The sequence below is a fragment of the Diprion similis genome, chromosome 11, assembly GCF_021155765.1.
Source record: "Diprion similis isolate iyDipSimi1 chromosome 11, iyDipSimi1.1, whole genome shotgun sequence".
Classification (NCBI taxonomy): domain Eukaryota; kingdom Metazoa; phylum Arthropoda; class Insecta; order Hymenoptera; family Diprionidae; genus Diprion; species Diprion similis.
In genome coordinates, this window is record NC_060115.1 from 2,860,228 (window position 1) to 2,993,689 (window position 133,462).

General features: G+C 38.4%; 27 protein-coding genes and 1 long non-coding RNA gene across 49 annotated transcripts in view; 16 read left to right on the forward strand and 12 right to left on the reverse strand.

The window, feature by feature from the left end:
• Positions 1–9,670: 9,670 nt before the first annotated feature.
• Positions 9,671–27,419, forward strand: LOC124412359 (leucine-rich repeat-containing protein 24-like). The gene is made up of 3 exons (XM_046892164.1): positions 9,671–9,715; positions 24,605–26,093; positions 26,821–27,419. The coding sequence occupies exons 2-3, from the start codon at positions 24,708–24,710 to the stop codon at positions 27,310–27,312; spliced, it is 1,878 nt and encodes a 625-aa protein (XP_046748120.1). The 5' UTR covers positions 9,671–9,715; positions 24,605–24,707; the 3' UTR covers positions 27,313–27,419.
• Positions 27,420–28,654: 1,235 nt separating this feature from the next.
• LOC124412360 (cardio acceleratory peptide 2b) lies at positions 28,655–35,476 on the reverse strand. 2 transcript variants are annotated; one of them, XM_046892166.1, is made up of 4 exons: positions 35,273–35,476; positions 33,676–33,867; positions 32,533–32,721; positions 28,655–29,018 (listed from the first exon to the last, which is right to left on the reverse strand). In XM_046892166.1, exons 1-4 carry the CDS (start codon positions 35,328–35,330, stop codon positions 28,909–28,911), a joined length of 549 nt encoding a protein of 182 aa, XP_046748122.1. In that variant the 5' UTR covers positions 35,331–35,476; the 3' UTR covers positions 28,655–28,908. The 2 variants fall into 2 exon arrangements, with proteins under 2 accessions (XP_046748122.1, XP_046748121.1); XM_046892165.1 differs by having other exon boundaries at positions 32,533–32,772.
• A 4,698-nt stretch (positions 35,477–40,174) lies between these two features.
• On the reverse strand, positions 40,175–42,167 carry LOC124412401 (WD repeat-containing protein 18). The gene is made up of 2 exons (XM_046892243.1): positions 41,991–42,167; positions 40,175–41,462 (listed from the first exon to the last, which is right to left on the reverse strand). The coding sequence occupies exon 2, from the start codon at positions 41,443–41,445 to the stop codon at positions 40,189–40,191; it is 1,257 nt and encodes a 418-aa protein (XP_046748199.1). The 5' UTR covers positions 41,446–41,462; positions 41,991–42,167; the 3' UTR covers positions 40,175–40,188.
• Positions 42,168–43,218: 1,051 nt separating this feature from the next.
• LOC124412250 (putative mediator of RNA polymerase II transcription subunit 26) lies at positions 43,219–47,423 on the forward strand. The gene is made up of 12 exons (XM_046891976.1): positions 43,219–43,282; positions 43,328–43,395; positions 43,787–43,854; positions 43,939–43,982; positions 44,063–44,143; positions 44,225–44,431; positions 44,554–44,638; positions 44,814–44,936; positions 45,168–45,340; positions 45,437–45,538; positions 45,612–45,800; positions 45,936–47,423. The coding sequence occupies exons 3-12, from the start codon at positions 43,791–43,793 to the stop codon at positions 47,043–47,045; spliced, it is 2,178 nt and encodes a 725-aa protein (XP_046747932.1). The 5' UTR covers positions 43,219–43,282; positions 43,328–43,395; positions 43,787–43,790; the 3' UTR covers positions 47,046–47,423.
• Positions 47,424–48,079: 656 nt separating this feature from the next.
• LOC124412251 (malignant T-cell-amplified sequence 1 homolog) lies at positions 48,080–49,848 on the reverse strand. Of its 2 annotated transcripts, none has more exons than XM_046891977.1 (6): positions 49,751–49,848; positions 49,496–49,648; positions 48,939–49,039; positions 48,706–48,839; positions 48,328–48,395; positions 48,080–48,222 (listed from the first exon to the last, which is right to left on the reverse strand). In XM_046891977.1, exons 1-6 carry the CDS (start codon positions 49,759–49,761, stop codon positions 48,141–48,143), a joined length of 549 nt encoding a protein of 182 aa, XP_046747933.1. In that variant the 5' UTR covers positions 49,762–49,848; the 3' UTR covers positions 48,080–48,140. The 2 variants fall into 2 exon arrangements, with proteins under 2 accessions (XP_046747933.1, XP_046747935.1); XM_046891979.1 differs by having other exon boundaries at positions 48,080–48,275; positions 48,306–48,395.
• A 146-nt stretch (positions 49,849–49,994) lies between these two features.
• Positions 49,995–50,744, forward strand: LOC124412289 (mitochondrial import inner membrane translocase subunit Tim8). Its single transcript, XM_046892036.1, has 2 exons — positions 49,995–50,184; positions 50,458–50,744. Exons 1-2 carry the CDS (start codon positions 50,065–50,067, stop codon positions 50,629–50,631), a joined length of 294 nt encoding a protein of 97 aa, XP_046747992.1. The 5' UTR covers positions 49,995–50,064; the 3' UTR covers positions 50,632–50,744.
• Positions 50,745–51,052: 308 nt separating this feature from the next.
• On the reverse strand, positions 51,053–53,896 carry LOC124412288 (ufm1-specific protease 2). The gene is made up of 10 exons (XM_046892035.1): positions 53,687–53,896; positions 53,342–53,560; positions 53,007–53,234; positions 52,763–52,933; positions 52,558–52,651; positions 52,212–52,472; positions 51,990–52,136; positions 51,789–51,915; positions 51,467–51,720; positions 51,053–51,356 (listed from the first exon to the last, which is right to left on the reverse strand). The coding sequence occupies exons 1-10, from the start codon at positions 53,723–53,725 to the stop codon at positions 51,145–51,147; spliced, it is 1,752 nt and encodes a 583-aa protein (XP_046747991.1). The 5' UTR covers positions 53,726–53,896; the 3' UTR covers positions 51,053–51,144.
• A 668-nt stretch (positions 53,897–54,564) lies between these two features.
• Positions 54,565–58,295, forward strand: LOC124412175 (cyclin-A2). Its single transcript, XM_046891844.1, has 6 exons — positions 54,565–54,952; positions 55,529–56,002; positions 56,158–56,381; positions 56,582–56,786; positions 56,929–57,176; positions 57,295–58,295. The coding sequence occupies exons 1-6, from the start codon at positions 54,791–54,793 to the stop codon at positions 57,368–57,370; spliced, it is 1,389 nt and encodes a 462-aa protein (XP_046747800.1). The 5' UTR covers positions 54,565–54,790; the 3' UTR covers positions 57,371–58,295.
• A 20-nt stretch (positions 58,296–58,315) lies between these two features.
• On the forward strand, positions 58,316–61,974 carry LOC124412177 (clathrin light chain). Of its 5 annotated transcripts, none has more exons than XM_046891850.1 (7): positions 58,316–58,326; positions 59,409–59,571; positions 59,652–59,771; positions 59,925–60,014; positions 60,132–60,243; positions 60,691–60,702; positions 61,286–61,974. In XM_046891850.1, exons 2-7 carry the CDS (start codon positions 59,418–59,420, stop codon positions 61,464–61,466), a joined length of 669 nt encoding a protein of 222 aa, XP_046747806.1. In that variant the 5' UTR covers positions 58,316–58,326; positions 59,409–59,417; the 3' UTR covers positions 61,467–61,974. The 5 variants fall into 5 exon arrangements, with proteins under 5 accessions (XP_046747806.1, XP_046747801.1, XP_046747804.1 ...); XM_046891845.1 differs by lacking the exon at positions 58,316–58,326 and adding an exon at positions 58,684–58,702; XM_046891848.1 differs by lacking the exon at positions 58,316–58,326 and adding an exon at positions 58,873–59,195.
• A 98-nt stretch (positions 61,975–62,072) lies between these two features.
• Positions 62,073–66,579, reverse strand: LOC124412174 (ankyrin repeat and LEM domain-containing protein 2 homolog). Of its 2 annotated transcripts, none has more exons than XM_046891842.1 (11): positions 66,107–66,579; positions 65,226–65,566; positions 64,786–65,100; positions 64,494–64,646; positions 64,155–64,390; positions 63,900–64,047; positions 63,709–63,838; positions 63,534–63,575; positions 63,284–63,392; positions 63,093–63,224; positions 62,073–62,976 (listed from the first exon to the last, which is right to left on the reverse strand). In XM_046891842.1, the coding sequence occupies exons 1-11, from the start codon at positions 66,210–66,212 to the stop codon at positions 62,895–62,897; spliced, it is 1,794 nt and encodes a 597-aa protein (XP_046747798.1). In that variant the 5' UTR covers positions 66,213–66,579; the 3' UTR covers positions 62,073–62,894. The 2 variants fall into 2 exon arrangements, with proteins under 2 accessions (XP_046747798.1, XP_046747799.1); XM_046891843.1 differs by having other exon boundaries at positions 62,073–62,982; positions 63,092–63,224.
• A 306-nt stretch (positions 66,580–66,885) lies between these two features.
• LOC124412331 (1-acylglycerol-3-phosphate O-acyltransferase Pnpla3) lies at positions 66,886–75,542 on the forward strand. Of its 2 annotated transcripts, XM_046892112.1 has the most exons (13): positions 66,886–67,495; positions 70,281–70,393; positions 70,480–70,599; positions 70,812–71,000; positions 71,085–71,168; positions 71,255–71,431; positions 71,555–71,730; positions 72,078–72,191; positions 72,586–72,743; positions 72,852–72,939; positions 73,012–73,105; positions 73,425–73,623; positions 73,707–75,542. In XM_046892112.1, exons 1-13 carry the CDS (start codon positions 67,336–67,338, stop codon positions 73,928–73,930), a joined length of 1,896 nt encoding a protein of 631 aa, XP_046748068.1. In that variant the 5' UTR covers positions 66,886–67,335; the 3' UTR covers positions 73,931–75,542. The 2 variants fall into 2 exon arrangements, with proteins under 2 accessions (XP_046748068.1, XP_046748070.1); XM_046892114.1 differs by lacking the exon at positions 72,078–72,191 and having other exon boundaries at positions 66,899–67,495.
• Positions 75,543–76,336: 794 nt separating this feature from the next.
• Positions 76,337–83,589, reverse strand: LOC124412328 (transcription factor SPT20 homolog). Of its 7 annotated transcripts, none has more exons than XM_046892106.1 (21): positions 83,326–83,588; positions 82,185–82,295; positions 81,767–81,961; positions 81,536–81,654; positions 81,172–81,421; positions 80,820–81,032; positions 80,549–80,727; positions 80,242–80,451; positions 79,947–80,106; positions 79,737–79,808; positions 79,334–79,660; positions 79,021–79,180; positions 78,675–78,880; positions 78,424–78,577; positions 78,151–78,344; positions 77,842–77,979; positions 77,661–77,757; positions 77,510–77,586; positions 77,224–77,407; positions 76,894–77,057; positions 76,337–76,825 (listed from the first exon to the last, which is right to left on the reverse strand). In XM_046892106.1, the coding sequence occupies exons 2-21, from the start codon at positions 82,230–82,232 to the stop codon at positions 76,673–76,675; spliced, it is 3,300 nt and encodes a 1,099-aa protein (XP_046748062.1). In that variant the 5' UTR covers positions 82,233–82,295; positions 83,326–83,588; the 3' UTR covers positions 76,337–76,672. The 7 variants fall into 7 exon arrangements, with proteins under 7 accessions (XP_046748062.1, XP_046748060.1, XP_046748061.1 ...); XM_046892104.1 differs by having other exon boundaries at positions 81,172–81,424; XM_046892105.1 differs by having other exon boundaries at positions 81,172–81,424; positions 83,552–83,577.
• A 302-nt stretch (positions 83,590–83,891) lies between these two features.
• Positions 83,892–88,383, forward strand: LOC124412330 (sterol regulatory element-binding protein 1). The gene is made up of 8 exons (XM_046892111.1): positions 83,892–84,137; positions 84,426–84,956; positions 85,052–85,283; positions 85,501–85,895; positions 85,953–86,885; positions 87,067–87,380; positions 87,647–87,802; positions 87,886–88,383. The coding sequence occupies exons 1-8, from the start codon at positions 84,032–84,034 to the stop codon at positions 88,237–88,239; spliced, it is 3,021 nt and encodes a 1,006-aa protein (XP_046748067.1). The 5' UTR covers positions 83,892–84,031; the 3' UTR covers positions 88,240–88,383.
• Positions 88,384–88,635: 252 nt separating this feature from the next.
• LOC124412334 (THAP domain-containing protein 2-like) lies at positions 88,636–98,881 on the forward strand. 5 transcript variants are annotated; one of them, XM_046892118.1, is made up of 6 exons: positions 88,648–88,731; positions 88,794–88,880; positions 89,002–89,202; positions 89,305–89,640; positions 89,710–90,011; positions 98,871–98,881. In XM_046892118.1, the coding sequence occupies exons 2-5, from the start codon at positions 88,816–88,818 to the stop codon at positions 89,996–89,998; spliced, it is 891 nt and encodes a 296-aa protein (XP_046748074.1). In that variant the 5' UTR covers positions 88,648–88,731; positions 88,794–88,815; the 3' UTR covers positions 89,999–90,011; positions 98,871–98,881. The 5 variants fall into 5 exon arrangements, with proteins under 5 accessions (XP_046748076.1, XP_046748077.1, XP_046748075.1 ...); XM_046892120.1 differs by having other exon boundaries at positions 88,636–88,884; positions 88,956–89,202; XM_046892121.1 differs by having other exon boundaries at positions 88,636–88,884.
• Positions 91,669–92,231, forward strand: LOC124412338 (60S ribosomal protein L21). The gene has a single exon (XM_046892124.1). It carries the CDS (start codon positions 91,720–91,722, stop codon positions 92,197–92,199), a length of 480 nt encoding a protein of 159 aa, XP_046748080.1. The 5' UTR covers positions 91,669–91,719; the 3' UTR covers positions 92,200–92,231.
• On the reverse strand, positions 92,437–95,129 carry LOC124412333 (ubiquitin carboxyl-terminal hydrolase 46). Its single transcript, XM_046892116.1, has 8 exons — positions 94,855–95,129; positions 94,534–94,614; positions 94,101–94,317; positions 93,938–94,018; positions 93,558–93,850; positions 93,325–93,462; positions 93,105–93,248; positions 92,437–93,019 (listed from the first exon to the last, which is right to left on the reverse strand). Exons 1-8 carry the CDS (start codon positions 94,855–94,857, stop codon positions 92,912–92,914), a joined length of 1,065 nt encoding a protein of 354 aa, XP_046748072.1. The 5' UTR covers positions 94,858–95,129; the 3' UTR covers positions 92,437–92,911.
• Positions 95,395–97,253, forward strand: LOC124412332 (lipoyl synthase, mitochondrial). The gene is made up of 6 exons (XM_046892115.1): positions 95,395–95,644; positions 95,741–96,052; positions 96,135–96,291; positions 96,381–96,438; positions 96,514–96,672; positions 96,763–97,253. Exons 1-6 carry the CDS (start codon positions 95,582–95,584, stop codon positions 97,130–97,132), a joined length of 1,119 nt encoding a protein of 372 aa, XP_046748071.1. The 5' UTR covers positions 95,395–95,581; the 3' UTR covers positions 97,133–97,253.
• On the reverse strand, positions 97,555–99,551 carry LOC124412336 (proteasome subunit alpha type-1). The gene is made up of 5 exons (XM_046892122.1): positions 99,395–99,551; positions 98,784–99,034; positions 98,390–98,549; positions 98,065–98,274; positions 97,555–97,993 (listed from the first exon to the last, which is right to left on the reverse strand). Exons 1-5 carry the CDS (start codon positions 99,395–99,397, stop codon positions 97,781–97,783), a joined length of 837 nt encoding a protein of 278 aa, XP_046748078.1. The 5' UTR covers positions 99,398–99,551; the 3' UTR covers positions 97,555–97,780.
• Positions 99,552–99,698: 147 nt separating this feature from the next.
• On the forward strand, positions 99,699–100,869 carry LOC124412337 (caltractin). Its single transcript, XM_046892123.1, has 2 exons — positions 99,699–99,890; positions 100,030–100,869. The coding sequence occupies exons 1-2, from the start codon at positions 99,888–99,890 to the stop codon at positions 100,537–100,539; spliced, it is 513 nt and encodes a 170-aa protein (XP_046748079.1). The 5' UTR covers positions 99,699–99,887; the 3' UTR covers positions 100,540–100,869.
• A 41-nt stretch (positions 100,870–100,910) lies between these two features.
• LOC124412079 (exosome complex component RRP43-like) lies at positions 100,911–102,808 on the reverse strand. Its single transcript, XM_046891679.1, has 8 exons — positions 102,703–102,808; positions 102,471–102,507; positions 102,120–102,257; positions 101,766–102,060; positions 101,567–101,687; positions 101,359–101,462; positions 101,046–101,153; positions 100,911–100,965 (listed from the first exon to the last, which is right to left on the reverse strand). The coding sequence occupies exons 1-7, from the start codon at positions 102,717–102,719 to the stop codon at positions 101,050–101,052; spliced, it is 816 nt and encodes a 271-aa protein (XP_046747635.1). The 5' UTR covers positions 102,720–102,808; the 3' UTR covers positions 100,911–100,965; positions 101,046–101,049.
• LOC124412081 lies at positions 101,539–102,387 on the forward strand. The gene is made up of 2 exons (XR_006929759.1): positions 101,539–101,678; positions 101,937–102,387. It is a non-coding gene; the product is annotated as an uncharacterized LOC124412081 (long non-coding RNA).
• Positions 102,809–103,100: 292 nt separating the features above from the next.
• Positions 103,101–106,919, forward strand: LOC124412080 (signal peptidase complex subunit 3). Of its 3 annotated transcripts, none has more exons than XM_046891680.1 (6): positions 103,101–103,469; positions 103,702–103,775; positions 103,897–103,985; positions 104,071–104,174; positions 104,263–104,403; positions 106,133–106,919. In XM_046891680.1, the coding sequence occupies exons 1-5, from the start codon at positions 103,327–103,329 to the stop codon at positions 104,390–104,392; spliced, it is 540 nt and encodes a 179-aa protein (XP_046747636.1). In that variant the 5' UTR covers positions 103,101–103,326; the 3' UTR covers positions 104,393–104,403; positions 106,133–106,919. The 3 variants fall into 3 exon arrangements, with proteins under 3 accessions (XP_046747636.1, XP_046747639.1, XP_046747637.1); XM_046891683.1 differs by lacking the exon at positions 106,133–106,919 and adding an exon at positions 104,487–105,235; XM_046891681.1 differs by lacking the exon at positions 106,133–106,919 and adding an exon at positions 104,507–105,235.
• Positions 105,244–107,023, reverse strand: LOC124412078 (zinc finger protein 330 homolog). The gene is made up of 6 exons (XM_046891678.1): positions 106,745–107,023; positions 106,441–106,611; positions 106,118–106,349; positions 105,822–105,986; positions 105,661–105,741; positions 105,244–105,562 (listed from the first exon to the last, which is right to left on the reverse strand). The coding sequence occupies exons 1-6, from the start codon at positions 106,862–106,864 to the stop codon at positions 105,369–105,371; spliced, it is 963 nt and encodes a 320-aa protein (XP_046747634.1). The 5' UTR covers positions 106,865–107,023; the 3' UTR covers positions 105,244–105,368.
• Positions 107,024–107,198: 175 nt separating this feature from the next.
• On the forward strand, positions 107,199–116,276 carry LOC124412164 (rho GTPase-activating protein Graf). The gene is made up of 20 exons (XM_046891831.1): positions 107,199–107,821; positions 108,403–108,560; positions 110,473–110,544; positions 110,617–110,718; positions 110,828–110,938; positions 111,042–111,146; positions 111,630–111,701; positions 111,806–111,872; positions 111,957–112,054; positions 112,156–112,250; positions 112,398–112,479; positions 112,581–112,683; positions 112,781–113,002; positions 113,276–113,381; positions 113,483–113,810; positions 113,904–114,087; positions 114,198–114,354; positions 114,438–114,494; positions 114,612–114,691; positions 114,781–116,276. The coding sequence occupies exons 1-20, from the start codon at positions 107,662–107,664 to the stop codon at positions 114,870–114,872; spliced, it is 2,451 nt and encodes an 816-aa protein (XP_046747787.1). The 5' UTR covers positions 107,199–107,661; the 3' UTR covers positions 114,873–116,276.
• Positions 116,277–117,011: 735 nt separating this feature from the next.
• Positions 117,012–119,384, reverse strand: LOC124412165 (putative neutral sphingomyelinase). Its single transcript, XM_046891832.1, has 7 exons — positions 119,365–119,384; positions 119,210–119,284; positions 118,763–118,936; positions 118,378–118,561; positions 117,825–118,151; positions 117,641–117,746; positions 117,012–117,527 (listed from the first exon to the last, which is right to left on the reverse strand). The coding sequence occupies exons 2-7, from the start codon at positions 119,260–119,262 to the stop codon at positions 117,181–117,183; spliced, it is 1,191 nt and encodes a 396-aa protein (XP_046747788.1). The 5' UTR covers positions 119,263–119,284; positions 119,365–119,384; the 3' UTR covers positions 117,012–117,180.
• A 556-nt stretch (positions 119,385–119,940) lies between these two features.
• Positions 119,941–126,991, forward strand: LOC124412216 (E3 ubiquitin-protein ligase TRIM33). The gene is made up of 11 exons (XM_046891911.1): positions 119,941–120,672; positions 121,292–121,533; positions 121,916–122,196; positions 122,307–122,417; positions 122,700–122,894; positions 122,989–123,101; positions 123,186–124,343; positions 124,512–124,671; positions 124,819–125,002; positions 125,147–125,299; positions 125,386–126,991. Exons 1-11 carry the CDS (start codon positions 120,333–120,335, stop codon positions 125,557–125,559), a joined length of 3,111 nt encoding a protein of 1,036 aa, XP_046747867.1. The 5' UTR covers positions 119,941–120,332; the 3' UTR covers positions 125,560–126,991.
• A 365-nt stretch (positions 126,992–127,356) lies between these two features.
• On the reverse strand, positions 127,357–130,766 carry LOC124412396 (ionotropic receptor 75a-like). 2 transcript variants are annotated; one of them, XM_046892233.1, is made up of 10 exons: positions 130,565–130,766; positions 130,047–130,213; positions 129,637–129,948; positions 129,390–129,514; positions 129,103–129,270; positions 128,796–129,031; positions 128,480–128,691; positions 128,248–128,412; positions 128,025–128,140; positions 127,357–127,680 (listed from the first exon to the last, which is right to left on the reverse strand). In XM_046892233.1, exons 1-10 carry the CDS (start codon positions 130,707–130,709, stop codon positions 127,422–127,424), a joined length of 1,905 nt encoding a protein of 634 aa, XP_046748189.1. In that variant the 5' UTR covers positions 130,710–130,766; the 3' UTR covers positions 127,357–127,421. The 2 variants fall into 2 exon arrangements, with proteins under 2 accessions (XP_046748189.1, XP_046748190.1); XM_046892234.1 differs by having other exon boundaries at positions 130,552–130,700.
• A 785-nt stretch (positions 130,767–131,551) lies between these two features.
• The window catches only part of LOC124412638 (RNA cytidine acetyltransferase), a 4,854-nt gene continuing 2,943 nt past the window's right edge, over positions 131,552–133,462 (forward strand). Inside the window, exons 1-6 of the mRNA XM_046892683.1 lie at positions 131,552–131,782; positions 131,909–132,172; positions 132,292–132,450; positions 132,530–132,766; positions 132,964–133,168; positions 133,259–133,380. Coding sequence (XP_046748639.1) covers positions 131,675–131,782; positions 131,909–132,172; positions 132,292–132,450; positions 132,530–132,766; positions 132,964–133,168; positions 133,259–133,380 — 1,095 coding nt within the window. The 5' untranslated portion in view covers positions 131,552–131,674. The remainder of the gene's footprint in view (positions 131,783–131,908; positions 132,173–132,291; positions 132,451–132,529; positions 132,767–132,963; positions 133,169–133,258; positions 133,381–133,462) is intronic.

The following is a 133,462-nucleotide window of genomic DNA, read 5'->3' on the forward strand; positions in this document are numbered from 1 at the left end:
TTGTGCATCCCACTACGAAGCGCAGAGCCGAAGCGATTTGTGTATAATATATATATACATAACGGCCGTGGCAGAAAATATGCTTCGTTAATTATATAAAAATTATTAGACGTGACTTGCCAAGTATGTTTCCATTTAACGCAGTGAAAGAAGAAAATGAAGGAGAACTAATATCAATAATAATATCAATAATAAGTAGCTTAGAAGGTTGAATAACGTGAATAAAAATAGCATTAATACGTATCGATTACCTACTCGAAGCAAAATAAGAAAAGAAATGAAAATTAAAAAAAATAAAGAAAGAATCAGAATAGAATGCTGGAAGTAAATGCGAAGATAATAAGAACCGAAACAACAAAAAAAAAAAAAAAAAAACGCTATGACTATCGGGGCCTGTGAGGGTAAGATGCAACTATGTAAAATAGTATCAATAATAATAATAATAATAACAATAATAATAATACTAACATTAGTAATAACAGTAAGATGAAGAAGAAGAATAATAAGCATAATCGATGGACAAGAAAAAAAAACAAAAGAATGCAAAAAAAAAAACATAATCATGGATGGAAAGTTTATACTCTATTCTTGTAATAAAATTGTGAAAACGTGGTAGTCTTTCATTTCAATTAATTATAATACGGTGATGTGCAATACCAATGAGGGACACTATTGATGGTTCAGGCCTGAATCGAGCTGCGGTATGTTGTAAAAATTATTTCAGCTAAAAAGTAGTGAAAGTAAAAAAAAAGAAAAAGAAAAGAAGTGGGTAAAAATTCGTAGGTATATGAAATAAAAATTATCCGGATATACTGTATCGAAAAAGTATTCTAAATTGGCGAGGCTGGCAAGGATATATGTAACGTAACATGGATGTGCAAAAAGATCTGATCCGTGAGAGATAGAGAAATATATTAGCATATAAATAACTCGATTATTTGATATATCCCCCTTCGGGAACAGGATGGTGGTGAATATACGAAAATTGATGTAAAATTAACGTCAGGTAGATACGATCGTTTGTCTCCGCAGACGTGATCCTATGTAATTCTGTAATATTACCTCGGAGCGGTGCGATGAGCTCGTTTGGGACCAGGGTACACTTGCCCTCGATAATTCCGATCGAAGCGTGACGTCATACGACCATCCCATCACCTCAGCCACCTACATTGCTTCGTCCTTTCACGTGCTGGACTTTTATTTGTCGCTGCTTGTTCGACGCCGTTTGCTTTTCCCACCGCAAACAAGCAAATGAAACGCTCCCTTTGCTCTCTGTCACATTCTCGATGTCAGCAACAACTTGTGGAACTACGCAGAGCCCGTGTGGTGGGTGCGGCTAATGAACTATTCTATAAATATATATATGTATAGGTATATGTATATACACGTGGAGGTGCACTTCGTCTGCTCCTCTCCTTCTCTCTCTCTCTCTCTCTCTCCTCTCTCTCCTATAAAATATACATGTAGACGGGGCTAAATGGGGTGTCTGGAGAAGTGCACGTGACAATATACCACCGAGGCTCGTCATTAATTGTTTAAGTAGCGCGTGCCCACTCCCTTGTGAGAATTTTTTACGGGATCCGAAAGTTTTTTGGGGTTCAAAAATTTATGGGTATATACTTGGGATATACGCAATGCAGAGTTATTTGTCGTCTTTCTGGTATGGAAGGTCCGGGGAAAACTTAGGCAACTTGCTGGAGATTTTCAATGTCGCGACTCCTAAGTTTTTGTGTCTTGAGGACGAGCGGCTTTCGACTCGAATTTACAACTACAAATGCAGACTCGTGATTAATGATTTCGAAGCCCTCGGATACCGTTTTACATGAATATATGACGATTTCGAAAAATTTTTAACCACTGTAATGGATCCAATATTACAAATGTTGCAAGTCTGACCTTGGATTCGTTATCGGTGAACCAAAAACCTCTCAATATCTACCAAAATAGATATATTTTCAGATTATTATCCACCATATTGGATATACCACCACTTTGAACTTCGCAATCCGACTTCAGATTCGTGATTAGTCACCCAACAAACCCACGAGTACCAATTTTCGTTGAAATCCGTTCATCTATTCTCAAGACATCATAATTTTTATTTCATTTTGCGAGTTCTGTTTATTTATTATATACATATATAGTTATCTGTGTCTTTTTTTCCATATTTCATACAGAAACCAGAGTTTCCGAGTCATTCTCAGCACCGTCTAAAACTATCCAAAGTTCTTTCCCCGCAGGTTGGTACAAATAAAAGTTTCACATCCGTTTCAACTTCGTTTAAATTCGAAAGAGACTCCGGACCCTCAGATCGTGTACGATTAGAATTATCAGAGCGTGATCGATTGCGTGCCGCGTGTCTACCAGGGTCTTTATTAATCAGCGTTTAGAGCTCAAGCTGCAACACTAACGTCAACAGGAAAAAAAAAGCCATTCATCCTCTCGAGTGTTATTCTTCCTTTGCAGCTCGTCCGAGTGTCGTGAACTTTTTTGTCACCTCTCTTCGCTCTGTGGATTCGGAATGGCAAGATTTTTCTTCCCTTCGATACACCGTTCCACAAATTGAAAAGTGAACGACATCTAAGGGTTGAACGGCTTTTCCGCACATCGATTCGTCCTGCACAGTAACTGCAAAAAGCTTTGAGCAGTCCTGTGCAGAGCTTTCGGCAATGCGAATTTCAACATGGCGGCAACGGACGAGGTTAAACGCCAAGGGTGAAACCAACGGAGAGACCAGGTACTAAGGATAAGTTATAAAGACTCGGAAATCGAAGCGAGCAGTTTTCTATCGTTTCAGAAGTAGATTAAAAGCTAGTATGGGTTTCCCATGGGTTCAAAACTCTCCCATGGCCAATCCATCCACCTATATTTAACGCCACACCCCCTATGCACTGTAATATTCAAAGTTTTAGAGAAGTAATATTGTCGAGGCAAAGCAGACGCCCAAGCGCCATGGGTATACCACAAGGTCTAGTTTCGAGGGTGTAGGTCGACGTGAATGCATGCATGCATGCATACTGAAAGCCGTTGAGGGGATTTCGTTAAGGATTCAGTTTCGGTATATACGTGATACCGCAGCAAAGGCTGACGTGTACCGTCTGCACAGCATAAACAAGACGTTGATAAAATGAGAACGACAGCCATTGAAGGGGGTCGATTCATATTCCGAGATGAGATCGAACGCGCATAAATTGCTCGTGGAAAAGAAAAACTGATCAAAAGTGGCGACGACAGGCGTTATGTAGAATATTTTTACCACACGTAAAATACAAAAAAAAAAAAAAGGCGGGTGTCGAAAATGAAATTGAATTTCATTGCGTATTCTCAAAACGCAAGAAAAAAATACCGTATCTCAGATTTTACCTTACCACCGTGGTTATATATATACGTGTAGATACGGGAATGAATATGAATGCGAAAGGAAACTTTTGATTTTGTTAAAGGTAAGGGGTAGGAGGGCAAACGGAAGCGGCTAAAAAGGAAGGACTCGTCCGTGGGGTTTCGCCCGATTACAGTTTCCCATTTAAAAGCAAGAGGTGATTACACAATTAAAGAACTTCTGCACCCTCCTTTCAACTCTCTACTCCACTCCTTTCCGTCCGCTTCCTTCGCCCCGAAAGAAGAACAACGCTTTCGTGTTATAAAACTCTTTCAGGTGAAATGTCGGGAAAATGAGGGGGTTGGGGGGGGGAGGGGGTGGGGGTGGAAGAGCCGGAGACCCTATTGCACGATTAAAAACTTTAGCGTTAACTCGCTTGCAATCAAAACTGCGGGGAAAAAGTCTGAATTAAAATGAAACTTTGGACGCAACACTTCGCATTTTATTTAACACGTACGTGCGAATGCATAACTATATACTGAGTCAGTTATTCGTTGCTGAATACTTTCGGATCTCCCGAGGTAAAGGGTCAAAGTCCAAAAACTGTAAGAAATGATCTTGCAACTGCACCTAAGGTACTTGGGTTTAGAGTGTAACTAGCGCGACTAATGCAGTTTCATTACAGGGTGGCCACAAAGTTATGGGAAAAAAAATTCCATGACCAGTTTTAGTTAGTTACTAAATTCTAAACCATTCAGTTTATTGAATCTATATTCGGTTAGAATTGAATTCGAATCGAAGAAGAATTTGATGTACAAAAAAGATATTTTAAGTCGATTTGTTTTCTTGTTTCTTGTTACCTTAAAAAGTCATTTCTCGAATTCCCACGACGGAAAACTGATATTTTTCAGTTTTTTCATGACCAAATTAAAAATCCTTTTAAATACTCTGACATTTCCAGGTCTTCCAGATTTTTTGGGTGTCTAGCGACCCTGGATTATTATTATTCTTATCATCATCGCGACTTCGCAGAACGATTCAGGCGACTTGATAATTGGCCAACGAGGTCCGAGGTGCCATCCTTTTTTTTCTCCCCTCTGGCTCTCTGTCATTCCGGAATCCCTGTTTCCTTGAAGGTTTCGCGCGTCATTCGAGTCACGAGCGAATCACCGCGCACCCCTTGCCGTACAATTTAATCCCTATAAAAAATGTCGATCTATATACGAGTGAGGAATACCTAAGAGTACATTTCCCTGGCACGCGATGTGTGCATTACAGGCCTACCTATATCCAGAACGCGATAAAACCTACATAATACATTTCGTAGTTGGGTTAGTGTATTCCGCGACGACAGAAGCCGTAGCAATTTTATTTTTCCCGTTCTCGGAACAACGGGGGTAAATAAATTGAAGGAAAATTCTGGCGCCCCGAGATTTTTTATGAAAATGAAAATCCTTGGAAACCCAGCCGACTTGCGGACGCGATTTTGCAACAATGCGCCGCCGAAATGCTCGAATCTTATCATCCCTGCTTCGGCATACGTCCCCGCACAATGAGCTTTGGTGCGAAGGGAGGCGCGGGGCGTCTAGACGGGGTTGACGACACGAGTAGTACCCCGCAGCTCGTAGTCTAGGACGACAAGAATGGAGCTCCTTAGCAAAGTCTCGCTAAGCACAAAGAGAGAAGCAGTTTCTCGGAAAACAGTCGGATAAGGCGTGAAGACGTCTTGGCCGGACGTTCTAGTCCCGTCTTATCCCGAGGGGAAAGGGGATGCCCACCTACATTTACCGTTACGCAACTGGATCCCATGAATCCCAGTCCCTAGTCTCTTACCATGAGGAAAAACTTTCCATGGACCCCAGAGACGCGACGTTTTGTTCCTTGCGTGCACGAATCCGAGTCATTAGATGCGGGTGAAACAGATTCCGTGTTTGTTGATTCAGTGTCTGTTGCCTGCTCGCCCTCTCGATTAATTTAATTTATTTATTTATTCAGCCAGACGCTGGTTCGACGATCTATGCATTCAAGACGGTGTTTTCAACTTCTCAGAACCGATGGTATTGTGTAGGTACCAAGAGAAGTGCGTTGGATTTAACTGTCCAATATTTTATACGGTATTTCTTCGAACGTAGAACGTTACGTTACGTTACGTTACGTTACACGTATGCTAACGCACGGCTAGCATGAAGTTAGTTACGCAAACGAAATGTAAATCAGTTTTAAACGTTTCAACTGGCGTCAGGAGTAGTCTACTAGCATCAATTAGAATGAAGGATTGGATTAACTCATTCGTCGAATGAATTGCCAACCTACTCGAGTTTGGTATCGTACAAGTTCTTCGAATCGGGTCAAAATTTAACTCCGACATCCGTAATGCATATGGAAAAGCTAATATAAATGCATTAGGTACACGCAGAAAGATATACGTAGTAAATCGATAGCCATATTTTTTCATCAAAGTCACGTTACGACGAAATCGCGGTTCGGATTGGAACCGAATTATTCCACATCGGTGGACAGGCTGTTGCGACCCTTCGAGGTTGAACTACAGATTCGAAAAATCCTGACCCGCACTTCTCCGAGGTGACTTAGCCCTCAGGGTTGTTCGTGCCTCGAGAGACTAAGTAAATCGCAACAAGAGACAGCCACGGCGATGAGAATTCATCTGGCGTCAAGGATCACGCCAGCTCTCCACGTCTGACCAAACACGTTTCGCTACCACTTCTAACCAGGCACGCAGGGCATCGAGTACGAGGAGAAAGATAATTTTTGAGCTAACCTTTCAAAGGTATAAAAGCCATGAAAGGATCACATTTCCTACAATCGGTGTTTAGATATGAAGTTCATCGTACGTGACAACAAGTTATTCAGTTATGGTTTCGACGTTTACAACCACCACCCCTATCTTTGGTCGGATTGATGATGATAGGCCTGGAGAGTACATCGATAGCTTGACAAAATAGGCATTACAAAACATTGGGCAAAAAACGTGAGACGAGAGAGAAAAAGGAGGGAGGAATCTCGAAGTGAGCACGCAATACTGGTTTGCAGGTGTATGTGTACGTAGACGAGATACTTTCACAGGCCTATAGCTGTGCTCTACACCCACGTATTTATAGGGACACTTGGTGAAGGTACAAGTGATGGGAGCTGCGCGTGATCGATATGGCTACTGTGCGGCAGCGGTGGCGGTGGCGTCGGCGGAGGGTTGCTCTCTGTGTCTATACCTATGCTGGTAGAACGTATACATATATATATATATATATATATATATATATAGTATGAAAGAGAGAGAGAGAGAGAGAGAAGGAGCGGAGAGTGTGCAAGTTCCGCGACGGAGGGATCGTTTTCAAAGCATTAATCAGAGAGTTAAATTATTGGGATGGAATCCATTAACTTCTCCTCACTACCGAGAAGTCGAGCAATGGAGAGAATTAGAGAGAGAGAGAGAGAGAACTCTTCAGCCACCAACGCATTCGCATACAATATGTGCATGCATACGTTGAACTCATGTGTGGGTGTAACGTGACGTGAAGGGAGTAAGGGTTAAACCAAATTATTAATATTATTCAATTAAACTCTGCTACCGCCACACGACATACATTATATATATATATGTATATATGTGAACTATATACATCGTGTATTGGTAGGATACTATATTACTATATAGATACGTCGTATGTAGTCTCACCCAACCCCCTATAATAACATATAAATGTAACGTGCACGGTGTACCGTATACCAGCATGCAGCCACGTTTGATTTAGTTTTCTTAATCGTAGGTATGGATTCGTGGAATGGTGGTCGTCGGTACGTACATACGTCTGCGAAATATCAATTAGAAGCAGAAATTAATTTGCATTCCAGATCTAAACGAGCTGAAAAAGAGACGGGATTCCTTTTCAGTTTTGAAAAATTTTCAGTTTAACAAATATCTTGATCTTGGCTTGTACAGTTTACACCTCGTTTAAAATGTTTTTTGTTTTACCCATGAAGAAGGTACACTTCATCAAAAGTTTTTATTATGCCAATAAACTTAAGCGATGGGTGTGTATACGATGTGCGTTGTTACGTGTGCTCCTTTGAGACGTTGCGCGAAAATCCTGAGATCCACTTGAACCCCGACGTAAAAAAGTTGTTGTTGTTATTGTTGTTGTTGCTGTTACCGGATTGCTAAAGGCGTCGTAAAACGAAAAGGAGGCACAAAGCGGTTAAGGAAAAATGAAGAGGCTGCAAAAAAACGGAATATATAAAATTTCATACAATTAGCTTGTGGGATTCGAACCATCGCGCATCGTCAATGTGCCTTGTCAAGCACCACGAGCGAGGTCGAGAAGTATATGGTCGGAATCCGAAACGAGTCAAGTTGCATACATTAATCATCGAGATCGTTTCATCTTCAAAATCCTGACAGTCGCTGTCAGAAGAGGATGACCAGATAGGACGAATGCTCGTTTTTCCCGAAGCCTGAACTCCTGCCCATGCAGAAGGCCGGGGATCCATACCGCCAAAGCCAGCGCACGTACCCTTAGCGGTGGGGGGGAAAAACGTCTCAGCTTCTTCGTCGCGCGCGTATTCAGATTAGTAGCTAAGGGTATAACGGACACCCGTCGGTCCGGGTCTCAACGGCGACCGCGGTGCAGGCGAGAGAAGGCGAAACGGCCAAGTCAGCAGAGTCGCGAAAGGGAGAGAAAGAGAGAAGGGGGGAGGCGAGGGTGAGGGTGAGGGTGAGGGTGAGGGTGAGTGACGTAGGGGGTGAAGGGAGGAGAGATCTTTCGCGGTTATGCCAACCTACCGTCTCGCCTCTACCCTTACACTCCTTGCGAAGATTCGCGGAATTAGAAACGCAGATAAGTGTTTTAAAAGAAAGCTAAAAAGCCGAGGAGAGGAGAGGAGAGGTATCGCGGCTGGGTGGCTGGAAGGAAGAGAGTAGGTGGGCGCAGGGTGCAGGGTAGGTCGGGGTGGAAGCTAGAGCGAGAGAAGGAGAAAGAGAGGAGGATTTCATTGAACGCCCCCAGAATTCGTTGGTGGTGCCCTCTTAGCTGTGCGGCAGCACGCGGCAACGCTGCATCATCCCCCTCGCAAACCGGAGAACGCCGAGAGGAGAGACAAGGAGAGGGAGGGAGGGAGGGGGAGTGAGAAGAGGAGACAGGGAGTCCGCTGGACTCACACTGCTGCCGCTGTCGTGCCAAAACCGAGTCGTAGTGCCTGCCTCTCGACGTCGCGGAAAGTATCACGTATATAGGCTCCTTCGAATTTCAATAAGTACACAACAGAGGGACAGTTCTGGAGTCGCGGTGTGCCGGTGGAAGTGGAAGTGGTGGATGTGGATGTGGATGTGGAAGTGGCTACGCTCTCGCGCTTGGCGATGTGCACAGGATCAGGATGCTCAAAGCTCTGCACCCGGCCTGGATTAGGGTTGCAGTCGGTCTAAACGCGCTCTCGTTACTCGGCTACTGCACATTTGTATCATCGCTGGAGGAGGAGGAGGAGAAGGAGAAGGAGAAGGAGAAGGGAGGGGGAGGAGGAGGAGGAGGACTAGGAGAGGGAGGAGTGCGTCATTATTTGTGAAAACAGTTTTCCTACAGAAGAGTATCATCTTCGTCATCTCGACAACGTGCGGCTGATGCTGTTACTGGTAGTGAAAGAACGTAATTCGCTCGTCGACCAAAGATTGACGCGCACACACAATCTACTCTGGAATATCCGATCGTTTTGTGAACGTGCGGTGAGTGAGGATAGCAGCAGGTATTACACTAGTGGAGCCGAGTGATTGGTCGTTATTTTAGTTTTCATTCGGCGATTATTAGCCAGTTTTCATAAACCCAGACTGCATCTACCCAAGAGTGCTGCAGCAGCAGCAGCCTAGTTGCAGGAGAGAAACTCCGAGGCGCTCGAAGACGTTGAAGAATCCAGAGGAACACATCCGTCCAAACCGAACGGACACAGGAACGGACACAGGACAAAGAGGTTTTATCATTCATGACAGTCGACGTTTTGACGGTGCGGTGATTTGGATGATTAATTACCTGCGGCGAGCTCTTCACATTCCTCGTGTGAAACTCTCGACCCGGCGAAAAATAAATCGCGAGAAATCGATATCCCCGTGTTGTAACGGTGAACGAGAGAGAGAGAGAGAGCGAGAGAGGGATAGATAGGGAGTGAAAAGCCCGAGGTGTACAGAATCTTGCAGAAATGAGGGACGTTAAATTCAAGAAACACAATGTCCAAAAAACGGCTGACCAAGGCTGCTTCGTTCTCCACGAGCGGAGGATGTCGCTCGGAAGATTCTCTGCGCTGTTAAATGTTTAACGACGTCGAAACAGAAGCAGAAGCTGAGGAAGAAGAAGACGAAGAAGAAGAATATCTCTATGTGATTCCCCTCGGTGATTGGTAAGTACCTGGTACCCAGCATACATTTTTTTTTGTATTCTACCCATAACATTCTCTCATACACACGAGTGATCGCACCGACTCTCCTTCTCGCTACCCAACCATCCATCTCTTGGTCTCTCTCTGTCTCTCTCTCTCTCTCTCTCTCGTGCGGTCGAGTGTCAACGCACCACACTCCGCGCCATGATATGCACGGAACTCCCCCGATATTGAGCGGTTTTCCATTCCAAAAGATTCGATATTATGTTCGAAAAGCCGTACAGCAGGGGCTGCCAGCCCTCCGATTTCCGTTCGCCGCGGTTTCTTTACTTTTCAAATACGCAGACGGACACACGATACACACATATGCATTTATACGAGCAAGTATGCGCGGTTGCGTGGGTGTATCCGAATCTCATTTAGGAACCCCGTCGGTAAGGCGGTCGTCGACACTGTCGCACTTTCCGGTAAGCGAGGTGAAAAGTGTGAAAAAAAAAAAGAAAAGAAAGGTCGCCGAGGTAAGAGAAAAATTTGCCACTTCGCCATTTTGAAAGAAACCGGCCGGTGATTATCGTCTCACTGTACGGTTACGGTTACGACCTTCTCACCTGATTATATATGCCGGAGGATTTTCTAAATTACTATAATACGTATAATAATACTAATAAACTTGAACGGATTTAGCTGGGAGCCTCTTGAAAATCAGCCTCTCTGTACTTATTATACTTATCATTTTACCCGGATTTTGCGCTTCTCAAGGAGCGAAGGTTGATTCGTTTTCTGAAAATGCATCCCCAGCATGTGCAGAGCTATAAGACTTATAGGTATATGCGCGTCTAGGATTATTTTCCAACCGTTCCCAGCGCTATCCGATGACGCCTCATAAAAAGTGCTCTAAAAAGCTCGTTAATTTACCCGAGGAGGGAGGGAGGGTAGCGCCAAGGTAAGTGGCACTAACGGTAAAGTGGGAAGATCCGGTAACGAACTCGTCTACTGAAACAGCTTCCCGTTTAACTGCCGGCTAAAGACGTCCGAGTAACGACCTTGACGAGGAATAACGGTCAAAAGACTTTCCGACCGTAAGCCGAGGACGAGGACCAGGACGAGGACTCCACGAACCACCTGCGGATGTCAAATTGACTGATCCGCTTCCAAATAAACCCTCGAGCCAATTTTCTTTCACGAAACCAAAGCCGATATACAGTCGATGAACGAAAGGTTGAAAAAAATCTTTCGATTCCCCAGCGGCAGGTAGAAGAACAGGGTGGTTGAGGTGGGCTGATAAAGAGTGAACAGGGGATGGCGTCGTGTCTTTCAAGATGTCAACCCTTTCTCTAACGGCAAGACATTCCAGTGGAACAGTCGGCAGTCAGCTGTCTTTTATCACCCTGACTCGGCGGGTGTTTCACCATCGTCGTCATCATCATCATCATCATCATCATCATCAGCAGCAGCAGCAGCAGTTTACTTTTGTTGCGTTTCGTTCCTTTCCAATGGTACGCGTTTTACTTTACTGTGCTTTACTTTGCTTTGCTTTGCTTTCCTTTCCTTTCCTTCGCTTCGCTCCAGGCTCGAACAAAACAACGAACGTCTGTTACCAGTACGCGTGGGGTTACACATTCCCGGGTGGAATTGTAAAGCAAGCAAGCAAGCAAGCAAGCAAGCAGCCCCCATAGTTTGTACGAGTTATGAGCATCGGCATGGGTGAGGAGGGGGGAGTTTAAACAAACGGTAGAGTCGCGAGAGGCGCAGCCATCCTCCCACTCCCAACTCCAAACTCCTGCTTGTGAGAGTTAGGCGCTGGCTCTGTAAGTAAATATCATTTGACGTGGGTAACGAATTGGTGCTGGTACTACCACCGTCTCAGGTCTCAGGTCTCAGGTCTCAGGTCTCTCAAGCCCTCGTGTAACGCTTCTCTGCCACGCCACTCGTGCAGCAGACGACTCTACTCTACTCTACACACACGTGTGAAAGCGAGAGCCAAGCAGCCATCTTATTTTTTTCTCTTTCTTTTCTCATTTATTTCCCTTCCAATTCCCTTCCGGAATTTCCGATCAGCTATCCAAAGAATTTCTCGACAACGAAACAACAGCCGGTCTTGTCTTGCCTTCCTTACGCCAACTGTGACTTCTTATTATATATTATATATCATCGATATCTTTACATTAGTCTTCGCATAAAGAAGAAAAGAAAAGACAAGAAAAGGAAAAAAGAACAATAATATACAACTTTTATCAAGATTAATGTCGATTCTTTTACACAACTTGGGAAAGCATCCGCGGTGTACCGTCATTGGATCGGATTCTTCCTGTTATATTTCGATGAAAAATTGCCAATTCGGCGTGGCGATTTGTCGCAAAAAACTTTCCTCGTCCTCCTCACACTTCCTTTCATTTTTTCATAAAAAAAACAAAAAAACAAACAAAAAGAAGTCGATAAATCTTTTGCGGTACACGATTTGTTATCGCAACAAAATCGCTTGATTACATGTTGAGAGATTTTTCCGGCCGCATCGGCGACTTTTTTCAGTCTACAATATATAATGAAAAAGAAAAAGAAACATTATATCAAGAATTGAATGACTCTTCTCTCTCCGCATGTCGAACTTGGGAGTTTGTCAAGCAATAAATCGCATCCTTTCCTCATTCTCCGGATTACCTTATAACCAGAGAAGCGGAAGGACGAAGATTCGTGACACACAATGAAAATACAATAAATTCGGGTCATTTACAGACTACAATACGGGAAGAAGATGCCCATTTAGTACACTCGCGGCTACCGAGCTGATTGTCAGCGTTATACAACCATAAGTAAATCTATTGATAACAATAATAATAACAACAACAACTCGGCAGTTTGTTTGATGGTCAAGAAACGTGTTGCGCTGGGTATAACTCAGGGGTACGTTCTTCACCCCTAACAATAAGATCGAGTGGACGAATGATCACCGATATTTGCCGGATCGTTACACTAGTCAGCGCGACGGTCGAAGTTTTGCCGAATGTCCATGGAGCGTCGCGACGACGAGCGTCGGGGGTAACGGATCGTTCGATCTCCCTTTGTTGTCTGGGAGAGAGAATGATTTGTGGACGTGTAGGTGCAGCCGGGTGTAATTAGGTTGACGTACCTTATCCGGGAGGAAACTATCGCCGCTGCTTCAAGATTCAGCCGCACCTGTCATACGAGCCACTGCCCTTCCAAACCTCCCTCATTTACGCGAAAGGCGCAGCGTCCAACCCCTCCCCTTTCCCCCTGCCGTTTTCCAAATTCCATCAATCTATTTCAGCATCGCCTTTTCATCCCTTGCGCGTCGGTCGGTTCCGCGATATCGGCTAGCCGCGCGAATAATCCATTTTACACACACTTCCATTGAATATTTCGACATTATTGATTCCTTTTTTCAAACCCTGTGTTATACGCCTGTAATCCTGCACTTTTCACATCACGTCGCAAAGCTTTGTTGATATTGTCAATACGTGCTTGAACATTTTTTCGCAGCATGTAAGGTACGTTTGCGACCCAATTATTGACTATTCTTTGATTTTTCAAAGTTATAAACTTAGGTACGCCACAAATTACGAATTTCTCGATAACTAAAACCAATTTCTAAACGCTTAGATACTGCTAATTTATTTTTTGGTGATTTTGAAACTAAGCATCGAACAGATACAACCAAAAATGATCGGTAATTAGGACAGGGTCGATGATCGTCGGTAACTTGGGATCGAAAATCGAGAGTATCGAATTGAGGAATCATGGATACGTGAGTTCGCACGTCGAGCTAACTGAGAGAAAATAGGAAGAAATAGAGAAAAATTGATGAAAAGGTCTCGGAAAAAGCGGAATTAAGCGCAACGTGCGGGGGGGAGGAGGAGAGCTGAGTTGAAAAGTACGATGAGGGAGAAAGAAAAATTGGAACTCCGTAAGATCCCGTCCGGCGGCTGATAAACTCGACGATATTTCTTACTCAGAGCTTAACTAACCCAATTACCGAAAGAGGGCTCCGCAAGATTCACGCCTGGTTGGCTTTGATGTCGAAGGTTGTAGGTGTGCACGTTGGTGCAACTATACGAAGGAAGGAAGGTACGAAGGTTCGAGTTATTTACACAAACGTGTGGCTGAACTGCTGTCATCGGGATGTGCAGCAGGGTGGAGGACGGTAAAGCGTCAAGGATAAACTTAAACACCGCAGTTAAAAAATGGCAGCGAGCTGTGTCCGATGGTGGTAGATAATGGCGAGGCTGGTACGATGGACAAAGAGTTCGACCCGAGTAAATATTGGTTTTTATCCCTCGCCCCTGACGCGCAGCGCGAATGAACGCGGGTGGAAAAAAAAAAATCGTTCGCCAAAGTTTTCGACCTTCCGAGCGTTATTTTTATGCTTTCAAACGCGATTAACGTTATTCAACAGTTCCTTTCAGCGAGTTACATTTCAACCCGTTTTAACCACGGCCTAAAAAAATATTCCGCAAGAGATTTTACGGCTATACGGATTATTTTCTTAAGGGATAATATATTTATTATACATATAAAGAAAATTAAGATACATTCTTATATGTACATACATTTCTAATAACAAATATCTCTCGACTATATTGTATGTATAAAGCGCTGTGATTCTTCCCCAAAAATTGGCAAAATGTAAACGAAACCAAAGGTGCAACGACATGTTGTTTTTTTTTCTCATTATTCTTTCATATTTGTTCCTTAATACGTAAAATCAACCCCACGTTTTAACCCCATGATTCAAAAGTAGCGCGCTCCTAACGATGCCCCGTTGGTTTTACCCCGCAATTTCACACATCAATCATATATACTCGTGTCTGACTGCAACGGTGGAAAGTCGAGAACGTATTTCGAGATTCGTGCACGTCAGTGACGTTTGCAGCATGTATTTATATACATATATGTATAGGTACTCGTATACGCTGCAGGAGAGCGTAATAATTTATTTAATTTCGCATACTCGTTCCTTTTTCTCGAATTTATTTGCGCAGGTGGAAAATTTTTCCCGCTTATTTATTTATTTTAAGTAAAAAGAAAAAATGTCAAAGATACTAACAAGTATTTCTGACGAAGTACGGAACTGTACGTTACTCGATGGAATGAAAAAAAGGAAAAAATCTTCTTTCACTTCGCCGTCGTCAGAACGGAAACGGGGTATCATCAGATTCGCATCTACGCGGTACAGCGACACTCGAGATAATAGCGATAATGAAAAACCCTTCAAGGTTGATAGCCTGCGGATCGATTCGACGGTTCTTCAGATTTCGTTGGCTGCCATGCCCCTGCAGGGTGTGCGAAACTGCTGCACGGAGCGAACTTCGATCGTCTTCACGCTGAGGGCGCTTATATTTCTTCTTCGCGCGATATCTTTCAAGGGGAATTGTGCATTGGGCCTAGTTTTACGTTATTCGAGATACCGTCCGTCTATACTCGTGTCTTTTATAATCCTTTTCACAAATTTATCGCTGATCTGCAGAAAAAAAATGCCCCGGGCGATAGAATTTTAAGCATACTAATAATAAACATTCATAATATTCGCATATATTATTATTGTTGTTGTTTTTAACCTAGTCGTATTAGACCAAAGAAGGGACTAATGTGGAAGAAATTGCAAGTAGCGATTTTCCTACATTCCGGTTTTCGGGATTCGCACTCCGTTGCTTCAGCCGCCATCTTGAATTTACTGAATAACTCGTTTATTTTCAGTTTCGAACGAAAAATGGCAATCACCAAAGTTGTTTGGAATATAAATTTCCTACAATTTTGGTACTTGTCAATTTTTTCCTAGGATCGATATTTTTGGATTAAAAATTTTGTAAAAAAATCATCCCCAAGCAAAACAAGCAAAACGAGTATATCGTTCGGGAGGTGAAAATTTTTGTTTCACTTCGCACGAACGCACGTATAACGGATCCAGTTTTTTATTCGATCCATGCATCACTCGCTTACACCGGCGGGCGGCGCGGAGGAAGTTCTTTTGATTCTCCACACGAGAGGAAAATTTCCCTTCTTTCAGGGAAGCGAATGGGCCGTTGTCCTATTACGTCACGGGCCGTCGACGCCATTCGTGCGTTTTACAGGTATAAATAAAAAATGGAATTCCAGAAGCTTTTCGAGACGCACTTCAACCGCGACTGAGCCTCTCTCCCTCTCCCTCTCTCTTTCTCTCTCTTTTTTTTTCTCTCCCTTTGTCTCTATCTCCATCCAGCCCCGCCGTTGTAACATTCTGCATGGCCTCGGCTCGTTCCCATAAATGTATAACGGCGAAGCGTGCATACGTTGAATGCGATTACGAGACCGAAGCAGATATCCGGTTATAAATTTCCTGCAAAAATTTCTCGATAAATAAGGTTGTTGGGTCGTGCGTCGGCACCGCGCGGCGGTCGTAATGCGTTTTACGTTCTTTCGACGCCCCGGGAGCCGAGCTGCCCGCTCCTTCTTGTTCCCAGAGAATATAATCCCTTCAGGATCACCCGGCCTCCCTGATCCTCAGCTCTAACTGCAGAGAGCCAAATTTTCCCGGGAAATTCCGAGAATAACTAACCAGCCCCAGCTCTCCCTCCCTCTCCTTCTTTCTCCCTTCCTTCCTCCCTTCTTTCTTTCGATCCTCTCTCTCTCTCTTTCGGCTGCTGCGACGTCCTGCGATAATTAAAGATCGTAAAATCGGAAGATTTCTCGGATTCCGCTAACGAATAGGTATCTATCGTTTGGGTGTGAACGCGCGTTCATTTATTCATTCGTCCATTCATTCGTTCATTCATTCATTTCCACGGTGTCACCCGAATTTATACCCTCCCCCTCCCCCCCGCCGCCACGCTCGCTCGGCTTATTATATTCCCTAATTTATTGTTTAAGGAAACAGACGCCGTAGTTGCCTGGGGTAATAAATGATCGCTGGTGTGCCCTTATTATCGCCTGTTTACGAATCGATTTATACCCCATTTACCCACCTATTTTATCCTCGGCTCCCCGTCCATTTATAATGGCATATTTAAAAAACAAATTTTATCACACTCGCGGCTGAAAAATGTGCAAATTTAAATATTTTTCCTTCGCGTCGTCCCGGGAGTTGCGTTCAAAAATTCAACACGCAACGTTGAACGTGTCGACTAAAACCTGACGTCATCGCACTACAGGAGGTAGTTTGAACAGATTTTATATTACGTATTGCTGTTGTTCTACGAATTAAGAGAATGAAAATTTGACGTTATATTTGATCTGTGAAAAAAGATATTTCGTTTAAAAAAAATTTCATTATTACAAATTTTATGTTTGCAAAAATTAATGCAAGGAAATATGTAATTTTCAACGTTGACGCGGAGAAAAATTACCACTTTTTAATTCCGATCATAAATATTCAGAGAAGATCCGGTTTCTCTACCGGTCACGATGCTATCCGTCGTTAGGTTTGAAAAAGCGACGTTCCTCGACGGCGAGTAGCGTTTCCTCGAGTTCCACAAACTACGTGTCCTAAAAGTGATCGACGAACTCCTTGTCCCGGCTTATCCGATCATCCAGCCGCTGCTTCAGACTTGGCGCGAACCACGAACGTTGAATGACGCGAATCGAACGGATTAAGTCCGCGGGTCTGATGGTGTGGAGGAAATATAAAGGTGGGGGGGGGGGGGGGGGGGGGATTGGCCACGTCGAACAGCGCTTTCCAACTTCAACGTTTCGTCGCTAGGTATAGGTATAACGGAACTGACGAGAGGGATTGAAAAATTATTTCACTTTGACGAATTCAGAGTAAAGTACAACTTCAAACGTTTCGCTTTATGAGGTGTGCAATTACTCGAGTAAATGATTTCCGAATAATTCACATTCAATAAAAAGTTGAAGTGGTTTATCTTATCCATTGTTATTTGAAAAATTTCAGGGGACCCACTTTGCACACAAAATTCTTTGTGATATAAAAAATTTTAAGATGCCCTTTTTACTTCCCCCCCCCCCTCCGCCCCCATAATTGCGGCCAGTTCTAAGATCAAGCTCTTTTTTTGCAATTTTTAATATACGAGTTTAAATGGAAAAAATAAGTAAATCTACTTGTAGCCAACATTTGGAACTAAAAAACAAAAAAATGTGTAAAAACCTCCGTAGTTCGAAGTCAATGCTGTTCGGATCCAGAGAAGTGTTTATGGCTTCTAGAGGGGTGTGTTACGGCATTAGCATACAATATACGATATGAGGGTATAAGAATATAATATAATAGGACCCGAGGGAAGAAATTTACGAGACAGTTTCGAGGTTACTCGTTGGTTTCCCTCCCCCTCCCCCCCGCCCCCCTCCCTGTCTTTGCAGAAAAAAAATTTTTTCCGCCGATCCTTTGCTTTGCGTTTTTATTTTTCCCGCCCTCCCTCCGCTGCCCATCAGGCAGCTTATAGAAGTAGACGAGGGTGGACGTCAGTCTCGCCGCGTTTGACTTTATGGGCTGAAATTATTGTCATAGCTGTTATAGCTTATAGCTGTTAGCTCCTGGGGACAAGCGGTCGAGCCTTGTAATAACGCGTCAAAAATCTCCGTCAGCTGCAGGAGTCAAAAGTGTCGCGTCGAACGTCCCCCGGCAATTAATCACCCCGATGCCCGTCACGACGCAACGACACCCACGCGACGATATGCGACGCGTTTACACACACACACACACACACCCTCCGCCACCCCTTAACGTGCAGAAACGAGCTATTCGGTGGGTAAAAAAGGCCGCATTCACAAACGCACGCACACAAATACCGATCACGAATTATGCCTACGTCGGACAACCTGGTCGGTTGAACCCTCGAAAAATCTATTCGCGTTTGAAAAATAAACGTCAACGTGTTCACCGATATTATGTAGAGATTGAACAACGAGAAACTATCTCGGAGAAGGAGGAGGAGGAGGAAGAGGAGGAGTAATTTTTTTCCCAATGTTTCGTTACGATAACGTCAATATAACTTCAACCTCGTATCATTCTTGGGACTGTTGTTGTTTACACTATTATTTGCAATTGTTACGCTCAAACGTTGGGCAGTTTGAAAATATTCGCCGTCGACTTTTCACCTCCAGCTTATGACACGCAAGCCAAACACCCACATGTGCGGTAGACCGAAAAGTTCAGGAACCTGCTTTATACTCTCTTCCGGCTCTCTCTCTCTCTCTCTCTCTCTCTGCGGTGCCATGCCTTCCGACTGTAAAGAAGAAACGGCTCGCGTATCATTTAACGTCCTCGCGCATTAGTTTCCAGACCTGAAATTGTCACCGTGAAGCACTTTGCATTTCTCTCTCTCTCTCTCTCTCTCTCTCTCTCCTTCTCTTACACGCACAGGTTTCACGTTCTTCTGCCCATTATTGTTATTATTATTCCGTCTATTGCAATCGTTAACGTGTTATTGCATCACTCCTTTGCAAGGACCATTTTTTTCTTACAACCATTATATAACTCATGGTTTTGCCCTGTTTCCCTTCTACACAGCTTGCGCAAGACGAGATAGATATTGCAAAACTTTCAAGTGTTATCGGAATTAAATATGGGTTTGTTAAACGATAAATAAGATCGAAATAAAACGATATGTCTTATCAATTTAAAGTCTGAAACAGAACTGTTTTTACAATAATTTTAATTAACGCAGGGTAACCTTATTCATTTCATAACATATGAAAACTCTTATATATCTTTTATCTATTATGACTATTAGATCCTAGAGACAGCGGGGCGAAACGGGTGACTTCATCCTTCGTAACGATATTAATTTTGGTAAGTTTCGGTAAAAATTTTCAAGGGGCTTCGTAATATTTGAATTACTACACTACACTGTAACGATATTTATCGTGATTGACTTTTGTGCGTTAAAATTATAAATAAAAGAATAAATAAATAGAAATAAAAAGGACAGAGACGCGATGTAAAAGGGCAATAGCCAATCAAATTAAATATATTGTAAAAAAAAGATAAAAAATATATATGTATAAATAAAAAATAAAATCATTCACACACACACATAAAAATAATGTAAAACAACACTTAATGGAACATGAATGATTTTAAAAGAATGACACAATTTCATTGAATAATCCTTATCTCGTTATAACTTATCTTTCTTTCTTGTGTCGTCGAGTGTCGTCGAGTCGGTCCGTATTATTTTTACCAATCAAAAATGCAAAATCCAACAGGACTGTCGAGATTACAATGTTTTTCGCAGATGATTGACCAAATGTTGAGTGCACTCGAGACCATACCGTGAGGTTGCTTAGTTAAGCTTAAAATTGACAGTCGTGCTCTGTATGACGTCCCTGGACCGACTGCCAATTAGGCCGTGAACCTTAACGTCGCACACATACACTTCCACTGATATCGGCCAACCATCGACGAGTCTGGCGCTCTGATATTCGAATCTCACAACACTCGTATCTAACTGTTACTATTACTATTATTATCATAGTCGTTTTATCTGACAGGGCTATTTGGTACCTCGGACAGTGATCGTAGATTTTGTACGCACGCAACTCAATTTATAGACGCTTCGTGGCAATTTCGTAGCCCTGCAGACTGGAAATTCAGAATATCGGCGCTCGTGCGGTTTTTTAAACGCGTTACGTTTTTATAATACTTATATATAATACAGAGCACGACCTTCGTTGGAGCCTACAAACTTCGTTATTTCTCTATGGCTCTTGCGAATACGCATGTATATTCAGCAAAAATATAACGTCAAATGTAAGAACGCATGTATTTATGCTTCTTCGACGAGAAGTCGTATCGAGTTACGATTCGCGTGCTGTAAAATACCTTCAGCCTGTGGTGGTGGTGGTGGTGGTGGTGGTGGTGGTGGGTGTAGGAACGCGTTGTAAGCATTTACGAAACGTTAAGTAGCCTGTGGTGAGGTGAAACCTGATTGATCCGTGAGTGGAAATTGAATTACCCGGGAAACACACGAGGGTACGACGCCCCGTGGATTCCAGGAGTCTTTGGTGGGTGTCGAATAAAGTATATAAGGGTGGAATAAAATCGGCAGAAAGAGCGCAAGGGGCAAGTGTGTTGACTAATAAAAGAGAAAGAAGAAAAGAAGGAGGGAGGGAAGAGAGGGAGAGAATAAAGTAAAATAAAATAAGAACGGTATGCACGAACCAGCGCGCGGTACGTGACCCTATAAAAAATATGCGGGCTAACCGGTTGAAACCAGGGTGCTTGGTGCACGTATATTCCAGCCTAAGGCATGGGACGTGGACGTATAGGGGTGAAATATGCCGGGGATATAATAATAAAAGTCGGACAAGTTCGAGGAGGATATCATCTTGGGAAAGCTCCCGGTCCTGAAACACCCCGCCGGGAAAGAGTTGAGAGGCTCGCTTTCAGCTCGACAGAAATTTTCTGAACCGGTTCACTGATTCGAATTTCTACAATTTTTCTCCCAAAACTGATATAGCCACGTACGATCGATCGGAATGAACCAAAATTGGTATCCGAGGTTTTTTGGCGCACTGATTTCACTGCATTTGAGGGGGAAAATAGGGGTAGATTTACGGTTTTATTATAATTTTTTTTTTTCTTATATTCAAATTCGAAGTTTGGTGTACCTGTAGGGGTCTTTGACGTCTTTGAGACAATTGCGGAAGGGATTTTTTAAATATGTTAAACCCTGAGGGTGAAAATTCAACCCCAGCATGCCAAGAGACTATAATTATAAATTTACTTTACTCCTTGTTTTATATTGGGAGATCGTAATCAGCGACCGAAAAAATCCCCGAGTAATGATTTTCAGATCAACCGTCTAGTTTTACAAAAATTTTAAGTATTGCCGTCGACTTTTTTGGATCCTCAGTTTTGCAATTCTTGAATTCCGGTTATGGATTTATCAACAATGATCCCAAAAACTCCACGAGTAACAAGTTTCAAAAGACTTATTCCACTTTGTAACTTTTTGGTACAAGGGTAGTGAGTCCTAGTCGTAATTACCGGTATTTTGAACCCCTCGTACGGAAATTTTTAATTCCAGTTTCAATTTTGGATTCAGCAACCCCGAGACGGCAGTGTACCAATTATTGATAAATATCGTTTCATTTTTCTTGCGTCAAACTGGTTTCAAGTATAGACAAAATAAGAAGAAACTTGTAAACGATGCCTAATCGAATTCGTCATTAGCGGGTGTGGAGGCCAAATTTGTCTTCCTTCCATTATAATAATCGGAAAGTTGTTCGGCCTGTTCTTGAGAGGAACGAGGGAAGAGGGAAGAGGGAAGAGGGGTTCGGATGAAAGTCGATCCGTAACCTGAGTGCAGAACAAGGGGATCAGATCCGATCGAGATAAGAGCTTTGCTTTTGGAAGCGTGAAACGTTTCGCGTGCTGGCGTAGGACACGAAATAAAAATGTCGGTCGAGCAACAATCGTGCGGTGGATCGTCAAGGGTGGATTTAAATTGAAAAATCCTCAACCCCAATATCAGAGCCACCCCCTCGGTATATTGCGGCTATATTATATACCTACTTGCGGAGAGGAGCTCAGATCTCTTTCGAGTAATGCCACGTATCGTTCGTATTTCTATTGCTTACGGTAAAAAGAAAAAGAAAAAGAAAAGCGATTCTACGGATTGAATCACTGGGTTGCAAAAAATCCGACCGAGGCGTATATACTTCTTGCATCGCGATGTACGAAAAACCTTACGTTTTAAAAAAATTATTGGACAGAAATATGCCGAACAAAGTTTTCACACGGATAACGTGCGAAAAAACAAACTTCGTTCCGTATATTGCAGAAAAATTTTTCACCCTTATAACGAGACTGAAAATTTCCATCACATTATTCATACCTCGATACCGTAATATCGGTGATAACCTGCAGCTCTACTCCCCGTATTCCCTCAAATATATACATATGTATATTCGAATGTAAACCGGATGGGATATAAACCCGAGGCATCTCCATATGTCGTGGAAATATATGAATAAACATGCAAATACGCGCCTACGTGAACCTCGTATACCTACCTCGTACAGCGAAGTAGAAAAAAAAACGAAAAAACGAAAAAACAAAAAAAGTTCTCCGACCGCTTCCGCAACGATTTTACTTCCTCCCATTCCGCCGTTTCCTTAAAACGTTACTGCACGTACATATTTTTCCTACCACTTCTCTTTCACCCCCCTCACGCTTCTCGCAGATGATTCAGATTCCGCGTAACAACCCGCCGTTAAGACCCTCATACGTTATCCTGCGGCGGGTTTTAAACCCAGAAACATCATCGCGCTGCACGGCAATTTCTCTCTCTCTCCCTCTCTGAGAGGGTAAAATCCCGCTGCGGCCCGGCTCTTCCACGGAATAAAACCGCGCCCCTGCGAGTATAACGTAATCCAGAATCGGACACGCACCCCAGTTCTATTCGGTATCAGAATTCACAGAATACCGTAAGCGTCGTCAAACCTCCCGATTAAGCGCTTAGCCCGCAACTTTTGTTCAATCGAGCAAAAAGCCCGGCAACAGCTCAGCTCAGCTCCGGTTCGCCTCGACTCGACTCGACTCGGTTCTGTATGGCTTGCAGGAGCGCAACCGGGATGAGGAACGGCACTCGGTCGACGGTGGCAGCTGAGGGAAAGATTTATGCGCGGCGACGCTCTCGAATTAACTTTATCCTCCCTAGCAGAAATGCTTCGCCGGCTTCTCGCCGCGCGTGATTCGAAAGATAATTGTATTATTGCCGTGCCGTTATGCCCGGCGACTTGAATTTGGAGGACACGACGACGTAGGGATGGAGGGATGGAGGGATGGAGGGATGGAGGGATGGAGGGAGAGAGGGAGGGTGAACGCCACTCTTACGCGTGTACGAAACCGCGCTTCGGCAATAACGAATTAGAAGAAGGTTGAAAAAAGCGAAACAAAAGGAGGCAGCAGGGACAAAGCCCCTTGACCCGTTGCGCCACGGGACAAGGGATGAAAAACTTTTCCGCTTCTCTTCGTCGTGGCTGCCAGTTCCCAGCGGAGCAAACCCCCGAATCTCGGCACCAATTTAAACTAAGTTTCCACCGCGCGTGACGGGGCTGCAAACCGCACGTCCCTCTCCCTCCCTCTCTCCCACCCTCCTGCCCTTTCTCCCACCCTCCGCTCTGAGCGGAATGCAACCGTCGACGAAATAAAATTAATCCTGGTCCATCCCGGGAACTTGACTCGGTCGAATTCAATTAATTATCACTCGCCCCGCGAGCTCGATTCACAAACGGACGAACCTCTTACCTTCCTCAATTAATTCCAACCTGTCTGTCTACCTGCGTATCTCTCCTCGTCACTGATACTGACTGGCCTGACGCGGAAAGGAAACTGTTACGCTGTTACTTTCTCATCAGCACACAAGATCTGTCTTAGTATTAGCCAAATGATTCGTTGTCTTGTTCGTACGGTGGGTCGAGGTGAGGAGGGGTCAAAGCTTGGAAGGATCGATACTTCGAATGGACGATATATCGAAATTTCAAACGTGCGAAAGTAAAATGACGAATGATGAATTGTTCGAAATATTGATTTTCGAATGTATTTATGTGATTAGAATGACTACTGATGAGTGACTCAAAATTTCGAACAATTTATACTTCCTTACTTTAACTTCGCATGTTGGAAATTTCGATATATCGTCCATTCGAAGTATCGACCCTTCCAAACTTTGATAGTCATTCGACAAGCAATTCCTGAGAATTAAATTTCAGGGTATAAATAATAAAACCACCTAATCCCTAGACTGTAGACACCCAAACGATCGCTTTCATAGACCAAGTTTCCAAAATAAAAGACAAAAGACAAAATCGAATAATGCGAGTCCTGGTAATTTTAACCAAGCGACGATGTGATCGAGAGAAGTTTTGAGACGTTGAATTGGCGAAACGATACACATACACGATATAGATGTTATTATAGGTGTACGGTCGATAAAAGGGATCCTGTTCTACTTCCAGTTTGGCGATAGTGTGGCGAGCCGTGGGGAGCTGGACTGGATGGCCAGGAAGCCGTCGAGGTACAACTTGATACTGAACTTTGTCGAAAGAGAAAGCGCGTGTTATGTGCGCGACGCGTAGACACCCTCTACGAGGGCGGATACTGCTCGCCCTCTTCCTCCTGATAACGAGTTTCACCCTGCTCTCGTCGGCGGTGGCCTTTCCCGACTGGACGGACTGCCCGGCGGTTTGTAGGTGCAAATGGACTTCCGGTAAGAAGTCGGCCCTGTGCCCGGACGCTGGGCTAACGACGTTGCCGGCCTCCCTCGACCCGGACATGCAGGTCCTCGACCTCTCCGGAAACAAGATAATATCGCTATACGCGGACATGTTCAACCGAGCCGGTCTGCTTAACCTGCAACGGGTCTTCCTGAGGAACGCCGGGATATCGAGGATCGACAAGGACGCCTTCAGGGAGCTCAGGATCCTCGTCGAGGTCGACCTATCCGATAACCAGATCGAGACTCTCGACCCGGAAACATTCCTCGGCAACGAGAGACTCAGGATATTGATCCTGAGCGGCAACAAGCTCGTCAAACTGACGGGACCCCAGTTCCCGTCGCTGCCCCACCTCAGGAACCTCGAGCTTCAACGGTGCTCCCTCACCGAGATCCACAGTCTGGCCTTCGCCCGAGTCACCGGACTCGAGACGCTTCGGCTGGAGGGTAACCAGCTCGAGTACGTCGAGGCGACGGCTTTCCTGCCGCTGACGCACCTCAAGACCCTCAGCCTGGACGGCAACCCCTGGAGCTGCGACTGCCGGCTGCGAAAATTGCGAGTCTGGCTCGCACCGAACCGGCTCTATTCGGTTCCCCAGAAGTGCGAGGCACCTCCGAGGCTGGAGGGGCGACGATGGGAGGAAGTCAAGCCTCAGGAGTTCGCTTGCAGCCCGGAAATCACCCTCACCGCGAACTCGTTCCAGGAGGAGATGAGCGGCAACCTGAGCTTGGCCTGCCTCGTTACGGGCGACCCGGAACCAGAGATTTGGTGGATGTTCAACGGGAGTCCGCTCAACGTGACGCGGGGGGACCAGGTATTCGTCACCGAGGAGGCCTACAACGGATTCCGGAAGTGGAACAACGTCACCCTCTACAACGCGAGCGAGAGCGACGCTGGGGAGTATAGCTGCGTCGGCAGCAACGTCGCGGGACTCTCCAAGGACACCGTCAGCATCGTCATTCCCCGCGTCTATACCGCCCCGACTCTTTCCCAGACCGACACGTGGCTCCTGTGGGTAAGCCTAGCCGGAGGTGGTGCCGCCGCCCTCTGCGCCTCCCTCATCGCCGTCATTCTGGCCGTTTGCTTGTGCGGATCCAGGCAGAAGAGCAAACGGAAGAAGGTCAAGCTTCAAGGAAGCGCCAGCTTCGGGGACCAGGAAAAGAAACTGCTCGACCTGTCATTGACCACCACTACCAACGAGAGAGTCAGCGGAAGACCGAGTCTCGAGGCTGTAAGTATCACGTTTCGCATGTCATAATTAGACTTTATGTCCTTGATTGCTAGAACGGAAATCATCACGGATCCTTTGACTCGCGCCCTGAAACCGGACATTTCTCAACTCAATATTTTGCCCTGAACTTTTTTACTCGGGGGTTTTTGGGCTTGCTGAAGATGAATCTGAAGTCGGAATTCGATCATTTCTAAATCCAAGATGGCGGATCCCCAATACGACGGATGTAAAATCGAAAGAACTATAAAAATTCGATGATTCCCACCCGAAACTTGTTACTCGATGATTTTCTGGGGTTGTACAATAGCTATTTATGTGGCATGCCCGTAAGCCTCCTGTTTTTTTGGCAAGGATAAAGATTTCAGGATCAGATTGCATGCCACATACAATATTTTTTACGGTATGGGCATTGAAGAGCAAAATGAAGAGTGAGGTTATGTCGCGATCTGTTCGACGAAGCTACTTTATTCGGCAGTTTGGGATGCGCACTTCGAACTGCGCATCAATACTGCGGTATAAAGACTTTATTCCGCAACTTTGTTCACTGCTGTATAAAGCGTCACTTTACGGAACGAAAACTGCCACAAAAAATGAACTTTTCAATGCCCATGCCGTCAAAAGTAACAAAGATCATTTAAAGTTGTAAATAAACAGATCTCTGTATTAACAACCAGTTTCTCGTCAATACTTCACGCATATAACGTCAACGATCTATTCTTACCAACAGAGCAGCCCGGGTGACATGGAATTAGCGGAAAGGAGTTCGTCGCTCTGCGATCCTCCGGTGAACGTGACGGTGGAAAGACACTGCAGGGAGATGCACAGCCACCTGCCGACGGTCTTCCCACCCCCGCCCGAATTCACAACGAGTATCTTGCCCGCGGGGGTGTTCGGGAACATATTTATCTCGGTTTCGCTCGCCCAGGACGGCGAGAGGCGATACCCCGACCTCCTGGACATCCCGGTACACGCCAGCATCTCGGACAAATCGACGGCCCAGGCGACGCCGATACCGACGACCTCGATTTTGTCGGGATTCGCGACGTTGCCGAGAAGGCCCCTCCGCGTATCGGACCTTAGCTCGCCCTACGACAATATGGGGCCGAGAGTAACGGCCACGGGAAGTTCGACCTTCTCTCTGACGGACCCGGACCTTCGATTATCGCCCCCGCCACCTACGCTGGTCATTCAACCGCCCATAGAATTCGTTTCCCTGTAACAAATCTCGGCCCGCGATTCAGGATCAACGAGATTCTACGCGTTCTACGCGAGGCTGATAGTGAGAGAGTATGGAGAGTATGCCTGCCGCATGGACGATGTAGGTGTGCACGGGTACCGTAGGTATCTATGTAGGTATATATGCGTGTACGTTATATTATATACGTTTCGTATAATATGCGTATAGGTATGTATGGTCAAGTGGATATATGATGGTTAAATAAGGAGGAGACGGAAAAAAAAAAATATTTCAACATTGTTTCACACGATATATAAATATATATATAGTATTTGTTAGTGTTTAAACGGAGGAAAGACGAGAAAACGGAAAAAGACGAAATAAAAGTTTAATTAAATAAACGTCGAACGTCATTTGTAAATATTTCATAATTCCTTTGTGAAAGAAAGAGAAATTTATAAATATAAGAAAATCGTAAGATTAAATATCCTCACCCTTCCCCTACGACCCCAGCAAACAAAAAAAAATTATGATGATGGAACTAATAACTATGAGTAATAGAGAGTATATAATATATACATATATATACATACATATATGTATATATGTATATATATTATGATCGGAGAAATTATCTTTATCATTCATTTAGAACTGTATCACTAGTTTCTTAAAAACATAATAATAATATAACAATATATTCATATATATGTATTATATATATGTCTATAATGTATATTATATTATATTATATTATATGTAAATATTTGTTACTATACATACATCAGTATTTACTATGAACGCTTTGTCAATTAATAAAAAAAATGATTGAATTTTATCTAATCATAATTGTATAGATCACGAATCATGCCATATTCGGGTTATAATTTCGCAATGAAACTTTCTTCGTTTTCTTAAAACTGTGATTCGATAAAACAAAATTCAAATTCAGTTATTCAACAAGTAAACTTTGAGCGATTTGCCGTACAATTAAAAGTGTGGACATAAATCGTTTGGCTTGTAATTTCCAAAATAAACACGAATGGAATGCGAAAATTGCAAATTTGCTACAGGATTTATATGCCATATCGACGAGACAGGAATCAATAATTTTTCGGAATTTCGTGCAAATAAACTGAGAGTCAATGAACGGCCAAGCTTAGTATTCGTCTATTCCAAGTCGGTCAGAAATCGATAAAGAAAAAATATCAGGTATACGTATATAGGTATAATAATATACTGTATATACAAATAAATTGCAACGCATTTCGAGGATATATTGTTGAATAAAATTCACAAGATGGTGTGACGATTAGGTGTTAGATTACAACATGAACAACATTTTGTCAAACAGAGTAACAGAGCGTAATATATATATATATATATCCGAGAACGTTGATTTTTCTAATCATTGATGTTGTTTTTCTTTTTTCATTCATTTTCAACTTTTCGTGCATAATATTTTATTGTACATCGATAGCGCCGAGGCTCAACATTCTTTTCGATAGGCAATAATTGTCGGGCAAAAACAGCGTACATCACATAAAGGTATACATGATATATTCTTACGTTACACCCCAAAATTAGATTACGTTAAGTAAAGATAATACAGATTAGATCAGGTCGAATTAGACTAAGTTAGTAGACACCGTTGTTCGAGATACTTTGAGCTTCCTCGCCGTCCGATTCCTCGACTAATCTCCTCGGCGTAAGGTTCTCCGATTTTTCATCCACGCTGCCCTGAAACTCTGCGGGAAAACACGCAAGTGCCAGATTATTTATTTCCATTTACTTCATCGGCCGATAAACGGGCTCGAAAAAAATAAATAATATTCAAAATTATAACGGGATAAATACTTCCGGTCAGGGGATGAAACGATTCCTTTCTTCCGTCTTCTTTAATTGTCCCATCTCGTAAAGTGGGATCTCATGCATTAGGTCGAACGGTCCGCAATTCATTAAGCTCGGGGCAAAGAGGGGATCGAAATCATGAAAGAGTGAAATGTCTATCGGCCCGGAAGCCTCCCATACGCCAGCCCTTATCCCTTACCTTACCACGAGAACCGGGAACGGCGTCCAACTAATTATTTACCTTTACGATCCAGCGGTAATTCGTTTGCGCGGAAAAGCCCGGAAAAAGTACGGATGAGAATAGGGCAAGGCGGAAAAAGGGAGAAAAACAGATATTTTCAGTGGAGAGAAGGTAGATTGTCAGGGCAGATACAACCGCGGTTTTCTAAAACCTACTGAAAAGCTGAACTTCATTTCTATGTTGAAAGAAATTCGCCCGTCTCGATGAAAACAGACGTAGTAAAAGCTCGCGGAAAGCTTGGATTGATTTTTCAAGTCGAATGAAATATCGAATCGAACAGCTCGAGTCACTCTTTGAAGTTCAATCCTTCCGGATCGAAGTTCCCGGAATTTGGATAAAAACAGTGCAGCAAGCTTTCGGATAAATAATTTCCGCAATTTTTTTTACTCCACCTTCTTGTTGCCCGGAATCCCGATAAGCCGAACCCCGTGCAAACAGCAGAACTACGACGAAGACGACGACGACGACGACGACGTCGTCGAACCCGAGAGACTCTATTGTTTAGTCCCCGGTAGCATATCGCCCGGTCCCGTTACTCATTTGAGGGTCGACAGGTTGTGGATGGCTCGGTTTATCTTTCGTACATAATTATTATAAAGCCCCCGCGATCCTCGGGTCCGTAAGTAACGTAAATTAATGGTGGGTTGGATCATTATCCCTCGGATAGGGAAACCGAACTTCGTCCAAGATGCTACGTATTTACTGATTATATCATCTTTGTCGCATGTAACGCGAAGAGGGGAAAAATTTACATTTCTTTTCCTTAGCTGTGTTGATTGTTTTTTTTTTTTTTTCTTTCTTTCTTTCTTTTTCTTTCACTCAATACAAAAAATATCACTTATCTATCAATTTTCTAACTGAGAGCTTTTTATGCACATTCATTTATTTATTCTGTTTATTCGTACAGTCTTACTGACTCGGATTGGAAAAAGAAGAAAAAAAACAAACAAAAATAAAAATAAATAAACAAGGAAAAACATAGATACCTTCACCCTTGAGGAAAACAGACGCCCTTAGTCGTGATAAATTAATCAGCTACTTTCTACCGCGTATACTCTCTTCCCTGTTTTCCCTCGCTTTTTTCTCTCGTCCTCTTCTAATCCCCGGTAATAAAACAAGGATATATTTTTTCCCTCCAATCTAGGCCTCGGGGATAAAAACTTTTAGTATACATATATGTACGTATATATATATATATATATATATATATATATACCAGCATCGCGGATGATAATTCAATCTAGGTAATTGCGTACAGCTGTCCAAATACTTTCTTGTGTAATAAATGAAATTCCTAAATTTATAATAAAAAAATTATCAACAAGAAAGTTTCACGTTACACAAGATTTCACTTTTTTATTTTCGCGTATCTACTATTTTTCCACGTGTGCAATCTGCGTTTCTACACATTGAGAGACACCCGGTGTGTTTCACGTAAGATTTTATATACTCAGAGCTTGCGTGCAAACGAAACGCTATACTGAAATTTGGAAAAATAACGTTGTTACCACTGCAGCGCTCTTTCGTCTGATCCATTGACGACCGTAACTACTGCCGCATCGTGTTTGGCCGAACCCGGCAGTTTCTACTCACCATCAACGCGCTGCGTCTGATCTCAAGAACCATTTTCACTGCCGCGTACGGATATATCGGTTAACGGAAGTCTGGTTCTGTACATTCTCGACTACTGCAGCGTTTCGCCTGATTACCAACAGCGGTTACTACTACAGATCTACCGACTTGATCGGTTTAATTGGAATGAAAATAAAAATGCGGGATTAAATATTTCCTCAAGTTGAGAAAAATCCTTCGTGCCCGAATGATTGCGATATTGAAAATAGAAAACTACGAGCTATTCAAAATTTTTTTCTCAAATAGACGATGATAGCTTTCCTGAATCAAGAGGGCCAGAATTTTTCCCCTAAGCAAGTATTAGCCACGGAAACGTATGGATTTTTCTGTATTAACAGCAAAATACCTTTAATCTCTTTCGGTAGGTCACGTGGACAATTGATACGCCGTGCCTCGGTGGTCTGACGATCCAATTAAATAATCGACCGCGGTACACCTGAACTATACCGTATGGCTAATTCGTGCTTACGTCTTCTTTCAGGAAAAATCACGCTCTGCTGTTGCGCTTTCTTCGCACATTCATGTGCGTCAGTGTCTGTGTGTGTGTGTGTGTGTATCACCTTGATGGAGTGAAAGTACGTCAGAGATGAAGCGTCATTAATTACATTAATATAACAAAAGAATACAAAAGTTGTTGCTGTTTATTTTCCATGGTTGATTCACCCGACAAATTATTAGGTATACTCAAGCTGACGCAGACTGTGAGAGAAAAAAAAAATATACTCATGTATGTATATAATATACGCAATTAAATTATATAGATGAAAAATATTAAAGTAAACCAGTAATTGTGTTTTCAACTATAAATGCAGATTAAGTATTATAGGAACTAATATATGTATAGACTTATAGGATTTAGGAAAGAAAACTTGTATTTCCTAATTTATAAAAGTGACAGTAACAGTGAAAAAAGCAGTTCGCAACCGACAAGATTTTTCACGGTTGCCTAGACAGGGATTTATTGATACTGAGGATAAAGTTAAGTGCCTCTGTATTATACAAGGGTGACCAAGTCGGGTGACCTGAGAAGTAATTGGGGAATGAAACAATTTCATTTGAGATTAATATAAAAGAAAGAGAAGATCCGAACGAAGGCAGGAATGAACGAACGACGGAAGGAACGAAGCCGGGATTATCCAGACCTAACCTTAATTGAACCTCGGCTGGTAGGTAGAGGAGAAAGACGAGACGAGACGAGACATCTCTAGATCTCCGCTACTCTTCCCCGAGGTTCAACGTTTACATTGTCAGTTAATATTTGTTAAGGTGTCATTTAATAAGCATGCTTCCCCCACCCTTAAAAAACGTTTCTCCCCACTTCTCAGCTCCGTCATATTCGAAAAATATCTCTTCACCGTTGGTTCGTTAAAGAGCGAGCGTAATTGAAAATAAAATCGCCATTGAAAAGTGCCGAAATTAGTGTCTAGTATCGTGTATCAACTATATATAAAGTTGATATCACAGGGCGAGTCGATACATCGGTTTTCCGGTCCTCTAGAGGTCCTCTTCAATTAAAGCACATTGCGGATCGTAGTTACCTCGTATCGGCAAACGGGCCCATTGCTGATCCTCCGCTTGTGGCTCCTCACCGCGTCTGTGGAGGCGTCCCAAACGAGGCCCAAACCACATCCCACCGCTCGAAACGGCGTCGCCCGTTCGCTTGGCTTTCGCTAGTTTCAAGGCCCCGTTCACGTAGGACGACGGACGGGCGTCGTCGCGAGACCGGCCTACACGTGGGAAAGGTATCAAACCCTGCCGTTTCACCTCATGGGTCATATCTAAAAGCGTCGTGGAATTTCTGAGGGCTGCAGGTGCGGTAACGTGCAGACATGATTAAATGCATTGTGCAGGATTCATGGAGTGGAGCTGCTTGACACGATTTATCATCATCACACCCCTGTATTTCTCTCTCTCTCTCTCTCTCTCTCTCTCTCTCTCTCTCTCTTTCTCTCTGTGTCTTCGTCTTTCCCACTCTACATGCATACGCGTTTCCTGGTTTTTTTGGTTTGGTATCAAAACTGTTTAATTACTATGAAACACGAAAGTACCATTTGCCGCTGAATCTGCTAAGCTGTGCTTGGAAACGTATAAATGAGGGAAAAATTTTGAACTTTCGGTAATAATCATGTCAAGTAAGAATCATAATAATAGAGTTAAACTTCTTTTCCGAATTATTTTTCATACTTATATAAAGTTTTACAAGCGTGGAGAAAAGACATTTCGTAAGAAATCTATGAAGATTTTTTCTTTCATCAAATTTCGACGAAGTATGTAACCTGTAATACACCTTGGCGTATGACGTCTCCTAATTAACGATCCAAAATTACTAAGCCAACTAACACCCCCGGGGGAATTCGGGGGCGTCAAAGAGTCCTTTACCCATGTCCCCGAAGGATGAAGGATCGGTCGAGCTCAGCACTGCCGAGCTGGACCCTTAAGGCCTCTCCCGAACCACGAATAAATTCATCCCCCGTAAGGGTCGAAAGTTGTTAATACTCGACGCAGAGTCCGAACCGAATAAATTTACTTCAATCACTCCGTGAAAATGAGGCGAGTTCACTCGATGCTCAATTTCATCGTCACAGTTCTCGCCTTTCGCCGTTACACAGGGCGAAAAATGTCAAAGTCAAAGTAGATTTATAAAAGAACCAAAAATCGTCAAGTGAATTAGAGACTCTCACCGTCATAATTGAGATCGAGAATGGCGTCGTAATCGGACGAATCCGAGCGTCCAACTCGAGGATAGGCAATCAAGCCGGAAGCTCTGTCCGTTCTAGTGAACTCCGTCATCTTTGGGGACCTGCCGGTGCGTGGATAGTCGAGAAGATTCAGGCATTGCTTCTTTATCTTGATCGATCTGCCCGCCTCCCCACCTGGAAAAAAGATCCAGTGTAGTATCACGTCTTTGCTGACTCTGGCGGTGAAAAGCTCGGCATCGAGGTCTCCGCAAGTCGGGGCGAGTATTTCGCCCGTTTCACGCTGTCTTTCATCCTCGCTCCTCGTTTTTTCTTGACGAATTACAATATTGACGCTTGAAAGTTGAAAATGTAATTTCTGTCCTCAATTTTAGTATCCAAATGGATACTAAGTACCGAAATAGATACCTCAATTTACTCCGAAACGCGCAAGCTTCGATCGAATTTTGGAATTGGTATTCAAGGTTCGGATAATTTGATAACGGTATTTAGCTTAAAAAAAATTCTATTCTTTCGTCTTCCAATTATTCTTGCAAAACAAGAGCCAAAGAATTTTCATTCAGGCTACGAGCATCTGTCGAAACGGATTTAAAATTAGTGCGATTTTCGTATTTCTTCGTCTTTGGTTCCATTGATCTTGGAGATTGAACAAGAATATTAAAAAATTGAATAGTATTATGATCGGAATGACAAATCAACGAAGTTACTGTGTAATTATAAAGAAGAATAAAGAATATCGAAACGATTAAAAACAAATATTTTTCAGTATAACGAAACACGAGGGAGGGGGGATAAAAATTCCTTTTGCTTTCGCCGAAGGAAGAATGAATTTATAGCCGCGGTTCAATTTGGAACTTGTACGTGAGGTCGTGGTGCACAATGAGAAGGTAAAACACTAACGGATCCGAAACGATTTCTCAACAGTTCGCAATCTCGCGAGGATGGGGCGGTATACCAATTACCACAAGCCCGAGTCCTTCCGCTATTGGCGGCTGCCACCCACCCTAATCTCATCAAAATGCTTGAGAGGAATCTCAGAACTAGCACGATCGCCAGGATACGACATCGTCTGGTTTATTAGGATTCAAAGTCGACAGTTGTTCCGGCATTGACGAAGCCCGTTGCGTGATGGCTTAAACCCCGAGCGACTCGGTGCGCTTGCAAGAAAGATGGCGGCCTTAATCTCTCTCTCTCTTTCACTTTGAAGAAGGAAAAAGAAAAAACTGATAGAGCCACACAGGCGGAATCTTTTAGGAAAAATAATTACAACGAAATGAAAGCATCGTCAACCGATCGATTTGGACTAACTATTTTCACGTGTCGGAAAAGCCGAAAAGCTTTGTGCAAGCTGTCAGATTTTTAATCCAAATAGTGTAAGTTTGGCTCGTGAAAAATCGGGGTTGAAAACACACGTCAAAGTCGAGTACGACCTCCTCGTGGATTTGTCATGCGTTTTCCGCAGCGAACAGCATATATATATATATATATACATTGTATTCCACCATATTCCGATAATTTTTTGATTTCTCGCAGAGAAACCTCTCGGGGTTTAACGGCGAAGGAAATTGGTGCTTTCACTTACGATTGAGCGAGATGGTAGCGATTAATAAAACCAGAACGAAAAACAGAGTATCTTTCATCTCTGAAGTGGGCGGAAAACACAAGGTGCCGGGTGCAAGTTGGCGTTTTTTATGCGATACACTCGAGCTGCGACGAGTGCGGATGAAATATTGTAAAATAGAAAGCGAAAGTAAAAAATCGAGTTTGTGCTGCGAACTTCGCTACTATCGTGGCACTGGATGCTGTGCCCTGGCTTCGGTGAACTTTATACCTGGTGACCCACCCCTGCACACCCGGATCCCACCGACGCCCGGCGCCCCTAAGCCACCCCCACGTGCCGGTGCGAAGCTTTTCTTGGCGCCGCTCTACCCCTTCCTACTCGGTCTCACGCCAACTAATTAAAAAACGAATTTACAAAGTAAAACCAGATTGGTACGTGCTCGAAAATAAAATTTCCTTCATACCTATATCTACATCATGTAAAATGTATTTATACGAATTCGCGCCATGCTGATTTAAATTTATCCGTTTCCTTGAAAACGCCACTTTTTTTGTCCCACAAACTCGTTTTACACTCATTTTCAATCCTCCATCCCTCCCTCCCTCCCTCGCCTCACCCCGAGACACCCGAAATTTCATCACGCGGACAGTACCTTAGGCTTCTCGAATTTAATTAACCTACCAAATTATTAACAATGTATAACTGTATCCCCTCCGGCAATTAAACACGATCACCAATGATTATTTTAGCCAATTTTATGAGTAATGCATGACGTCAGCCGACCGTATCGACGTGTGGAAAATATTATATACTACAGGGTAAAAGGCGAATTGCAAATTACATCCTGTCGATTCTGACGACTTTTGCCACTTTTTTTTCCACCCCTTCTCAAATCGTACGACAAAACGTTCGTGCGCTTATAATTGGACGAAAAAAATTATTGAAAAAGATAATTTTACCAAGCTGCAGGGGTTTTGGAAGAGTAAATTAAAAACTTTGTTTTTAATGTACCGTAAGTCGTGTAGGCGTTAAAAATTTTCGAGATTTCCCCGCGTGTATAACAAATTCGATTTTCTCTATTTTCTAGCGACAAAAATCACGTCACGGATGCGCTGAGTGCAATTTAATTTATTCGTGCTAAAAATCATTAGAATTCATGGTGTTAATTTTGTCCCGAGTAAATACGAGGAAGCTGAAAAGATGCGGGGCGGGTATATACGTATATAGATAAACATTCGTTACACAATCTAAGATCGTTGAAATAATTGCTTTCGGTTTTTGTCTCGCTGTGAAAATATTTGGTTTATATCTAACGCGGTGCGAATCCGAGAATTCTCGCTGTTTGCCCGGCCTAAACGTACTTCGTCACTTCTAAAAACGAGTAGCGCTGAAGCTTTGATTGCAAGAGAAAATATCATTTACATAAGGCGCGAGCATGTTTCACGCAACAGTTTTCCCTACGCAAAGTATCCGTTTCTACGACGGTAGAGCGAGTGAGTCTGCGAATGCGCATGCGCGGAGGAGTTTAAAGCGATATTTTCTGTACCGCGCGCATGCGCTGTAGCAAAACATCTAACATTACGCGACCCTAACCTCAATTTCGTGCTTTTCGTGAAAAGCAACTGTCTTTTCGCCTCGCGTATTTTCAATATTCGTCTTCGGCTCACCTATTACTCGTACAGCAAACTTACGGTCGTCCAGAAAAAACCCAATTTGACTCTTTGTCAATCAAACGAGAAGTAAAGTGTGCGAGACCGTGTTTAGACACGAGGTGGTAGCAGCGACCCCGTTTGGGGCTAATGCAATGGGGAAAGTAAATTCCTCAGATCCCCGGTACAGTCATTCCTTATCATTATCTGTGGAGTTTCTCTTTTCTTCCCTTCCCATTCCGTTTCGTTGCGACCCTATTTTTTCCCCAGGTGCACCCATATCAGTGTTTACGACACGCGATTCTGTATCAAAACTATTGGTCAAAGTCTATCATCTGTAGCCGAGGCACGTTTCGTCACCGCATACGTACGAACGTCGTACGTACTTACATGTATATGGTATATTCTAACATAAATGTATAAAGTCGTGTCAGCGATATTATCTAATTTAAGAGATACCGAAGCCGGGCTAACCTTGACGAATGGAGAGGAAGTCGGGGCGAAATTGTATTTGAAAAAATTAACAATGATCGAAGAAAAAGCGACTCAATGTCGGTAACGTAAATAAAAATTCATCGAGAAAAGAAATCGACAGTTTATATAGACTGAAAATTGACTGAATCGTAAGTGTGTATACCTATATATGGTGGTTATTAGACGGTTTTAGATAGAATAAATATTAGATTTACAAAAATTTTACAAGACATCTTTTTTGTAGAGCATTAAATTTCCTACCAATCAGTCAAAGGAAATTATTTAATAATATACAGTTTTAAAGTAATTAACTACTTGGCGGGGTGTGTTAGAGTTATCGGAAAAATTCAGGGATTTAGCCAGATTTTTTTCTATATATGTTAATTACTTTTATGGGGTGAGCGTGGTGAAATTCCGACGTAACCAAAATAGGAACCACCCTAGTATACATGTATATTAGGGTTATTCAAAACAAAACAAAAAAATTCGAGCGAAGGGGCTTAAAAATTTCGTTTGGGTATAAAAATAAGCGCGTTAAAATTTGAGTTTTTAATATTAATATTAAGATTCTCCGCATCGCAGTTTTCTATTTTCCATAAGAGTAAGACGGGAGAAATGGTCTTTGGTCCTTCTGATTTTTATAACTATCTATCGACGCGTCGTGCAGAAAATTCACAATTATATTTTTGTAGGGAATTAAACGCTCTTCAAAAAAAGGTTTCCTGTCATTTTTTGATAAATCTACGCTTTCAAAAGTTATTTATGATCAAAAATTGACACCCTGTAACTTTTGAAAGAGTGGATTTATCAAAAAATGACAAGAAACCTTTTTTGTAGAGCGTTTAATTCCCTACAAAAATATAATTGTGAATTTTCTGCACGACACGTCGGTAGATAGTTATAAAAATCAGAAGGAGCAAAACCCATCTTTCCCGCGTTATTCTTATGGAAAATAGAAAAGTGCGATGCAAAGCATCTTAATATTAACATCAACAGCTCAAATTTTAACAAACTTATTCTTATGTACACAAGCGAAACGTTTAACCCTGTTTGTTCGAAAAAAAAAAATGTTGTACTGATTTTTTCCAGTGGTATACCCATAACTGGAAATCAGTGAATGTTCACTGATTTAAATTTAGAGAGTGACGTGTACAATGTCGGAAAATTACAAACCCCAAAGGCGCAAGGGAAGTTTCCGTGAACTATTGCTTAATTAAACAGACATTGGACCGTGAGCGATTTTTAAACGGTAAATAGTGCTCCGTTATCGCTCCGTTTATGTCTTTTCCATTCAAATGAACGACCTAATGGAACCGGAGATCCATGCATGTAAATAAAGTATCCTTAACAAGCCTACAAAGCAGTTCATTTAACCACCTGAAACACGCGTACATAAACGCCGAGATGAGAATATTTATTTTTCACAAATAACCATGAAGCAAAGCGACTTTCTTTGGATTCAAAATTCTTTCACGTCGATAGAACAGCGTCTGTCCTTGAATTCATACCGACGAGAGTTACATGTCACGTGCACCCTTGTATATAATATCTTTCGATATGACCGATGCCAGCGGATTTAACACGATCGGGGTAACGAGATTAAGCTATTGCAGAATGATATTGTCACGCCTGCCGTACATTGCACATATAATACAGCTGCGGGATGCCACAATCCTGCAGGAATAATTCAGGACGATAAAAAATAACACCGGCTATATATATATATATATATATATACATATACATGAGAAACGAAGCTGCAGAATGTGTCTCACATGCGCAAACGAATTCTAGATAATCAAGTGCAAGTGAAACAAAAGGAAATTCTAATAGCGAATAATGGAATTTCCTCCAGGAAAGGGAAGAAACAGTTTTCTACTATGCACCTAGTGCCTTTGAAAGATTTCGCACCAGATGCATATACATGTACTATGCCTGCAAATGATCGATCCATTCGTTATCGCGGGTCGCATTTACGCATAAACGACACATGCATACAATAATACGAGTATTGTAACACAATAATATATGCATATGCGTATATGGGGCAGTTATAACGGCGATAATATATTATTATGTATATATAGGTAGACCGGTTAGACGGTTGACACGACGCTAACTCAACGTCACCCTGCCTTAATTGCCTTGGTTAATTGTCACGAGCCATGATTGAACAATATGACTTACGACGTTCCGCATCAAGCTCCAGGCGCGATTCAACCGCCAAAACCGCAAAGTGTTTCGCTCGCGGGAGGAACGAGTCTACTAACAAATGGTTCGCATTAGAAACGTCGGTGAGAAAATTTTCATCACCAAATAGAAATCCAACCGAGCGCGGTTCGCCTCTGATATAGCTTCTTCGAGTTAATAGCCATGCAGAGCCGAGAGTGGAAAATTAATCCGTCTGATTGATGGGTTTCAAGACTTTAATTCAAATTCTCGAACTCCCGACAAGTTCTATATCACAGTGTTGCAACCAACACACTCGAGACTTCCCACTTTCGAGAGAATGAAAAGTCTAGCCGACTCTTCACTGTCTTTATTACCCTGGTCAGGTATACAACACTCTCCAACTTACAGCTTAGATTTGACAAAAATTCATTTCTCTCGCGTATTTTATATTACTTTGCACCAGTTTTCTGGCCCAGGTATAACCCTGACGATTCCATGAAACGAATCCCTCACACTGACTGTAAGGACTTTGCCGAATTCCTTACGGAGTTAACGTCCGTTCAGAAAATTAAATCAATAACCGATGTTGAAGTGTTTGGTAATCGCCGAATTTGAAATAAATTGTAAATTAAATTCCAACATTTATTTCAGTAACAACTTTACACCGTACTTGTACATTTGCGCGTTGGTAGCTTTGAGTGCTTTAATTTCTTCCTGAGCTTTCTGCAACTCGGCGTAAGAATCACTCCCGTCCGAAAGAACGTCATTGCTGTTAAAGAAGGTTTCAGGGTTCAAGAGATCCTGCTCTCGGCAGCCGTTCACAACCTCGATGACGTCATTCTCGTAGTCCGCGTCGGGCCTCCTCTGTAGACTGTGCAGTATAAGCTTAGGCTTCAAATCGTTGGTGAAAAAGTTGTTTACTGCCCTAGTAAAAAATGCGGCAGTGATGGGCCCCTTGTGAGGAATCGTCCTGACGATTTGGCGGCTCGGAATGTGCCAAATGTTGACGGATCCATCCGCGGATCCGGAAAGCAGAGATGCGCAATCACTGGACACAGACAGACAAGTAACGGCCTTGGTGTGGCCCTTGAAAGTGGAACTTTCCTCGGTCTGATTGACGTGATGCTCTCTGCCCCTGGGAGGCGAGTGTAAATTAAAGTGAAAAATGTCCCCAGTCGTGCATCCAACAAATAAATAACTCTCTCGTAGATCCATGCTTGCCGATGTGAGAGGCACGCCGAACACAAGGCTCAACAAGAGTGTACCGCTATCGAGATCATATATCTTAGCGGTACAGTCGAGAGACACGGTGACGAGTCTTCCTTGAATACCAAATCTGCCAATAAATAAGTCTTTCACGGCCAGCGAGTGATCGGAAAAGCTGTAGAGTGGGGCTGCCTGCCGAGTTCCCATGTTGTTCTCGGTCGTGCTCACGACACTGGATAAAGACCAGACAAATACAAGACCGTCGTCGCCACCGCTGATTAATGTCGATCCGTCTGAGGTGAATTTTAGGCAAGTTACAGTCTGGTAGTGCCTCGCGACAATGGCTAGTTGAACTCCAGTACTCGTCTGCCAGATACAGATCTTCTCTCCTATAGCAGCAGCGATAAATAATCCATCCGGAGAGCAGGTCAACGCTGTGACGTTTCCTGGGGCTACGAAACGCATGTTTTCCACCGGAGTTTGCTGGTTTAGAGGCCAAAAATACAGACGCGGCTTCGTGGCATCTGCTGCTAGCAAATAAGAGTCCGCTATTATATTTGTTGTGTTGTAGCCGAGACTGGCTCCGTTTTTGTAGGTTGCCAACTGAGTGCCCGTCTGAGGATCCCATCCCGCCGCACTGAACATTTGTCCTGTCCCATCGCTCGTTATGATTATCTCGCTCGAGCTGCTCATCTTGTCCAGATTCTTATCTGCTCGTGAAAAATTGGTAAAATTGGTAATGGTAAAAAAAATCGGTAATAGTTTTAATAAGATAATGGATGAGAAATAAATGACGTGCCCATTCGCATACCAGAGTGCTTCCGCTGGTCGAGCACATGAAGCGTCACAGAGGAATATTGCTATTGGTGCGCAACGTTTTAAACCCTGCTTGGAATACTCTGCACGTAAAGGCAGCACACTGCCAACCAATATTTATTTTCCCTGAATTTTCATTCTGCAATAGCTTCTAGTCATCTGCACTAGTAATAACATTCTTCTATGTCGCTCCACATTTTTTTCCTTTGGGTCACGCGGTAATCGCACAAGAGCCTTGGAGTAGTTAATTTCGACATATATTGAGTAAAAAAATGTGTAAATATAAAATTAATATTCTTTTCAAGAAGATCTATCTCTTGAATGCGGCATCATAACCTCTAAATGAAAGTCAACGGGTGTTAAAAATAACATTCTCGATTTTAACTAATGAGTTTAAGTAGGCAACTGTAAGTAATATTTACCTGAAGTGGCTCAGTTACTATCGTAGAAGTAAGCCTCAATGAAAACAATCAAATTATTATTAATCTTGCACTTCGCAAGTTTGATCCCATAGTAAACACAGCAATCACATGGTTTCGAGCCGCTCTGATTTCAAATATTGCGGCCTGTTGACGATTGAAACGCATTCCGGCACGTGTTCCGTAAAACATGACCAATTTACCGATCGTCGGATTTGCGTTCCGAATGCGAGTAAAATAACTCGACGACGCCATTTTCAACGTTTAATTTAAAGCCGGAAAAATCATGCCAGCGTTGCTGAATTCAGAAATAATATCTCTTTATGTTGCGTACCATGCAACTTAGAGCATATGCATACCAACAATGATATCGATAATTAATAATTCGGTATATGGCAAAGCTTGCACACGTGATGCTCATATCAAGCCTGAATGAATTACGTTTATGTGTGCAATATATCGCATTTTCAAACAGAATTACAGAAAATCTCTTATATTATACCTGTATTTCAATGTAATGAAGAAAGATCAGCTCGACGTAGGGTTATCCTTGCCTCAAGAGAATTGGACAATCCGTTACGATCACTTTTCGCGTACAAACATTTGAACTATACGTTTGATAAGTTACACGAAACGAAAATCGAACCGACAAATTTTCGTAACTCACCGAAGGCTGAACAGCTTCGTATATTTCTAATACCGTTTGAACAATACACTATGTAAATATTACCACAGACAGTATCACAAATGTATTACGAATTTGTTAACTTTTTCAATTCAATACTCACGAAATTACAGTCAAAATCTCATTCTTTACGGCGCGAGATAAGATTCGGCTTTGGAACTGACAAACAATATGGCTTCTCGATCGTCTATCAATTGTTTATGCGAACGTTGCGGACAGAAAAAAACCGTTGACCGTAAAAATCAAATAGCGCTATGATCCAGCGTTTAATTAGTTCAGCTTTTATTTCTGACAAAGATAATTGATAAAGACGAATATTTACGTGAATGTAGTCGAATAAAGTCCTAAAAGTAGACCCAATCGGTATCAAAAGCGGGTGAAAGATTCGAATGAGAGTTCGGCCTGCTGCTAACGTCACATCGATTAGCTGTAAGCATCACCCGCCATCTGTTGATGATTTTTGTAAGTTTGAAAATTAGACGCTATCTACGAGATACGTGCTTACAACTATGCTTTTTTGATTTGGGCATCTATGAGCATTCTATAAAATTCTTGAACCTCGCCCGACGCTTCGGCGTTTCGTACCGTGAATTGTGAACTTTCGTTACTCTTATTACGATAAAAGAATCGCGGGATCAGTGCTACTGTTGTAATATCTAACTTTTATTCAGTAAGAGGTTTTACCTCTGAAACGATTGACGGTGGTTTCTTTCTTACAAAGTAAGTACTTTCATTTATTCGTAATGCTTGTCAGAGTTCGATTTTTCCTTTCCTTCGAATTGGGTGGCCGAAGCTTACGTGTACGGAATTTGGTTCATTATCACCAACAGACTTAGTAGAATTTTCACACATATTCATTTCCCAAAGTAGGGATTCCGCACAGTCGATTACTTTTAATTTACAGACAATTCGAACGGACCCGCAACCCTTCTGTCGACTATATTACAAGCGATGCAAATGAAACTTGCTAAGAAACTGGAGCCTCTCATACTTTCCCACATTTTCCTATATCATAAAAAATCTTTGATTGTAATATAACAATAAAAAATTATTGCTTCGACAGACGTAGGCTGTCTTTCGACGAGTCATTCATTCACTTTCAACTGTAAACGTGAAGGATGGCGTTACCGCAGAATTACAAACAAGTGGCCATGGCGTCGTCAAATGTTGTTTCTAGCAATCGTATGTATAATAAACCTCAAATGACCCTCTACCACATGGACAAAATTAAATGCTGAAGTTATAACTGTTGAATAATTTTTACAGAGCGATTACGAGCTTCCGGTGCCAGCGGTAGTTCTAGTACAGGGGTAAGTTATCAAGCCTTCTTTCTCATACGGAACAGTAAAAAGTCTCTGATCCAAAAATTCAATCATTATGTTATTCGCAGAAAGATGCGCAGACCCCTTTTATTCAAACACCTCATGGACATCCTGGATTTACCCCACAGAAAGTCGGGAAAAACGCACCGGTATATATGCATTTATTCAAATAAAATTTTGTTCTATCATTAGCTGCTTACAGGATCCATAATTTATGCGATATGTTTTAGGCGGATTCCCGGCTGCCAAAACCACCGAAACCTCCAGAGAAACCATTGATGCCGTACATGAGATACAGCAGAAAAGTCTGGGACCAAGTGAAAGCTCAAAATCCTGAGTTAAAACTATGGGAGATAGGGAAAATAATCGGGCAGATGTGGAGAGACCTACCGGAAGATGAGAAAACTGAATTCATCGAAGAATACGAAGCAGAAAAGGTTAGTATACTGATTTTCAAGTGTTAAAAACCCTTCTCATTGGCAACCCACTACAGCTGCATCTGAAGTTTCCTCACAATCCACTTTAAAAATTTCAAACAATTGCTAATGTTTTGTTTTAGGTTGAATATGAAAAAAGCTTAAAAACTTACCACAATTCGCCTGCATACCTTGCGTATATTGCTGCAAAAAATAGGGGGAAATCTGGTATGTTTCAGCTAAGTCTATAATCTATCTCATATTCGCTGCGTTATTGCATAACATTACATATATAGCCTTAACTTCAATTTTCTATGTTAGATAAGAGATTGATCCGGATTTGTCAGCTTATGCATATTCAAACATTTAGTGTAGGATGTTTAAAAACTTCTGTCTAATGCAATGTTATGTGCAGCCCAACAAAATAGCGATGATCGAGAAACCCACGAGCGTTCCTCTGGAAGCAGTAAAAGTCAGGCAGCCCAAGACCGAAGGATAGACATACAACCGGCAGAAGATGATGACGGTAGACAATATTTTCACTATCTACCCATTTCTTCTTTTGTAAACCGTAATTTTTGGCCTGAGAGATACATAGTTTGATATTATTCCGAAAAAAAGGAAGCACAATTGGGATTTACTAATCTGTGTTAGGTCTTGAAAGTTTAATTGTATCAAGCTGATTGAATCTGCAACTGTACAAACTTGGAATCTTTAATTGGGCACCGAGTTATGTTCTATTTCTATTTATCCCTAGATCAAGATGATGGATATTCGGTCAAGCACGTTGCATATTCTCGATACACCCGCAATCACAGACTGATAAATGAGATCTTTAGCGACACCGTTGTACCAGATGTGCGTTCTGTAGTTACTACTCAAAGAATGCAAGTTCTACGACGCCAAGTACAGTCACTCACAATGCATCAGGTAATCTAAATCATACGTTGTTAGCAAAATAAATATCTCTTCTATTGTAAAGTAATAATTCCTCTACCTTATAATTATAATAAAATACTTCTGTAGAAAAAATTGGAAGCCGAGCTGCAACAGATTGAAGAAAAGTTTGAAGCAAAGAAACGTAAATTCATTGAAGCCAGCGAAGTGTTTCAAGATGAATTAAAGAAAGTAGGTAGCAACTTTTAGTTTACAATTTTAGAATGCTACGAAATCGCTGCTCATATACCGTTTATCCCATCAGCATTGTAAGCCTGCAGTAGATGAAGATGCATTCAATAAAATGGTTGAGCGTCAATATGAATTATTACGAAGAGACAGACAGAAAGGTACAGAAGAAAATCGATCTGATGGCCCAGCTTCAAGTGAATCAACACCGAATTCCACTCCAACGCCAACTCCGGCCCCAGTTAGCGAAGAATCTCAACCTGAGGTATTATCAATTTGTTGTAAATACACTATGTGAATATGGATTGTCAGTAAGAGAAGTAGACCATTAGACAAAGGAAAACAAAGACTGTTTCGCATTCAAAGCTTATAATCAATTGACACCTGTATATTCCTATAGATTACAGACAGCGAACCATCAGAAAAGAAAAGCATGGATGTGGATAAGCCTATCGAAACGAAAAAAGAAACACTTTCGCCGCCATATACAGAAGTAAAAACTGAAACAACGATGCAAGCAAATAATCACTCTCCGCAGAGGTCTTCACCTGTGACATATCCAGGAGCAGTGAGCCCTATCCAGCAGACACCCGTTACTACCGCTACAAGCATACCCCCACCCCAGCCTTCTACTCCACCAACCATTGCTCCTGTACTTGTGCCAGCACAGCCACCACCACTGCTACTACAACAGCAGCAACAACATCATCAACAACAACAACAGCAGCAGCAACAACAGCAGCAGCAGCAGCAGCAGCAACAACAACAGCATCAGCAACAACAACAACAGCAGCAGCAGCAACTACCACCGCTACCTCAGCCGCAACCTCAAACTCAACCTCAACCTCAATCTCAACTTCAACCTCAACCTCAACCTCAACCTCAACCTCAACCTCAACCTCAACCTCAGCAGCAGCAACAGCAACCTCAACCTCCTCCGTCCCATACCCCCCATCAACAAAACGTTCTTCCCAATCATTCGATTCCTCCTCATCAGAATCATACTCTACCCTCTCAAGCGACACCTCCGCACAATCAAAACATGCCGCCCCAGACAATGTCATCTCAAAATGCAATGCCACCGAACCCTCACGTCAACTCAATGATACCCACGGGTCAGAGTTACAATCAGCAGTACCAACCAGCTGGAGGTCAGCAAGCTCAGAATGTTCCGTTGGCTCCAAGACCGCCACATCCTTCCTATGCGTATTCTCAACAGCAGCCGTACCATCAACCTTATCCTCAGTATGCTCATCCCTATTACCAATCTTATTCTCAGTACGCTCCCCATTCTATGGGTAGACCACATTCTCACGGTCCACACAGCCCTCATAGTCCGCATTATCATCCTCAATCACCCCACAATGTTGGAGATGGCAATTCAGGTTCTAACGTTGGCTCTGATTCCGGCGCTTCGTATACTTCGACACCTATTCACAGCGACAGAGATCGACCCCCCGAAAACCAGGCGGACAATCAACAAATGGATTCTAAATCTGGATCCGGATAAATCCACGAATCTAGTTTGTAAGCTATTTTCAAACAAAACAACCTTTTTATTGATAACTGTATTGGAGTGGTGTTTAGTTTCGGAAAACTTATAATTGTCGGTAGCGATATCGTATTTTTGTCATTATACTAGTTTACTCTGATTTATGGTTATATAACGCTGGCTACATACTGATTAATGTAGGTTAAATTAATCCAGTATTTTATCATTATTCACACCATAACTAAGTAATACTTTTAAAAACATACATATGACCCAGCTAATCTTTTCCTGGAGCGTTTTCTCAATGTTGAAACGATTTCTTAACAATAATTGCTGATTATCGTTGGAGCTGATCAATATGGTAATAGAAATAAAGACTTTGTCTATAAAACTGGACATTTATTTAATCATTTCGGATGCGGTAATTTAAGCGAGTGTACAGTAAAAAGTTGAATCACGTCATTGAATTACATAAATCATCAGTATAAATCTAATAAATTATTATTATCTAGATACGGCGATATCACGTTCATTGAGACTGTATAAAAACGGCTGAATGCGTGCTATTATATTCAATAGCAATCAAAGGTAATTAATCGAAATAATTTAATCTATCATTTTTTTCCCCGTGGAAATAAACAAGAAAAGTACATTATGCAACAAGGGAAAAAAGTCGAAGATTATTCCTGCGGGTGGTTTTGCTGCCTGAGCAAAACTAGGACAGTAATGATCCAAAGGAATAATCGACTTTTATTCCTGTGTTGCATGTCGGACTTTATTCCCGACTCAACTCTGGCCACATTATTGACTTGAAAGGCTTTACTTCTTAGTCTGAAAAACAAGGATATTATTGAAAATTTATAATAATATAATGCGGAATAGTTAAAAATTGAAAAAGTGAGAAAACTAGAAAAATTTATTTAAAAAATTATCGTTATTACTGCAAATACGGGAGAAACGTGCTACATTTTTTCCGCAGATACGGGATGAAAATAAAGAGGGAATGTGCTAATTTTGTTCCGCGTTTCAGGTCAATAAAGTAAACATTAGGGTTGAATAGGGAATTAAATAATCTTATTTTACAGGCATTCCAGTAAGTAATAAAGTAACAACTCATTTCACAGCCTTCATTTGCCAAAGTCCATCATTGAGGTAATGGCAGTTTTCAACACCAACGCCTTTATTTATTTTTGCTCTGAAATTTATAAACACAAGTTATTATTGTGATGCAAATGTAACCAAAATTGTTCTCATATTTGAAACCAAGCTGAAAGTTGTATTTATAAACCTTTCGACTTACATATCCTCAGTTGACAATGATGTCATTCCAACTGCCAAAGCATGTTGCTTGCCCTCAGCCATAACTGCCTGAATCATAGAGTTAATTGGATATAGAATATTTTTTCGTATGGTAATAAAAATCTAACGGAACTAAACCCATCACATGTCGATGCCTCCTAATAAGACAAACCCATCTCCAGAGTGACAAGACGAAAACACAACGTACCTTAGATACTTGTGCACAAAAGATACGTTTTTTCATGCGGTTGATCTGTAGACAAGTCTTTGTTATTAGCAATCATCGATGTGATGCTAAAAGATAATTTTGTATTGAATGTTACAATTGAAAAAAAAAATTTGCAGTTAATTGAACATTGCCAGTAATAAAAAAGGATACAACTACTGTTCCCTTTGGAGCAGCGGTCATTTGTGCACCCGGAGATGTCAAACCTGGGCACATGATGTTAGCACCGCTAAGGACAAAGCGAATTGCCCCTTTATCTACTTGTTGTATCGGTAGAAAAAATGGATCTGCGAAAATATAGATTTCAGACAACTCTCAATTTGTGAAAATTGATTGATTAATCCAGAATTACCAGAGATTACGACTTGATAATGTCATTCACATACACTTATGTAACAACTTCAATGTAGGCATCCATGGTCCTTCCCGTTGATGAAAAAAAAGTAACTCTCCTGCACTGTTTACCATGATTTCGATGTGGTCGTGGCTATAATTTTATTAGTAAACATTGCGTGACAAACAGAGATACATGTATAAATGATAATGTGTGTAAAATAGAAATGATTTTAGTAATAATTAGAGAAGATTACATACCGTACATAAAGAACAACTTCGAACATCAAATGCATATCAACTAGTATCCCAAATACATTCGACATTGAGAGAATGGCAATTACCGTATTGTTCCATGTATAAGACGAGCCCCAATTCAGAGACAGTATTTCAAAATGTTATTTGTAGTTATCCGCACATAAACCAGGTTCGCTTAGAAGACAAGAATGATTTTGGTGGGTACCGCCAACGACTAAAAACCTTGACTTATATTTGGAACAATACAGTAATTAGAGCTCGTGGCATTTTGACATAATTTTACACAATTGTCTGAAGCATTGAGCGTTACCTTAAAATGATACTTTTATTTTTAAATTTTATGTGATCTTACCATTTGACAATCCTAAAAGAGTCTTTTTTCGGTATTATCTGATCGATGTAAGACTCTAAATGTGGATAAAGCTCTAAAAGCTTAGATCGGATTCCTTTCTGAACAGATGATTTCAGTTGCTGTACACCTGATATACTATCCTTTTCATCGAATCTGGGAATGGAGAAAAATAGTGTATGAAAAAAAGGGGGCTTCAGTTTTTCCAAAATAATAATAAATTGACGCTGAAATTCTGATTCAAGATTCAATACGTACTTTTTGAACATTTTTCACAAAGTAAGGTTAACCCGGCCGTTGAGAGCACACAGTAAAATCACTAACTTCTTCTTTTTGGCAATATACGAGTGCTTAACATGGGAGCTAATTTCGGAACGCACCCTCGGTTGTACTCGCTATGCAGGAAGTAAGAGGGAGCATAAATGGCCGTTTTCGGAACGCTTTGTAAAAAAGATTTCGCCAACCTACTTCTACAAGATCTAGGTACAAGATAAAAGAATATAAATTAATGAGGAAATAATCGGTACACAAGTGGTACAAAAGTAAAAAAAAAAAGGTCAAAGAAATAAAACATGGCAGATTTATTCAGTAGCTCATCTGCCTTGGACGATAGTGCAAAGCCGAAAAGTGGTGAGGCCGAATTACAAGAATTTTTGATGGTTGAAAAGCAAAAAGCTCAATTCAATGCACAGGTGAGGTTATGTTGGTTCAGATCTTGCCTACATAAAAATTCGGAATAGATATTTCTTTTGATTAACTACAGCTAATTTCTGTACATACAAACATCATATAAATATTTTGACGTTACTTCTATATTATTTTAGGTCATATCCAACAATTCATTTTGCTGTAGCACCACATTTGCCTTTGTTTAAAATAATTTCATAAGAAATATCTGTAAAGAGTATGCTTACCTTGACAATTATATTCTGCACATTATTAGGCGCAAATTTCTCCTCTTCTAGATACACGAGTTCAACGATTTCTGTTGGGAAAAGTGTATGGAGAAACCAGGTAGCAAGTTGGACAGCCGGACAGAAACGTGCCTGAACAACTGCGTGGATAGATTCATAGATGTGTCGCTGTTAATAACGAATAGATTTGCTCAGCTACTCCAGAAAAGCGCAGGCGGAATGTGAACATTAGCTAAATTAGTTGTACTGCCACAAATTTTTGCAACTTACACTTGTTAATGCGGTTCAATATTGTCAAAGAAATAGTGCCGGAATAAAAATGTTCAAATTTCTTTTAACAAATTGACAAGTCACGACACTGATTTCTTTCCTACAGTATTGCAGCAATGCTACAATATCAGCAACTAAATTATCTCACCAATTGACACATAATGATGGTCACTAATCCATCTCTTCCCTTCCCTTGTACATACAAGTCTGATGTAGAGTTCTGGGGACATACCGGGTATGGTAAGAAATGGCAGTGATTATTATCATTATTGTAAGAATTCAAATAGTTATTGAAACAGCAAATTTGCAGAGAAAGTGGTAACAGGGGGAAAACTGCAAGTTCTGATCTACTGGAAATAAATGGTAAATATTTTTAAAACAACGTCCCAAATATGATTATTGTAACAATAAGACTATAGTCGTAAAAAAATATAACGATTATTTATACGCCTCTTTCATATAAGAACATTATATACATATCGGTCTTTGTGGTAAACACATGTTGTAAAATGCATCTTTCTTCCAGAAATCTTGATTCTTCCATCCACACCAGCCTTTGGTGATAATTGTTGTTAAATTTTCTCCACCCGTATAGTGAGGATCGAGAATTAAAAACTTCACATCTCCTGAATTCTCATTGTAGTCTATACCTAAGATTGTGTGAGCCAACACACCACCTCCTGATCAGAAATATATCAGAATATTGTGAAACAACCTTTGATAATGTGTGAAAATTGCTACATGTAGAGATAAAATTTGATAGTTGATAAACTGTAAATAATTTACTTACCGATCATAACAGGAGTTCCTTGTGTTTGGAAATGATATGCTAAGGAAGAGGCAAGACTGGACATTTCCTGACCGGTTGAGGCACATAGTACTTTTATAGTTACGCCTAATAAGGTTTCCAGCACAAATCCTACTTCCGTCGACCCAATCCACTGTTTACTACCGATAAAACTGGATGGCTTATCACCGATGTCAACTAAAATTCTTTGTATCTCTCGGTGACTTGGTATTGACTTTTCAGTGTACCCGTGTAATCTGTGAAATAAAAGAGGGAGTCAGAAACAAATTTAAGAAATAAGTAACCACACAATTCAATGACTTACATGTACCAGGAAATAATAGTTTGAAGAGATCTGTACGCACAGCCCCAGCCATTGTCATCAAAATGGTCTTGCATATAGTGATGATAGGAGTAAAGCCCATCGACTAAGCTAGGCTTTCCACCTGCGACTGAAAATAATTTTATCATTTTATATACCTGTGCGTTTTGAGCAAAAATGGAATTGATAAAGCAACCAAGAAACCTCCTGAGTTTTGAATTGCTTCGTGAGGATTCAGAAGAGGTGCATTCAAGTCTACATCGTTTCGGAACTTGAGGGCATTTCCTTTACGGAAACACGGCTTGGTCATGTCTAAGGCAAGGGCTGTGTGTAAACTCCTACGATACTGGTCTGAAATTTTGATAAAAAATATGTTCAACTACGAATTATTATGTATGTACCTATGTATAAGTTGAAATTTCTTACACATGTCGGCATCAGAAAACCCAGCTGGATAGTTTATTGTGAAAAGATGCCCACACCCCCGTGGTTTGAAATGTATCGATTCAGGCAATTTGAAGACAGCCCCATCCTTGGCAAGTTGATTACTCAGAGTTTGTTCAGTCAGCTTCAAATTACGACACACAGATTCAACCAGGACTGCATAAAGCTGGGCCATTCCTATATTACGACTGACTAAGGACAACGCATCTATTTTCAGGTGACAATCAAGACATTCAAACGATTCTGAAAAATAAAACGATAATCTCTATAAAACAGTGAAAAAACTGGTATCCAATGCCATAACATGATACATACTCGAACTACTCACGTTTTACATGTTGCAATACAGGGGCGCATCTGATGCCTTCCTCGAGTACTCCATCTTTTGTTGATATTATGAACATATCTGCAGAAATGGCGTCCTGTAAGCAAAATTACAATACATGTTCACAAAAAAAGTTGTAGTCATTCCGTAACACATTTCGAATCCCTAACATTTTGTCATCGACATGGAAATCATTAATAAAACTCACAACTATTTCAGGAATACGCTTCAGTATGTTCTTGGTATGTCCAATACCTTCGTACAGAGAAGCACTTGGTACTTGTAAAAATTCAAGCGAAGAGTCCTTGGTGTCGATTTCTTCACCCAAGAGGTAGACATTGTTTTTTGGTAAATAAAAACCTACCTTACCTGAAGCGATCTGCAAAATAAGTTAAAGCGTTAAGGTTTCAGAAATATAATATCACAGGATCTGGTGAGTTCAAAGGGCATACATTTTTTCTGGCTTCTTGAATAGCCTCTAAAAGTCCATCTTTTCGTGTTACAATTGGGAAACTAGCTTCGAGTCTAATGTATGCAAATTGTTGCCAAATATCAAGTTCATTAAGCACTTCCAGACTCCCAGCTTTCTCCAATTTCTGATGAATATAAAAGTACGATTGCAGTTCTGTGCCTCTGATTCCACATTTCAAGAGCAACGGGTTGTCGGTGACATCGATTTCCTATGAATAGGTAATAAAACGGGAAATGAAATACAATCTCAATTTTTTCTCAGTAGTATTTAACATGAATTTATGTTCCACTCAGGTCAATTTATAGATGATGTCACCTTCAAAGCATAGAGTATGGCTTGTTCACTGCCCCCAATGGAAAGTACGCCACAGAGATCAATTTCAGCAGGCATATTCAATTGTAGATATATGTGACTTGTATCAGTCTCATCACTACCATTCTTAGCATCCACGGTAAATGTTAAAACCATGAGAGTATTTTCGTAAACGACTCCATATAATCGACCAGTACAAGCGTAGTCCACATTGTTTAATCGCTGCAAATAATTTAAAGAGTCAAAAAATATAAATCCTGAATCTAGAATGCATTTTCACTCTATCTCAAAACGATAATGATTTTTGAATAGTGAATATAAGTGACGTATGGCACTTGCGAAGATTACCTCGATTACGCTGGATGATATTTTCAATTGTGGTGCCATTTCAACTGTGTGAATTTAACGACTGGGCAGAAAGTAATTTAAGTCTTAGATTTACAAAATCCCATACGTCGAGGAAATATACAAATTGAGGCGCGCTACTATCTGTCAAATGCATACAGCATACGGTACTGTGACAACTGTGAGGTTAGGTAGGGTGTCCAGAAGCAGACGAGAAAGCGTAAGATTCCCTTCCGAATTCTATTGGTCCTTTCTACTCGGTACAAGCTGTGATTGGACGCTAGTATCGGCGCCAGAGTGCTAACATCTTTACTTTCGTGATTATCTCTATGCTTAATACACGCATGTTTGTTTTCCTCGGTCAGAAGCGTATACGATGTATACCTACATCGCGCGATCGATTGCGATTTTCTAGTCATTCGTTGAAATTTAAATAAATCCCCTTATCGTCCAACAATGAATTAACAATGGTCATGCCGGTCGTCGCTTCTGCGTCCGGAACGCCATCTCCAGGCTGAATTCATCCTAGGCGATATATTAAATTTCTACAAACGCACGCAACCGCACATAGCTTGTTCATCAAGATCCTGCCATAGGAAAATGCTGCCGAATTATCAAAGACAAATTGTGAAAAATAAGGTGGCTCACTCGTGAAGTCTGTGATGTCAAATTCGTTTGATTTGTTGAGATTCACTCAATAAAAAAATCTCGCCGCAGGAACCGCAAGGATTCCGAGTGAAATCGGAGGGAATAAATTGGGACGAAGAATGATGGTTTTTGGAACGCGGTGCAACGTGATTGGTAGATAAAATATCCAGAGTGCAAACATTGTTTCGATTGGTGGATTCAAGCAACGCTTGTAACGTATCGCCAGCTGTTGGAGTTACGTTTGTTTAAAATCAAACGGCGAGAGAGAAGTTTGTTGGTATTACGTCCAGCTCCGATATTCTCTGCAATGCTCGGGCGGTTTTGAAGCAACGTACCCTGAATATCGAAGGTAACGGGCACGTATTAACGTGTCTGTATCAAGTAACCGCTCAACGAAAATAAGCCGCTCGGACTAGTACATATTTATTTGACAAGGAAGTAATACTGATCGAAGAAATAATGGCCACAATTCGGGTGCACGAGGACCAGGAGAATCGGATAGCCGATGTCCTACGCGGCAAAGAGAACATTTCGATACCGAATCCAAGCCAAGTACTACAGCAAAGCAAACGGGCGGTCCTTGGAGTTATTAACAACAACTGCCTCAGAACTTCGAAGCCGGTAATTATAATAATAAAATATAAACAAATTTATTTTCAGTTTCACCTCTCGGCCAATTTTCCTCTTATCCCACACAATTTGTCATATATTTCTCTTCCTCCACCTGTCAAACCTTCACCCAGCCTACAACTGCAAAATTATGCCAATCTCAAATCGTTCGTTACACTTCGTGGCTTCAATATGCCTCGTTAGTACTCATGTTGGTCATTTTTTTTTTTTATTCATCTTTGTTGATAAATAAACAATGCTTAAGTCGTGTAAGTGACCCTGTGTGAATCGACTAAGCAATTTCCATGTTTTGTTGACTTGCGGCAGTTGATTGCGAGGGTCCTGCAAGACGTATGGTTATTTCCAGCCAGTTTCATCATGTTTGGTACATCGTGTTGTATTCTACTTGTAAAATGTCATATTTATTTGCACAATCTATACACCGTTTATATTAAAGTTATCCTTAAGAGAAAATTGTCGTTGAGTTTTGCTTTCAAAGGATTTTTATAAACCAATCATCAATGATCAGCTAGAGACCGCCTCACATAACCTCAAAGCAATATATTAATATAGGATTGTTCTTATCAGGAGATTGGTAATAAAGACGAGAAGTATCCGAAGGCAAAACCATTCGTGCCCAGTCAATATGAGACTTTCAAGATATATGAGGATAAGAAAGATGATGGGACGTTTAATGTATATGAGGATAAACTTGAAAAGGAGACATCCGTTGCCCTCAGAGAAACTAAAGAGTCCAAGGAAACAAAGGGGAAACAAATTGCAGAAGTGACAAAAGTTGAAAGAGAAAAGCCAGTTCTTGATGTTGTTCCTCCCATTTTACCATCACTTCGAGCAGCTCTGCATGACATAAATCAGAAAAAACGGGACGAACCCTTCTTCCCCCAAGAGAGCCCCATGTCCTTGGAAAAATCTATGTGCCTGTTGGATTCTTCGAGAAAAGATAATGCAGCTAAACGTGAAGCGAGCAAAGCACTCAGGCTTAACTTCTTCGATGTCGATGAGTACAGGGCAGACATATACAACTACCTTCGATCTGCAGAGGTTTGTCTTTGCGCATGTAATGTCTTGTGTTTACTCCACATATATATCTGTTTTTGAATTACTATATCTAGTGGTCATGAGTTCTACATGTACAAAAGACTATGCTATTTCTGCCGATAGATATTGTACAAAATACTCTCTTTCAACTTGCACAGACTCAGCATAGACCGAAGCCAGGGTATATGAAGAAGCAGCCAGACATAACATACTCGATGCGATCAATACTTGTTGATTGGTTGGTGGAAGTAGCTGAAGAGTATCGGTTGCACAGTGAAACATTGTATTTGGCTGTGTCTTACATCGACCGTTTCCTCTCCTACATGAGCGTTGTGCGAGCTAAACTGCAGCTTGTTGGTACTGCTGCCATGTTCATCGCAGCGTAAGTACAATTTATTAATTAAAATGCAAAACTAAAACCTGACAGTATCTGTTAGGCATGTATACTTTATATTTAACTCATTTTTCGTATTAGTTCCACAAACTGAAAATAAGAGTCCAACTTGTGTCATCCAGAGTCAATTTTTCATTGGTACAGTTACAGCTAAATAGCATATTATAAAACTGATGTTTATCCAACAGCAAATATGAAGAGATTTATCCTCCTGATGTTGGTGAATTTGTATATATTACGGATGATACGTATACAAAGAAGCAAGTATTACGGATGGAACATCTCATACTTCGCGTTTTATCCTTTGACTTGACAGTCCCAACGCCCTTAGCTTTTCTCACCGATTTCTGCATCAGTAACAACCTTTCAGAGAAGATCCAGTATTTGGCTATGGTTAGTTTTGATTACTATTACTACTCACATGTATAGAAGATCTATTCTGTTATAGTTTAAGTACAAATACATCCAAATAAATTTTCCTACTCATCATGATATTAAAAAGGCCAAAATAACACGTTCGTTTAATGTCGTTTAGTATTTGTGTGAACTGTCGATGCTGGAGGCAGACCCGTACCTCGCATTTCTGCCAAGTCACTTAGCAGCATCAGCCATAGCCTTGGCACGACACACTCTAAACGAAGAAGCATGGCCTGAAGAATTAGCTCTTTCAACTGGCTACAGCTTCAAGGAACTGAAGGGGTGCATACGTTGTCTCACAAAGACATTCAGCAATGCGTGTAACATACAACAGCAAGCCATTCAGGAGAAATACAAAAGCAGCAAGTCAGTATCTAGAACTACAGTGTCGGATTTACAGAGATGAAATTACATTATTTTGTAGCGCATCTTCTGATTTAAGTATTCGTATGTACATGAATGTGAGCATTGACTCAATTTACAGGTACGGACACGTGGCTCTTTTACTTCCTCGTAGTTCTGACATTTTGGGCAGTGAAGATGACGGAGAAAGTGCTTAGCTGATACCTGAATAACATCGAGTAATCTGAAGCAGACCATGTTATAAATATGAATGATAATTAACGAACCTCCGGCAACGAATCCCAGGATTAGGAAAGTATCTAGGAGGGGATCAGGGCAAGACTGATTGACTCTTCTGCGTACAGAAAAGTGCATGCATTATTATCAATTTAGTCTATTCGCCAGTATGCACACTGCCTGCGAATAACAACAATAATTAGTAATCGTACGGCATGAATTCATGTACTGAAGTACCTACTTATACTTACTGACTTTGGTCAAGAGTGAATTTTCAGTAACCATTTCGAGGTTCCCGTCGTTATATTAACGCGCGGGTAACTGGATTGCGGTTCATTGAAATTTCTTAGTATTTTTATACTAGCTATAAATATTTTTTTAAGCGATTTTTAATTAAATTTTTGCCACTTTTACGGAGAGAATAAAACAAACAAGCAAACAAACATAAAATAATATTACTAATTAATAAAATAAATAGAATCCTAAATTTTGTTGCCAGTGAAGTGTGAACAATAGACGATAGTAGTAATCTCTGTATTTATTACCAATACTTTACTATTAGATACACTTTATATTATTGTGATAACAGCATTTCATTTAATTATTATTTGTAAAATTTATTCCTGTGCTTTTTAACCAGCCCTTCATGTCTTGTACAGTTTATTTATTTACAAACAATCTGCTGGATATTTTACTTATAGTTTCAAACTCGTAAGTGTTTAAATATCTCCTGGCATTGCAACTACGTACTAAATTTTTTTTACATGAGGCGCGCTAACTTTCAAGAATGGTTATGACACAGTGTCCAACTTGCGCCGTCATGCTGTACTAAAAAAAAATACATGCATCTTGCAAACAAACCATACGACTGCATTTATTAATAAACAATACACAGTTCTAGACCAATGTAATAAATTATTATCTTATACAATAAAATGTGCTGTATCCGGAAGTAATTTTTTCAAGCTCTTTCATCAGTCAATGTAATTGGTATGTGCTCATAGCGATGTTAACGCGACGTGAATTTGCAAAAATGCAATCTGCAAGGAGGTCGGACAAATTTGACGAACCAAGTGTTTTTAAAATGGCGGATATCTCAGTTGTCTTAGTTCATTCGTTATAAAAAACTGAAGACGAATGACAAATGCGATTTCAATGTGCAATTTGATGAAAGTAATAAAATTCAATCATTTTTATATTCAACTTCATTCTTTGCAGGATCTCGTGAATGACTCGGGGTAGTTTTTTACTTTTTACATTCCTTTATTTGCACATCCGTCGACGAACAAATTTTCACCATGAGTACTCGACGGGTAAGTGGACCTTGATAGGTCTGGGGCCATACTAAGCCGTACGAGCGGTCCGAAAGCTTTTTTATCGGCAGGAGACTGGTTTAAATGCGCAATCCATTATAAACCCGGGAATTGTATCAAATTGCATTTCGCATCATTTGTGAGTCATCGCTCAGATTCCAGAGGGCGACACTCATAAGCGATTGTTCGGGTATGAGTTCGCGTCTTTTTCTACATTTTTTCATGCTTGATCCACCTCCCACAATTCTTCACTCATCATTATTGAACGTGAACGTTAACGATTTGGTGAAAAGTTTGGGATTTTGACACTTGACATTCGACGAAATTATTTCTTACACGCAGGTGTATTCTTTTTATTACTGTACAATAGAACGTGAGTAGGATATTCTTCTCGATCTTCCCATGATCCCATACTTGAACGCCCAGACAGGTGTATTAACAAAATTTGACCAAATCTACTAAGCGCTTAGAACGCTAACGAATTGACAAAAGGGTCAGTCAATCATATTCTGTTATTTCAATAACAGTTACCCTAACTTGCAAACATACTTTGGGTAACGGCTCCTGGTACCGTAATTGTTCTGCATAAGCAAACTGACGTATGACATTTAACACTCCAACGTCAACTATCTAACCTAACGAAATCCCTGATACATCTTCTTCCTCAACTACATTTTTAATGTGAATGCGTCATCACTCATTTCAGTGTTCAACTATGGATGCTTTTGGTGACAAATTTTTCAAGGACGAACCTGAGATTGATCCAGCAGCGGAGTTTTTGGCCCGCGAACAGGATCAGCTCGCTGGCCTCGAGGATGAAATTCCACCCGTCACTTTATCCACCTCCGCTGCAGCACCCCCTGCTGAAGGTGGGGTACAAGCTGGTGTCACTAATTTCAGTGTCTAATTTGTATTGTACTATTGACACAATATTTACCATACATTTTAGATGACTTCTCGACTAACTTTGGAGAGTTGAAGGGTGGTCCTGGCGGAGATGCGGACGGCAGTTTTGTTATGATCAACGCTGTTGAACAGCCTGCAGAGGCACCAGCTCCAGAAGTACAAGGTACGCTTATGCATTATGCCATGTATGTTACACTATATGAAACGCTATCTGGTTATTCTTGTATTCGAAAAACAAGTATTCAGTGGAAAAAATAGTCCTGTGATAAAATGCATGTTGCATTTACATTTATTTTTATCTATTTTTTCTACCAAGAACCACCCGCTGTTATTCCTCCAGTGTATGAAGAGCCTGAGAAAATTCGAAAATGGAGAGAAGAACAGAAAAAGAGACTGGAAGAGAAAGGTAATCATTTTATGCAGTTTGAAGTTAATGTGGAATAAATTCTGAAGTTTCGTAGATTGATTAAATTATGTGGTTTTTCATGCTAATTTTTACATTGTTCATTTTAATTTTCAACAGATTTGGAAGAAGAGAACAAAAAAGAAGAATGGCGGGAAGCGGCAAAAAAAGAACTCGAAGAGTGGTACATGCATCATTCCGAAGCTATCAGTAAGACTAAAGCTACAAATAGGTATGGTTTATTTCTATTCCATATCACATAGTATTAATGATCGATGATTTTAAACTGCCTATGCTTTGCTTACGCCTTATGATTAGCTGACTTATGTGCATTGCGTTTTGCATCAGCCAATAAAGATTTTTTGTAACATTTGTCTTTTAAACTTAGCGTAAACCAGTTTTTTTATCACTCAATAATTGAATGTGAGTTTCGGAAATTAGGTCAAAATGGCTTCTATCTACAATTCAACTAATTGACATATAACTTGAAGTAATTAGCAGTGCAGTTACCGTGCAATGGTCATTGTCACTAAGTAACTCATATAAACTTCTGCTATTTTATCAATTTTATTTCCACTATCTAGAACCCTCACTTTGCCATATCTTCGATATTATCAAATACCTACCTGATATTCCAATATAATCTGTCATAGTGCCCTGCTTTTTTTATGCTTCTTAGGGAATCTGCCAAGTAAGTAAATAATCATCACATAACTTACTCTGACGACACTCACCAGCCCAGCAATTTTATTAACACACTCATACGAAGTCCTGATTACATGGACGAACTGATTGAAATTTAAAAATTCCCAAGAATCTAAGTAACTGTTTTATTTGTTAAAAGGAATATCTCCAATCGAATCTTAAATATTGTGCTCATCATTACATGTGTTAAGTTTTTACCCCATGTTTCATTACTGCTTTGTGCAAAACTGCTGGAAATATTTCAAATTTAGTAGAATACGCTCTGTTCAATGTTGCAAAAAAAAATCTGCACTTCTACATTTTTTAGCATTGCAATTTTTATTTAATAATTCTCTTCATTCAGATCATGATGGTACTTTGTATATTTTTCCGCTATACAATAAATACTTACTTTTAAGAAAACGGATTTCATATATTCTGGATTCTACAGAATGGCCGTATACAATTTACTATACTATTCACTACATTTTACAATTCTGAACACGTTACTTCACCATCCTTCTTTGTTATAATCTACATTAACTTGTCTTTACAACGTAAATGGTAAATTATTTTTCCATTTGCAATAGAAATGCGGAGAAACAGTTCGTCGCGGAAGCGGATGAAGTGGAACCTGGAACGGAGTGGGAACGTATTGCTAAATTATGTGATTTCAATCCAAAATCATCTCGCACATCCAAGGATGTATCTCGTATGCGGTCAATTATTTTACAACTAAAGCAAACTCCACCGGCGCCTGTCAATGCCTAAGTACCTAATGTTGTACTATACACGTTCCATTATAATCTTGTTGATAATATTGATAATTATGAACACTACATAAATTCTCAAAGAAATCACAATTAATATAATATAAAGTCAACATGAATAAAAATTATGTTTGATTCACGCGAGTGTAATCGTATTGTCAATAAAGTTATCTGATGATCAAATAATAGATTTATTCTGGCTTGTTCCGACGACGAGGAGGAAAAATAAATAGCACGTTTCTGTCATGTTGTATGATTTCTTATCTTTAATCAATACAAAATTATATGAAAATACATCTGTTGATATTATTATATTTATTATATACTCTATATCTACATATATGTATGATAAAATGTATTTCTAGAAGTTAAAGAACTGAACTGAATTGAACATTCATCAAAAACTCACATTGAAAACTTTGTATAAGGAAGGTAATCCAATATTTGTCAAAACCAGATACATAGTGTTTTATAGGTGGAATCATCTCGCTAGAAATACATAATATCTTAAAATATATGAATTAATTATTAGGTACCCTAAGTTATTCTTTTTTGAAATTTTTTTCCTTTCCATTAATTTTTTTTTTCTTTTTCTTTTTCTTTTTAAAAAAATACAAAAGTTCCGTACGTAAAATATTTGTTATGCATTTAGACATTAAAATCAGAAAGACTTTTAATTGAAGAGGTACAGAACGAATTTTTGTAAGTCATGTTTCTCGTAACAATTATGCTGAATTCAATTGCTTCGAATTACTTGACACTGAATAATACAGAATATCACATGTTAAAAAATATCAGTAATAAAGATATAGTCTTTGATTTACACAAAAGCGGTCAAATTTACCACCAATTTGTATTGTATCAGATTTACATGAAAATTGGAAGCATAGAATCGACTTTTCGTAGTCCCTGGCCGGATGTATTTGACCCATTGCCCTGGGCTACAGAAACAACTGATACAAAATTATGTTGCATGTCAAAAAAGAAGTCGCAAGTGACATAAACTCAGTACCTTTAGTTTGCTGCAAGTTTTTGGTTGAAACAAACAAATTTACTCAGAGGCCACGCTCTTCAATTTTTGAATGAATCAGGTAACAAGCTTTATGAGCACCAAGGCTAATTTAGCATTCATGGAAAATTTGACAAATCCATAAATCACTTTTTAGTTACGCGGGGGATTTGTAATAACACTTTTTAGGGTAGTACGCAGTACCAATTTTTGAAGTACTCAGTTTTGTACCTCTAAAAGCATAATTCACAAAAATCCAATAAACATTTTGTGATATCCAATCGTTACATATTGTCTGACATATATCTGTCTTCCACACAAATCATCTTTTCCTCTTTCAAAGAGTCGTCATACTCATTATAATCATTATTTACCGTTTAATGTGTTTTGTGAATCAAGCGCCGAGATCATCCATTTCCATCAATTGTATTTCAGAGTTTTAACACAATTTTGAGATAGAGTCCATGGTAACTTTCGTTGTGGTGCAAATGGGGTATTCAATCTATGAAACATAATAAGATTACACAGTACGTCAGAAAATAGTATTAAAGTCAGCAATTTTTTTTCCTAAACTGTCGCCAGTAATGAAAATATACGAATATGAGATTTTAAGCCTACCTCGAAGACTCGTTCTCTGTAATCAGTCGGAGCTGGTGACGCCAGCGATAAATGTTCGGATACAAATGTGGGCTCAAATCCATGTCTGAGATGGCATGATAAACTGCATAATCTAATTTTGATGCTGTGTTTCTGTAGAAAATTTTTCTCATCAGAATCTATAATTGGAATGAATTGCAAGCAGTACTTACCCTTGAATAAAGATCATGTCCCCTTGTTCAGCAGTATACATGTCATCGTCCGAATCGCTGGATACAGATCGTGGGGATGATGGAGGTGTGAAAAATTCATATTCTTCATCTGAGTGAAAACGAACAATGCTCAAATACACGAATTCAAATGTGTATTACAAAAAATAAAAAACAACCACTTTTCTTCTTGGTATTCCATTTTCCATTACTTTCCATTTTTAAAAATATGTTTCAACACTGACGTACTTACCGCTACCAGTCAGGTCACAAGATAACCGGTTTTGTATTGAATCTAAACACGAAACATTGAATAATGATATAGAAATAATTTTATACAATAATCTTATTTGCAATGAGTTAACGTTAACGCATTGTTTAAACATTCTGTAAATTCCATACAGTTATGGAAATCTGTAGCATCTTACCAAGTTTATTCGATCCCTGATGATCCAGTATATTCAATGTAGAAAAGCTTAGCTGGGTACACAGAACATTCATTTCGTAATCTTTCTCTTGATCATTACCATTAATTGGATATGCTTCATTGTCCATTTTCTGTAAGGATTGAGATATTTTTGTGACCTATTGAAAATATATGCACACAAGGGTTACTTACCTCTGTACTCTGCTCGGATGGATTGTTGAATTTTTGCTGAAAAAACTCCTCAAGTTTTGCGAGTCCCTCCTTACTGGTCAAATCGGCAAAGCCATTCAAGAAAGGCCAATACTCTTTCCATGCAACGTGATATTCTTTAGCAAGGTCCCTGGAATTAACAATGAACAGGTCAGATATTTAATCTAAAACATACTGGACTTTAATGACTGGATAATATTTTGATTACAGATTAATAACAGAACGTAAAGTACTAACCTACCAACACGTTCAAGTCCTTTTTCCGTATCTTGTAGTCGATATATAGTGTTTGATGCAGGGCTATTCTGAGTATAAGAATCATCGAATGAAAGGTTCAATCTTTTAGTCGGAGTGTTACGTATTCTAGGTGGAGTTTTCCACTTTCTTCTAAACTCAACGGCTTTGTTTTTACTCATCGGTCCTGCAAATGCAGAAACCTCTACCCGTGGACTTATTGGATCAGTGTTTAATTTCTGAAACACGAATCAATAATTATTGAAGCAACATAATATGTATATGTATTGTAATCATCCCGTTTACACATGAGTGATAATGCACATTTTTGCTACCACTTACAAGCGGACTAGTTGGAGAAAAGAGCTCGCCGATCAATGGTTGTGTTGTATTATCCTCAGATCTTATCACAGGCACATAATATAATTCGTCTAGTAACGAAAGTATTTCCCTCTTTAGTATCTCATCTTCCTGACACTTTCTGCTGCATATTATCTAAGATGATGCAACGTAATATCAATGTTTGAACCTTAATCAATTGCGACGTTTATTAAAGAAGATTTTTCTTCCTAGACTGAGATGTCAGCAAAAAATTTGAAACCAGAAAAATAAATCAGATTATTGAGGGACTTACATCAGCAGGAATTTGTTCATACTTATTTCGAGTTGTCTTTAAACATTGGGGATAAGAAACAAGGATTTGAACAACTTCCTTAAGCCCAAATTTCACAGCAAAATGTAGCGGTGTCTCATTGAGACCCTTGGTAGGAGTGTTTAAATATAAATCGACTAATATTTGAGCCCGATTAAGGTAGTTTGAATAATCATCTTCCCCATCCAATAATTTAATAAAGTCAGGATTTCCTACTGTATTCAATATCAGTTCGCACATGTCTGCTCTACAACCAACTCTCACTGCTACGTGCAAGGCGTTGTATCGAGGACCCTCCTGTACAAAATAGGTCGTGTTCATTTAAACAAAAGTACAAAGTCATAATCATTATTAGTTTTTGTCCAACCTTTTTACACTTATTTATACAGTCTGTAACAGAAAAAAAAAAATTGCATGCATACTCGCAAAATAGCAGGTGTATCACCACTGCTGATCAGGTATCTTGGATTTTCCCAAACTATTTGCTTGACCCTAGCCAAGTCCCCATTTTCAATAAACTTTCTAAACTGCACGTTTTCTTGATGTTTGGGAGCCTTAAAATTACTAGATTTCTCTTCGCCTTGGCCAGTTCGTTTATTTGAAATTGATTGATTCCCCGTTGTCAATGAAAACAACTGTTCATTGCCATGTTCGGCAAAGTTTTTTGCTTCATCATAAGTTTTAAAACTTTTAAAGCGACCTTTTTTATATTTCTTGATTACATTGAGAGCCTCATTCTTGTCCGTGTAGACATATAGCTGGTCTATAAAGAACAAAACAAATTGGTGGACAAAAACTAAAAGAAATAACAAGGAAATTACAAGAGATTTACGCAAGTCGGATTTATCTTATCTATTCAGATTTTAACTCCGCGTGTGTCCGTGTTTTTAAATACTCACGCTATCACATAGCAATAACGTCATGCCATTAGGGAAATATTCTGCTGGTTTTTTTGCAAACGTAGGATAATACCATCAAGAGATAAAACAACGATTACAAACGGTAATGAATAGCTAAAAATTTGAAGTGTATTATGCCATTTTCACCATATTTCTTAAATACATGACGTGGAATGATAAATTTAGTAAACAAACAAAACTTTGCTTATCTGAACGATATTTTAATTAGTCATATCATTATAGATGTAGCCTTGAATTACGAGCAGTTGAGTAAAAGATAGTGATAACACGCGGACGCACTATTTGTTTACAGCACGGTATATGAACTACAAATCTAAATAATCGTAAGCGATTATTATTCTCACGATGAGAAAAAATTCTAGATGAAACGGGCCGTAATGTACCTTTAGATTCGAACCAGTTAGAGTCCTCCTGTGGTACGTAAACCCCGTAATAAACAGTGTCAAGCCCGGAAGGGTTGAGGTTAACGTGGTCCGTATCCATGTTCATTGATATACCACCGTAGAAATTAGAAGGCAATATCCACGCGATCGTCGAACGCAATCTTGGAGGTAGGCACACGTGATATTACAGAAATGTCATTAACCGCAGAACGGAGAGTTGGACTAATCTCAAAATTATATAAACCATTTGACAGCAAATTTGAACTGTCAGCGCAGCGTCTCATGGTCCGGAATTGATGGAGTCAAAACTTTTAGCCTACCAATCAGAGACGTTCCGTTCTCTCCGACCGTTTCAGCGAATCATGCGTCACAGAAGGAAGTGCGGGAAATTAACGATGATATTTATCCTCAGTATTTATATTATGGCGTTTTCAACTCAATCGTTGCTACGTGGTTGTAACACCCAATCGTATGATCATCGAAATTCTTTTTTGCTGCTTCGTAACTACGTTCCGTTAAGGCAAGCAAAGTTAATCAGCAGAGGGGGTAGCCAAGCCAAGTACCAGTCAAAAAGGATGAGCAATATCAGTACCGTCACCAATTACAGTTGCATTGCCGTGATCGCGCCACAGCTTTACAAGTCTATTGATGGCATTCGGCACGACAGATTTGCACAACTCAAGTAATTTTGAATTAGACTACCGAAGTCGGCCTGTTGAAAATGCTCGGGTTATTTCAGATATGTTTCTGAACGCGGGCAAGTGGGCGGAGCGTGAACCACACCATATCAAGACAACCAATCAGAAGTCGAAATCAAGTATCTGCAAACAAGACGTCAGTTGCGTAGCACGTTATCTATTCTTTGTTTTTAACTGTAGTTGCTGCAGTCCTTCAATCGCATTTTCAGTGCAGCCAGCTGTCCCAGCTCTTCCTCAAGTAGTGTATCAAAAAACAGCTGGAGGCAAGGAAGAGTTTGCGATCACGTCGTGGGCGATAACTCGCTTAACTGATTAGAGCAATATCACAATCAGTTCTTCTTTCGTTCTGTCACGCGACGGTGGTGTAGAGTTACCCGTCGCTGTTTGACACTCAGGGACCCGAGTGAGCGAGTCTTATGCTCGTAAGACTTGCAGTTGCTTGATATAAATACGGTAAATAACAGTTTTACGTCGGTTTGCAACCAGAGTTGACAACGAGAGACTCCATTTCGGCTAACCGGATTGTGAAACATGAATTTATCATTTGCTGGCTGCGGCTTCCTCGGCATTTACCACGTCGGAGTTGCGGTTTGTTTTAAAAAATACGCACCTCATCTACTCCTTGACAAAATCAGCGGAGCATCAGCCGGTGCCATCGCAGCCTGTGCCCTGCTCCTAGATCTACCACTCGGTATGCTTAAACATTTATTCACCTTTTGTTAATTAAACCCAAAAAAACTTCAAAATACGCCCGCGCCGTCTCATAACCTATTTCAACTCTGCACACCTGTAGTTTGTCGACTAACCGTGAGTTGCACACATCTTGTCTTATGTTACAATTTTCTCATTCACTATGCACATCAATCTAATTAAATCATCACAATAAATTCGCAAGTAATGCGTCTATTCAAGACTTTATTGTATTATCTTCAGTGTCTATATTCTGAAAAAAATTTGTAAAGCATACAGTAAATTGTCACAAAATTGTGAACTATGCTTTTGTTCAATTTTATATATCATCTGACGCGATATTGAAATAAATGTAATGTTATGTTAATAAATAATTGTGTGAAACTTAGGAAAAACTCAGGGAATTTTATTTGCGCAAAATTGACGCCACTCTGGGCAAGCGACATTGTTATTTCGCAAATGACAAATCTCGAAGAAAATTGAGATCCAGCTTACGTATAACTTGAAACTATTAAAAGTTTGTTTTCAATAATAATTGAAAAAAAAACTTCTCCAAAAATGCCCATTTATTCCAGTTTTAAATCATATTTTTACCTTGTCCCCAAGAATTACGGAATTTTTTTGGATTACGATTAAGTTGTGTTTTAATCAACCATATTCAAAAGACCTTTCTTGTTAGTCAGCTAATAATGTAACTGTAGAGTACAAAAATGCGCGTACTGGTCAGATATAATCTGTTAGAATACACTGAAATTGCAATCTTCACTGTCATCTGCTAAATTGTCAAGGCCTTTTCTTATCTTATAAGTAGCATCCGATTAAATAAACATCCGTCATCTACTGACTTTACGAATGACAATGGTGACGAATAAGTATCGATTTGCACTTTCTGGTTTCATGTAATATGCATCAAGAGTAAATTTGCTAATTTTGTTGAATTATTCCAAGGCTGAAGTTAGTAATGTTAAAGTATCAAAACGTTAAAACAAAAATTACTATTTTGCACATTTAGAATATCTAAAGAAGTTGAATTTACAAAACCCGAGTTTGTTGATGCTGCATAAACGGTTTGCAAAGTTTCAAGTAATCCCAAAGTTACAAAATAACTACTTTTTCCACAGATGCATGGTTACACTAACGTTACAAACTTCAGCCTGATAAATTATTAGATAGGGAGATGTGCCGATCTTGCATAAAAAATGTTTATTACATTCACATTGACATCTATCGATCATTCATGACAATTGATCCATTGTATAATATTTTAAATACATTTGGTTTCAATAGTACCTTCTTTCTGTGCTTTTTACTATTTTATTTCACTCATAGTATCTGGGGCTGATTGCCGGATAGATCAATCAAACGTTAATAAAATTATGAAACACACACTACGTTTTGTTGTTAGAATTATATCAGTTGACGTCAGAACTTGAGCAGCTGATATGTATCTGAAGAAACTAACTTGTAATGTATACACACATACACACACTTTTGTTGAAAATAGTTTTCTACTCGTAATCAGTGAGATGCCTCGTGCAAGCAAGTAAATACAGTAATGGAAGTGGGTTGCCTCACTTGTGTAACTTCTTTATGCTCGGTTGACCAATAATAACATGCATTCCAAGTTGAGTCATTTTCACACTTCTGTGTCAGTATTATAGATTCGTTTTTAATTTTCTACTTGCAAACTTTTATCATTGATATATTTCAATTATATTTAGTTATTTATTCAATGACCTTAATTACATTTCCATGATTGTTGAGTAACTTTCACAACTTTCTGGAATGTCCTGAATTCTGAAGCAGGTCATTGACCTTGATGGTTTTGTCCTTTGAAATGAAAAAATAGAAGACATAATATCTGAATACTGCTAATGATTGTATAACAGCATATTCTAACTGTTTCTGCTGTATAGAAAGTATGGGTTCATGAAATGTGTTATTTTGAACTAGTTATAACTGTGAAAGGAATGTGGACAAAGCAAATATTTTCTCAAGGAATCGACAAACGACACAATACAGTAATTACTGCAGTTGCTTTATTACAGTATAAATATGTATGGACTGCACGGGAAGACACTTCTCTGCTGTTTCTGTAATGTTAAAAGAATGCAGGAATATTCTATGAAAAAATTCAATTTTTTTCTTTTCTCACTCTCTTTCGTTTTTGCTAAACATCGACTTATCATAAGCTTAATGTTTAAAGTCCAAAGTTCAATAACCATTTTATTGATGAACGTATCATGTTGCGTAGTAGAGAACAATACAGGTATACTTGACAACAATTAATCTTTATAATCTCTCGATGATTAAAATATTGTCCTTATAAAACATTGCAATTTGTAACAAGTGTCAGTGTTATCTGATTATAGATTATAATCAGTCTTCTTTATCCAACAGTTTGGTAAAGTGATTGAATATTAATCGGGATTGTGAGATCAATGTGAACTTGATTTTAGCTAGAAAATAATCTATACTGTTATTCACTTTCAGAATGAAAGTTATAATAATAAAATGGTGATAACAATTTTTGATAGACAAGTAAATTTACACATATCAAATATTTTGTATTCGTAACATGTTATTTAACAAAGATGATAGCTAAACTTTAACGGACAGATTTATTTAACAATCGATGAATGAAATTTCTTTGTGTATTATACATATATAAAATTTAACTTAGACCAAAGTTGATGAATTTTTATTTTTTACTAAGTGAAACGACATTCATCATATACATCAGTATTGATGTACTTTTATTTATTGATGTACATTTTATTTTTCAGGGGAAATCACAAGCAACGTCTTGCGGCTGGCTCGCGAAGCAAGGCAGCGAACCTTGGGGCCTTTCAGCCCTTCGTTCAATGTGCAAGACATTTTATTGGAAGGTTTGACTAAGGTAGTATGAACCATTAATCGTGAAAATCATTTGATTTACAAACAAATTTTCCTACTGAGACTAATTTCATTTGTTTTTCATTGCAGTTCCTACCTGATGATGCACATCTAATAGTTAGTGGAAAGCTACACATTTCTTTGACCAGAGTCTATGATGGGAAAAATGTAATTGTTTCACAGTATAACTCAAAAGATGATTTACTACAGGTGAGGATGACGAATAATACACTCTATAGATACCGTATTAATAGAAATGTATTTAACCTTGAATGCCCAGAAAATTATCAGTCAATGTCAATTTATAATCGACATTTCCTTTATCGTACTAAGCTTCTAGATTAGAATATAAAATTGACTCAGCAATTTGAGTATTGTGTGAATTGCTTGTTCGAAAAACATGTTTTTTTGTTTATTTCCAGGCGCTGCTGGCCAGCTCTTTCATACCACTTTTCTCTGGGCTACTACCACCGAGATTTCATGGAATCAGATATATGGATGGTGGTTTCAGTGATAATCTGCCTACCCTTGACGAAAACACAATTACCGTTAGTCCGTTTTGCGGAGAAAGTGATATCTGCCCTAGGGATGTATCTTCGCAATTATTTCATGTAAGATGTTATAGCCTTGAATTCATTTATTTACTTGTACGGAAAGACGGATAATGTGAATGAGTTATGTTTCTGAATTTTCAGATCAATTTTGCAAACACAAGTATAGAACTGTCTAAACAAAACATATACAGGTTCGCGAGAATACTTTTTCCCCCAAATCCTGAGGTAAACATTAATTTATTTGCATTATTTTTAAATTAATTTCATATCCGAAATTTGGTATATCATCATTTAACTCAAAATATGTACAGATACTTTCAAACATGTGTAAACAAGGATTCGATGACGCACTGAGATTTTTACATCGAAACAACTTGATAAACTGCACACGCTGCTTAGCTGTGCAGTCAACTTTTGTTGTCTCTGAAACCATCGACGAAGGCATGGAATATGACCCAGAATGTTCAGAGTGTAAAATGCATAGACAGGTTCGTGATTTGATTTTTTATCGAATGTGAATTACAAATGATTGTTGCGTTTGGTTGAATTTTGCAGTATCAAAATCGACCTCAGCATTTTGAGAAATGATTTTTGTAATTAATTGTTTTTAGGAAGCATTAGTTGCCAATCTTCCAGAAACTGTGATGACAATATTCCAAGATGCTATAGATTCTGCAAATAAGGGACTCGTCAATTGGCTGTTCAAACATAGGAGTGTCAAGTTGTTATCTTTGCTAAGTTTGCCGTACGTACTACCCGCTGATGTGGTGTACGCTACATTTACAAAGTAAGTTTGTATTGCTTGAACTTCATTTTGTTCTTCAGCTTCTTAACAGTTTCAATTACCTACAGTCGACCTTCTACTTTCTCACAATGTAACAATAGTTATACGATACGCCTGGATACGTATTCATTTGCCTAACTGGAAAATACTAACTTATCACCGGTTTGCCTGCAGTCTGTACTATACGATTTCATTGCAATCAATTTCTTTATGTATTTAATTTGATTTCCAGATATCTCTCATTCGTTTCAGGTGTAAATTTCAAAATCTGATTCTTTCATTGTAAATACCATTCACAAATTTTAGCTATAGGCTACTGACTCTAATGATGTGCATGTGGTTGTTGTTAGCCTGGTCGGTAACAAGGTCGAGACTCGTACCTTGGAGTACAGAGTAATCGGAAACGTTGTGCGTACCCCCCAGCAGGCAATTGTTTGTGCTAAACACCTTGCATCCCCTTCACGGTAAGCACAACACTGTCGCTTTTCTGTGTTTGCTTGCCTGTATAGTCCTCCTACTGTATCTCCACCATAAGTCCATAAATACATCCACAATTTCTCACATGACATTTCTTAAATAACTAACTGTGTTACGATCGTTTGTCATCCACATTGGTATATCGGACGTCATGAGTCCCTGCTGGGGTGTATGTTGAGCATAGTATGTAAGAGAAAAGTCTCCGTGAAAGTAACCTGTGCGAGGTATTTCAGAGAAATACTCTTGTACGGTATTTAATATTGAAATATTGCAAATACCAATCAGACAACAACCGGCAGTGAAGTAAAAATGTTTTCCACTGCTTGATTTTAGAATGATCACATTACCACTAATATGATTACTCATTGTTTTCTTGCATAGATTTATTCTAAACGCTCCAAAATTGAGGAAAAATCTGGTAGAAATGATCAAGTACTTCATGGAACAAATCAGCAGTATATTCCCTGGCGTCAATGTCTACTATCAACCAATTCCACAAACTATCAAGTGTCAGCTTGCTATCACCGAATATGGATCCAGTGAGTTTTACATTTGAAAAATATTTTTCTTAAAACACAATGAACTGTTTACTGTTAACTGTTTCTCAACGTAAGTTCACCCCTTTAATCAAACACGCTAATCTCCAGGTATATATGACATCGAGGCTGCACATCCTAATGAATTATGCAAAAAATCGAAAACAAATCTCAATTTGATGCTTCACTATGATGAACGGTATGATATTTTTAATTGAAAAAAGAATTAAAATTAAAAATCCCGAATATCTCACGTTTCGTTTACTTATAGGCAGCCTTGGAAAGATTACAAACGGCAGTCGAACTGTGTAGTTAACATTGCAGATTCAACAACATTTGATGACACTTTTGAAAATATTCTTCAAGTAAGTACCTTATGCTTTACTCTGTCAGCCTTCAAATATCAAAGTACAGTGGACGTGTGATTTCTAGCCCTCTACACAGATTCTCTATCATACTATACCTATCCCTGCTGCCTGTGGACCTCTGAGCTAGTACGCTTGGTAGAGCCATATAATATCTTGTGCTTTCTGAGAATTTTCCATTCCTTCAGCTTTGTGAGCGAAAAGATATCTAAGTTCTACCATGGACATATTTCCCTGTATATCTATGGGGTCTCTCGACTGTCACATTTGAAACTAATATCATCAATATTTTTAACAATTAATCATGCCTTCCATCCAGGTAACGTCAGATCAAGAAGCTGTTATGGTTTGGTATTATATGGATGACAACAACAAAGTACAGGTTACAGAGATCTACGATGTCACTGATACAGAAAGACAAGCAATTCTCAGCCCAGATGAAGTTGAGGCAAATACAAAATTGCAATTTGACGAGTGGGATGAACCCACGTGGCTTTCCGATCACACTCTAGCAGAAGGTATAGTCACATATTTTTGGAATTGTTTCTACAATGATCGTTATTGTGTACTTCTAATGACATTCGAATTTTGGGATACATAGTTGTGACAGAGTCGTTGTACACAGACGAAGATCAACATAGCTTGGAAGATTTGTCTGACATTTCCTTGGAAGATGATTTCTTGGATAAAGAAGGCTCAAACATTTTCTCAGACCCAGAGAGTGAGTGGGGAATGGGCAAAAGTGCAGTTGTACAAATGGAGCCAATATCCAGTCCGCCGGATAGCAGACCAGAGGTAGACCAGCCATCGACCTCTAATCTATAGTTTTAAGTTAACGATTATTAAATTATAATAGAAGGCCAAAAAGCATTGCTTCTCCAATCATACATAACTTATTCATATTGACAGCGTAACAATTTCCCTCAATATTCTAGCTTTATCCCTCACTATGGCATTGAGTTAGAATTGGAGAATACCAGATGCTGGGGTAAATTGTATAAATCAATATTTTAAGTCTGAAACAGTTACAGTAAAGTGTAATGTAGTATAGATGTAGAACGGTGCAAGTGATAATTCGAATTACCTTGCCAATCTGAGTAATTGAGTCATGCCAGTTTTCAAAAGAGAAACAGATTTATTTTTTATAAATATATGTTAAGAAACATAGAGGAAGAGAGTTTTAAATTAATTAAAGAAGTTAATATGAGTGAATTTCGAGATGTTTGAAACTGAAATAATGACACTCGTGTGTGATATACTGTGACGCTTAGGGAAATAGTAAAACATTGATTCGGTATGCTTATTCTTTGCTAGAGAGCAAATGAAGCTTATATTGTTCGACCAGTCGAAGTGACCTGAAGGACCTGTAAATATTTTTTTTATAAACAATTCATTCGCATTAATCGAACAAAAAAGTGAAATCTACAAACCTGTTGTTTGAATGTATTACTTTGTAGATATTTATATTTCTACAAGTTATTCTGTAATTATACGTATATATATATATTATGGATGTTAGACATGTTTTATGACTTTTGTAAGCACTTTTGTCTTTATTCTATATTTTCTTTCCATTTCAATTGTTTAACTGCACTGATGGTTACTATCCATACTTAACAATGCAGTGGGTGTGTCAAATTTGTGATTTGCTTGGCCTCGATAGATTCTGGATCCAGAAACTAAAGAAGTTAGCCGCTAGTCTTTAAGTATCTTATCAAAGTATTATAATAGATTTACTCTATAAAATAAATCATACTTCGCCTTTGCGTACGTACCTTAATACACTTATAAAAAAGGTTGAATAATGTCTTAAATGATTTATTACGTGATTAAATTTTTTTTTTTTTTTTTTTTTCAAATGCACTACACCCACTACGAGGTTACATGAATGACAGTAAGTTAATACTTTGAAAACGTGAACAATTACCTGGTCTTCAGCAACTGTTGGAGCATAATTTACTTGCATTTTTATATTTATTTTTAAAATTTTTTTCTTACAGTAAATCATAATGCTGCACTCGTTTTTTTTCCTACTTATATTTAATGTGGAATCGAAAAAAAATGAAATGTATTATAATGATTTTGTTGAAAATTCTGTTAGCTATTATCTAAGTAAATATTTTTAGCAATAAGTTGCTTTTCCAATACACCTTATTTCACCGAAAAAAGAATTATAATACGTATTACTTTGATATATCATATTTAAACCATCTGTATAAGGGGATTATATTCAGAAATTAATCATTCAATCAAATGACATATTAAGGTATGTTTCATTTACGTATTTACATTCTACCAGAAAAGTTTGTACTTGTTCGAATGATATTAAAATATTCTGAACGATTCTATAAATTTTTGTCTCATATTGTCAGTTAAGTTATTGTGTTGTATTACGAAGAAGTTTCTTTTTTCAAATACACGAGTCATGAATTGTTCGGTACAAATATGTTGAAAATTGTTTTTACAAATAGATTTCTGTAAGATATTTAGGAATGTTATTACAGATATGTTATAATTTCCTTATAGTTTACAAATAACAATATCTATTTATATAAGTGCTGTTTTCATCAATGCTTGTATTGAGGTTCTCGTTTTATTGCATGACCAACTGAGAAGCGGCTGAAATTTTCAGGATAAACATTTTACTAGAGTTCAGTTGCAGAATACTTGTAACAGTGCTTTATTCAATAGTAGTGAAGCTCCTATCAATTCAATGTTTTATAACACATAACATATCATTGCAGATTGTTCAGGTACATTATACATACATAATAGGATCTTTGAAAAAACTCCGAAGTTGTAAATTTCCCTTTTGGAAAACTCGATCAAAGGAACTACTTGCAGAAAAAATTCAGATTGTTTCATACAATAAAATTTCTACCCATCTTATAACGATAGAGTTGAATATCCAATGACAAGTTGAATTTTTAACCTTTTCACATTTGTGCACTCTCTTCTAGGGGACAAAAAAACCTGAGCATTCTTCCACGACACAGCATATGAACGTGAGAATTTTCAAAATGAAATAATCGCAACTTGTTGGAAACTAAAATCAATTCTAGTTAAGAAATTAGCAGGATGAAGAACATCAATAAAAATGGAATATTTATTACGATTTTTTTTTCTTTTTTTTTTTATATATATAAAACAAATCATATATCATATGTATATGTAATATGTACAATAATTGAAGCCCTCTTCCCCAGCCCCGATCCGTTATCGAATAATTTTGCAAGCTTGTTTCATTTCGGTGTAGGTGCGCTATTGTACATGCACGTGATATTCAATATTTTCACCATTTTTCTCACGGCTGCTTAATTGTTTTTATAAATAAATTATGTATTTCAGGGCAATACATTGAAAAAGAATCTATTATTTACACGAAAATCAATGAGTAAACAGTACCCAATATGATGGTATATTGCTTGAACGGCGTGTAAATTTCATTTTTTACTTACGTAAAATATATTCTATAATATGTATAATAATGTACTTGACAATGTCATTCGCAAAGAGGCTTTTATTATTTTTATTCAAAGTGACTTATTTTAAGGTATTTGAACGTATTCAGAGAGAGTCTTCCCCGGGAGTAGATTTGTTTCGCTGTTGCAGTTGCGTCCTATTTGGCGAGTTTCCAGCTACTACAACTGCCTTATGTTGAGCAGCTAAACATTGTTGTAATTGCTGCAGCTGCACCGGCTTCACGAGGGTCCTCTGAAGCTGTGAATTATAAGTATTATTGAAGATGTTATTGAATGTATAACAACACACATACATATACAGTATACCTGTTGCTGCGATAAGCCTGTAACGCCAAGGCTCTGAGGCTGTAGGGTAGTGGATCCTGTAGACGGTCGCGTGTGCAAAGACTTCGTAAGCAATGTTTGCTTATTTGCAGATACTACTCGAGCGGAAGATGGGGCTTGAGTCGCCATCAGCACTGGTTTGCTACCTGAAATGCACAATTATTTCATCACATTCGGCCGTTTTCAAATAGAACTGCCTATTATCAACGTAAAACCGACATATTTGTCCAACAGTATATTCCTTCATTCTTTAAAATGTTTCTTCAAATATCTTCAGCTTCATGACTGTAGAAAAAAAGAAATATGTCTTACCTCCAATTGGAGTTAACACCTGTTTATTACCAGATAAAATCAGATGATTTGCTGGTACAGGTTTTGCAACAGTTACTAACTGGCTCGGCATAACAGTTGGTTTAGTTTGGTTTGGCTGCACGTGACGGGCGATTTGATTAAGCCGCTGCCTCTGAGATCCAACAAGTTGTATAGCCGGTCCGCCCTTTGTCGGAAAAATGGTGATTAGATGGATATAGAAAAGAAAGTCACTATGTGCATTTCAAAAAATAATATTGTATATCATGCAACATTATTATTACAATACCTGTGAAAGAGTAACTGAATTAGTACTATGCATGTTTTGTTGTGATAAGCCTTTTACTCCTGATGGTATGATTTGAGCTGAAATGAAATAGACCGTGTTTGAAGTTCTAAATAATGAGATCATCTCTGGATTTAAATCCTAAATTTCTTACCAATTGGTAATGACAAATGAGTATTGGCAGGGTTAGCAATTACTACTGTCGGAGTACTCGCAGATACTGTAGTAGTTACAACAGTTGCAGATACCATCTAAAACGAAAGTTATACATTAGAAAAAGTAAGGGAAATAATCTGGCAGACTGCGAATGTATTATTGTCATTGTATTAACTCACACTGGAAACAGTCGTGCACGTATTGGTACCAGATGATATTGGAAGAGATACGATTACTCCACTCGGGGTAACTGATCCTGTAGCTGCCGAAACATTGAGTGACATCGTTATTGGTTGAGATAAACCAGGAAAAGAGACCTGTCGACAGAAAAGAAAATTAAATTCGAATGTTTATGTTGTTTTTTTACCTAAAAGACTTTCTAGCTCAACTTCTAGCTAACACAAAAACTTTGACCAGATTTTACAATGAGTTTTTGTCTTAAAACGAAACTAGAGCTAGAAACTAGAAACTTAGTAGAGCTATTTTACCTGAACATTTTGTAGACCGTTTATTGAATTGGGCAGACTAGTGAGATTGACTCCCTGTAAATTCACATTCGTTGCCGGCGGACTAGTCATAGGGCTAGATGGTTGGCTACTTTGACTCGAGGAGGCTGTTAGCCTCTCCAGTAAAGAGGAAGTTGTATTAATTCCAGGAATTGGGTTGTCAGCTGAAGGTGTACCTTTTACCGATCAGAAAAAAGAAAAATTATTCACACTAATCAATTCACTGTTTATATGTATTAATTGTTTAAATCTTACCAGCAAGCAAAGCGGACAATCCCGGCATTGAAAGCCCGAGCGTGGAAGCAGGGTCTTGTACCCTAGCCAATCGCACAGCCTGTTTTCCTGCTAGCTGCCCCGTTAAAGCAGGGGCAAAACTTACCCTCACCTGGAATGTAACAGGTTTTGCTATCTAGTAATTTAATAGAGATGATTATTGCTCAATATTAATACTATATGGTCAGTGATAAGATGATCAATAACGATTTATGTTAAACAAAAACAATTACCTGGCCTGTAGTATTGGGAACAGTGATCACATTGCCATGGCTGATCACCCTAGGCGGTATAGTAGTATTTAACGAGATCCTTCGAGGTTGAGTCTTCTGCTGAGTTAAATTGGCTGGACTGCTATTCAGTAAGCTAAGAATAGCAGTGTTATTCGATTTTGTACTAGCCTGCGCGCTATTGCTCATGGCTGCAGCAGCTGCGTTAGCTGTTAAGGATTGGAAAAAGTTTTGGAGATCGTCAAGCAGCCCATTATGTGAAATTTATCAGTCACGAAAGTGGTGGTCAAATTTGAAAACTCAATACGCCGTTACATGTGCACAAGTAAAATGTTAAAGTCAAACAAACCTGCAGCTTGCTGCTGAAATTGTTGAGCTGAATTCATGAGAGAAGTAACAAGAGCACTTATTGCAGGGTTCGTAGAGTGCTTTTTGAAAGATGTCTCTCCTTGACTTTGACTCGAAGTCTCCCTAATATTACTTTGGGTGCCAGCTTGCAATTGGGCTTGCTAGAATCAAAGATGAAAAATTATAAACTACTAATTTGAAAAGATTTTAACATCATCGTCTCATTTTATGGCATGTTGCCTTATGGATTTCTTGGTAATTGATTAAAACTGCACATTTTTCATACGCTTTACAGGTGTCTTTGAAATTCGTACCAGAACAGGAACATTTGTAGCCGATATATTGTTTACACAAGGAGCAGCCTTTTGCTGAAATACTAAGATTCCTGAACCGTTACAGGAATTAACGTCGGCTCCCGGCATCGGTGAAGCATCTACTTGAACAGTAGCTGTATTGTGTGGCAGGCCATTACTCATTGCTGGAATTGAATTAGATGTTGTTGCATCTGCCGTAGATGAAACAGCCGATAGATCCAAGCTTGTCAAATTAGCTTGACAAGAGCTCGTCGCATCTGTTGCAGTTTTCATAGAAGCTACTTGGCTTGTTAACGTATTCAATTGTCCTTGAGCTCTTGTAAGGATCTATGAAATATAAAGAAGATTGCGCTTAAACATTTTCTAAGCTACAATGAAGTAAACAAAGTAGATTGCTACAAACCTGCTGTGCGACATGCTGAGATTGAGCTTGTTGCAGTTGTTGGGCTACAATCTGAGCCGCTTGTGCTTGTGCCTATAGATAAAAAATCAAATCACTGGATTTATTTTGGCTTCTTGAATAATGAAAATCTGATGATCAATTAATATACTTAAATAAAAATAACTAATACCGAATATAATTTAACTGATACTGAAATTGATCCAAAGTTACCTGTTGATGCGCACGCTGCATTCCAGGGGTACAGGTAACACGAGGGGCTTGCCCTGGCACAACATGCTTTATTCGCACATTTTTCCTACCTTCTTCTGTAAATATTTCCGTAAATTGCTGTATGTAATGATTCGCCTGCGCTCTAGTACCAAGACTAAACCTGTTTGAAAGATTTTCTTATTTAAAATCTCTGTGTAAATATTGATTTTGTAAACATTGATTTCTATGCAGAAAACAACATTACACTTTTCTTCAATTTTTTATATTATTTCAGAAGCTTCTATTTGACACATACCGACAAGCCGATCCATTTTTTTCTCCTTCTCGATGATCTCGATCTACATAAAGCTCCCCAAGGTATTCCGAATTCGAAGGTCTTTGTAGAATCGAGAGCTTTATATGATATATTCGACCTTGGCCCCTTTCAGTCTCTAATATATATTCTTCTATAAGTTGTGGTAGACAGTCTCGTGTTTCCCGTGGTCGCTCGTACGCCTTTGCATACCTGATAGATGATGAAAATGCAAAAATCCATCAGTATATTGATTATACATTAACTTTAACCTACTCCATAAGATTTAATCAATAAGAAGTATAAATACCTTAGAACATCAATTGGTGTGCTCGGTGGAAGAAGTGGAGGATTAACAAGAGAGGGCGGTGGGCAGGCAGTGGTTGTTGGTAACCCCCTTTTTGTACGTAACTTCTGCATCAAGTCTTGTATTGTCAAACCCTCAGGCTGTGCAAGCTGTTCTAATTTTCTCTTTCGATTTACTGTGACCTGTAAAACGCATTCGTTGATTTACGATGAACTTGTGCCGTCTGTCCCATTGGACAAATCACTCGTAACGTACATTGATGAATCATCAATACCTGAGAAAACTTTTTAGCTTGCCGCATTAGCTGATGATCTGTAATTAGAGCTTTCGACTGACGTATCCGAGTAGATGCCAAACTAGGAGCTGGACTAGGATCGAGACAAAGCGGTCCCTGTGTTGCAGCCACCAAATGTGACTCCAAGACCAGTCGTTCTTCATGGCTCCAATCTCCATCGCTTGTTAATGTCGAGACATCCGAGAGTACACTCTAATGATTATCATTTGTTGTTAAAAACTTGCCAAAATTTATGTATTGGCAGTAAACGTATTTACGAAATGGCATAAATGGGTTTCGAGATTACAATATCTAGTTTTAAATTTAGCGGCTACGTTTTGAAAGTATTTACTTGTGTTGTAGGCTTGAGCAGAACATGATGTACTTCAGGCTTGGCGTGAGGAAAGGCTTTACGGTAATCTCGTACTTCGGCAATAATACATCCATCGTAAAATAAATGCGAATGACTTCCTTCCAATTGTTCAGCTAGGATTGCAGGTAATTGTCCATTGTCTATTGAGGATAATAATTCCCCTTGCTCGTACCCCATTAGCTGAGTCTCGGTTAATAATGTGTTTTTCTCGTATGTGTGTCCTGTTTCACTGCTGGTACAAACGAACAGAAGTAAAGAAAAATTACTTTGACAATTCATCTTTTAGATGCCATCTCTTTGGGGAAGCTGGGTGACAACATTGGAAGATTTGTATCGACATTACCTGTTTCTTATCCCTAATGAGTATCCTTTATTGCCAGCATAGAGATTTACAATTAACGTGTGGAGGCCTTCTCTCTGCACTAATCGACCCAGAAGGTCGCACTCATTTTCGAGATTGTTCTGTTCAAAAGTTTGCAAGTCAATTAGAGAAATGTTTATTGAATGTACAAGTTTGTACATTCATTTCAATATGGAGTGTCAGTTGTCACAATGTGGAGTTGACAATACATACCAGAACAGAGTCAGGTGTTGCATGTGGAACTTTTGACAACTCCTCAAAATATAGTCTTGTCAATTTTGACTGAATGCTACGCTTAGAGTGATTTTGTTCTTTTTTATTTCCACATTGAATTGGATTTGAGGGTGAATTTAGACAATTCTGAGTCTGAAACTCTTTCCAGCACCCAGGCACTTGATCGATCATATCCTGTTGAAAATATAAGATAAGTATGGCTAAATCTATCCAAATTTGATAACATTTCATATTAGTTGATCAACTGTCGACTTAAAAATATGTTACAGCTTTAGCTGAAGGATATTTTCTTTCCCTTCACTTAACTGCTACGATATGTAGGTACATAGATGTAGAGAGAACTTGTGAAAAATAACAATGCGTGTTCTTTGTATAATATTGTATCAAGATTGCTTACCTGAGCTTGACGACAAGCATCTTCCAAACTGGACACTGTGCCAATCATTTTGGCTTTATATTTTCATCAGCATTGAGTGTCATAGTTCAAGTACTGCTGATCCGCTACATTCTGCAAAATGCATAAATATGAGTTAAATAAAGGATTTGATGAGTTTAAAATTGTCCCCGTTTTTGTGTTATTATTCGAAATGGGACCACGTCGTTATTCCTTCAAAGCCGAACTAACTTCTGATCTTCATGAAATTAAATTTCAAAAATATGTGGAGTAAGAAGTATGCTATTTGTGAAAATATGTTGATTATAGAAAAACTGGCCACAACAAGTTGACATTGATATTAAACATAAATTTTAAATGCAATTTAGGTTGAGGAAAATCTAAAATTGACCATAATAATAGTATTAATAATAATGGTACGATGTCACTGTTCAATTGAATAATTCAATTCTGTGATTTATAGTGTTGAGCATATATTTGTTATGTAACAGGAAGAATAAATGTAATATACCGGTCTTGTCGGTGATACTTTCATGTTCATAATGAAATATTTTTATCCAGATTTGTAGTTGTAAATCAAAAATATAGTGCTGTGATGAAAAATTCGACACGATTATCACTAGCTTTCAATTAAAAATTGAGGAAAATACTAACAGACTGGGTTATTTACACTTTTCAATGTTATGCTATAAGGAACGGATCAATTTATTATGATACGAGACCCAAATACTTCTGAGACTCTCATTACCCCTAGTTCAGAGAATATGCGAATGTAGGTGAAGAAGTAACATGTAAAATTGCCAGATCTTCGAGGCCAATGTTTGTGCTGTCTCGCTTGTGACAATTGTGAATGAAATGAAAATTGAAAAAAAAAATGGAGTAATCTTTTGGGTGACCTTTAGTAGACAGGATAATAATATACATGGGAGAAAGCGTGAGAATTAACGAGAGTTCCAACAAATTCGCGGTATAATGTTTGAACATTATTACGGACATTAATGTATGTATGGTATTGCATCAAATGCGAAATGTCAAAACAAGAAAACACATTGAAACGAGGTTATGTCAAATGTGTGAAAAAATGAAATGGTAAGTGACATAAATTGTCGAATACAAGCTGATGTTTTGATAATGAACTATTTACCTTCATAATAGATATAAAAAAGAGATCTAATAGTAAACATTGGACACAGAATGAAAGCCAGGTGAACTCGCCTATCATAACCTCATACCGATCAATAAATAATGCACAACTTTACGAGGCAGTATCAGCGGATTCATTAACAAGCAGAACTATCTAAGCGAGATTATTTCATTTAAAATAAATAATAACTACAAACTACAAATGTCATTCTAGAGCATAGTGTAACCTATTATACAAACACCACACAGGCACAGACTGGGATATAAAGCATATTACTGTAGACTGTGTAACTTTTCGCCGTTAACTATTTTCAATACCGCACTAGCGACTCGACGATCCAATTTTGTGGCACGTCAAAAGTCCCGGAATGCCAACCGGTCAAGAAGACATCTACTAGTAACAGGTCCTTATCGGCCCTCTTTGCCATCCACTAGCTCCTATCCTCTTTCGCTGAACCTTAGCGCTGAACGCATGTCGGCTTGTTTCAGATGTCTTTGCCAACCGTGAGTGACGTAAAATCATCCGATCCTTGAAGCCTTGCTGATTGGTTGAGCCGCAGGTCGGACCATCATTTGTGATTTTTGGTCACACCGTTTGACAGACGCGTGCACGGTGCAATTGTGAATCGTGTTGACTGAAAAGACTCCAGAGTAATGTGATAAAATACTGTTACATTAATTCTGAAATAAATATATAATATACAACAATGGCTGACCCTACGGTAAATTGGGCCAACATACCGCAGGAAAATGAATTCCCAAACTTTCCTGCCAATGACAGCTTCAATTTAAATGAAATGACTGGCTTCGATGGTATGGCTTGAGACTTTTCCTAATACGAAACAATTCGTTTGAATGACTATGAAGTTAACTTGTACAATATCACACCTATTTAGTCCATTCTAATATTAATACCGTTTGCCTTCTCATTGGCAACTGTATTTAGCCGCAACTTTGGCATCTATTTAAGCGCTAATTACGCATTAGTAACGCTTGCCTATATTTTGCGTCATTGTAAACAATCGCATTTCGGCAAGTCAAGCTATGCAACTAATATATATCTGTAACAAATCAGTGATCCGATCGATACATCAATTGCAGAATTACTGACAAACTGCGAGAGCGAGTTATTGAAAAATGAAAATCTCTTCAGTGATGAGACCCTATTGTCTCAATTGGAAGAACCGATACCGATGGACGACGATACCTTAGACTTCCTCGGCGTCAACAATCGCAGGGATTTCAAAGATGTACCCATACTCGAGGCCAGCAATGCTAAGAAAGATGTCACTCTGACTCTACCATCTTCGACTCCTGCTCAGCAATCAACCCCCTGTGTACCTGATTCAATTCAAGTGCAAACAAGAGCGCAAAGAATATCTGTTCCTCAGACTCCTACGGTGTTTAGCTCTCAGTACACCCTTCCTCAGAATATGAACTTTAACGTTCAATCCCCAGTTGTGACCTTAGCCCCTGTTACCACCCAGCAAAGGCAACTCCTATTTCCTGCTAAACTGATCAAGTCCGAGTCTCTTGTCTACTCCACAGGGTCCCAGGCAACTACTTCAACATCTGTACCACATCAGATTCATACACTGGTCAACACGGCAAATGGGACTGTGCTTGCTACAGGTGATTACATGTGATAAAATTTTAATCCACGATATGTTTCGAGATACAAGTTGTTTTGATTTATTTTCTCAACTTGTTTATTTTTTTCTCAATAGGTATTCCAGTCGTCTTGGATACCGAGAAGGTACAAATTAACAGAATTAATTCTGGATCACATGTCGGAGTACCTAGAGTCAGAGAGGTGAAGCGAAGTGCTCACAATGCGATTGAACGGCGCTACAGGACTTCTATCAATGATAAAATCATAGAGCTGAAAAACATCATTGTTGGGGTAGAAGCAAAGCTTAACAAATCGGCAATTTTACGGAAAACGATTGATTACATCAGGTGAGCTTTGTTTTCTGGAGTAGCACAAAACATATTGTAACGTCAAAAAATTTTAATCATCTTTCAGAGGAAAACTTGCATTCCAAATTTGATAGAAAGTTTCTCAAACCAGAGAAAAAATTTTTATTCATATCTTAATTTTCTTATTGTTGATGAAAAATGTGTATTCTAGTCAAGCTGATTTCTAAAAACTCAAAATTCATAAGATTATCTCCAGGTTCCTTCAAAACACCAATGCCAAATTGAAAGCTGAGAACATGGCGTTGAAAATGGCTGAACAAAGGCAAAATCTGCGCAATATTTTAGCCTGTGGAGAACTTACACCTCCACGCTCTGACAGCAGCGAGCCGTCTCTGTCCCCTGCTCCAGCATCCCCATCCCCACCATCACCATCTTCTTTGAAGGACGATACAGAGTCTCTACATAGTTTACATCATTCAATAGTGCCACAGACCAAAGGAATGAGGGATCACACCCGTCTCACTCTGTGCGCTTTCTTATTTGTTGTGTTAGCTTTCAATCCACTCGGTCTTGTTATGAATAACATGCGAAGATTGAACCTTGATTATACCGAGGCACGAATAGATGGGAGAACAATACTTCAATATCAAGGTAAGGATCTTGAGTCCAAAAGGTTGAAAGTGTATTCAATTCTCACATTTGTTACAGATCCATCAGATTTGGATACAGGGGTATGGACGAATATATTCTTGTGGTTGACGAACGTAATTCTTTTGATTTGTGGTCTGAGTCGGCTTCTTCTTTGTGGTGACCCGATGCTGCCTTTTGATAATAAAACGTCATTAGAATTAGGTAGATGGAAGCGCCAGGCAGAGTTCAATATATCTAATCAAAATTATGATCAAGCTTATCGAGACCTATGCCAATGTTTGAGATGTTTCGGACGTTCGCTACCATCTAACCGTATGGAGACATTCTTCGCTACAGCCTGGCAAATCGTACGACAAGTTTTGCATAAATTGTGGCTCGGTCGATGGGTGGCTCAAGTTGCAAAGTGGTTTCATGACAAATCAGAAAGGCAGCAAGCACAAATATCTTCTCTAGAGTTAGCAATTGTCTACCAGCACATGCTCTGTCTTAGACTTTCTCAAGGAACGACCGAAGCCACTCTATTCCTCGCACTTTCGGCAGTCAACTATGGCGAAGCTGCTGAAGATGCGGTTCCAAAATCTTTGATGGCCGAATTTTATGTAAATGCAGCACTGTGCTTGAAGCAAGCACTCTTTCCTTTCATCCGTAAATATTATCTCGGCAAGGCGCGAATGTTATTGAATACATGCACTGTACCAGCAAGGTTGAAATGGATTATGAGTGTAGAGGGAGCCCGTTTTCTCGCATCACAGAAATGGCAGTACGATGAACAATTTGTCTGCGACTTTACTTCCCAGCGTAGCAAAGCTGACCCCTTGTCCTTCGCGGCTCGGGCTTACCGGGAACACTTGATCAATCAAAGCCTCCGCCTTCTGACTGGCACTGCCGAGGACAGTCATGCATCAACAGTCCTTGAACTTGCTCGAAGTATAATGGCTTCTGCCGAAGTTGAGCCTTACTTTGTTGGTGATGACAAGCTGACCATAAAGAGTGAGTTCAAAGTTTTGTGCACAAAGTTTTTTTATTGCTCTAGTAAAGATTATTGGTTCCACTTTGCACTTTCAAGATTATCATTATCATGTGTTTTCTAGTGTTGCATGCTACAACACTGTTTACAACATCAATATATGTTAAAACTGGAATAACCCGTTCTGTTGAAAATACATTGCAGAATGTGAAGATGAAGTGGGGCTGTGGTGGGGTGCAGTGATCTATGTTGCTGCCAGTTGGAGATTGGGTGAAGATGACCAAATAGCGTGGAGTATTTTAAAGAGCCGATTTCCTTTCGACAAGAATCGTCAGCAACCAAATGCAAGCTCTCCGAGCAACAGTACCAATCCACTGCCCCGTGCTGTTCTCTTTACACTTCAGGCACGTCGGTCAACTAGAAGAACGGCAATGAGACTGGTAGATCAGGCGGGGGTTCTGCTTGAGCATTCAATGGCCTACTATCACTGCAAACAGCAGTCGTCACAAAATACTCTGGTTAGTTTCTTAACTATTTTCATATTTCGATAAACTTGAAATGCAAAACTGACAGCCTGTACATTTATCTTTCAAGCACCTGTGTGTTACAAGGGTGCATTGTAGTTGCATTGCACGAAATATAACTGTGCAATACTTCTGCAGTGCAACCTCTGTGGCAGATTATGCCAGCATCAGTTTTAGTAGATGTGTTCTTATAAAAATTAAAGCGACGAAAACATTTATTCGTTCCCGTTTATATTATAACTTGAGGGACAATATTTCAGCTTACGCAACTATTGGTATGCGACGGGCTCTTAGAGGTGCGCACTAGTTTATGGCAAGAAATGGAAGGTGAATTAAGCAAACCGGTATCAGGTCAAGCTCTTGCAGGCTTTCAACGAGATCTGGCCTGCCTGCGTCAACTTTGTCAGCACATACCGGTGACTATTGCCATCTTTAGTAAAAGTGGTTTTAATTCAGTTTCATAACGAGATAAAAATTGTCTTATGTTTATCTGTTACAGTCTGTCTTAACGAGGGTATTCTTATACGAAGCAACAGCTCGGCTTATGGCAGGTGCTGCACCTGTCCGAACTCAAATTTTGTTGGATCGCAGCTTACGGCATCGGAATATGCGTCCGTCTGTAATATGCGGCAAAGATCGTTCCCAGGAACAGGGAAGCGGTGAAAGAGAACACGCCGCTGCTTTGTACCTCGCTTGCCGTCATTTGCCCACCTTGTTATTAGCTTCACCTGGTGAACGCGCTGGAATGCTTGCAGAAGCGGCTAAAACCCTGGAAAGAATCGGGGACCAGAAACGTCTTCAAGAATGCTATGAACTTATGCGACAGATGGGACCAGCGATCTCTGCAAATTGAATAGCTGAGAATAATCCTTTTCATTCTCGACATCATTATTTTCCTCTTTTGCAATAGCAATTTACTTCATTTTTCATATTCATGCCCTGAGCCCCTTATCATATGTATTATGTATTGTATGTATACGTATTTATATACGTATGGCTGTATATATTTTGATAATATATTCTAATGTATTCTAATCAAATATCCCACTATCTTCAACGTGTAATAAATAAATAAGTGAATAGATAAATATTCATGTAACGTGGCTGATTAGCTGATGACGGACTAACGATTCATGGTTTCGTATTCCCGCGCTGAGTGTGTCGCCAAGATGGCGGATAGTCGACATTTTTTTAGAAAAACTGACAAGGAATTTAATTGGCCGTATGATGGCCGTATGAAACTGTCAGATTTCATAAATCCAATATGGTGTTTCGACGCGTTGTTTTCTTATACATATCTTGTTTGGAGGGTTTGAAGTAAGAGCCAGGGGCCTACATGTGATGTCTGACGAATACTATTAAATATTTTTCGACGTTCGATTACGTTTATAAAAATTTTCACCATGCAATGATTGTTCAATAGTAAAAAATGGTCCGAAAGTGTTGCGCTTGTTTCAAAGGTTGCGGCAAGGGGGAGAAGATAACCTTACACAAGTACGTATGAATAATTGATCTTGAAAATGTTAGACGTATGTACCCTACCGTCAGATTCGAGTTTTTTTTTTACAGTAATCAACGAATAAAAAGTAATGAGCTATGCAAATTTACAATGCAGATTTCCTAGAGATCAATTTGTTCGGCGACAATGGGTGAATGCAATTCAACGTAAAAACTTTATGCCAAGCAATACAAGTGTTCTATGCAGCAGACATTTCACCGCTGAATGTTTTACATATGGAAAGTCTGGCAGCCAAAAGAGGGTATTTATAAAACCTAACGCAGTTCCTACCTTATTTCCACCGATAACGCAATCCAGGTATGCTTCATATTTTACTTTCGCATCTACCATCTTATTGTTCCTGTATATGGATAGTGAGTGATCTAGAGGAAATTGCGGACAAGAACTATTATCTTTCAGGAGATCCTTAATGCGATCACTCCTCCCACCTCCGACTAAGACAGAATGCCCTGAAAATGGATTTCTTGCAAGTCAATCGAGCAATCCTGAAGAATATGTAAAGCTGGAAGCGCAAGCGTATACCGATACCAATGTCAGTGAAGCTGGTATGTCGATAGAATCAGCAGAAAATGTATTGGACATAGAATTCCTAAAAGAGCAAGGCAGCTCCATAGACTGGGTCGAACATTTTGACCAAAGCAATAGCTCACCGCCACACGTCAATGAACAGAGTGCCTCTATAGACTGGGTTCAGCATTGTGAACGAAGCAACGACTCTATCGCACAATACAATAGGTAAAGTACATAACACCAACAAATTCAAAGTGGATATTGATTTCATTTTTTGCGTGTTTCTTTTTACAGAGAGTCCAACCCTCCATCTTGCGCTGAAGGAGAAAAGAATTGTGATGATAGTGACGATGTATTTGAGTTTAAATCAAGAAGAAGAATTCTTAAGAATTTGAACTCAGCATTGAGCCGCATAGCAGCACAGCGCAAAGAGTTGAAAATTGTAAAACAGAAAAATAGGTTACTTGAGAAGCGTTTATCCATACTTAAAGCACTGTTGACGCATGTTCTAAGTGAAAAAATACTTTCAGAAGATGAAAACATGTCAGATTCAGAATCAGAATCTGAAATTTGGAGCGGGTGATGTTAGATGCTGGGTTTTCTAAACGGAAAACAGAACTTTAATTTCAATCGGTCTTACTAATGTGGTCTATGGATACAGTATGTCTTGTTATTTGTTTGTTCAGTTAGGTGGATTCTCATTACCTATTCGCCAATGTGCTTAGGTGCATTTGAAGATGGATAGTAACCTTGTAAATTGGAGAAACAAATTTTTACTTTGTGTTAAAATATATTTTGTCACAGATAGAGGTACAGATTTTTTTTAACAAGTTGCTTATTATGAGTTTTTCTAAATACTAAAATCAGTGACAAGACTAGCGTGTTGTTTCAGAAATTCCAAATAGGCAACTCATTTAGTGAGGACCCAATTGTCTATGCTGCAACAACACGCAGCAAGTTTCATTATTTTAAGATAAATCCAAACTGAACCCATTTCCAAAGATGAGGACATCCTTTCACTGGCTGTTTTTCTTCGCTCTATGCGTGTGAGAAAAAATAATTTCGTGAATCTTTTAATGAATTTTTTAAGATTTGATAATTGTCCATAGAACAAAGAAATTTTGTCTTTAGTTCGATTTGTCAACTTGGAGTAACTTCGAACAGCAAATTGACGAATCTAACAAAGCTGATCTGTATGAATAGTAATAAAAAATTTACGAACACATTTCGTATTCTCATTCACTGTATCTGATGCAGATGAAACCTATGCAGCCACTGTTTCATTCAAGATCAATTGATAAATACAAACATGAAAAAATAGTTACAATTATAATAGTAATAACAATCACTTGCAACACCCGTCGTCACCGATAGGCGGGTAAATTCATGATCGAAATTAAGTGACATTACGTGACCTTTTTTGTATCCTGCTGAAACACACGGAAATATAAAAATTGCGCATATTACAGTTGCACTGAGTAATTATTCAACCGCCTACATTGGCCGTCAAATTCCACAATTTGAACATTTGCGTCAGGCGTTCTAAAGCTGTAGGATTCGTGGGATCTGGCGGCGGAAATTCCCAGATGAAATCTGATTTGACCGTTCACTAGAACGAGAGCTGTAATTGGATGGACGCTACATTCAATCGACCATTTGCGAGAGATTCGATACATCGATTTATTTTCGGGTCGTATCGCTTTTAGCTTCTCCTTTCTGCGACGAAGACACAGCACGTAAGTTCGTTTCTCGACTTTCCAAAACATTATCGGTATTTTCCCTTCACTCAGCTATTATTAACTGGAATTTCAGGTCCATAGTGGTGTAGAAATTCATACAGCAATCACAGCTATTGCGCAAAGCTCTGATTGTCAGTTAATTTGCAGTTTACTAATCGAAATAAATTCACGATCATGACCGACCACGTGCAGATGGCACGGAACTCTGATCTTATTCTTCCATATTTTAATCCTAACGTTCTTTTCTATGAAATCAGAAAAATTTCTTTTCCCATTACTTTTTCAATATCTGTTACTCATTCTCATAATCACTTTGAGGTTATGGTAGTTGGTAAATGTCGATGCACTGTGCATTTTCATGATCATAACCGCATATGACGCTTACTCGTGTTTACGCTAGCCGACATTTCCGTGCTTTCATTTTACCGTCGGTATTTAAGGCCATGATAATCTTTTCCCTCTATCAGTATCAATCGAATAGCACAAGCCTTTGATCCATCGCTGAAAAATTATTTATATAGAAAAGTGACAAATTGTTATTATACTTGCAGACTAGACTGTCAATATGACCAATTCAAAGGGTTATCGTCGTGGTACGAGGGACTTGTTTTCTCGCAAATTCCGGAAACATGGTACCATTCCATTGTCGACGTACATGAAGGTGTACAAAGTTGGGGACATCGTAGATGTGAAGGGTAATGGAGCCGTGCAGAAGGGTATGCCGTACAAGGTTTACCATGGAAAAACCGGACGTGTGTTCAATGTAACTCCACATGCTCTTGGAGTCATCGTCAACAAGCGGGTGCGTGGCCGCATCATTGCCAAGCGCATCAACCTCCGTATCGAACATGTCACTCATTCCAAGTGCCGTGAAGATTTCCTTAAGCGTGTAAAGGAAAACGAAAGGCTGAGGAAAGAAGCAAAGGACAAGAACGTCCAGGTCCAGCTCAAGAGACAGCCTGCTCAGCCATCTGCTGCCCACATTGTCTCTGGCCGTGAAGCACCTATCTTACTCGCTCCGATCCCCTATGAATTTATAGCTTAAAAAGTAATAAACATCTTCATATGACATTGAAAGTTTCTTACAGCTCTCTTTCCATCCCTGCCCAATTTTTGCATACAAGTTGATGAAAGCAATTTGTCAAAATATCTGGAAATATTTATTTTGAGATTCTCAGTATTCAGCTAAAAGAAAACATGATGTGTTTGGAAAGGAAAACAAAAACTGAGATTAAGGTGTGTAGTAAAACTATCTGAGCCTATAGCAATATTTTTTATTATCAGTCATATATTTTTACATTCGAATAATAATAATGTACTATAATAGTGCCTGTAACATGTTAATTTTAAATATCACTGACATGATAAGAACCAAGGTAAGAGTATTTTAAATAAAAGATTCCATTTAGCTCTTACATATTTTCAGTTTCGACTAGTTCTACATAGTACAACATAGGTAATTAAAATAAATAAACTTTACATTAACATTTTCTGATTGCTTGTCTGCCATAGTTGAATACTCATCTTGATTTCATATGCGTGATCATAGCTTGCATGCATCTAGTATATCTTATTTTGGACTGTTTAAATACCAATGAGCATAGAACACGTTTAAGAAAATAATTCCAAAATCTGATTGCATATTAACTTAAACAACAGATTCGTCAGCATGCTATTTAAACATTCTCAAAGTCCCATGGATCATCTTCATCATCACTCGTATTAAAATGTTAAATTGCTAAGGTATGAGTCAACTTCTAACTACAGTCCCTTGATTGATAGAATAAAATATAGCCAGTTTCGGAACTCTTTTGAATATCGGACGTCAGGCCGTAAAAATCTTCTATTGTCGCTGCATCTATTTTCTGTAACAGCCAACAGGTTTATGTACTTTCACTCAATATGGCTCTAAGAGATGTAAGATGTTTTGTTATTATTCCTTGAACTTACATCGACCATGTCATCATCGAAAAGGAGCCAAAATCCATGGCTTTTTACAATGGAAATGTAATGACCTCTATTAGGACCACTACCACAATGTATAACAACCGCTACTAGGTCGTACAATCGATCTGGATTCACAGCATCGTCACTCTGAAAATGATAATAAGACACAAACAATTGTAGTTCAAGGAAGTACTTGTCGTAAGTAAAAGAAAATTTGACTTACAGTATTGAAGAGTCTTAACTCTAACGGGAAGACCACTCTATGAGAAACTTTGATGTGTCGGTTGTATTGTTCTACGTATTTGAACCTTTTTAAATGCAATGCTAATATCATTGGCAGCTTCTTCACCCTCATACGTTTCTGTAAGAAAAAGTTTGAAAAAAGTGGTATCATAAAATGATTTTATTATTCTATGTAAATTTATAAACCTCACATATAACATAACTTTTTTTTACCTGAGCCTCCTGGTAGCTACTGCAATGATCACATTTGAATTTGTTGTCACTGCATAATGTTTCCGTATTAGAGAAGCATTTCAGACAATGTGTGATAGAAGTGTTCTGATCTACATCAACTTGTAGATCAAAAAAGTCTTCATCTTTACTGGAAACAGTTTCACAATTGAGACAACGTGTTTCTGAAGTCAAAATGCCCTGGAAAATTTCATGAACCCATGTCGGCTCTGGTGGGGATCCTGCATCTCCGGCTCCACCCTTTCCACCTGCAGGTCTGCTTTGGTTTCTCTCAGCTATCAGTGAATGGTAAATATTGGTTATTGTTTCAATTCCTAAATTAAAAGAAGTAGCTTCAATACTTCTACAGTTATTTTACCCACCGAGTATGATTTCGTTAATGTGATTAATGAGAAAATTGAGAAACTCGTGAGCATCTTGTTGCATATAGTTGTCGAATTCCTCTGAAACGTGGGAAAAACATTGGATACAGACATGCGACCGTCGATATATCCACAAAAACTTTGCAAAAAAGAAGATACCCACCTTTTTCTTTTCTTAGTCTAGCGATAAATTTTTTTGGGGCAATGGAGCCAACTTTTTTTTTCTGTGTTGCAATACTGTAGAAAAGATCTGCCAAGCATGTTAATAAGGTTTCTTTGGTTCTTTTGTTTCTTGCTTTATATTCCAAGACCTTCTCTCTGAATGGACGACAGAAGTACAAAGCTTGTAATACAGAATTGCTGTAGCACGTATTACCAAACTGTCCAACAAAAAAGTCCATCCTTTAGTCCATATATAGATTTTAAATGGATTGTAACAGGTAGCAAGAAAAAATTAACCATGATGAAGTAGCTAATATAATACAACCAGTAGAAAATAGATACACTTAGGCAAGCAACATACAAAATGATTACAATCTCATTTATGTACGGCTGTAAAAACTTCAGCAATTCCTTCTTATTGGAGATATACTCACGTTTACTAATCCAAAGTAATGCTCATTGGGAGGGAACTGATCAGAGCCAATATCTCGTTCTAGCTGCGATATATTTGCACCCTGGAATTGGATGTAAAGATAGAAAATGAGGAGGAGATTCAGCTTAAGATTTTTAGTAACATATTTCTTCAGTTGTTAACACACGATTATATCAAAATTTCATACAATAGTTAAGATTATTTTGTAGAAATTAGCAGTATGAAAGAATTAAAAACTAGCTTTGGTTAGCTAAAGACAATATCAGACGAGGTTATCTTCGGCGATTTCTCGTATGAACACGGTTTGATGTGGAGCACGTACCATTTTATGATTTGATAGTATCAACTGGATGTTGACAAGAGCTAAGTACAGCTTCCACCGTTAGCTTAAGCCCCATCGTATAACAATTTGCACGTTTATATCAATTAAACGACCGACCGAACCATTGTCAATCACAACAGGAGGGTGGATTTTAATGTAGTAAAATATTTCATACGCTGTGATACGGCGAAGAGGATTAATCGAGTAACGCTTTCACCTGAATTGTTTAAATAAATCAATTACACTTTTATACTAATTTAAAAGAAAAATTTTTTACTACTTCATTGCAACATGTAGGATAAACCTCGCTGTGTATGCATGCCTATACGTATGCATTAATGTGTGTATGATGTGTGTTTGCACGCGACTACATACCTATAGATCTGATTACCGCGTGTTCCTGAAACGCTGGAAAAATTACAACAAGTTGACGGATATCCGAGGAACTTCAAAGGCCCCTACTTTTCAATCTACGGTGATATTCCTATTTTATATTATCAATGTTCAAATAGCAGACAACACTATTACGAACGGTTACGAAAGCATTGCCGTGTGCCGTCGTGATTGCCGTTCAGTTGCTGTCAAATAGGTGTTAGGGGTTAGAACTACATACATAGAATCAAGTGCGTAGTGTCATTCAAGGTTATTTATAATTTCATCGCAATCCTCTCGATTAGAAAGTTCATCAAAACATGCAACACAACCCGAAGACAACTTGACAGTCAAAATGTTGAGATCAGTGCGCATTTTATACTTGAGAAATCCCGCGGCTGTCAATTTCCACACAAACGTAAGTAAATGTTGATATTAGACCACGGCTGTATGCTGAGTTTCTTACTTATCCGCCAGCAAACTGTGCCTAAACTTGAATTCAAAAATCTTTCAGTGCGCGAAATGCAAGGAGAACACCAAAAACGAGTTCACTGTCAAATTGGCGACCGGGCCGACGCTCCACGACTTTGTTTCAGATACTACGAGCAATTATGAAGGAAAGCTGAAGCTGGCAAAAGGGGAAAAAAATCGCCTTCGACTGCCGCCATGGTTGAAAACCGAAATACCTATGGGAGCTAATTATAGCAAGCTAAAATCTCAACTTCGTCAATTAAACCTGAGCACTGTATGCGAAGAGGCACGTTGTCCTAATATCGGAGAATGCTGGGGCGGTGGCGAACACGGAACTGCAACAGCCACCATCATGGTTCGCACTTTATATATTCTAGTATCTTCAAATACAGTTTATTCTCTGATGTATGAACTTGTGATATGTGATTAATCCTTAGCTCATGGGAGACACGTGTACTCGCGGATGTCGGTTTTGTTCGGTTAAAACGGCACGCAATCCGCAACCACCTAATCCTGACGAACCAGTCAACACAGCAGTAGCAATCGCAGAATGGGGTCTGGACTACATCGTCTTAACATCAGTCGACCGTGATGGTAAACTATTTTTTTTGTTACATAACATCGCTGTTACATAAACTAACTGGAAAGTTCAATTCAAATTCAATATTCATTGATCATTGCAGATTTACCAGATGGAGGAGCAAATCACATAGCAGCTACTGTGATAGAAATTAAAAAAAGGTGAATTTTGTACCATACAGTTCATTTGCTACTTTCTCAATGTTCAGTAACGTGAAATTTACCTTATTTTGTTAGGCGACGAAACATGTTGGTTGAATGTTTAGTACCAGACTTCAGAGGTAATCAGGAATGCGTAGCAAAAATAGTTGAATCGAAACTTGATGTATTTGCCCACAATATTGAGACTGTGGAACGTCTAACACCTTTCGTTCGCGACAGGCGTGCACACTATAGGTGAGTTTCAAAGAAATGAGCACGGTCAAGTATTTATTAACGCTATTCATTCACTGATTAACATCTTTAATTGATATTATCATTTGGCAGACAGTCGCTGAGCGTTTTAGAAGGTGCGAAGAACAAGAATACAAATTTGATTACCAAGTCATCGATAATGTTAGGATTGGGTGAAACTGAACAAGAAATTGAACAAGCCATGCGAGATTTGCGGACAGCTGGAGTGGATGCTTTAACTTTGGGACAATACATGCAGCCAACGAAACGACACTTAAAAGTCATCGAATATGTGACTCCAGAGCAATTTAAGGCATGGGAGAGTGTAGGAAATCATTTGGGTTTTCTGTACACAGCAAGTGGCCCATTAGTAAGGTCTTCTTATAAAGCTGGTGAATTTTTCTTAACAAACATATTGAAGTCACGTCAAGCTGAATCTGTCACACAAGATTCTGCTACCTAACTATTACGTATATCCTGAATTTTATGGCTGGTCCAATGATCACATAGTAATGTATATAGAACGACGTTATTTTTACAAATTGAATGTCATTAATGACCATTGTAAATTAAATTTGTTGCAAGAAGGATGTCGTGCAACATTTTCTAGTTTCTGCTTCTCATGATCATAACAATAATTACTTCCGAACCTGCCATTCCCCTTCCGATATGTCCCCTCAAGCAAATGGGTAGTTTTTGCAGGGCGAGGGAGGGATGGATTAGTAATCATCGTTTTGCGTCTGCAGCCGCCGTTTAGCCTAATCTTCTTCCGTCAGTTAATAATTATTCATATGAGGAATTTCACACTTGTGTTTTTACTGATAATCTTGTAATCGCACACCATGCAAAGTTGAATTATCTTGATTAACTGAAGTGCATGAATTTTGGAAATATACCATTTTATTTCCTAATTATGTTATTACAAAAGCTTATTCAAATAAATGTTGCTATATCTTCAATACAATTTTCAGTTTAACAACAAGATTGATATCAAGCTATCATAAAGATGACAAAACTTGCTGCCAACGGAGAAAACGATTTCATTCCTGTGTAATTAATAACATTTTTTTATTGCAACTGAAATAAGAAAGTATTCACATAGCAACGTAATTCATTCCGTGTCCATTGCAACAGCTGGCTGGGGATCTTGGGGCCCTTTGTCAGCAGGTGGAGGCTGAGGTGGTTGACTGTCCTGTTCTGCAGCGCCACCAGGACCTCTAGACCGTTTCTCATCTCCTTCAATTTCTGACAAGTAAATTGCCGTAGCAGATTCATCAAGAATTTTAAACGGCACATCCTTTCCCACGATACCAATCGATACATTCTGAAAATTTTCATATATTACAGTCAATACATTCGGAATGAGGAGCAATTCTAATATAATCATAAAAGTACCTTCACTGTGAGATCTACTTCATTGGGTAATGTGTCACGCAAAGCTCTAAGTCCATGTTTGACAATCTCGTCAAGATCACAACTTGGGAATTCGTTCAGATGCTTCTCAAGATATGTACGAGCACTCTGAGAACGTGACCCCAGTGCCATAGCTTTGCAATTGAAATAGTTGGCCGATGGACATGTTTGAAAAATGTGTGGGCCTTGATCCTGAAAGGTGAGTTTAGTTTGTATTATTGCTTCTTTTGTATACAAAAATGCATTAGTCTCCTTAGCAAAGTAATAAAGGACAATCTCTCTATTCTACTAATGGTAGACTGCTTACATCGTATCCAGCAACAAGGAGTCCTACTCCATACGGGCGTCGATCGTACCTTTGAGTACACGTTTGCATCTTATTACCAAGGGCAGAGATGAGCCGACTCACAGGTAATACCGAGTCATGCGAGTATTTGTAGTTTAAACATTCAGTTCGCATGTATCGGCTGTAAAAATTAATGATATTAACAATCAGAGTAGGTAATATGAATTTAATAGAAATTACAAAATGCTTGAAAAATAGTGGATATTTCAGCCAAGTTGAGAATGCAACTGATGTAAATAATTACTAAGAATATTTGCATTTGTACAGACTCGACATTAGTATAAAATTCAGCAATAGCAGTATTAATTGATATTTAAACTGATCAGCAAGGCGAATTTTCTTGTAAAAGATAAACCTTAGCATTCTAGCATCTGCAGTGAGGCCAGCAAGAGTGATGCCCATGTGATTGTCGATTGGAATAATCTTCTCTTGATAAGCAGAGAGTTCGGAAGAAGCCCTCTTCAAAGCAATCAGTACGGCATGCGTCTTATTCTTAAGCCCAACTGTTGCCGAACCCTGTTTGACCGCTTCCATGGCATATTCTACCTGATGCAACCTCCCTTGAGGACTCCATACCGTCACGTCGCTGTCGTACTGATTTCGGAACTGAGGATAATTGGAAATAGAAATAATATTACAGAGTACGTTGGAAATCAGATGAAATGAGTTCAGTATGCCATTCGAATATAACTACGGTGGGGTTCTAATTCTGAGTATGCAGGTTTGAGTTACCTAACCTCACAAAATTAATGAAAAAACCGAGAAATCTAAATAATTCGACACTGATTATTGACTCAAAAACACCGCCAAATGATTCTCATTCCAGATCGCCGTATGATCGAAGTTTTGAAAACTATTGCAAATCTGTAGATTCTTAAAATCGGGGAAATGACGAAGCAAAATGTGTTGAACCTAAAAATTGATGTATTAGAATTTTTGTTTCATAATAGATCGGATAGTACCAACCATTTTCACTCAATGATCCAGAATAGTATGGGACTCGGTAAATTCACTATTCTTTCAATCAACGTAAAAAGAAATAATGTGCCGCAAAGTAAACTGTCATCAAGCGTCCATGAATGAGACCCCGAATGACAGTGTTAATGCAGAGCAGATACTGGTGTCTTCTGAAATTCTGAAGTTGGCTGTGTTCGGAAATCTGATGAAAAAAAAGTCCGTTAGAGTGTCGAGGGAGACGATCGCAGCGCTTAGTTCGGCCGATAACGAAAATTTTGGTTGGATACCATTCAGTACCCAGATAGTCACTGAACGGAAAACAAGTCTGACGATGTTGCGACGTGTACCTTAGCAACCGTGTGACTTTTCAATGTGACAACCGATTCATAGATTCACAGTGTCTATTAATCAACGCTGATTTATCGCAGTTTGTTGATCATCAAAAGTGTTTATTTAATATCGTGTGGTATATTTCCACTTGAATCAGCACCTTAAACAAGATATGGTAATTATTTGCAGTAAACATTTATTTATTTGCTCGAGAGATCTCAAATATTTGGAGACGTTCAATGTATCCGTGACAAAAAATGACTAATTGATAAGGTATACTAAATTGTATAATGTGATTAATTTGTTGATCATAGACGTCAGCATATAAGAAACAAATCAATGGTGGAACAAGAAAGAAAAGCACACCAAAATTTGAACTGACGGAAGAACAAAAAGCTGATATTAAAGAAGCATTTGATTTATTTGATCCTGATGGTACGGGGAAAATTGCTACCAAAGAGCTGAAAGTAGCCATCAGAGCTCTGGGTTTTGAGCCAAAAAAGGAAGAGATAAAAAAGTTAATAGCCGACGTTGACCCGGATGGTCTTGGAAAATTATCATTTGAAGAATTTTTGAATCTCATGTCGGTGAAGATGGCAGAAAAAGATTCCAAGGAAGAAATCTTGAAAGCTTTCCGTTTATTCGATGATGACGATACGGGAAAAATATCATTTAGAAACTTGAAAAGAGTGGCTCGTGAGTTGGGGGAAAATTTAACTGATGAAGAGCTGCAAGAAATGATCGACGAGGCTGACAGAGATGGGGATGGAGAAATTTCACAGGAAGAGTTTTTGCGCATTATGAAAAAAACTTGTTTGTATTAAAGCAGATTGGCAATGCTAATTACAGTTTCAACTTTTATCGATACAACTCAGCAAGATTTTTACTAATCATGGACTGAAATCGTGTTGTATGTTTGCCAAAATCAGTAAAATTTTGTGATCACTTGTGTTTGGCACAATGTATGTCTATTTTTGATTGAAAACTATCATTTCAATGTCACTCTTGGAAAACGTTAAATTGTAATCTCCATTTTGCTGAATTCTGCTTATGAATGATATTTTAAATGATCAAGAAAACTAAGCAGTATTTAATATCTCTGTATTAACATACAATTAAATCCTGTGCTGATTTTTTTGATTTTGTGCATATGCATTGCATTGCATAAAGTACAAACAGTCACTAAAGAAATAGTGTTTATTTTATTAATTCGATTCAAAGTACAGTTTGTGTTATTATTGATATAGTGCCAAATAGCACGACAAATGGCATTTGAACGTCTTTGAGATGGTGGATGGTTGTATGTTAATATGTGTTGTGAATCGTTATCTTTCTTAGGTTTTAACTGCAGCCTCGATAACTTTTCTGATAAGATCTGCTCTCTTCTTAGACTTCTCCAAACTTTTTGACAATAGTTCTTGAGATATTGGAATTCCACCTGTTGACGAATAATTAAACCTCTAAATGTTTGAATCAATTTCTGCAGTATTATAAATAAAATAATTTTATTTCATTTCAGTCAGCTTGTTATCATTTTATCCATCAAATCGGGTAAATCCAATAAGTTTGATTTGCATCTAGTACCACAAAGAGATTAGGAACTCAGTTACTAGATGTTGCAAAGAATAAGGAAAATTATTAACCAGGCTTGTAAAATCCACACAATTCTGGCCCGTCATTCACGAGACATAGCTTCCCTTTGGCCAGAGATTCCTCTTCGTCGGTTGGATCAGCAAGTAGAAGCTGTCTAAACGTGGACATATGATTTTTTTTTAATGACTTGAACTTAAAGTTTTTCAAAAATGTGTTCTTGTAATCCAAGCAAATTGTGAATTGATTGTAGATACTTACTCATCAAAAATTGCAAACGTGGTAGATACAGGAAGTGTCTTGAGAGGAAATGGTTTTCTGTCAGATGTGTCTACAATTATGGCCGCTGTTTCAGGATTATACTGGACATCTGGTAAAGTTACTGTGCAATAAAAAGTGGATCATTGTTAAAGCAAAACCACAAGACCAATATGCAGTGATCGACCAACTGTAGACTCACAAGTTTTAAGTGCAGCTACAAGTGCGCCAAGGCATGCATCTGTAACCGATCCGTCATAATCGATGCAAATTAGATCGCAATAAAGCACCCAAACTAGTTTATCAGTGCAAATGCATAGATCTGTCAAGTCCACAGCTGCAGAATTTATTAAAATGTCATCTATCGTTTTAGAAGCAACTTGAGCCTGATCGCTGGGTGGTCCAGGGCGAAATTTTGGAGAACACAGTGGTGAGAGTTCAACATTTGGTATTAAATATCCACAATTTGGAGTATCGGCTTTTGGAGCTGCCAATTCCTATAGTGAAAAGTAACAGCTTGGATCATGTATATAATTAAATTATCAAGAATGCTTACAGCTTTGATCCCACAGACAACAGTTGTACTGCCGATCTTGAATATGGCTGAACTATCTGCCTGAGTAATAGCTCCTATGTTGACGCTTGCAGGCCTGAATCGAAGAAATTCACGGCCATCGGGTCTTATGTCTTGTGCCTGTGATGAACAGTTTGAAAGTTATTAATGAAAGCTTCAGTATTGAGATTTAGAATAAATTTATTAGCAGCACGAGCAAGTGAAATATACTCCAATGGCTTGATAAATAGAAGTAGTCATTTTTCCCTCATTAATCTGCTTCCTATAAATCATTCGTACAGCTTTGTCAATGGTCAGAAATAGTAAAGTTGCATTATATATTGTAAAACTTACAAGATAATCTCGCAGGTATTTCACCGGGTGAATAGTCCTTGAAGAAAATTTAATAACATAATGATTAAGGTTATCGCGAGAGAGTTGTCTTTAAAATCTAAATAAAACGTGACATTTTTTTGAACTTGTGTGTCAAGTAGTTTATCTGCAATGCGTGTCGTACATAGTGCGAATATGAATAAGGCGTGTTATTTGTAGAATCGGAATTTGAAAATTACTCAGGTATACTAACTTATATTGAGATGCCATTATTATAATATGCAAAAATACATCTGGATGGAACACATGCAATGAGTTTGACTGTAGACATGAAGACTGCTAGCCTTAGGTTATCTTTTTCAATGCTTTGCCGGGTTTGGGCAGGCTAGGGACTAATTCGACGACTCTGCACTTACCGACTCATCTTATCGGACTACACAATCGAGTCGGCATAGCAGAATACTGCAATTTAGAGTATTTCACTGACGAAGAAGTTAGTTAGTTACAAGATAAAGAGAAGTGTAACATACGATTGAGAATTATTTTTCATTCGCAAACAGAATATTGTCTTTTTAATGTCGAGTTGTGGCCGAAAATTGGCGTAAAAAAATATCCGTTAAGCCTGGGACCTTTGCTTGGGACAAATAATTGTAGCCGTTGAATTCCGATGAGTTTTTGAACACTCCGTCAACGATCAGCGATTTCGTGGCTCGATGCTCGTGGTCATATCTTTTTGATGACGTTGAAAGAAAATAGCATAACCTGTCGTCATTCAGTCATTGACATAGGTTATAATTTGTCGTATAATAAGTCGGTTCCAATTGCGGGATAGTTTGTACTGAAAAAATAAAACGTCAACGTAGATAAACAAATAGACATGCATTCAGTGTTGACCCGTGGAAATGCCATTCTGGCTTATACTTTAAGCGTATCGGCTTGCCTAACGTTTTGCTGCTTCCTGTCCACCGTATTTATTGACTATAGAACTCATACGAACCTAAATACGGTTAAGGTTGTTGTGTAAGTGTTACGTTCGAATGTGTTTGAATAATGTATAATTGATTGCAAAGCCAATTTGCCCTTACTCTAAGCTGATGTTCTCTGAATTGATTTTCTTTATCCCCGGTAAATGTAGGTTATACCTTGCTTCGACACTGCGCTACCAGCTGTTGTAAAAATTATAGACAGCCTCTAGTTGATGCTAGATTTACCTAATCTGCGCCGCTTACTCAGTCATTCGTTTATGTTATAGGAAAAATGTGCCAGACTACAGTGCTTCGAGAGAAAAAAATGACCTCGGGTTCTTAACTTTTGATTTACAAACAGATATCCTTTACTACTTTTATCTGTATAGCAATAGCATAATTTTGTGATATTTGTATGTATTATTTGATGCCTTATACTATAGAAATGTTACGATATTTCCATTTTCCTTAACACAACACACATCTCACCCCGCTGTTTAACTGGAATGTCAAACAATTGTTCCTATACTTGACTGCTGAATATGAAACAGCAAACAATAAAGTAAATCAGGTAAGTTTTTCAACAGTTATTATTATTATGGACAAAGCAAATTTTTTTTTACTGTTTAAATTCTTTCTAACTCAAAATATTTCAGGTTGTGCTTTGGGATAAAATAGTATTACGTGGCGATAATGCAGTTCTTGACTTCAAAAATACAAATACCAAGTATTATTTCTGGGATGACGGTAACGGTCTTAGGTGAGCTGAAATTATCCCTCTTCTCATATATACATGTACTCACTAGAAACGAATTTTGAACAACAACACTACTACAATTTTATTTTAGGGGCAACAAGAACGTAACTCTGACATTGTCATGGAATATTATACCAAATGCTGGATTACTACCAAGTGTATCTGCTCATGGATCTCACTCTTTTGCTTTTCCATCCGAATATACGAACTCTCGAGTCTGAGGTTGGTCGAGGTTATTATAAGTTACTATAGGCAATTTTTTATCTTACAAAATAATAATTGGACCCATCAAGTGCATGCGATTATTTGTCTCAGAATAAAATTGATGTTGGCAGAATTACTACGATTTATGAATGACACAATATCCTTTGGAAATAAGCATTGCCTTACCACAATATCATAGGATCCATTACCTTTAGACCAAGTTTTATGGGTTTGAATTTCTTAGAATTTCTGTAATTCGCAGGTCTGTTCTGTAACACATGCCAATAACCGAATTATTTCGAATATAAGTCTATGTTTCACTGTAATATTTGATGGCAGAAATTATTTTTCGAATATGACGCCTTATGAATAAATTTTTTTCTAACATCTCTAGGCTCAGAAATCATGATAGTGGAACAATGGGGCAATGTATAAATTTATACACGTAATTTTTTACACTAGGAACAATTGTAAATTCACTGGAATTAAACGAAGTCATTTGAAACGAGAGTTTCGTCAATATTGTAAATTATTGAATGGGTAAAAAGTAAACAATTTAATTGTGAAAGAGAATAATACAATTCATTTTCTGCAATGTGATGAATACATACATTTTTTAGTATCTATAAGATTATAATAACAACGATCAGAAGAATATCTTAGTCTCGATTCCTTTACAGACAATTACAAAAAATGTACAATTTCGATGTTATGTATAGGTATAACTTGGAGAGGTGGGATTAATTCACAGAAACTGTATTCGAGTGGACTAATCTTTATAGGTATGAATAATTTAATCGGTTTTCTATTGTAGATCAATTAGTCAATCTTGTAGCATAAATACATTTTTTTAATTTTAGTCTCACAATCAGAGTAAAACGAATGCAAGTGAAATTTTATTCACTACCAGATATTTTATAAAATGGTCCCCCTTACGGTCTCTCCTCTTCAATAGAAATAATTTCTATACTCAATTAACTAGCTATCACATTTTCAGCTAGCAGATGTCCCTTTGTCCAATTTAGATGTCTTATCGCATTTAGAATCAGACAGATTGGTATTTTCTTCTTCATCACACGAACTTTCTTCTTCCTCATCCTCATCATCTTCACCTGAACTTTCACCTTCCCCATCTTCGTCGTCATCGGCGTCATCTGCATAATCCCCATAGCTATGAGCACTATCACCTGTGCAAGAATATTGGGCATCTTTGTTAAGAGAGAGTTTTTGAAAGCTTAGAATGAAGTTTTTGTGAATCGTAATTGACAAATTGAACAAGTCTTACCATAATATCCATATCCTCCATCTTCTTCGTCAGAATCGTAGGTTCCTGCTTGATTTTGCCGACCAAATTTATGGCTCCTTGCTGTAAGAGTGAAAAGAACATATTCATAGATGTTTTATCGCTGTTAATGTAAAAAGTATAGAACCAATTTTGTAACTTACTTGACATACTAAGATCCTTGGTTTGTGAGGTTTCGTAACCACACTTGGGGCATGGAATCGGCTTGTTCTTCTCATATTTGAAACCTTTCCTTCGAACGTGATCCTCACAGTAGCACGTTTTACATCTCAGGCAGGAATATTGCCCAAGCTTATTGCAGGATTGACCTGCAATTTTTTCAACACAATTCTCTTGAGGATTTCTGTTTCAGTTTTGTCATGCTGTGTGTTACAGAACTGTACTAGTGGTGCCGAACATTTGAATAATAGAAACATATGAAAATATATCTTGTAATTACATTTGAAACTTTCAGACTCCAATACTTGGCAAGATGCCTGATGCTCAAACTGATCATCTTCACACAGAAAGCAGTCACAGAAAGAGCATCGAAATATTCGGCCGCCGTGATCCCACACTCCTCGTTCACACTCCTGGCAAACTGCATCCATTAATGGACAAGTACAAGCATGGGAAGTCAGACATCGTCTACCATGGCATACCCATGCCTCGCAGTGATCACATATGGCTCCCTAAATTATAAAATTTGTTTTTAATATAACTGCAAATTACTGTGGAAAAATTTTTAAAATACGCTTAAACAAATTTTGACATTTTACGCACCACCATACCAAGGCCAGTTGTAAAGACGCCGGCGTGTCGAATGACACAGTCTCCAGTTTTCAACATGCATTTGACTTTGCCGCAATGAGCACATATTGGCAAACGCTGAACACTCTGACAGAAGTAACAAAATGCCCGACTCTTCTGCTTTCTATTGCACTTGTCGCATTCCTGAAGTAAAATCCTAATAACTATCAAAACTTACAGCGAGGGTCCGAAGTTAGCTTGGATATTTGGTAACAACGAATGAAAAGGTCAATTGGTTATTTGATAAAAAAAAGTATTGCAAGTCAATCATACTTGCCATTATTGCATTGCAAGGAAATTTTGCAAGGTCTATCTGACCTTTAGCAGTGCGAATTTCCTTTTGCCTTAACTTTTGTTTCTCAGCCTTTTTCCTTTGACCTGTCTTTTTTTTCGGCATGATCGCTCCTGGCTTATAACTTGCGAATCTAAATACACCCAAGAAGAGCCGAAAACTATTGAATATTTTTTCGGTATCGACCCGGATTCGATGATTAAATTGCGGTTATGTTTTACCGAACGGGACTCTGAATAAGCCTATGCTCTGATTTACACCGATTGCTCCGAACTGTCTCGTGAGTGGTTGTTATCTGATGTTACACCATACCACGGACTTGCACCATACATTCATTGGTCAATGGCCGTCAGCTACTTTTACGAAACAGCTCCATCTTTTACAAAGAGCACGGCAAAGAGGAAAAGTATACATATGTAGGTATATATACGTGTAAAGCTTGGACATCTGTCGTCATCGGTTATCTCATGATTATTCCTGAGGACGCGTTCGTAAAATTGATCATGAAAATCTAAAGTGACGTTTGGCATGTTGTTATTCTATTCATGAAATATCCGTTCGAGTCTCTCATCTGTAAAGTTCTGTTTTCAATAATTTTCAACGGAAAGCGGTGGAGCCGTGGTGGAGTGGAGACGACGTATTTTTGTTCCGTGATTAGTGATAACTGGGACAATTAAGCCATTAGTCGTGTTGACACTTCCATTGGTAATCTTGATTGACAACTTCCAGATTGTGGATTAATTCTTGAAGAAAATTACAAATGCAGTTGAACCCTGCCACAAGGCTTTCGCGTTCTCTGTGGTAACGCACCTCCGTATTTCAGCGTAACAAGATTTGTGCTTGCAGTTGATTTAACTCGGTTGTGAATGATTATACGATCTTTTCAAAGATAATTAATAATAATGGGTGTTGGTCTGGAACCGCTCGAATTTACCGACTGTTTGACGGACAGTCCCTATTTTCGTGATAATCTTCATTCCCATGAACGCGAATTAGACAAAACCAGTCAGCAGATTAAACGCTTGATAAAGGAGGTCAAGGATTTGCTTATAGCTGCCAAAAGTAAGTTTTTCTCACATTTATGGCACCAAGTAGCTTCGACAAAAAAATTTCATCGCTGCATTTTACTATCCTTATTACCGTCTATGTACGACGGACAATGTACCAGTCCTACAAACTTCAGAGCCTTAAAAGGGCGAAAATCCACTTGAAAACATAACTCTGGTTGAATTTTTCGCCTACAAGTAAAAGAAGTCTTGTGCGAAGAAAGAGTAATCTGATCCAATAATGATATAAATTGATACGTGTGTGTGTGTGTATATATTATTATTATTATTATTATTATCTATTGCTGTGTCTAACCATAAGTAACGCAACAATTTTCAATATCATTTGATAGAAGATTCAGTCAGATTTATACTTGAGACAACTTGCCAGCTCTTCGATAACTCTTGAATTTCTGAAATTGATGCATCGTCTGAGGCATTAGATATTAGATCTCTTTTAAAGAATATATACCAACTTGATTAAGGGCGGTAAAAAATGGGATCAAGTTTTTCGACCACAGCTAATAAATTACATAATACTAATTTCTACATGCATGATTAGCTAATGAGGTTCATTACCGTGATCTTGATTTGCAGATTTATCACGAGCTCAAAGAACATTCTCAAAAACACTTCAGAACTTCAGTTTTGAATGTATTGGCGAAACACAAACCGAGGACGAAACACACATATCACAAAGTTTGAAAGAATTTGGTAGACTTATCGCTTCGATCGAGGACGAGCGTGATCGCATGGTATGACTCATTAATGTTGAAAAAATTTATCTTAAAACATTTGCATATTTTGATCTACGCTTTACCTAAATTGAGTTGATCAATAATATTTTATGAAATTGATTAAAATTTACATACAATTATAGATTTTTTCACTAACTGCACATGGTGTAACTTTCCTAGGATTTTGCTTTTGCTATTGGTTGAATACTGCAAAAATTGCACTCACTTCACACCAACTGCAGCTGGTGAAAAAACCTATCAATTATTAATTCAATGAAAATCTGAGATACTCAAATTATAAGCTAAACATTTTAATGCGTTATTCACATTATAAACCAATTCACTTTCTAACCAAGGCTTTTGTTTTTATACCTAGTGGACAAATTAAGACACGCAAGTATTATATTACTTTGCATGAACGTTTTTATTATACAGTTTACCCAATGTTCATAGCCATTCTATAGTTGACTCATTTCATTCACAGTCTATAGTTTATAGATCAAAATTGGTAATATCATTTACATATGTATATTTTTTGTTTGAACAACAGTGACAATCAACATATGCAATATTTTATTCAAAGGAATATCTTTTGTATAATAATGTTAACAAAATATGCGACATCCTTTCATTCCAAAGTGGTAACTTTGCGTTCAGCAAAAAATTCGTTTTCATTACAAATACGTCTATCTAATCTCATAACTATTGTGTATTATTTAACTAGCCATCAAATGCAGCCGGTTCTGCAATATTCCTGTAGAAACAGTGTGATATAGTATAACCAATGATATTTATTAATGCCCTGTACATAAAGTTATAATAGTTATTTTCGTGACAAATGCACATAAAGTAGGAATTTCTTGATGGGTGTAAAGTGCGAAACTCACACGAGTCAAGAAGTCCCTATATGCACACATGCCACAAATCCTATTTTCTGTGCTACTTTCTATCGAAAACGAGAATATTGTGTAGTTTTCTACAAGCACTGGTGTGCATAAAAAATACCAAGTAGTCGCGTTGTCGACGGAGATATCGCAGAACCACTTTTTCATCCCTATGTTAGTATTAATAATTTATACAATACTGTGTATAACGCAGTTCAGCTTTGTACAGCAATGCATTTGTGTTTGTTAACCGTGTCTTTTGATTCACTGTTTATTAATCACTGCAGACCTTTTGTCATTACAACACTTATTCAACTATGCAATTTAAAACCAAAGATACATCCAGTGTTTGCAAATACCTTGACATTGGTTCATAACGATATATTCATAATAAAAACTCTCTACAGCATCTTTTATCAATTTCATATGGTTTGGAAACAAAACCAATTTGGTAAAGTAGGTCAGCAATACCTGATATTCCATAAATATCTGACTTATTGAAATAATCAGTTTCCAAATTGAATAAAATGAAGAAAAAGTAGATGTACCTTTGACGTGGCTGGTCTGTTTGAATGTGGAATAATTAACGAGCATTGATTTATGTGCATATTATAGATCATCGGGTGTGTAATGATATGCCTGTTAATATGCATACAGTAGAACCGCGATTAACCGTGATCCTCTCCAGTGCCTGCATGCTTCGCGTAAGCAACCAGGTACAGTAGTACTGAACTATTTCGAACAGCAAGCTGGCAGCAATTCAATCGACTATTTGCATCTTCGACAAATGAAACATGAAATGATTTAATTTATATGTGGATTCTTCGGTCTCGAGCAACCCAATTAATTTGAGTTCTACTATATGTCATTCAATAAGATCAATTGTAACCATAATCACACACCCATTAATCTGTAGTGTTGTCTGGATAACTTTTCACTCCAAATTTATGTTTTTTCTTAGCTATTACTAAGTTGCTGCGATATGAAATTATCTGACAATTTTTACTTACTTGTCATCCGTAAGAAATTTGTTTCAATCCTTTCAGCTGGAGCGTGCGTATGATCAAATAATATTGCCACTGGAAAACTTTAGAAAGGATCACATTGGTGGTGTTAAGGTAATCCATTGAATGATGAAATAATTTCTGCTCCAGATTCACTTAACTTACTGGAATAAATGTGTTTTTCAGGAAGGGAAAAAGAAGTTTGAAAAGCAAACCATTAAATTTTGCCAGAGCCAAGAGCGCTACTTAAATTTGTCCACAAAAAAACAAGATAATGTACTACAGGAGGTAAATAATTTCTGACAGACTCATATATTTACGCATAATGTTGAATTTTTATTATCAATATTCAAATATGTATGTACGTTTATTTAATAAAAAATCTTGTGAATTTCAGGCAGACGCTACACTGGATATGGCTGAGAGACATTTTTGTCAAGCCAGTTTGGAATATGTATTTCTGCTCCAAGAGGTTCAAGAACGCAAGAAATTTGAATTTGTAGAAACAGTAAGTACACATTCAAATTTGAATAATTATAATAACTTTGAAGCATCACGTTCGACAGTCATTTGATGCTACAGCAATGTAACGTTTTGTATTTATTTTATAGCTGCTAGGATTCATGTTTGGATGGCTAACTTTCTATCATCAAGGGCACGAAGTAGCAAAGGACTTTAAACCTTACATGACAGAGTTGCAGCTGAAAATACAAAAGGTGAAATGATTTTTCTTGTTTCTGGAGTACAAATATTTCGTGATGACTTTCAAAGGAATAAAAATTATAAAAGTTACTTTCATTGAGTGTGTAAACAACTAATCAAAGTAAATCAAGCCACTGTAATTATTCACTGTAAAAAAGTAATGATGGTAATAGTTTTTGAATATTTGGTCCCCCCTTACCCCACCACACACACACCCCCACCTCTAACTTAGTAATGGCTTATCATTTTTGTTAATAACATAGCAACTTTTACTACAATCTAATTAAGTGTAGTTTCGATTTTTATTCTCCGTTTTGTCCCAATCTGGAGTTGGCAAATTAATTCAATTTTCGTCTTTACTGTCTATGATGTCGAAGCTGAAAGTAGAAATATTCAAATATAACAGTTTTCATGTTATGGTTTAGTTGTAACAAGATAACTTGCATGCAATATACAGCTTATTAATTGCCGATTTTTGTGTGTGTGTGTTTTATAAGACAAGGGAGAATTTCCTCGCCACCAGGGATAAAACTGAGTCACTCATGAATAAAATGAAGGAGATGAAAAAGGTAAGGTGAAAATAATTCAGTATGTGTTAATTTCTTGGTCCACAGTATAATGTTTATGGTTTTCGCAATCCTCTCTGACAATTGGTTTTGTTTCGAATTTTCAGTCTTCTGCCGAAGCAGCCCTCTGCAAATTAAACTCACGTGAAGGCTATTTATTTTTGATGGAAAAAAGTGGGTAATACAGTTTCACGGAAAATATATTTCTTCCAATTTGTACCAAAAATACAAAAATTAATTCGTTTCATTTCATTACAGAGGCCTTTGGTACAACATGGACAAAACAATACTGTACATATCAGAAAGACAAAAAAGAATTTACTATGATACCTTACAACCAACTTACTGGAAAATTTGTAAGTATTTAAGTGCGATGTTACTGTGTCGATTATTCGAAAATTTTTTACGAATTATTTTCCACATCCTCCTATATTTCATAAAAAAAAATTTCTTACAGAGCAGTAGAGAAAAATTCACCCTTGCATCTTGTGTACGGCGTATGTCCGATTCTATCGAAAAACGATTTTGCTTCGACATCACTGCCGTCGATAAGTAAGTTCTTAATTTTTATTGAACTCTCCATAGTGCATAACTATAACAAGTTTTGCCTCATTGAAATGCACTCTCTGTTTACATACATTAAACCAATCCTTATAAATATGAGAAGCCGTCCAGTACCTGTGTTTAATTTATTTTTAGGCCAGGAGTAATATATACATTCCAAGCTCTTTCTGAATCTGATAGAAAGCTGTGGATGGATGCGATGGATGGTAAAGAGCCTGTAAGTAATTCCTTTTCCTGCAATCAATTTTTATCTGTCGTTAAGTTATTTATTTGTGCTTTTGAATGGATGTTGGTTACCATCATCTTTCATGTGTACAGACGTACGCCCTTCAAGGCCCATCTGTAATGGTGGAGGAAACGGGTCTTGACGAGACTGGCTTTGCATTTGTATCAAAATGCATAGCAGCCTTAGAGGACAGAGGTGAGATAGTAATCTCTCAATTAATAGTAATTTACACCGAAAATGTGCTTTGAATGTGAATAGCTCAGATTTAAAAACTGCTTTATCTTTTCCTCAGGGCTGAACGAACAGGGGCTCTACAGAGTTGTAGGAGTATCTTCGAAAGTAAATAAACTTCTGGCAATGGGCCTTGATAGAAGGAAATTGGAAAAATTCAATTTAGATGATCGTTTTGAATGGGAAAGCAAAACAATTACAAGCGCCTTGAAAACTTACTTACGAACATTGTCCGAACCACTGATGACATTCCGATATTACCACAGCTTCATAGCAGCTGCGAGTGCGTATAGGTATTTTTTATATTGCCATTCTTAAGAGCAAGAGCCTTTGACAAGCAGTGAATATTTCCATCATTTTTCCAGTAGTAATGGCATCTCACTCTTCATGATCACTTGAACTCAGCATTATTTTATGATACACCTATAATATCGATATTTCCTTGAATTTTAATTGACCCTCCACTAGTTGCGATGTTTTTTAATAACTAATGTAAAGGCAACGATCTGACAAAATCTTATGATTGATTAATTATATACCTATTTGCCGTTTTTAGAACAAGAAAATAAGGAAACAAGGATTAACGATGTTCATACACTTGTATACAAGTTGCCAAAAGCAAACTTCAACATGCTTCTTCTTCTGATAAATCATCTGAGTAGGTAAGCAAATCGTTCATAAAATTTCTTATCGAGGTAATCGAATATCGTAATATAAGTAAGATAAGTACATCTGAGAGAGATGTGAATCTTTTGCGTTACAGTGTGGCTAAAAAAAGCGATAAGAACTTGATGACAACTGGAAATTTGGCTGTCTGTTTTGGACCCACTTTGCTCAGACCAGAAGAAGAAACGGTTGCATCGATAATGGATATAAAGTTTCACAATATTGTGGTCGAAATACTAATTGAGAACTGTCAGAGAATAGGTAGCGGTCCTCCACAAGAGAATCCTCCTGGGCAGTTAATTCAGTCACAAACTCTGAACCCAGTGCAGCCTGATGTTAAAGAAAGTCACAACTCTACAGGCAATGGCACTACGATATTATCAAGATACTCTTCACACGTGGCTGTACCAACAACGCATGCTCATGTAAGAAAATAATTTCTCTTCCATTCAGTACCGTGTACTCTCAGTGTTTGAACTGTGGAAAATATTGACTTATTATCTCATTATGCTCTGCAGCTGATCACGAGATCGTATTATGATGGACCTATGTCCGTGGCTTCGGGATCCTCCATAGATGATAGAAAAAATGGAGATTATGAAGAAATCGATCAAAGTAGTCAGCGAATGTCGTATCCAGAAAGCAGAATGGGACGTATGAAATTGAGCAATGCAAATTTTATGTACCATTCAACAGATAAGGGTAATTATTTTTATTAGACTAGACCCATTTGTCATATTCTGATTTTGAAAATTCATTAGGCAAGAAAGTCTTGGCGATGCTTGGAGTAGAGTTAACATTCATTTGTACAGTTGCAGGAAGTGGAAACACAAGCAGCTCAAACGAGTCGGTGGCCTCAGACCCAAATCCATTTCCCTCTGATTTACCAGTGAAACAAAAACGAGGATCAATGATGGGATTACATTATACTACGAATTATCAGCAGCGAGGAAACCCGCCGCTACCCCTGTAATTACAATAATCAATTTTTGTTATCAGCAGAACGAGCTATTTATTTTAATTCATATTTTACCTTCAATTTTCTTCTGAAGGGTGAACGTGTCGCCTGGAAGCGGTCGTTCAAGTCCAGGACAAATGGGTGGTATTTGGTATGTTTTTGTCTGTTTAACCATCAGAAATTACTTACTTGCATCCGCGATGCGACTTGATTACTACATTATGCTCATACTCTGATTTATATTTTAAATAAATATGCAATTCGATAGGAGGGTCAGAACGTTGTATGCTTGCATGGCAGAAAACGACGGAGAATTATCATTCGAACCGAATCAAATAATAACGAATGGTGAGTCGAAGGATCTGGGATCCCCAAAAAACAGTTTACGTCTACGTTTAAAAACTATCAAAATAAAGGTGGAATCTCTTATTTTCCAGTGAAAAATTCATTGGAACCTGGATGGTTGGAGGGAACATTAAATGGAAAGACAGGGTTGGTGCCCAGGAATTATGTGGAGCAGTTACCTTGAAGATTTTTGAACCAAAGAGTGCCTAATAGTTACTGAAAAATCGTGAAGTACACAAATATTTCTAAATACATTCCTACTTGCACATTCCTGAAGCGCCATACACACACTTCCTAAATATTTATTTCCGAGAAATAAGCTACAGGTGAAAATTCACACGCAAATGAAGTTCAAAGTTGAAACGAAGTTTGAGAACCATTTGGGCAGTCAATTATGTATGTATTTTAGTTAATAAGAGTTGTCTCGCTCAAAAATGTTTACTTTGTACATAATTCACAAATGAATTACAATATGTATTATACAATTAATATATGTCATATTTATTCATATTTAGAAAAAATTCATTGTTGGCAATACCTCGAAGCCTCTGAGGCAATATTAATTGTAAATATAAGGTAAAGATACACTACCTATGTATAACGTGTTATACACGTAGTGCTATGGAAATTTTAAATATACATTTTTATTCACTGCTATTATATACTGATTAGTGTAAGCTGTGCCATATTCTTGGTTCTTTCAAACTTTTCGCCTATTTATATATTTATTCTTAGGATCCGTTCGGGCTCAATATTTTATAGTATGCAATTTATGCTTGCAATAAGCCGTTCTAGTATTGTAGCGTTAAGGTACAGGTAATAAAATTTATATTTTACAGTACTTTGCTTGTCACTAAAAGCCCAGAGTTTTGATCACTGATTATATGATTGATTCTCAATTATTAAATTGGAAAACACGAGCCTCCAGAAACCAAAAATTATCGGTGAATTCAAAATGACACTAGTTTCTCAGTCACTGATAAAAGGCATCAATAGCTTGAAAAATTGACCAATGGCCTCATTGTTAAACTTCAAATATTAGTGAATTACTATAAGTTTTAATATTAACATTAAACCTATCAATAAGTTATGAATATACCTATTCCTACCGTGACTGGTCAAATCAACAGTCGTAGCAAATAAGACAGGTTACGAAGAGAAGTGAGTGTGTATTGAAAATCGCATTGAATTTCATTGCATGTGTATTTGAAGAAAACTCGTACTTTGAATGGCGATATAGTAAAATTGTGCATAGGTGATTTCAAACTAAAGCTTAAGAACAGTCATTTGACTGGTCATGGTAGGTTTAGCGTTGAAGCTTGTATACATTACATTCTATTTCTATACTAATTAATCATTAATTAAAGTAGGATGCAAAAGTGTGGAATAGGTGAATTGTTAACAATGTTACTGATGTAGACCAGTTCGTTTATTAAACATATCACCGAAACAGCAATTGTAAATATAAAATGAATATGCAACACTTGCTGGAATGGATTACAACTATCCCTTGCATTTTATAAGTGGGTAATTTCTTTGAATACGTTAAGTATTCAGTCACTTGCCCTTTGACGATATTTCCTACCGTGGTACACATGGTACATTGATTTTATTGTCTATTTGAGCATCAAATGTTCCATTGGGCCACAGTTCAATACTCTGTATGAAAATAATCAATAATAAACAAAAAATCCCCATTATAACAGAACGTATTGAGTAGTACATCTGTTAGAAATAATTACTAGCATACAACTTGTAGTGGAAACTTTGATACATGATAATTGCGTTGGATCAAAGTGATAATAAACAGCTGTTAATGAAGCCAAGTATTTTATCATGAGATTTTTCTTGCAAGAACTAAGCTGTGTTGAGATCAATATTAACCAAGCGACGTATTGTATCGAATTCATATCTAGTTTTCCAAATATGCATTTTAGAAGTGCATTATAAACTGCTTTTTATAGTAAAATTTTTCGTGACTTTGTTGCAAAATATGAGTCATCGAATTATCGACTTAAAATATCACAGTGCTTTTGACAGCTTCTTTCGTGAGCGTAATTTTTTGTTCCATACATGTACACTCGGTTTGTTACGATCGACAATTACAAATCAAATTAATGGCTAGTTATACTCTCTTTAAAACAGGATCTCTACAATTACTGAAAATGAAAATAGCTCTCGAGCTTGAACTATAATATTTACAAAATTTTCGATGTGCAGTCTTCATCGTTTTTTCAAATTGTATAAGACCAGAAATAACTACTATTTCAGTGCCCTGGATCCCTGTTTATAGTCAGGAGTACCTCCAAAAAAATACTATTAAAAAATTTTCCTAGAATGTCTATATCTTAGCAGATAATGAAAAATATTCTAAAGCTTTAGTAATTAGTAATAAATCGTCAGTATAGACCGATAAATATTTGTTGTATCAAGATGTTCGCAATATAGTATTATTACATGCATGTGTGTTGCATGTAAACTTGCAAAGTGTGTCATGTTGAGCTTAGCTGGTTATTTAATTGCTTCAAGTGAAGCTCCATTGCTCGATATCCAGCTTTTAGAGCATTTTTTTCTACACTATTCCATAATGTGCTCATAAAAATGACATAACACAATACTGCCGTCAAGAAAAGGCGACCTACATTAATACCGATGCTTACTCCAATGGACGTTGTTTTGTACTCAAATCCCATTGATAAAATTAATGGTACAATTAATATACAACTTGCTATCAAGTACCAGATACGTTCACGCTTTATTGATTTCAGAGCGAGCTGGCAGATACCGAGAGCCTCTTTTAATGATTCTCTCACATCAGACCCCACAATTTCACATTCTCCTGCAACGAAAAATTCTTGGCGATAATTCTCAGTCTTAGGAAGACAGTAACTGTATGTAAGTATCAAATGCAAAAAGGAATTTAATTTCCGGGATAATATAGTAAAATTCTACCTTTCCGCAACTTGAAGCTTGCCATGATTGCTTCGTGATCTGAATAACTGAAATCCTTGTTTGGAACTCGTTTAGGAAACGGATGTTTATAGTTAGCTACTTCCATCTGTGATTAAAGAAATGAATAAAGATAATTGTCATTGATGATTACAAATAATGTTAAAGATAAGATTCAATCGTGTACCTTGATGTTCTTTGAGCCTAGATAAAGGATGTGATCAATACGTTTTCCATCCGGTTCTTTCTTAGCTACCTTTTTAGGTGTGTAACTGTTGTTGGCACACTCATTGGTCCCTAAATTACTATTACTAATTGAGCAGGCATCCTCAAGACCAGCGATACCACGAATGATGCGATAAGCTATATCTTTTGGCTCTGTATTCAAATCTCCTCCAAGAACTACCGCATCGGTTCCTCCCATAGTCATCCTAATAAACTGTGCAGTATCAAATGCCTGAAGCACTCTGTGAGCCTTGTACTCATCGTTCTCCCTGTCATATTCCGCATGTAGCTGGAATGAATATGTAAGTAAGCACAGAATTTCTTTTTGATTCAAGATTTCTTTAGGAACAAAAGGGACATTACATTTTCAGTCAATTATGCAGTCTCATTATCTGAGTAATGCCAAACAAGTATGGATTCATGCATACAGACAAATGTCTAAGTCAAGGTCAGAAAATTATAGTATCAACGATCTGGACGGATCTTACTAAAGAAACATGCAATATTCCACTTACATGCGCCACATAAACATTGACATTGATATTTTTGAGCTTTATTTTGCAAAGACCAACACCCTTTCCACCAAACCAGTCACCATGGTGAATTTTGTGCACATATCCGTTTAATGGCCATTTATGAAACATTACGTCTTGGATAGGGAAGCGAGAAAACATACAGATTCCTGATCCCACAACACCGCTGTGAACAAATTGAGAAGTTTCTTGAGGTCGAGTTCTCCTACTGCCAATATTTTGCCGAGTGGCACTACGAAATGCTTAGAAAATGTTGAAAAATATTTTACTTGTTGATTAGTCACGATCATGGTGTTACTGTTAGTTGTGTTATTCAGAAAAAAAATCTAAACCAATTCGAATGCGGTATGTATAATTTTTTCTGTACCTGTAGAAATAATGTGAATATGGTAGCTTCTCGCGAACTTTGGCTCTTATCATTTTGAAATCACTGACTGACCAAATTTCTTGCAGACAAACGACATCATAATCATCCGTCACACATTTTTCTGCAATCGCCTCCATTCGATACAATCTATTCTTCGATACATATGGAATGCCCCTGAAAAAAATAATTTATTTTGAAACTTCGGTCAGAAACAGTTAAGACATTGTCCACAGTATATCTTTCAAATGGCTTATGTTCAATTATAGATTACAACTGTTACATTGTGCATTGATAAACCTTTGTCTCTAATCTCATTCAGTGCATGGTTTTGAGTGTTAAAGCTAAACAATGGGTGAATGAAACAAACCATTCTCTATCATCAAATGTGATATTATAGCTGGCTAAATTGCAATACGCATTATACTTCGGTTGTGTTTATGTACATACCAGCAGTTAAGAGTTAATAAGTTCAGGATTTGTTCATCGTTCGTAATTGACATCGCGGAGTAATGCAGAGGCGAACTACAACTGACAGTTCAAACGAATAAATATGTAAATCATAAATTAAAGGGACGCATATGTCAAATTCTAGGTTTTCGTACCTCGCAACTTTTAACCCCGTTTTTCAACGTATCATCACGTGCCCGAATCTAGCTGGCAGCGCCAAACTCCCTAGGATAGAGGCAGAGCAAATCAAGAACTCGGCAGCGCAAAAGAAATGAAAGATTGTTGACAGCACTGGGAGCTAATTTTGGAACGCACCCCATAATTGTCATGTTGGCATTTGTCTGCGACAAAAATTAACCAGATCAGTAGATCAGTATGCGATTCTTTAGTGCCGGCATCGCTGACTGACATAACGAAAAACGTGCAATGCAGTGTAAACCGGAGTACCCCAAATGTATACCTCGTCTTTCGTTACTTCGGCTGCAGTTTTCGCGAGGTTTCGGGATGGGTAGCTCCCTCCCGTATAATATGCTCTAAAGAGTATAAACGAAAGTGTAAGCAAAGCTGTATGCGAGCAGCGTCGTTTATGGTTTTTATGTCTTATGGGATTGTGTGTTGAAGGGCTCCCGTCGATAAGGAAGCCACCGTATCGCTAACACGATTTCTTTAGCCCCAGGCCCACTTACCTACGGAGTATTAGACACGAAAATTTGCCTTGGGTAACAGTCTTTAAATTCGTCCGTCAACGACATGTTTCAGTCAACGAAATAAGGCCGTTCTCGCCAAATCAAGGAACTTCCAAAATGGTCGCATCAGTCGCGTCCGTCGAGTAAACTTGCGTGTACATACATACACGTAACGTGCGCGGGTGAATCGTGCGTATTTTAGCGTAATGTCATAATCCAAGTTGGCTCATTGTTGATTTGGCACTTATTGACAAAATCTGTATTACACACCCGCGAGATTCAGGAATAGTTTGTAAGTTAGTGAAAGTTTGAGTATCTGTTTTAGATAAAGAGCAACAAGAAAACTTTCATCATGGCGACACGCAACTTGTTGTATAAACCCCTGTTGATTTCGTTCTGATCATCTTGTCGTCCGTTTAATATTTTTGATAAACGCAATGGAGCGACAAGCTAGCGAAATTCTCGTCACAGACGAAACATCTGTCCCTATGGTCCCTATCAAAGCCGAACCAGTGGAACAAAACGCAAACGGTCAAGAGCCTCAACCTGTCGTGGCCCAGCCGACTTCCAACGAGGAATATGTCGAGCCAAGGATTGAATGTACCACTGAAACTCATGAGAGTGAATTCCGAACGTTGTTAACAAAGTGTATATTTTGCGCAAAGACATTCACTCCTGCTGACAATTCCAAACTATTGGAATGTCTCCACGCTGCATGTGCAGCCTGCGTTATCAGCAAACCCAATGAGCACAGTTTGGCTGACGTAGAAGTCGTCCGTAAGTATTTCGCTTTCGTAGGATACTCAGTTGCAAATCCAAGATTAATCAGATTTTCGTAAGAATAACGTTATTTAGTATGCAGGTTTTCCGCAATGCGCAGGTAAATTGCATTGACTCCTTGTGTTTAGGTATCTAAAATTGTGAATGTCAAGATCAGTAACTACAGCCTGTTTAATATCGTGCTGAGCTTTTATAATTTAAGTATCTTTCTATTTCACTAGCAAGTCTATCACTTGAATAGCAACCCTAACAAAGTTGGAATTGACTTTGCCTTAGATATTAAAAGATGGTGTGAGCAGGCAGAAATTTTTTTTTCAAAAGAAACAGCGTGATTACATTGAGTGTAAACATGTATATAATGAAGCTGAAGCTAGTATCCAGAGTTAGTAGCCAAATGTGTTGATTATTTTGGAAATAGAAAAATGCAGTTCAGTTTTATCTTCATAATTCTGTAGAAGTATTAGGGATTGGAAGTATTTTATAAAATTTTGATTTTTGGATTTCACTATCTGATTCAAATGAACATTAGAACGTTTACCTGCTAATTATCGCTACTAGCTTCAGCCTTGTATGTTTGTAAAGCAACCGTCAATTATATGCAATTCTTATCTTTCAGTTGACAGCAACGTTATTGTTTGTCAAATCTGCAATGTCGCTTGTAGAATGGAAAATCTGATAGAGAATAGATTCTTCTTGAAATTAATGGATGAAGAAAATGGCTGCTTGGTCGAAGACCTGCCTGAGAATGTTAAGGAAGGCGGTGAAGAAGAAAAGAAGTGTACGAGTTGCCGTGATAATGCAACAGCCACTAGCTGGTGTGTAGACTGCGAAGAGTTTATTTGCGAAAATTGTGTTTTGGTGAGAAGCATTCTTTATCGTTATATTATTATCGAACAACTGAACCCTCATTTCACGTCATTTTTTATATATTATGTTATTGTCAAGCTGTACAGAGCCTGCTAGCTGTTGAAATACACTTTTTAAATGAGTTGCATAATATGATTTTTCCAATGATTGCTGGTGTTACAAGTTGCAATACCAACCTATAATCTGATGAGATTGCTTATTTAGTGGTCATGTCTACATTGTGATTGAGTAACATTTTTCTAGTTAAAAATAAAGTCGCTCCGTATCCAATGTTAAATTTCATGGAATGATGATTTAAAATATAATTATTGATATTCTGTGCATACCATTGGCTTGCATTTGATTATTAATCCATGTGTATAATTTTTCAAAGGCTCATCAAAGATTGAAGATAACAAAGGATCATACAATAAAACCAAAAGGCGAACTTACAAATGATGAAGAATGTACAAAGAAAGGAAACAAAAAAATACCTGGATATTTATTTTGCACAGTTCACTCACACGAACAGTTGTCTTTATTTTGTCAGACTTGCGACAGGCTTACATGCAGAGATTGTCAACTTAGCGATCATCGCGATCACAAATATAAATTCATCCATGAAATAGCAGCTGAAACTCGCACGCATGTATCAACACTGCTGAAAGAAGTTAGGTATGCAATACTGAATAGAAAATTGCTCCTATATTTTTTTTTTTTACACATTTAATCATACAGCATAACGTTTGCTACCAGCAATTAATAAGAAAATACCATTCTTACAGTTACAAAAGAGTTTTGCTGAAAAGTGCGATGAAAGTAATTGAAGATCGGCAAACTCTGATACTTGAGAAAAAAAAAAGCTTAGTACAAGATATCACCCACATGGTTGTACAGTAAGTTTGTATTATATTTTGTGGTCGCATATGACGCTGAAACTAGCAGGTAATATTCAGCGAGTGATACATCTGAAAGGCTTTCAGGGAGTGAGCGTAAGATTAAATATCAAAGAATACATCTGAAAGAATTCCCTGAATAATCCTAACAAGTTTCATTGTTTGGTCATCCCCTGGAACCGCTCTGCTTGTATTACCTTCTAACTATTGCTTGCTAGTTTCAGCGTCATTGGTCGCATTTGCAGATAAATGTATTTCTTATCTATATCTTCACATTTGTAGACTTACAAATGCAATCAACACAAGGGGCAAACAATTGGTAATGCGTCTAAACGAGGTCTGCGATCAGAAACAAAACACTTTGAATGAAAAGAAAGTTGCCCTGGATCAGCTCTCCAAACTGACGGATCATTGCATTCAATTTGTTAATCATGCTCTGGACAAGGGGTCAGACATGGCATTACTCTACAGTAAAAAGTACTTTATTTTTCTATTCGACCAACTTAACTAAATAACAATATTAAGTTTGCTAATATGATTCAATCATTGTACTTTTGAACGATTTTTATAGGTCCGTAATAAATCATTTACAAAGAATAAAGAGTCGGCGAGCTGATATTCCGAATCCCGAGATACCAGTGAGAATTCATTTGTCTTTGGACAAAGTTCCAGACTTAATTAAAGGTTTGTTGAGATAGATTAATATCTATTTTGTTGATTTTTATACTTGATAGAATTTATTACAATTAGAATATTCTCTCATTACAGTAGTTTCGTCAATCGGGGCTATAGTTGTCGATGGCCGGGTGTACCCATCGATTTCGCCCACCACCGGGCCAAGTTTGTTATCCAATCAATTCAGCGAGCCGAATGCAGAGCAAAAATCTCAGCAATCCAACAACTCGGGACCTCTGGAGCTATCTGCCCTTCCCATGCATGTACCTTCCCCGACCCAACACACCAATATTCTTCAAAATCCCTTTGGGCAAATGCCTCATCCTTTATCGCAGCAGCAACCATTACAAAATTATTCACAACATTATTCCCCACACAATCTTCCCCCACGATCATCACCGCAAACACAATTACAACCACCTCGGCAACCTTATGGATTAAATCCCAATATACGGCTGCAGCAACCACTGCTGATATCGCAACGGCCAGGTAGCTGTCATCAGCAAGTAACTTCATCGACGCATCCACATCAACAAATGCATTTAGATCAGCTGGGTCAAAATCCCAGCCTTCGAGGACTCCTTGCCCACAATCCTCCGCCCTATAGAGCTTCCAGTAACGTAGCTTATCGCTTGCCCCCAAGTTACCGCTATCCTTCAAACAATCCTCACCGTCCACTCCCACCTCACACAATGTATGCACAAACAAACACAGCTTTAGGATCTGGCGTCCGAATGCAGCAATGTAGCCCGACTTCCCCCTCGGCGCAACATTTGAACTACCCCGTTCATCAGCAACCTGCTGCTCGTTGGCATATACCTCAAAATTTGAATCCCCGCCATCAATCTTATCCTACCCGACATTCCACACCCCCTGTATCAGTTGCTGCAAATGATACATATAAAATAACTCTGAAAAATCAATCTGCCAATAATCAAAAATTTAATCTTAATACAAATACGAATGCAGAGACTTTACCGCAGTCACAAAATTCCTCTGTTGGCCAGGCGGTAAGCTCCTCTGTTCCCAAAACTCCCAGCCCTGTACCTGCTCATGCAAAAAATGACGAAACCGAAAAAAGTCTGGACAAGTTTTGTCAAGAATCTGTCAATGATTTAATGCTTACTATTGCTAAACTTGACAGTAACGGAATCGTCGTAATCCCAGAGGCTCAAAGAGGGCAGTTAGATTCCACTCAAGTTGACAGTTCTACTGACGAAGGTATACATTCTCTTGCCGATAATACTTCAGGTAATATATATTGCACAGTAGTTTTCACATTTTTCTCACAGTTCTGTAAATGTGTCATATTTCTCGTTTGTATTTTACAAATAATACGATACTAAACCAACAATTTCTGAATTGTGTTACTTTGTAATACTTGAAAATCACTTCAACATAAGATTTCTCATGTGATAGATAATTCCAAAAATTCCACGGCTTGCATGACTAAAGATGATCCCAACGAGGATTGGTGCGCTGTCTGTATGGATGGAGGAGACGCTGTTTTGTGCTGTGACAAATGTCCCAAAGTTTTTCATCTTTATTGTCATATACCAAGCCTAAAAATGTTCCCTGAGTAAGTATATCAAGTTAGTAAGTCAAAGTACACTCCTGAATTCTGGCAACAAGAGAAATTGCACTTTACATAATAATAACAGGAAATGTTCCAATTTGTATGGTTGTTTTCAACTTAATTTATTATTTTTACAAATTTCTTTTGCAGTGAAAGTGAAACGTGGCAATGTATGCTATGTACTAATGTGCTAGATTGTTCAGAAGACCCGCCAGGAGAGAAGAGATCATCTGGTATGAGTGCTCGTGATTTGAGGGTAGCGCAGCGCATTGTATTGGAGCTTTACTGCCAATACGAGCATAGTTTACCCTTCAGAGAAGTTGTTTCGTCAGAGGTATATCATTCTATTTAGTGGTTATTCATTTTGGTTTTCCCCTTTCAGTCAACTTATTGGTGAACAAACTTCCAATAAAAATCATATGTATATACATTTTGTTTATGAAACTGCAACATGCGACTTATGTTGATCTGTTATCAGATTGTGGAGTACCATCGTATAATTAAGAAACCGATGGCTCTGGATGTGATTCGGAATAAATTGAAACCTGATCATCCTAATCATTATACCGACCTACGCCAAGTTATGTCAGACATCAGATTAATGTTCAAGAATGCGTTCACTTATAACCCGGTGAGTTGATAATTTATTGAAATGTTTTTAGATAGCATGCAAAAATTTCTTAATTCCTGGAGGATCTAAATGATTGAATTTATTAGGTGGAATCGCAAGTTTATCAAGAAGCTCGGAATTTGGAGGAATTCTTTGAGAAATTATTGTTGAAATGGGCACCAATGTATGCTTATGACGATCCGTTCCTAGCAGCTGAAGGCGAAGAAGAGGAGGAAGTATTTCCTCCAAATAGAAAATACCGTCGCATAATAAGTGATTGAATGAAAGGTATTTATTACAAATTTTATTTACAAAAGCATGGTTATAAAAGTATTTTCAATGCAAACGTTAATGCATCCACAAACTGGAAGCTGAAGTTAAAAGCGTTGTAACTATGTAGCAATTTTATGCACTGAATCTAAACTGTGTACATTGAAGAATTTGAGGGGTAAGCATAAAGGTGAGATATTTAATTGCACAAACATTTGGTTTACTAGTTAAGTATTATTGTGAGGCAACTCCCTATCGACAGAAACGCGTTCAAAGCAGAATTTCCTATTATTCACGTTATTTTCAATACTGGTTCATTTACGTAACTGAAAGCGGAGTTGAATTAAAAACTATTTTAATCCACTTATTTATGTCATCTTTACGTTTATCTTTGTAGTGCATATGTACATGTACAATATATTATGTATATGTATTTGTATACATAATTAGGTCAGTACTCCCAAATTTGTAACATATATACTGGTAGCCATTCGATTAACCTGTCAAAGTAACAAATTAATTACCCCTGAGAATATGTATTTACAAATGACAAATACGTAGGTTGTTTACATTATTTATATTATTACGTTACTATTTTTTCCCTTTCACACAGTATATTCATGTTGAAAAAGATGATCGTTGCACATGTGGAAAAGATTTAATGAATTTTCGTGACGTAGAAATTACAATGATATATTTTGCTTTATCGGAATTGTAGGGTAATTCGTTTAATATATGTGAAATGTTGATGTACAGTTTATTGTTTGTATCTAAACTGTACAAAGATGTGGAACAACAAATCTTATAAAATAAAATAATCGTAATTAATGAAAAATTTTTAGAAGTTCTGGAATGTATGAGACAATGTAAATGGCACTCATATCCAATCGCAGTTTTTAATACTATTTGTAAATAAATAATTATAGGATCAAATATTGTACTTGATACAATTTTTATCAGTAATGAATTGCATTGAAACGTAATTCAAGTCTATGTAACTGTTTAGAATTTACGTTTCACATTACTCTGTAAGTTATGTATCGAAAATTGCAGCAAAATGTTAAGAGCGATACTATCTATTACTACTAATTAACTATTAAAATATACATACAAACGCCTTTGCTGTACACAAGACCATTTGTTAAACATGGATTTGCAAAAGAATATATGTACATTACATTTTTTGTTCAGATATCAGCATCCGAAAATATACCAGGTGGTTATTATACTGAAATATACATAATAACAGTCCTCTACCTCCACTTTGAAAATCATAAATGCAAATTAACATTAGTTAAACAAATTTTATTATGTTTTCAAAATATATTCGAAGAGGTATATTGAGAAATATTATGACATAAATATCTATATTTCATTTTGTATGCATATCATTATTTTGTTTATGGTTCATTCATCAGAATTCAACTCAATTTGATGATTCAATGAAGACCTATACTTTCCATGTACCTATTTATTTATTTATCAGTATTCGTGATTTAAAATAAAACCATGCAGTGCTGATATAATTACTGGAAGGATTAATTAGAATTAATGTCATTAGGGTCATGTTTGATTTTAAATGAGTGATTCACAAAACTAATCCTGCATAGTGATGTCTGGGTGTTGGGGAGTAGCGGGGGAAGGATTTCCCGACTGCCAAACATGACTATGCATGATTCACTATCGTTATTAAATTTCCGATAGCAAAACTAATCTTATGTGGAATAGTATAGAGTAGTGGTTGGCTAAATTAACTTTTTGAGGAAACACCAGTATTTCATGAAATTGTGACAGTAAATCAATCTCTATTTTCTACTATACACAACATTATATTTTTCGGTCAAGTGCATATAATATTTGCAAAATTTTCAACTTATAGTTCATTGTGATTTTTGCATAATTTGTGCAATAGTCCAACTATGTGGAATTCCAAATGTTTAACAAAGTATTCCATAAAATATACTGTAGCTGCCCCGATAGCTCCGAATAACAGTAAAAACAATGCCGGTAAAAATTCACCAACTGAAATTTGAACTGGTTTCAAACTGTGGCTTGCAGGACAGCGTGGCCGACTGTACTGCCATAAATGTTTCAGCCTCTCTCCCATTCCGTGTTCAATAATTTGACGTAGTCTGTAAAAGATGTTCACAGTTTGAGTTATTGAACCAATAAATTTTTGTAATTTTTATCTGTACCTCTTGTTTTCGAGTATCCACACCATAAGGACCATAGGACATTTTATACAGGCCCATGTATAAGCGATAGCTCATCAGTATTGCAACTGGTGCTAAGACCATTGTACAAGAGCGGTCATGAGAATGAGTTGAATATTCAAACATTGTCATTTTGAGCAGAAATTAGATTAGCTGTAAATAAGATCATACTTTTCCTTTGCTTAACACTCATGGTACACATACTCGAAAACACAGAGTATATTCCAAAATTGCTTTTGTTAAACATTGCTGCATGTACAGACCCATAGGTGACCATTTTTTTGAACGGGGAATGTTTACTGGTAACAGTACCAAGATGCGGGGCAGGAAATAATGTAATTTGAACCAGATCACAAATTTCGTCTTCAGTAAATTCATCCTAGAAGTAATTATTAGATAAAATCAAATTAGACAGTAGATAATTAGTTATTACATACATATATGCATCGTTGTTATATGTTATGATATACTGAGCTGGTCTCTTACCGTTATAAATTTATACGCAGAATCAATATCCGTGTGATAAGCAAAATTGCCCTTTTGCACTCTGCGGAGCCCTTCGGTTACATTAAAGTAGGCGGCATGTTTTCGACCTTGTCCAGGTGCAATTTTACGCCTGTGAAGTTCCAGGGCAATCAGATCTGTTGTCGTCTGCCAAGAAATAGTTGCATTTTTATTATCCGATGGATGGTATGCAAGTAAATGAGAATTTCCTTACCGCAAAATGGTTGCGAGTGTAGGCGATGTCTTCAATCCCTACCGGCATATCACTATCTAATAGATCTTGCAGTGTTTTAATGTATCGTGGCGGTTCAGCTAATAAAGAACCAACAATACTTGCTGAATAATACTGGTAGAGTAAGAGAGTCCACAAAAATAATGAGAGGAATACTAAACGCCCAGAGTAAAGCTGAGGACCGTCCGATAAGCCTAGATTATAAAGTCAGACTTATTTTCATCTCATCTTCAACAACTTTGATGAATAAACTGGACACAAGCTGTGTATTGGTCAACTACGATAAATTTATCTTTACCCTGTTGGCATACAGCAGCCACTGTAATCAAAGCTGTTTCAGATCCTGGATACGAGTGGAGAGTGTTAAGCGGTGGGTTATCTCGAAAATGGATTTCAACGTTTGCTGTAAGCCAGAGTAGAATCCAACTTAGTACGGCTATGATGATAGTAAAATACCAGACCTCTTCCCTAAATGGCTTTAAAAATCCATTGCGAACTGAACGCTTTTTCGGATGGCGAAGTATGAAACAGGCTCTGTAAGGAATAAAAATTATACTAAGGTGTGATACACGTTTAATTATGCGGTAATTGTTAGTCTGTACAACTTTGCCATGTATGTTTGTACTGTAAACTCCGACACTTCAATACGTTCTTTTTTGAACATTAACGGACTTCCTCCAATGTCAGCAATTCCGGCAATCAGATCTCCCATCATACCATTATACGTTCCGTTTATCAAGTAGCCCCAGCTATCAGTGAGCTTCAAGTGAATTCTATTTATGTATAAAAACAACGTCGTATTTTTAAAAGTTGTGCATGTAAAAAAAACGACAATTACGTTAAAATCTTTGTGTGAATCTTGTCAATGATTCAAACAGTTAAAAGTACTTACGTGAAATTGTAGTAATCTCGTAAATTTCTAATCAAAGCGTAGTTATAGCGATGCATTGTGTCAAGGTGTCGATTAATTGGATTTGTCATGTAAGTTTCGAAATCTGGAGTTGGCTCATGTAGAAGCTGAGGGTAAAAAAATTCCGATCAACTGGGCGTCATACAAACAAGCAAGGCTGACACAAGAATTGAAAAATGCGGAGATACTGAAAATAGGTTTTTTTTTTTAAATTATTCAAGACACGAACAGCAAGTGACACATTAATACTGAGGCCCTTCAAGTTTGCACGCCGTTGATACTTGTACTGAGTAAGCGTAATGTCCAGACCACTGTACTGATTCCATTTTCCCATGTATGTTACATTTAATATTCCACCGTGTCTGTAACTTGGGTTATAGACATCATACAAGATGTAATTCAATTCATTTTTTACAGCCACCGTCATTTCAGTATCTATGGTCAGTTGCAGGTCTTGGAGTGTTGTGGTAGGAGGTGTTTCTAGTTTCGTCACCAATAACCAGTGATAACTCTGATTATATGAAAGTTGCTGTTTTGAAAACTGGCAAATATTGACTAATTAGTATTCAGAGGTATAAAAGTGCATTTCAAGTGTAAATATGTAAGATAATTTAAAAGAGATTTGTAATTCAAGCTCACTTCTGCTAAAACAGAGTCGCTGTACGGGCAGTCCAAGTTGAGCACTATACCAAGAGCGTAATAATTAACAGTCAACAATCTTCTCATGTCCAAAGCATTGGATGGTATGGGAATGTACGAAAGTTTCAACTTAGATACCGTGGAGTGGTGATAAAAATCTACTTGCTCTGTTAATCAATGCAACCACGGTAAAATTAGTTATAATATCGTTCTTTCCTTACCTAAGAAAAAATCTGTCTATAACCCATACCGGTTCCCCATTTGAATTTTCATTATCATATTATCTTCAAATTTAAGACAATTAATTTCCATATTGGGATTTTATTATACCTATAATAAGAAATACCAATATTGGTACCTATTTCATACAGAGGAGTTCCATAGGAAATAAATTAACATTGCAAACACGTTTCTCGAATTCCTACATTATAGTATTAAAATCCAATTATAAAGATTCATTTTATGAACAAGTCCTATTCAGAATAATCCGACAAAGAAGAAATACTAATTAGTCTTACGATGATCATCCCAACAAGCGAAAACAGTGACCTGACGTATGAATTTTCTTTCGAAAAAGTCAATTGTGAGCTTTTGAATCTCGTAATTGTTGGAGTGTACACCAACCAAGATAGTAATGAAGAAAATTAGATATATAGAGCTCATTTGGTTAATATTCGCGTGATCTCTGCTGCTAAGTATTTAACGAATCTTTACTCTACAAACGAATTTCTGAATCTAACGTCTTAAATATCAAACACCCGCGGTTTTATATCATACTGGCAGCGAGTTCACTCACTCATTATGAGATAAGTATTAAAGCTCGTCCCACTTCCTTGTCACCATGAATCTTTCACAATTCGATAAGTTCGCGTGTACGTACATAGCGAACACATCATTTCATTCCTGAACATAGCATAATTGAGGGTTCAACATATGTCAACAAGGAGTGAAACTTTTCAAGTATTCGTGCATCCTATCATCTTGTAAAATATGGGGTTCTCTGGGCTGCAATTTTTCCTGCCGAAGAAATATCCTACCTACTCAATAATTCATCGATACCCTCCAGCCAATGTAATGAGCACCTTGCTCACCGCGGACGATGAGCTTTCAGCGGGTATGATAATCATTTCGCGTTTGTCAATGTAAATCTTCGGGATAATAATATCAGTAAAATACTAAAATATCTACGCTCATTCCTGTGCAAAATGTTGAAAAATACACAGTGATTATTGAAAAATGTTATTCAGAGCTTTGATCATTCGCCTTATCACAGGCAACCCAACTGGCTTTTCTGTGTGTTTAGTTGCCTTCGCATCGCATGATCACCACCATCCCTGCATGCTATGGCAATTCTGCATTCTGATTGGTTGGCTCAGGTTAGATTAGGTTGGTCAACCAATCAGAATGCTTGGTGGTGGGAAATGCTGCTACTGCTGCTACGATTTGCGCTCATGAAATTCCAGCCAAATTGCAGCTACAGTTTACTTCCGAGTCAGCCAGCGGCTGCACGTGTGGATCTGCGTGGTTGATCAACTTAACCTCAAAGTTCTATTTGAATTTAGAAATTGTGATACGTTACGTATTAAATTCTACAATATAACTTTATTCTGTCAATAAGCTTTATAAAAATGGTGCGAAAGAAGATAGATAACAGGATTCGCATCTTAATTGAGAATGGAGTCAAGTCGGGTCACAGAACAATGTTCGTTGTTGTCGGTGATAAAGCACGTGATCAGGTAAGCACTGTCACTATGTAACAGAATTTAAAATCTAATAACAGTCAAGTTTTTACCAAAAATTGACGTTTTAATACATCTTGGCGTCACTAATACAAACTTCTTGAATTCATCCATATTGATTAGGTGGTCATACTACATCATATGCTGTCAAAGTCAGTGATTAAAGCACGACCCTCTGTGCTGTGGTGCTATAAAAAAGAACTGGGTTTCAGCAGCCACCGTAAGAAGCGCATGAAGTCGTTACAACAAAAGATAAAATCTGGGAAACTGAACGTCAATGAGGATGATCCTTTTGAATTATTTGTCGTTTCAACCGACATCCGCTACTGCTATTATTCCGAGACACATAAGATTTTGGGAAACACATTTGGCATGTGTGTTCTCCAGGTAAGTTTAATTATAATCATGATTAATTACTGCTCTTGCTCAAAGTGAATCTTGATCTTATTAAAAACAGCCCCATATATTTCTTTGAACTTAATATAAGTGGCTTAAATGCATTTCAGGATTTTGAAGCATTAACACCAAATCTCTTGGCTCGTACAATTGAAACCGTGGAGGGAGGTGGAATAATTGTTTTACTTCTACAATCTTTGAATTCCCTGAAACAGTTATATACAATGACTATGGATGTTCATCAACGTTTTCGCACCGAAGCTCACCAGGTGAAATTCAAAAACCATTCTGACACTTTATTCCCACAACTGGCAATGTGCTTCATAATTATCGTAAAACGTATTTCAGGATGTGGTGTGCAGATTCAACGAAAGATTTCTACTTTCTCTTGCATCTTGCAACCGCTGTCTTGTTGTCGATGATCAGCTAAGAGTGCTTCCGATATCTTCACAAAATTTGAAAATTGAAGCAGTAGAAAAGGCCGGCGAATCCGAAGAGCAAAGTGAACTAGACATATTGAAAGATAGCCTTCGAGACACTCAGCCTGTCTCTGCACTTGTTAATTGCTGCAAGACTGTTGACCAGGTAAAAATAGTGTAATTATAATATCTAAAAATTTTCACTGGAGATGGGGAATTTTTATATACCGATCTCACTCTTAATAATTTTTATATTAAATTAAAAGGAAATATTTGGTAAAAAAAGTTCCGCAAGCTTTTTTTTCAATTCATAGCTGCTACTCAATCATGTTAGGAACAAAGTAACATAAAATTTCTTTGTAGGCTAAGGCTCTGCTCACATTTATCGAAACAATATCTGAAAAGACACTTCGATCTACCGTTTCTCTAACCGCTGCCAGAGGACGTGGAAAATCTGCAACAATGGGTCTTGCTGTTGCTGCAGCTGTTGCATTCGGCTACTCTAACATATATGTTTCTAGCCCCAGCCCAGAAAATTTGAATACATTCTTTGACTTTGTTTTTAAAGGCAAGTATCCAATACCACCTCAATCAAATAGATATTGGTTAATTGATTATTGAACAGTAAACTTTTACATGCTTGAGTGGATATTTACAGGATTTGACGCTTTGGCGTATCAAGAACATTTAGACTATGGACTTGTACAGTCAACTAATCCAGAATTCAATAAAGCAACTGTTCGGGTAAACATTTTCAGAGACCATCGACAAACCATTCAGGTATGGCTACTTTGTCTGAAATTACTTAATATAGGATAATTCATAGCACATACTTACTTTAACAATATCAATTGATGGTTTC

Bases quoted from the DNA above. Each gene is read 5' to 3' on its own strand.
- LOC124412359 (XM_046892164.1), top strand. From the start codon at position 24,708: ATGTGCGCGACGCGTAGACACCCTCTACGAGGGCGGATACTGCTCGCC. The intron at 26,094-26,820 runs GTAAGTATCACG...TCTTACCAACAG, and splicing joins GAAGACCGAGTCTCGAGGCT to AGCAGCCCGGGTGACATGGA.
- LOC124412360 (XM_046892165.1), bottom strand. From the start codon at position 35,330: ATGAAAGATACTCTGTTTTTCGTTCTGGTTTTATTAATCGCTACCATC. The intron at 32,773-33,675 runs GTGAGAGTCTCT...CGACGCTTTTAG, and splicing joins TCTCGATCTCAATTATGACG to ATATGACCCATGAGGTGAAA. The intron at 29,019-32,532 runs GTAACTACGATC...GTTTTCCCGCAG, and splicing joins GGCCCGTTTGCCGATACGAG to AGTTTCAGGGCAGCGTGGAT.
- LOC124412401 (XM_046892243.1), bottom strand. From the start codon at position 41,445: ATGAGCAGCTCGAGCGAGATAATCATAACGAGCGATGGGACAGGACAA.
- LOC124412250 (XM_046891976.1), top strand. From the start codon at position 43,791: ATGGCGTTACCGCAGAATTACAAACAAGTGGCCATGGCGTCGTCAAAT. The intron at 44,937-45,167 runs GTAGACAATATT...ATTTATCCCTAG, and splicing joins ACCGGCAGAAGATGATGACG to ATCAAGATGATGGATATTCG. The intron at 45,341-45,436 runs GTAATCTAAATC...ATACTTCTGTAG, and splicing joins AGTCACTCACAATGCATCAG to AAAAAATTGGAAGCCGAGCT.
- LOC124412251 (XM_046891977.1), bottom strand. The intron at 48,840-48,938 runs GTATGTGAATGA...ATATTTTCGCAG, and splicing joins ATTGAAGTTGTTACATAAGT to ATCCATTTTTTCTACCGATA. The intron at 48,223-48,327 runs GTAAGTCGAAAG...TATAAATTTCAG, and splicing joins TCATTGTCAACTGAGGATAT to AGCAAAAATAAATAAAGGCG.
- LOC124412289 (XM_046892036.1), top strand. From the start codon at position 50,065: ATGGCAGATTTATTCAGTAGCTCATCTGCCTTGGACGATAGTGCAAAG. The intron at 50,185-50,457 runs GTGAGGTTATGT...CTCCTCTTCTAG, and splicing joins AAGCTCAATTCAATGCACAG to ATACACGAGTTCAACGATTT.
- LOC124412288 (XM_046892035.1), bottom strand. From the start codon at position 53,725: ATGGCACCACAATTGAAAATATCATCCAGCGTAATCGAG. The intron at 52,934-53,006 runs GTATGCCCTTTG...CTTATTTTGCAG, and splicing joins TTCAAGAAGCCAGAAAAAAT to ATCGCTTCAGGTAAGGTAGG. The intron at 51,357-51,466 runs GTAAGTAAATTA...ATTTCTGATCAG, and splicing joins AGGAACTCCTGTTATGATCG to GAGGTGGTGTGTTGGCTCAC.
- LOC124412175 (XM_046891844.1), top strand. From the start codon at position 54,791: ATGGCCACAATTCGGGTGCACGAGGACCAGGAGAATCGGATAGCCGAT. The intron at 54,953-55,528 runs GTAATTATAATA...TGTTCTTATCAG, and splicing joins GCCTCAGAACTTCGAAGCCG to GAGATTGGTAATAAAGACGA. The intron at 56,003-56,157 runs GTTTGTCTTTGC...CAACTTGCACAG, and splicing joins ACTACCTTCGATCTGCAGAG to ACTCAGCATAGACCGAAGCC.
- LOC124412177 (XM_046891845.1), top strand. The intron at 59,572-59,651 runs GTGGGGTACAAG...CATACATTTTAG, and splicing joins TGCAGCACCCCCTGCTGAAG to ATGACTTCTCGACTAACTTT. The intron at 59,772-59,924 runs GTACGCTTATGC...TTTTCTACCAAG, and splicing joins ACCAGCTCCAGAAGTACAAG to AACCACCCGCTGTTATTCCT.
- LOC124412174 (XM_046891842.1), bottom strand. From the start codon at position 66,212: ATGAACATGGATACGGACCACGTTAACCTCAACCCTTCCGGGCTTGAC. The intron at 64,647-64,785 runs GTAAGTCCCTCA...GCATCATCTTAG, and splicing joins ATGAACAAATTCCTGCTGAT to ATAATATGCAGCAGAAAGTG. The intron at 63,839-63,899 runs GTAAGTAACCCT...CAATCCTTACAG, and splicing joins CATCCGAGCAGAGTACAGAG to AAAATGGACAATGAAGCATA.
- LOC124412331 (XM_046892112.1), top strand. From the start codon at position 67,336: ATGAATTTATCATTTGCTGGCTGCGGCTTCCTCGGCATTTACCACGTC. The intron at 72,192-72,585 runs GTAAGCACAACA...TTTCTTGCATAG, and splicing joins CACCTTGCATCCCCTTCACG to ATTTATTCTAAACGCTCCAA. The intron at 73,106-73,424 runs GTAAGTACCTTA...CCTTCCATCCAG, and splicing joins CTTTTGAAAATATTCTTCAA to GTAACGTCAGATCAAGAAGC.
- LOC124412328 (XM_046892104.1), bottom strand. From the start codon at position 82,232: ATGATTGGCACAGTGTCCAGTTTGGAAGATGCTTGTCGTCAAGCTCAG. The intron at 81,655-81,766 runs GTATGTATTGTC...ACTTTTGAACAG, and splicing joins CAACACCTGACTCTGTTCTG to AACAATCTCGAAAATGAGTG. The intron at 79,661-79,736 runs GTTTGTAGCAAT...TATATTTCATAG, and splicing joins CTCAGCATGTCGCACAGCAG to ATCCTTACAAGAGCTCAAGG.
- LOC124412330 (XM_046892111.1), top strand. From the start codon at position 84,032: ATGGCTGACCCTACGGTAAATTGGGCCAACATACCGCAGGAAAATGAA. The intron at 85,896-85,952 runs GTAAGGATCTTG...CATTTGTTACAG, and splicing joins AACAATACTTCAATATCAAG to ATCCATCAGATTTGGATACA. The intron at 86,886-87,066 runs GTGAGTTCAAAG...AATACATTGCAG, and splicing joins TGACAAGCTGACCATAAAGA to AATGTGAAGATGAAGTGGGG.
- LOC124412334 (XM_046892117.1), top strand. From the start codon at position 88,816: ATGGTCCGAAAGTGTTGCGCTTGTTTCAAAGGTTGCGGCAAGGGGGAG. The intron at 89,203-89,304 runs GTATGCTTCATA...ATTATCTTTCAG, and splicing joins CCACCGATAACGCAATCCAG to GAGATCCTTAATGCGATCAC. The intron at 89,641-89,709 runs GTAAAGTACATA...TTCTTTTTACAG, and splicing joins TCTATCGCACAATACAATAG to AGAGTCCAACCCTCCATCTT.
- LOC124412338 (XM_046892124.1), top strand. From the start codon at position 91,720: ATGACCAATTCAAAGGGTTATCGTCGTGGTACGAGGGACTTGTTTTCT.
- LOC124412333 (XM_046892116.1), bottom strand. The intron at 94,318-94,533 runs GTGAGTATATCT...TTTGTTGGACAG, and splicing joins ATTACTTTGGATTAGTAAAC to TTTGGTAATACGTGCTACAG. The intron at 93,851-93,937 runs GTGGGTAAAATA...ATTCACTGATAG, and splicing joins CATTAACGAAATCATACTCG to CTGAGAGAAACCAAAGCAGA.
- LOC124412332 (XM_046892115.1), top strand. From the start codon at position 95,582: ATGTTGAGATCAGTGCGCATTTTATACTTGAGAAATCCCGCGGCTGTC. The intron at 95,645-95,740 runs GTAAGTAAATGT...AAAATCTTTCAG, and splicing joins CTGTCAATTTCCACACAAAC to TGCGCGAAATGCAAGGAGAA. The intron at 96,673-96,762 runs GTGAGTTTCAAA...ATCATTTGGCAG, and splicing joins GACAGGCGTGCACACTATAG to ACAGTCGCTGAGCGTTTTAG.
- LOC124412336 (XM_046892122.1), bottom strand. The intron at 98,550-98,783 runs GTTTATCTTTTA...TAATTTTTACAG, and splicing joins GCAGATGCTAGAATGCTAAG to CCGATACATGCGAACTGAAT. The intron at 97,994-98,064 runs GTACTTTTATGA...GAAAATTTTCAG, and splicing joins AAGTAGATCTCACAGTGAAG to AATGTATCGATTGGTATCGT.
- LOC124412079 (XM_046891679.1), bottom strand. The intron at 102,258-102,470 runs GTAAGTTTTACA...TGTTCATCACAG, and splicing joins AATACCTGCGAGATTATCTT to GCACAAGACATAAGACCCGA. The intron at 101,154-101,358 runs GTTAATAATTTT...ATTCGTCAACAG, and splicing joins GTGTGGATTTTACAAGCCTG to GTGGAATTCCAATATCTCAA.
- LOC124412080 (XM_046891680.1), top strand. From the start codon at position 103,327: ATGCATTCAGTGTTGACCCGTGGAAATGCCATTCTGGCTTATACTTTA. The intron at 103,470-103,701 runs GTAAGTGTTACG...TTTATGTTATAG, and splicing joins AATACGGTTAAGGTTGTTGT to GAAAAATGTGCCAGACTACA. The intron at 103,776-103,896 runs ATATCCTTTACT...AACACAACACAC, and splicing joins AACTTTTGATTTACAAACAG to ATCTCACCCCGCTGTTTAAC.
- LOC124412078 (XM_046891678.1), bottom strand. From the start codon at position 106,864: ATGCCGAAAAAAAAGACAGGTCAAAGGAAAAAGGCTGAGAAACAAAAG. The intron at 106,350-106,440 runs GTGCGTAAAATG...TTTATAATTTAG, and splicing joins CAACTGGCCTTGGTATGGTG to GGAGCCATATGTGATCACTG. The intron at 105,563-105,660 runs GTAAGACTTGTT...ATTCTTGCACAG, and splicing joins TGGAGGATATGGATATTATG to GTGATAGTGCTCATAGCTAT.
- LOC124412164 (XM_046891831.1), top strand. From the start codon at position 107,662: ATGGGTGTTGGTCTGGAACCGCTCGAATTTACCGACTGTTTGACGGAC. The intron at 108,561-110,472 runs GTATGACTCATT...CAATCCTTTCAG, and splicing joins AGGACGAGCGTGATCGCATG to CTGGAGCGTGCGTATGATCA. The intron at 110,719-110,827 runs GTAAATAATTTC...TGTGAATTTCAG, and splicing joins AAGATAATGTACTACAGGAG to GCAGACGCTACACTGGATAT.
- LOC124412165 (XM_046891832.1), bottom strand. From the start codon at position 119,262: ATGTCAATTACGAACGATGAACAAATCCTGAACTTATTAACTCTTAAC. The intron at 118,152-118,377 runs GTAAGTGGAATA...TATTCATTCCAG, and splicing joins TCAATGTTTATGTGGCGCAT to CTACATGCGGAATATGACAG. The intron at 117,528-117,640 runs GTAGAATTTTAC...TTTTCGTTGCAG, and splicing joins AAGCTTCAAGTTGCGGAAAG to GAGAATGTGAAATTGTGGGG.
- LOC124412216 (XM_046891911.1), top strand. From the start codon at position 120,333: ATGGAGCGACAAGCTAGCGAAATTCTCGTCACAGACGAAACATCTGTC. The intron at 121,534-121,915 runs GTGAGAAGCATT...AATTTTTCAAAG, and splicing joins TTTGCGAAAATTGTGTTTTG to GCTCATCAAAGATTGAAGAT. The intron at 124,344-124,511 runs GTAATATATATT...CTCATGTGATAG, and splicing joins TCTTGCCGATAATACTTCAG to ATAATTCCAAAAATTCCACG.
- LOC124412396 (XM_046892233.1), bottom strand. From the start codon at position 130,709: ATGAGCTCTATATATCTAATTTTCTTCATTACTATCTTGGTTGGTGTA. The intron at 129,271-129,389 runs GTAAGTACTTTT...ATACATAAATAG, and splicing joins CGAGATTACTACAATTTCAC to AATTCACTTGAAGCTCACTG. The intron at 128,692-128,795 runs GTAAAGATAAAT...TTTATAATCTAG, and splicing joins GGCTGCTGTATGCCAACAGG to GCTTATCGGACGGTCCTCAG.